Source organism: Rhopalosiphum maidis, chromosome 2 (genome assembly GCF_003676215.2).
Source record: "Rhopalosiphum maidis isolate BTI-1 chromosome 2, ASM367621v3, whole genome shotgun sequence".
In the NCBI taxonomy this organism is placed as follows: Eukaryota; Metazoa; Arthropoda; class Insecta; order Hemiptera; family Aphididae; genus Rhopalosiphum; species Rhopalosiphum maidis.
The window spans coordinates 40,025,397-40,153,040 of NC_040878.1; the positions used below are offsets into that span (position 1 = coordinate 40,025,397).

Below are 127,644 nucleotides of genomic sequence, written 5' to 3' on the forward strand. Positions count from 1 at the left end.
TGAAGTCTCTTCGAACTCTTGAGTTAACTTTTACATAATATTTGCGACGGAATTGATGTAGAACGAATCATCTGGATTCTTCGATGACTTGTCATTTAATTGTCAACTTAATTAATATGTGATATTTGAAATGTTGACATTTTGACAACTCTTTGCTTTAAATATTCTAAATTTAAATGTAAATTTCTAAAAATTTTAGATATAATTACACAGGCGTAACTAGTCCTTTAAGTTAGGCTAAGTTCCTAAAAATGTTTTATAGTAAATTTTTTTTAATTTGATTATTATTTATTGTTTCTATTAGTAAATGTACTGCCGAAGTACTGAAGCAAGTACTTTTTATTATTGTTTACAACTGATTTGAATGATTATTCATTTATATAAAACATAATATTTTGTTATATTGTAAGCAAACATATAGTTTATACTAATATCTTTCTATGCACATATACATTTACCCAAAATTTCTAGGGGGGGACTAAAGCATTATCAAAACTACATTCAACTTTCCAACTAATAATTAATAAGATTAATAAAATTTAAAATATTTCTTGTGATTCAAATATTTAACATTTTTATAGACATTTGATGATTTAAAAAAATGTTTCAATTCCATCATATTGTTGTTTAAGTCGCTACGTCATGTTTTTTGTTTAAACTTATTTCACGTACTATATTATTTTGTAGGAAAAAAATTCGTTGGTTAAAAGACTATATATATATTATTGATCAAATAAAACTCGGCAACTATGGCCATTAGCTACAATTTAAATAAATTCAAAGGTATTTACAGTTTTTACAAGAGTTTTTTTTATATATATAGGTAATACAAAATTAAAGATAAGTATAGTTACATTTTATATACAAATGGTTTACATATTATTATTAGATTAAATTGTAGAGACCTGTCGATTTCAAAAATTGTAACATCTTGGTGTTTTTTTCGGTTTTGGGTCCTAGTGCAACGTCAAGTGTCGTGTCTAGCCCGATGATTTGTTGATCTTGTTGGTATTTGAGGCATTCGATTATGATGTGTTTCACTGTTAGTTGAACGCCTCAGACTTCGCATGCAGAGGGTTCTTCCTTTGCCATGCGTAAGTCGCGTATGTCCGATTCTTAATCGGTTTAGTATCGTTTCTTCTTTTCTTTTTAAGGAAGTATCTATCCACCTTATAGTACTGTTTTTTATTGTCTTAAGTTTGGTGGTTTGTTGTTTCCATGTGTTGAGCCATTTTTTATTGGTTATATCATTTATGTGCTTTTTTAGGACACGACATGATTGCGCGCGGTCCTTATCGGCGGTACCTTTTTATAGGCGTACGACTGCGCGTGCTATATTATTTTTACTTTTAAGCAACGTTGTCAAATATAAAGGCTAATACCTTAATGGTAAATCCGTTTACCATTTCCAAAGGAATAATTAAACCAAAATCAAAGGAAGAATTACAAAAAATTGAAAATTTGAAAATTGTACACAAACATTTTATAAATAATAAAACATCATACAATTTACTTAAGTATTGGCCATAGTTAGAATACACTTGGAAATAGGTACGGAGCTTTAAATTTAAATTTAAATATTATATTAAAAGTATTATGTCCACTTTTTTGAATTATTAACTTTTTTTATTTTGTGTTATTGACGTAAATTCAACGATATATTTTTAACGATAATTTTTTTTAAATAATATAACTTTTTTAATGAGATCTGTAGATACCACAATCTTAAAAATGTTATCAAGGCTAAACAATAAATATGGATTGGATGTTACATTAGTTGATAATGAAGGTGGGTTTGCACCAAATATTCTTGATAGCAAAGAATGTTTAATTGAAACAGCTATTATAAAAACGCCAGATATATGGGAAAAATTGGAATGGACGTTACTGCTTCTGAGTTTGGATTTCAAAAATAAGTAGGACAGTAAAGACAAAAGTCAAATAATTTCAACTAAAGTTTTAACAGACGTTTACAAAGAAATCATTAAAGAATTTCCAATAGTATCATTTATTGAAGATCCATTTGATAAATATCATTGGGAAGCATGGACTAATTTTACTTTTAGACACCCGATCTGATGACTGTAGACAAAAAAATTCAGACCTACACATAAAATGATATCCGTTACGGGTGTAGAACTAGATCTGTATAATTTTGTGTTAGACTAAAACAGCCGCATGAAACCGGCAATCGTAAATCATAATGGTATATTCAATATTACGACATTATATGTGTTATTATTATAAATTATTAATTTTGTTAAATATTATTAGTTTTTAAATAATGTTAATATATCTACTTAGAATTTTGAAGGCCCACGAAAAAAAAAAAAATATTAATTGGTAACCCCTGTTATATTGCGGTGTTAATGTAGCTTCAAGTAAAGGCGCATCGATTGAATATCGTGGTACCGTGATGGTGATGCAAGCACATTTTTGCACATGGTAGACAATAAATTTTACGAACAGACAAAAGAATGAGTGTTCTTGGTCTACAGACCTGCTGTGTAGTGAAATACTCCACCTACGATATATAGTATTAGCTATAAAATAGAATACAAGACATTAGTAGTGAAAAAAGTTTGGTGTCCCAAAGTGAAACACGGACGATATGTGGTTGGTTAAATTAAGAATAATATTATAATACGGTGAATTGATAGATCTTCGTAAACGTGAATTATTATATTATATTCGACGGTCGTATTATATATTACATGAATTATAAAATGAAAAGATAAAGTAAAAGAATAATCACAAAATCATCTACGTTATATACATATTCGGTTAAGAAATTAAAAACCGTCGGTAATTTTTCGAAATTTAAATACTTTGCTAAATAAACAAACAACGACGACGTCAAAACATATTCGCGTTGTCATGATGATATATTTTCGTTACCAATCAACCGATCGGAAATAGTTCACAGATGATATAGTTATATATTATACATTTATCATTGTATAGTCCGTGGGAATATCCGACGTAGGAACGCGTATAATATATTAAACTCGCTGACTTTACATAACTACTTAATTTAAAGTTTGTAAAGTTAATTTAGGTATTAATAGTGTTATTTAAAATGTTTCCATGTATAGTTCAATCGAGAGAAATGAAATATTATTAAAGATTAACACACCTAAAAGTATATTACAATTGAAATCGTCGTTTTAAAATATTATATCTATACTGGCCGATTAGATACTCGCTGGCTAGTAATAAGAACATCGCAATACCCGTCGTCTGGGAAATGATCGAAATTCCGGCGCCGACGACGGACGAAATATGTTTCGAGTTCATTTGCATTTCGTCAGTCCTACACGTTAAACGTCGAGACAGAGCACGGACGGTGCGCGGCGGTATGTCACCCGAGCACGTTTTCCGGCCACTCGCGGACAGGCGGGCGCCCGGCAGCTTTCGGTTCGTGTGCGGAACGATGGTGGACGGCTAGCGGTACCGACGTGGGCGACGATCCCGCCCCGGCGGTACGGTACACCTTGTATATGCATCAAACGACGGCGCTGCAGGCGACGACTCGTCACGGCGGAGGCGGCGGAGACTTTTTGGCACGAGGTGAGTGACACGGTAACACGGACGTCAGCGGCTCCGGGCCCGTGGAAACCATGCGTTTCACAGGATCCGGCGGCGTGCGGCTACGGCTGCTATCGCGGATGACAGACGCGGCCGACTGCGGGGCACGCCAGTGGCGAAAGGGAGAGCATAGCTCTCTAGAGCCGGCCGGGTCGCGTCCATCCGGTGGCCGCCGATTCCGCAGGCTCAAGTCTTCTTTGCTCGCCCCGTCCCGTTTCGGTCCGCGTCGCTCGTCAAAGAGTCGCCGTCTGACGCGCGCATGACTTCGCGCACTAGCCGCAAGCCGTCAACCGCGGCCGAACCCGTCGGGCCTCGCCTTGCCGTCCAGTGGTCGTCGTATCGTGCGTCCGAGCAAAACGATCTCGTGTCACTCGTCTGTTCGTGGGCCGGTCGGAAAACGTCGCAGAGGTGACCAGTGCACATTGCATATTGGCACCGAATTGCCATCTCGTATCCCCCCCTCCCCGCTTAGTTTCGTGTCATCCTGTCGATGTTTTTTTTCCTTTTTTGCTATTATTGTTTTCTTGTTATTTTTGTGTTCAAACTTTCATTTTTTTTCATTTATGAAATGTATTATTATACCAATTACTATGGCAAATTTTTTTCTATAATTAATTTTTGTTTCATTTGTTTAAACTTTTTTATAATCAAAATTTATAATGTTGTTAGCCTTTTGGACAAACTTTTTTGTTTAAAGATAATTTATTTTTTTTATTTATATCAATTGTATATACCTTAATTTGTTATTAAAATGTGAATAAATTTAAAATCATATTTATGCAATGAATTATTGTTTTATTTTTTATTTTTGAGTATATAAATCAATTATTAAAAATTAACGACTTATAAAATCGTTAAAAATTGTTCAAAGCTTATTGCAAGAGATATTTAAAAGAACATGCAGCAAAATAGGTTCAACAATTAGTAGTTAAAACCATCGAGAAGAACACTACTTGTAGAATACACCAGAAAGACTGAGAAAAATAAGCAACTAGATATAGGTACTAAAGAGTGTTATAACAGCAGTAGAATATGACGGATGAACAAGAATTTGCAAAATGGTCATAAGAATCAAGAATCCCTCTCCACGAAATGTAGGTGAATACTACACTTGCATCAGTGGTGTGCAGTCAGGGCAAGCGAGGTAAGCGGCGCATGCCGAGATAAAAGTAAAAAGAAAAGGTTAGATAATAACATTGCTCATGATTTAATCAGAAGAATTTACAAATACAATAAATACAAACTATAATATAATTTGTAAAAAAAAATAAGAAAATATTTTACTGTATAGGCAACTTAATAAACACAGTTAAGCGTTCAATTTTTTGACTATACTTATTCTCGACTTATACTGTAGTAGTTGAATGACTGGGTATGGTAAAGGGAGGTCACGACGATTTTACATGGTCCTCGAAAGCGCTTAGCAAAACACTTCTAACGCGATTTGATTAGCCACCGCCACAGTCACATTATATCAGCGCGTTCTTGACTATGACATAGTTAATGGTAGTCGGTAGGTCTTTGTAGAATATTCCTGGTATAGTTTTAAATTCGGAATTTGTGGCGACGATCTTGGACTGTTTGTCGGCTAGTTCGTTTCCTTTAATACCGATGTGTCCGGGTACTCACATGAAAGTTTTATATCTTGTTTTCTATAAGAATCATTTCTATTACTTTTTACTTTTTAGCAGAGCCAAAAGCACTGTATGTAATGTACTTTAGAACCCCTCAACTCCAGAGTATTATCTAGTTTCAAATACAATTTGCTATACCAAAAAGTCGAGTATCGAAACATTTTTTCAAATATAGTGCCTAAGGACCCCTCCCCCCACATATAATAACCCCATAAGCCGGTTTCACACTACACTGTGTTTTTTGTTTTCGCATACCTAATAGGTACTTACGATGCGAGCAATGTCATAGTTGAACCCCGCTTTGCAATTAAAACATTATAGAAAACTTAATTATATTCTAATGGGCTACCAACACCTTCTGCAGGCTTCTGTAACCTAACCTATCGCGTGCACTTGTATACTTGAATATTAAATAAACCACCATTTTAAAGTACCAACTATTGACTTAACAATCATTTTGAACCAACAGACAATTACCGAAACGACGGAAAGTAGACACGCTACATTGTGTACTTGAATTATAATTAAATGCGTTTTTTTATAATTTTTATATATCATCAATTATTGAGGTACATAGACATACAAAACAACTAGATAGCGGACTGCAGCATATTAAATTTCAATAGGAACGTTGAAACTTGCAGAAATCGTGCTACCATAATGCCAACAGACTATACAGAGCAATCGGGCAATATTGGTAAAATAACTCAATTGATAATATACCTATATCACGGAGTAAAGAATAATAACGACTAATAACAACACAAATAACTGAAATAACAAATAATTTTTTTTCATAGTTTCGTTATAATACCAAATTTTGTAAACATTGCCCTGTAGCATATTATGGCTGTCGACCCATGAGCGTATTTAGGTAGGTGCTTTGGGTTCCGTTGCCCAGAGCGGCAAATTTTTAAAGATTTAGGGGGGCGGCAAACTTTTATTTCGTACTTTACATACTGAGTACTGATGTAGTGACGTCAATCAATAATATTTTTCACAACAAATGTGTACCATAGAGGTATAGAATACTATAGTATTTATATAACATGGTGTTCTATGGTATTAACAGTTTCACCATTGCGCGGCGTAGAAGTTTTTTAGTTTTTTTTTACTGGGAGGAGGCGGCAAAATATGTGTTGCCCTTATCCTAAAATTCCCAAATACGCCACTGTGTCGACTTGTCGATAATCGACATCAATATCAATATTATCATGTATGATCTATATTTGTTTCATAATATGCACTAAAGACCTGCATGGACCTATAAAATTCTAGGCTGAACCAGGCCGGACATTTTTTTGGACAAAATTTAATGAGCCGGACCTGACCGGACCTAAATGTAGTTGAAGTCGGGCCGGACCGGACTTCTATGAAAAATGGAGAATTGTTCTTCAAATTTAGTTACAAATGATATAATATATTATATTATTTAATTTTTTATTCAAAGGACTTAATGTATAAATAATAAAGTGATATTTGATATTGAATTTATATATCTATTATATTAAAAATGTTTTTATTATAAATATGTTGTTATAAATTATTAGTAAATTATAGTTATTGTTTATGAATACTATATTAAAAAAAAAAAAAACCATAAAAAATTGACTACTGAAAATTATCGACCCGTGCAAGCCTCTGATATGCACTGAACTAAATATTTAGTATTATATAACTATACTTATTTCAGTGATAATATGCCTAATGGTATCATTTCTCGTTATCAATAAAAGATAAATGATTATTCGGCGCTCGTGACTTTCTTATTTTTTTATGGTGAATGGTGATAGCTCGCGAGTAGTGATTTAATTTTGTTGTTAATTATTACTATTCATTACTTTATTACTCATTTAATGTAAAAAATAATTTTCCACACGTTGTATTTAAATACTTTGTAGTTGTAATACATATTTTTAATTGTTTTTACGATTTAAATTTTTTTTTAGTAGTATGAATTTCCCTGCACTTAAAAATGATCGTATCTTACGAGCAGCTAGAGGTGAAGAAGTTGATCGTATTCCAGTATGGGTAATGCGACAAGCTGGTCGATATTTACCTGAATTCAGAGAATTGCGATCGCGTTACGATTTTTTCACTATATGCCGAACACCAGAACTTGCATGTGAAGTCACTTTGCAACCAATTCAGAGATACGATCTCGATGCTTCCATAATTTTCAGTGATATCCTGGTGATTGTTCAGGCATTAGGTATGATTGTTGAAATGCAGCCTAGTGTTGGACCTGTGATTCCAGATCCTTTAAAGGAACCTATAGATTTAGACAGACTAAAGCAATCAATTGATGTTAAACAAGAATTAGGATATGTATTTGAAGCTATAACATTGACTAGACATCGATTAAATGGCCAGGTAAAACTGTAGAATATAATATTATGCTATTGACTTTGGATTACTCAAGATACCAAATAGTGTTGGAAAAAAACCTTCTATTATTCAATGATTAAAGTTTTACAGACTACAAATCAATAATAATAAATTAATTTTTATGAATTATACTTTAAAATAAATATAATTGCACTAAAAAAACTATTCAATTAAATTAATCATTGTTTGTGATTAATTTGATTTAGGTTTATTTTTATTTTTTATTTATTATAAAGTATACCTATTTCAAATTATTTTCTTATTAATAAATTCCATGAAAATTTAAATAATTATTATAAACTTATCACTTATTTTTCCAACACTAGTGCCAAATACACGGATTAAATATGAAGACCTGATATTTTTAAAGGGAAAACAGGAAATTAGTGTTCAGCAGTTTTTGTTAGATTTAAAATTAGTGATTTTATTATTAAATTTTAAAGTAAAAATATTATCTGTGTTCTTGTAGGTTTTTACGATATTTTAATTTTGTATAGTATTTTTCAATATATAAATATTTTCCACCATAAAAATTAAATATCATAAAAACTAATGGGAAATTAGATAATATTCTTACCTTTTAGGTTGTATAATACGTCAATTCACTCAACTATTTAATCTAAAAACACAAAATTAAAACTGGTGAAAATAATCTTGTTTGTTATACACTAGTAAGATCAGAGAGAACACATATATGTATAACAATATAAAATCTCTATATGGATAATATTGTTTTGTAGGTACCTCTTATAGGATTTAGTGGTGCACCATGGACACTCATGTGTTACATGATAGAAGGAGGTGGATCCAAAACTATGTCAAAGGCTAAAAAATGGCTGTACAAATATCCAGAAGAAAGCAAAAGATTATTACAAATCCTAACAGACATTATAGTGAAATATTTAATAGAGCAGGTGAATGCTGGTGCTCAAATGTTGCAAGTATTTGAATCAAATGCAGAATACTTGAATTCCGAACTATTTGACAGGTATTCAAAATAATGAACTAGCAAATAATTAAAATCAATTTCCAATTATAATTTTTTTTTTTTTTTAGATTTAGTGGTCCATATCTGTCCTCCATTTGTTCACGCGTTAAAAACGAGTTGAAAGGTAATAGTGTACCAATGGTAGTGTTTGCCAAAGGAGGTCACTATGCTATCAAACAACTATCTACTTTTGACTATGACATAGTTGGTTTGGATTGGACAATTGATCCTGTTGAAGCTAGGAAAATTGTTGGTAGTAATATAACATTGCAAGGCAATTTAGACCCTTGTTCGTTGTACGGCCCGCCTGAACAAATAAAAATAATGGTCAAGGATATGGTGTCAAAATTTACAAAACATAGATACATTGCAAATTTGGGTCATGGTATCTACCCTGATGTTGATCCAGAACACTTGAGGGCTATGATTGATGCTGTACATGAATGTTAAGAAAATCTGTGTATTCTTTTTTTAAAACCAAACTAGAAATTTTATTTCTATTATTTAGTTGATTGGGTTAAATGGATAATATTTTATTTTTGTAATATATCAATGTTATTAAAGAAAGTACAATACATAATTCTTTTAAATATTTCCATTTATCTACCATGGTTATAGCATTTTACTCGAAATCTTAGATTTATTTATTTTTATTAAATAAGTTTATTTAATTATAAATATAAACACATAGTAATATTAATCATTTTCTACTAGTTAAATTCCCTCCTCAATAGAATGATTGTAAATTATTCGAACTATACAATTTTCAACTTAACTTAGTACGATCAGTTCTTGCTTCCAAAATCTTAAAATCAATTTACACATACAAAATCAAATATGAAAAATAAAAAAATTAAATGTAAACAACTTATTATAGTAAGTTATCACTAACATTTTTCAATTAATAAATGGTTTATACCTCATAAATTAAATTATTTAATGGTCGAGGCAGACTGGTCTACGTTGGAATGAAATTGTAGCTATATAAACCTATTTTAAATATAGACAATTTATTTTGATGACAAAAATAATCCTTAGTAATGTTGATAAAAGCTTCTAAGAGTATTTAGAAAACTAAGTAAAAAACCTATGCTGTTTTATATTTGTTGCTTTGAGCTAAGGTTTGTATCAGCAATGTATATCCATAACACTATCTCTTGAGCGTTACATATATTTTACTTTTTCCTTAATGTGTAAGTGATCTCCAATGTTCTCAACTTGAACTATTATTTTAATTATTCAAGTATTTCAAAGCCAACAGCAGACATTTGTACAAATTACTTATAACAAAAATAATATCTAATAAAAGCTATAAAATAATTAAAAATTAAAACCAAATTACTTAATAGGGAGCTTTAAAAGATTAATGTGTTTATAAGTCTTCTGAAAACATTAATTTGTAGACAATACGTACTGCATTACTACACACATACTACAAGTCCACCCTGGGTGTTTTAAATTAGGACTAGTTCAAAAATTAAATTCCATAAGATAAAGTAAAATTTAATTTTATCTCTTAATCAGTGTTTGTATCTAACTCGCTAAAAACACTTGAAATTATATTAATGCAAGGAATAAATTATTTTTTAATATTGAATTCTTGAATGCAAGTTTTATTATAATAAAGAATTTAAAATAACAATACTTAACACAGTAGAGAAATTAACTAATTTTTGAATTCAGCTTCGCTTACTTTTTTTTTTTTTAATATTGTACTTTAAATCATAAACAATAGTGCATATTAATGTCATCAGTATAATTACTATCTCATAAAAGTTTGAAAAATATTTATTTTTGCTTATGCTCTATTCTGAATGAGTTCAGACCTAGACTGCCAAATTTTGTGGAACAGGGGATTTAAAACAAAGCATACAGATAGTCGACTAATAGGTGTTGTCTGGTCCCGGCCAAGGTCTAATCTCATTTTGAATTTAGTAAGTATAGGTGAAACAGCAGTTATTTCCTGTTCCCTGTTGGTTTATTAAAGATTTGTTCTATTTCCAACCTACTGATCCAAGAAGCTATATGAAATATATACATTTGAATTTATTTTCATTTGGTTCACTTGAATCTTGATAAGTTAGAAATAGAATACACCTAAATTTGCTTGTTTTGCTCATGTTAGAAAAAAAACATAAAATCAGCTTTTAACCATACCTTGATAAAAATTAAGCAAAAAATTTTAACAGTACCACTAACAAGAAATAAATTCTCAAATTATAATACCATAATTTAAGTCATCTAGGAAACAATGATCAAACACAATTGTTCGGGACTAGGATAAAGAATTAATACAAAATAGTAATTCTGTGTAAAATAGAAATGATAATCATTTTTTATAAAATAAAAAACAAGTAACTAAAAATGGAGTGTACTAATGTATTGATCAGCAGAAAGCAATTAAATTAAATGTATCTTTTAACTTTTGAATAAAATAATAATAATGAAAAAAAAAAAAGAGTAAATATATAAGGAAAGAAATACTGTATCTGACATCTAAATTTTTATACAGATAATCAAATTTTGTTTGCTCAGTGTCTTATTACGGAATGAGTACAGATAACTCAGTACTGTATAATATATGGACTTTTAGAAGTGAAAAATATTAGTGTGAAGCACATTGTACATTTCTGGTGGGTCCATCTTCATCATTGTAAGCCTCACGTCTGGATTGTCTCCTAGAGTCATATTCTGGATCCATCTCTATAAGTGCTACTTCTTCAGAATTCTCCGGAATAGTTTCAACGGGTCTATATAATGGAAAAAAGGATTATTATACATTAAATAATTAACAATGCATTAGATATATTAAGATGCACTTGAACAAGCCAAAAGATGACAGTTTACGTCGTTTCTTACCTAGGAGGAAGACACGTTTCAAGCAAAGGTATCTTAGAAGGTGTCAATGTTTCGGGGAAATTAACCAGGAACTGAATGATCATGCGACCTTTTTCAAATGGGTTCTTATACTGAGGCATACCTTCACCCACAACACATTTGACATCACCATGTTTCAAAACTTCACCTATATTTAATTTATTCATGTTAGTAATACTTTTAAATACTTTTAAAATACTATTTCTTTATTTACCGGCATCAGAATTAATAACCAAAGAACGATCATCTAACGTCTTTACAACTTTCTTGAATCCACACAATGCCTCAACTAATTCAATTTCCAAACGAAGAATCAAATCTGTTCCGCTTCTCCTGTAGGAACAAGAATAATGATTAATTGGTAATTAAATATTCATTAAATGCCATATTTTTTTTTTTTTTAAGAATAAATACAAGACAACTATTTACATCAAATTAATAATATATATTACGACTTACTTATATAAACGATGTTCTTTTTCATCCAACACAATAATTATATCACCAGGTTCAAGTCCAGGTTCTTGATCACCTTCTCCATTGAATGTTATTTTTTGTCCATCAACCATGCCTTTGTCTACATTTACTTCCAAAATCTTTCTTTCTCGAGTAACCTAATTGTTCATTAAAAAAATTATTGTTTTGTTTATAGAAATCTTAAAATCAATATACCTTTTTTCCATTACAATTTCTACATCGATCCTTGGGGTTGATGCGTTCACCCTGTCCACGACATTCACTGCACATAGATTGCACTTGTTGTATCATACCTGGTCCCAACTGATGAATTTGCACTTGAATTCCGCTGCCTTGACATCCTGGGCATTGCTCGACAGCTCCTTTCTTACCACCTCTACCTTCACATTTGTCACATATAATATTTTTTTCTAGTGCTAATTTTCGTACACAGCCATTGTAAAGATCCTCAAGAGAAACACTTAATTGATGTACAACATCTTTGCCTTTTTGAGGTCCATGTCGACCACGGCCACGACCACCACTTCCGCCAAATTGACCAAAGAACATGTCAAACAGATCCATGGGTGAAGAGAAAGAGTTACCCACTCCACCCTCTTTAAGCGCTTGTTCACCACCTTGGTCATATAAACGACGTTTTTCTGGTGTAGTTAATACTTCATAAGCTTGAGAAATTTGTTTGAACTAAAATTCAAAAGTAATTAACTCTCATTAATAGGCAACTTAAAATAATAAATAATAATTTATTACCTTTTCACCCTCATTAGGGTTCTTGTCAGGATGATACTTTAGGGCTAATTTTCTATATGCTTTTTTAAGCTCATCATTCCCACAATTAGGTTTGACACCTAAGATATCATAGTAAGTTGTTTCTTTAACCATTTTGTTATGGTTAACTCCAACTAATTAAATCTGAAAAAAAAAATTTATTACTTTTTGAATACTTAAGAAATACTTAGGTATGTGGTGATTAATAAATAATCACTTGTAATCCATAATAATTATACATTCTAAAAATAATTTTAAAACAACCCAATGAATTACAAATTATTAGAGTAAACTAATTTATTTCTTCCTTTATTGACTACATATTGCAGAAAATTAAATAAATAATATTTATTAAGTATTTAAGGTTATGTTTTATCGTTAATATTATTCTTATCATAATATAGGTTCCTCATATAATTTAAAATTTAACCCTTAATGTATTACAATAAAATTAAAGAACGCTAACGTTAAGTATCAATGTACTTTGTATGTATTGTATATATACTGTTATTTATATTCGCCGATATTAATAGTTTTTAGGAATGTATACCCTTAAAACAGTATTTGTGTTAACATCAAAAATCTATATAAGATAGGGTATAGACTGGTATAAGGTGTACCCACGTATCCGTACCAATACACCACTGATTCTAACCTTTATATTTAAATATATCAAATTATCATGAAAGTATCATTGCATCTCAATGATCAAGTGATAATACTATTTAAATTATCATTCAATGGAAAAATCATAGAATATATATATCTACTTATACAACTTCATAGGCAAAGATAAAAGGTACTAAATAAGCATTAACATCTTTATCTAAAAAAAAACCAATTACATCAAAAATTGTGTCAACCTAACAAAATATTAACCAGGATTTACATTTTTTACTAACAAAATAATGTTAATACTGAAAAATTATTTTGACCGAGATATAAATATTGACACCTGTCAATGATAAAAATTAGAATATATGTACAATTGATGTATAAACTATATAATAATAATGTAATAAAATAAACAATTATATTTGTCATTATTGAGAAGGAAATTTTAAAAATGTTGATATAACTACTAATACAACTTTGAACATAAAACAAGTGCACATTTAATTAAAATTACATCATGTCACATTATTTAATCATAAAGAATTATTTAAATGAAACAAAGTTGTAAAACAATATTGATGTGTAATAATGTTAATTGTAAATACCCAGAGGCATCCTAATTGACAACAATCTTTTAAAAAACACTCGAGAACAACCAAATCCCAAATCAACAAATTGCCTACACCATATGTAGATGCCAATACAACTGTAACAGACACCTGAAATCATCCGGCAATCATCAATATTAAGTCTACATCGAAATAAAAAATTTCAATGGCAAATCCTGTTCACACGGAAATAGGCACACGCACGCACGCACAAACATACACAAGCATATCATTATTTGCTTGTATTAGTGTGTGTATATACCCGTTTATATCTACAAACAAGCGCATGCACCAAAAATTAAATTTTCCTTTGTCGCGACAACAGACTGCCGGAATAGTCTTACTCAATTAGCTCGGTACGGTACGGAAACCAAAACCACGCCGTACAGCGGGCCGAACTGCCAAGGGGTGTCGCACACGCCGAACAATGGCGAATTTATAAAATCACAATCGGCTACCCGACTCGGAGAGGACAATCGAGTATGTATGACATAAAATTATAAATATACGGGAATGCCGAATCATCATCGATCCGATCGATACTCGATAATACACAAAATTAGCAGTTCACGGTCATTGACGACGGCGGGGGAAGGCAGCACCCCGGACCCGAAACAATGGCGATACATCCGGCGATCCCACATTATTAAACGAGCTTATAATTTTTACCCTGTAGGTACTCACCTTGTCAAAACTATGATACCGTACCACGGCAATAAGATTTCTCAGCGTTTCTTGAAGGATTTAGGTCCGTTCGGAGCGCACACAGTACTTAATATGTTCTATTATCTGATGATCGTTGTTAGCACGCGAAACAGGTAACGCGCGTACGACAATGAACGACTGCGTAGCTACGAAAGCGGATTGTGAAAGGCCAAGCCGACAAGTACGACGTTTTATCGAATGCGGAATGAGTATGTAGTTTCTAGAACGTTCGCGCAGCGGTAGTGGTCGCGTTTGGACAACTCTTTGCACACAATATGCAAACGCAGACTCCTTGACATCAGCCGAACGTTACCCCCAACGCGCACTGTTTTTCCCTTGAATCGCACGCACTGCGTAGAAGCAATACAACCACGGTTTAAGATACTAATATACCTGAACAGTGAATATAACCATAATACAACCACAGATACAGATATTATTTATTATCTATGACTACGGCTGTAGATTATATTATAATTTAGTAATTATAGATATATATTATCTTTAATAGCCGTGCTTACTACTTTACTTACCACGATTAAAGATATAACTTTAACTTTGCAACTTACTGATCGTGGTTCTCTGATATCACTCATGTATCTCATGCTCATTCTCAATGTCGAAGATAAATATAATATTAATTGTGTATTACCCATGAGGCCATGAATATAAAAACAAATAACAATATTTAGAAGGTATAAATCACGATAGTATGAATCTAAGTAGTAATTATTAACTAGTAATAAATAGTTGACCAATTTTATTTAAATTCAAATTTACATTGAATCATTAGTCATAAAAAAATTTAAATCATAAAAATATCATTGATCAATGATAATATTATGCATTATCAAACATTCATCTCTAGCTCGATCCGAAATAATTTGAACTTGCGCACCACTATGATACCTACCCTACTCTAATGGTCTGGTCCCAATATAAATGTATATTAACAAGGTTAAAAAAAGCCGCGTAATATGAGCACTCGATTCGGTTTATGTGGGCAATTTTTATTTTATCATAGTGTTAGAATATACACATATGTATTTAAAAATGTCTAATTTAATCGGGTTTCGTCAAATCTATGAGATTGTGTTTATCGAAAGTAATAAAAAGCACTAGGTACCATTTAAATCTTAAAACTCTTTTCTGTATATTGTACCAAAAATGGCACAAATTAGTTTTTTGTAATTTTTATTGTTGAAAATAAAATTACAATATTACTAAATATACGGACAGTTACATTACCTAGCAGTAAAATTTTGAACTTCAGATGAAAAATAAACGACTGAAAATATTATTGTTGTGCAAAGTGAAAAACTACCCATTTTATGTTACAACAATAACAATTTGATACTAATGTTACTACCGATCTTTGGTAAAAAAAAATCTATCTTGGAGAACTTTTTTTCCGGAATATTTTAAAAATAAGTATAGATTTTTAAGTATAATACTTATTGAAATATTTAAATATATATCATAACCTAATTATGTGCCAAAAATTAATCCTTAATCAACTTTTAAGGGTATTTTCACTTGAATGTTTTTTAAATATTTTTCCCATCCTCCTGGTGTTTTTTACAATAAGTACATTTTTATCGGGAAAAATAAAAATTCATGCAAAAAGGGATTTTGTTTACTTTTTTTGATATTATAATTTTTTTTAACCAATTTCGGTTTTTATGGGCAACCGCTTAATGTGGGCAAACATGGTTGGTCCCAACGTGCGCACATTAAACGGAATGCACTGTATTTTGGAGTAAATATTATCATTTAATCAAAAATAATTTTACTATATTATTTATTATAAGAAAAATAAGTACCTTTCTAGTATGTCCATATTTACCTGTAAACAGTGTGAACTATGAACTATTCACTTTTTGTGAATCTCAAAAATATTAGTCTCTAGTTACGACTATGTATGTGTCTCTAGTAACTGATTTTTATTTCATTTAAAATATTGATTTATACCCGTAATTACCATAATAATAATTTTAAAAACAACGATAATTACCAAATGATTATTCAAACACAATTCTAATAGAAGTCCGATTAAATTTAAATTTATATTTATGTAGGTATACAGAATACTAACGCAAATTTCATGAACATTTTAATTTTAAAGTCTAAGCAAAGCGATGAATGTATTGATTTTACAATAATATTTTGTATTTGTGTGTGTGTGTGTGTGTGTGAGTATATACACAATTTATAATAAAAAAAGAGCTTTGATTTTCAACTTAAGGAGTGGTTTCTGGTAGCAAATTACACTTCATTTTCAATACATGATAAAATTATTAAAATATTTTGCCTAATATATAAACATTTGACATTTAAAATTTTTTAAGTACAAAGTTCCTTAAAAGTTTTATGATCACTACCTATTTAATAATATAAAAGATACAAAGGTATAATGTTTACAGCCATTTTAAGTTCAAATTTTAGTTAAAAACCAATAAAATGTTCAAATTCAATTTATTCGTTTATTAACTTTTATTTAGTATGGTCTCCGCTTATAATCTTTTTTCATATGCAATGATTTTTCATTAAATTAAAAATTTAACACATTCATTATAAACCTATATACAGTACATCAGAACACTTTTTCCTTTTTTATGTATTTATCTATAAAATAATCATATAGACCATTATAGTATAGGTCGTTAGCCATTTCAAAATTGTATTAATTATTATACATATTAGGTAATAGGTTATATATTTTTTGTTTGAATTTTCAACTCAGCGATTTGACAATAGAATATTGGAATAATAACTTTTAATGTAGGTAATAAATAAATTAAAATGGACGTTGGTATTCAAAGGTCATAAACTCATAACTCATAACCATATATTATTATTCAACATTCAAAGGTCAGTTTAAAACACTCTATTTTATTATAAAACACATAATATTTTCTTACCTTTTGTATAATTATTTTTTTTAAAGAATAATTACAATACAATCTATGTATTGTATATACAATAAAAACGGTAGAATTGCAGATATATAAAAGTACCTATACTCGGCACTCGGCACTGTCTAACAGCTTAAATAAATATTTTATCACGAATATGGCATACACCTATACCTAATGGTTATAATATAAATTTAATGTATTATGTGTACTGTGTACTATATATAGTGTAATATTAAATATTATTATATTATTACCGTGTTTCCATGTATTATATATAGGTATGATATAGGTAATGAAAATTATATCATACTGACATCTAAAAAATTATAATAAACAAATACTTGATGAATGTGTAAATTATTTAATACTATTATAGATCTTTGCCTTTTTCACAGAGCATAAAGGAATAAAGGATGCGTGATTTTCGCTAGACGTCGTGACTTCATAACGGATATGTACAGACACGAATGTTTCGAATAGTAGGTACTAAACTACTAACATAACTATTATTATTGAATGTGACAATGTACATTATTCTGTGAGCTTTTCTGTATAATTTATGTCAGTAATAAAAAGTCGTAAATATTTTGTGTGTCGAAAAATCGAATTTATAAGTTATCTTGTCAACTTTATCGAATATATAGCTGTATCGTTATAATCTATCTTTATAGATTCTATACTTTTATAGGCACCATGTAGGTATAGCAATTGAAACGAGTGCGATTATATTATTTCCTCATCTTCACCTTACTCCCCAATTATTATATTCTTCTAAACTGTAGGTATTATTTTCATATCATCAGTTTTATAACTTATAATATTATAAATATAAAATATTTTTTTTACATATGTACCTATCTTCCGTCGTGTATTATAGGAACTTTCACTTCATATATATATATGTATGATTTAACGTATTATGTAATTGTGTTCCTGTTATTTTCGTGTAAGTTACAATTCCCCATTTGGAGGACTATGGAGGTGTCCGCTAATCAGAGAGGGTAAATTGTTAAAATTCATAAAGGGATAAATATTTAAAATGAAAAAATATGCACTAGTTATATTAAATTTAATTATAATAATGTCGTTATACCTAACCTGACTAACCTAATAATAAAAATTATACGTAAAATATACGTTTTTAAAAAATTGATTAAAAAGGCATAGATACAAACAATTCAATTTGATGAGCAAAAGTTGGTTTTTAAGTTGACTATAAGTAATAAAATAGGGAAATTCAACTTCTTAGAAATATATCTGGTGTTCCATGTTCCATTAGGTTTCATTTCAAAAGCCATAATTGATTGGATTGAATTACTTAATCAAAAAAATATTTTTTTGAATTTTATAAAGTTGTACTTTTTAACACATTACCAGTGTCAAGTTGCTCTTGTGAGCATGCATTTTCGAAATAAGCGATGGTTAAATCAAAACTTTAATGATTCAACAAGGACTTAATTCATTTTCTTCATTATTTATTGAACAGAAAATGATTAACAACCTAAACTACAATGAAATAACAAAGAAATTCAAGCTTATGACAAAAACGTCGACTTGAGTTATAAAAATATATTTAATTTTTAGAAATAGTTAAAAAAAAATTGTAATTATTTAATAAAATGTATAATAAAAAAATGAAAATAAAAAAAATTGTATTTATGTGTTGTATATGTATATTTCATTTTTATAAAAATGTTCTTGGCTATATACTTGTAAACAAATCCTACTAATCTTAGACATGCCTACGGCTACCTCTTAATTCTTCCCGAGATGGTGTGAGGTAATACTGGAGTAACAATTATGAGTATAGTCAGTCTACTCATCGTCATAATCAGTTCCCCTCGCATCAACTCGTGGTTGTGGGTACTCCATTTCGAATCGATTTTTTAGTCACGAGTTAACCAAGGACATAAATTATAGCCTGTAGTAAAGTATAAAATAAAACTTTTCTATCGAAATTGATTAAAAAATGTATAAGATTGTTTGAAAGCGCAGAGCATTTACTTGATTATTTAAATATATCTATAAGTTGTAGACAAAATTATGCCTACTTAAATTAATCGGAAATGAATTCTGTAACAAGATTTGAGTCGATCAATAGATTGTTTAGGTCAGAGGTTACATTTACGGCATCTAACCCTTAGATACCTTGTTATTTTCTAAAAATCCGGAGGCACCCTACGGCTTATATTCTATACTGAATACGCAGTAGTAATGTATCATGTATTTATATTTATATTTTGTAACTTGTTTTATTTAGCTAAGCAGGGTATATACCTACTATAGTTTATTAAATATAGAGTTACTAGTTACTCTATTTTATTACTCACATGACTATATTTTTCACAAGGCCGTTTTTTCATAAAAATATACAGTAAATTCCCGTTACAACGAATACCAATACAACGAAAAATCCCGTTATAACAAAATTCATAGAAGTCCCCTGCCAAAAAGCAGGGCTTATAAAGAGCTTATTCAAATTTCCGTTACAATGGAAAAAAATTAGGTCCCCTGGAGTTCGTTGTAACGGGATTTAACTGTATTTCAAATAATTTCGTGGCATACTTAATTTAAGTTCGTGGCACCCTCGTAGGGAACCTCTGGAGTCTGGACTCTAGATTATTGAGAGGTATTATTTTCGATTTTTGTTTATTTATTATAACGTGATGAATACCTTTATTACTTTGGATATATGAAAAGTAAATTATAGATTAGAAAAGATTTTAGATTTCAACACATGGTAACACTAATTCAACAGTTATATAGATAGATACCACGATTTAAGGTAATAAAATACTATCTTAAATCGTGATAGATACTAGAATACTAGATAAGTAGATTATAACAACCATGGTCTTAAATATATTTAAACCAGGGTAACAACTTTATTACTATCGAATCAATTTTTATTGTTATATTATCACTATTCAGTATTCAGTAATCACGATTCACGGTGTGCTTAAAATTCCAGTATCAGTAATAATTCTATGTATTCATTATTCTAAAAATTAAGTAAATTTTCGGATTCTGATATCTAAATACCAAATCATTAATATTTTAATTCTATCATACATTTTTGCATATTCAATTGATGTATGAATTGTTATTGCACTTTCGTTTTAAATACTTAGTGACTTATTAAATACATCTTGTTATAATATATATTATTAATTAATACTAAGTATTAATAAGTCTTATTAATTTAAAAGTAAGTAACTTCATATACATTTGTCTTTAGTTATTTATTATACTAGCTGTAAAACAATTCATTATTTATTATATTTCTTTAGTATACAAAAATAGCGAAACAGAAAGAACTGACACATTTAATAAACTATGTGATAATTGATAATTTATATTTTGATCAATAATTTTAATTTATTAATTATTTTCTAATAAATTAAAATATATAATTTACTATTGCTATTACACCCTGTTAGCTGTAGTATACTGTGGTGTACTTAAATAAATCATATTATACAGTCATTCAATAATTCAAAATTTAGGGTATCGAACTAGCGTTTAGTTTAATTCATGCAGTTTTTCTAATTTTTAAGCAACTACTGTATATTCTTAAAAGATAAAAAGTTTAGGCAGAGTTAAAAGTTATGATTAGAATTTAGAGTATGTAGAATCTTAATTAGCCCCTTTTCATACTACTATATACATTTGTATAGAATTTCAACTTAATATTTTTACAAAAATAATAAACACTATTAATTATGAGACTGAAATTGTAAAAAACTAGAAACTTCAAAATTGAAATACTTAAACTTAACTATCAAGGTAAAAAATATAATTTATTTTTATACCTGAAAATTAGGACTATTTTATACACTATAAAACTTTAAAAAAATGCACTTAGAAATCTAATAATTGTGCATCATGTACATTTAAAATTTTTAAAAGCTGAATTAAAATTCTAAACATATGAAATATTACAGCCATATTATATAATTAATTTGATATATTGCTTATATTGTATAAAGTATACTATTCTTTGTTGAATGGAAAATTTAAATTGTTTATCAATAATGTTTCCTAAGTTATTAATCATGATAATCGGAAAAAAGACCCCGGAAATAAAATCCCCTGAGTTATACCTTTAATATTATATAATAAAAAGTTAATCAGTTCTCTTGCATATGTTATTACTTACAAAGGTCAAAAATTCCTCAATGGTTATGTTATCTTCATTTTGTCTTGACTAATTCTTTTAGACGGATGTTTAGAGTTTTATTGTGGCCTCTTTTTGTTTTGCTCTCTTCGAGTTCACCTAAAGCATCTATTGCTAACTTGGCTCGATCGGCGTTTAAGATGTACAATTATATATAAGTAAACTTTGCAAACTCAATGAAGCAAACTGGGGATTTTTTTTCTGGGTTTTTTTTTCCTAGATTCATTAATTATAGATCAAATTGACCATCACAATCTATATTTTTTTCGAAATTCTTCACTGTTGTGTTAACAGAAAATAAAATTTAATTTATTTGAATTAAATAAATATTAGGTTCTTAAAACATTTAATTTAAATTAGTCTAATATCTATTGTAGACATTTATACTATATTTTTTAATAATTAAGTACTTTTTATCAAAACAATTGCCAAATTCTTACATTAAGATTTATATTAAATTTATATTATTTTTATTTGATTTGTATAAATTTATTATTTTTCAGAAGTATAAGCTCAGCCGAAATGGCTTCATATATGTTTCAAAAAACTATAACATCAATTTGTACATGTGGCTTACAGAAACTTTTGCCTGACCTGTTTTTCTGTCGTCATTGTCTAACTCTTCGTTGTGATTTCTGTGTAAGCCATGAAATTGATACAACTTACTGTCCTCATTGTTTTGAGAATTTGTCTTCAACTGAAGCCAAACATAAAAAAAACCGATGTGGTTCTTGTCTAGAGTGCCCACGGTGTTTTAATACTCTTTCAACGCGTTCATATTCTCGAACACCGGACCCTAAAAAACCACCTCAAAAAATGTATTATTTGCTTTGTTTATTTTGTAATTGGCGATCTCATGAGCCAAGTATACCTGATCAGCCAACATCATCAGGAAACTGGCCAGTTAACAAAAATCCAGATGATGGTCGTATTTTGGATCTAATTAATTATTATAAATCTGTTTCTTTAAAAGAAGTGTTTGATAAGCAGAAAAGGAATACTAAACATTATGGTCGTAATTATATGCATTTTTTGGAAAAATTTGGTTTAAATGCAATGATGGCCCGGAAACGTGCAGGACTACCAAATTTTCATTCAGATGGTACTGGTTTTAGTACCTCAGAAATAAATCCAGCCGAAGCCATTGAAAATGTTCCTGAATTATCTATAAACACATTTGAAAGTATTATAGATTTGAAACAAATTTCAACTTTAGAACAACGTTTTGCAACTCCTGAACTTCAAGCAGAAAATACAGATGATCTTTTTCCAATTCGTAAACATCTTCGAGTAAAGCATTCTTTACGTTGTCGTGTGTGTGAACATAATGTTGTTAAACCAGAATATAATGCTGTAAAGTTTAAAATTAAACATTTAGCTTATTATCATGTTCCAGAAATAAAAATAATCAAATGTGAACCATTACTAGCTGGTAAATGGAGTTCCTTGGTACTTAAGTTGTGTAATCCAGCACAAATATCTACAGCTGTGCGTTTTGAAAAATTAGATTTAAATTCTATTAACATAATAAGAGAGCCAAGGCGACTAGAAGGGGAAGATTTAATAGCTACTCCTAAGCAATTGCCAGAACCAATTCCTATTGTATTAGAATTGCAGGGTGATATTATAGTTCCCGAAGGTGAAATAAAAATTGCAGCTAGAGATGATACAGCTGAATATGATGATACAAATGAAGTAAATACAGACAATGATGATCCAAAATATGTATATTGGAGAAAAGGCAATAAAGTTGCATTAAAATTTGAAGTAAAGCCTTATGAAGATTTAAAAAAAAATGAAAATTTACAATTAGGATTTGTTATGCATTTTATGTATATGGATACAATGTTACATGTAATTAATCAAAAACAACCTCAAACTGTATTAGTACCTATAAAGATTTTACTGAATTTACCTAACACTTTTTAATTTTTATTTAATTTAAAATACATAAAAGTAATTACATTTGATATTAAAAATATATTAGGTATTATATAATTTTCTGAGGTATAATCATATAATTATAAATAATGAATATGGAATCAATATTTTGCTATTGTTCTGCTTCTATTAAAAAAAAAAAAATGTATTAGCTATTTTAAGTAGATTAACCTTGTGAGTAAATACAATACAAAATTGGATTAAAAATATATACACATAATTATTAGTTAACATTGTTTATTTTTATTGTATGTTTACTTATATATACCTTTATTTTTTTTAAATTAATCATAAATTACTTACATAATATATTAAATCATAAATATAATTTAATAACTTATTATAGATATTTATATTTTATTTATTCACACATTAAATATTGTACTATTGTCCAAACTTTTTGATTTGGTAAGTAGGTATAAATGAAATATATAGTATATTTTACATTGGTTCTTAGATCTACATCATTTTAAAAATTTGTATGTACTATTTTTTAAAGGTTAATTATAACTACTTAACTTATTACATTTTATTAATTTCAATACATTTTTTATTAATTGCATTACACCCAATATTCAATCATTCAATGTATATGTTTAAATTGTTTAATTAAAATGAAATAATATTAAATCCATGTAATTTTTTTTAACTTTTATCCACTGCTTAAAAGTATATTGTTATGATTAAGCTAGGTATATTAATAAAATAAGTATTATATTTATTTATAAATAAATCACATAAAGTAATTAATTGTATTTGGATGAAATAATACTATAAAATGTAATGAGTTCAAATATTTTTGAAAAGTAATTCTATTATTTTTAACATAGTACATCATTGAATCTATTTTTATATTATCTAAGTATAGAATTATATAAGAAATATAATTATATTTAAGTTGTGATACAGTTGTATTTTAATCTTTAACAAGTATGTCAAGCATGTTGTATTTTACTATAATTATATTATGTTACTATAGTTTACTACATGAGTAGGTTGTAAGTACTAGATACTTTATGAGTTATGTATAAGTTTGATAGTTGATATACATACATATATTTCGGAAATTATACATACAACATACTTACACAATTCTGCAAACCATTTAATGTAATACATTATTTATTTTAGATACTATAATGTTTATAAAAATATTTTTTATTGCATAATATTAAGTCATAATTAAAAAACAATATATTTTATTATATTTTATCATCATAATTTTTAATTCTTTAATTCCAAAACTAAACATTTTTCAGAGTATTTTGATGTTATTTGTAATACATAATAATTGAATTTTAAACCACCAGACGATTTATTTATGAGACAAGTATTTAAAGTATATATTATTAGTGCAGTGGAATGGTACCAGGGGTATCCCTGTAAAGTGTACATATACTAGTCATTACTTCACTCCTATAAACTTAAAAGTTATAAGTTATAAATGTTATAACTAATAAATAATAATTATTTAACTATTTGTTTGATTAATATAGATAATATAGATCGAAATACTTTAAATAAAATTTTATTTTGACATATGAAATTGAAAATATATGTTATCATTCAAAAAATTAAAAACTTAAAAATTTAAACGATAAACAAATTGTTATAAACTAAAAATGTTGTCTTGTAACTAATTGTACTAGCCCAGATTAAGGATTGATTAGGCCCCAAGACACTATAAACTTAGTGGACCCTCTTAAAACTTTAATTTCAAAAAAATTGTATCACTATTTTGTAAAGACTGTGTATAATTGTATAATTTTGTCAATACAAAAAATATATTTATAAAAAGGCTATGTAAATTAAGAATTATGTAATGATTTATTATTCACTTATTATATATTTATATATAAAAATAGTAGAGATGGAGAGTAGGTAACTGGTCACTATAATGGATATATTATATTATTACTTATATTTAAATTGTAATTTATTGTTATTTTACGCGATTTAAAAAAAAATTAAATTTCATTCGCTCATAAAATGTTTTCTATATTGACGTTGGAATTTTTTTTTACAGTTACTTAAAGGAAAACTTATGAATAACCTTGTATTAGATTTTTGATCCTTAAATATAAATCACAAACATTTTATGAATTTTCAACTTCAAAATTCCTTGCAAATTTTTGCGATTTTGATATACTTCGTAAACATTTGAACTTTAAATGCTTATAAACAAAAATTGTGACAAACGATTTTTTTATTTTTATTTTACTACGATAAGAACAATTTATAATAAACCTTGTATTAAATTTTAAAGATTTTTTGAATGGCCAAATTTTTTTTATCGGCATTTTAACTTTAAGAAAAAAAACTTAGAAAAGTCGAAAATTTCAATTACCTATAAGTAGTTTAAAAATGGTCAAAATATTTTGAAAATTTAATCGTAAATAGATTACCATAATATAAACATTTGGTGAAAATTTCAAGTATTTATACAATGATTTGTTTTTAAATTACAGCAAAATCAAAAAATCGATTTCGTCGAAAAGTGATTATGCGTAAAAATTCCCGTTTTTCCGTTATTTTTTCAGGGTTTTTCCCAACGTTTTTGAAAACTACTGGAAATTTTTTACTTTTGACCCCCCCCCCCCCAAAGTACCAACTAGATAAATTTTCCTATTCAAAGAGAGGCTGAAGTCACAAATCGAAGCATTATTACTACTCCAAAACGTGATGACAGACGTACAAAAAAAAAAACACACATTATTGTAAAATCAATACATTCATCACTCCGTTCAGAGTTTGCAATAATTTTTTGTAAATTAATTTAATTATTAATAATTTCTTATATACCTATGGGTTCCTCTTGCGAATAGATCAAGAATAGGTACCTAATATCAATTACTACGTATACGCTATCAGTTATTAGAATATCAATTTAATATTTATTATAATTTAGTATTATTTCGTGAAACAAAATTAAGAATTTTTTATTTTACTATTATTAATTACCCACTAGAATATATATATTTTTTTAATTAATTTAAACGCATTAAAAGAAATATATTTTGGAGATAAATATGGGCCCCGGGATCATGCCCTTCTTAATCCGGGCTTGTAATTACATGAAACATATTCCTTTTTATTTAAATTATTTAATTAAAATTATATTTTCAAAATATTTAGACTTCTTTTAATCTATTTATAAACATTTGACATTTTTGATTTGTTTTTTAAGTTATAGAAAATATAAAAATGTTTAAGCTCAGTTAAAAAATTTGAAAATACATTACAAAATCCCATATATTGGCTAATAATAGTCTGATAGTTAAATTAACTAATATAATAATCTCAATATGAATATACTTAATATTTAATAATATTTACTGACAAAATCAAAATTTTTTTTCACATGCAATGATTTATCGTTGAATCCAAATTTAATACATTTATAATCTACTTATAGGTGACCTATACTCAATGACAAGGTACACAATTCAATAATTGACAGTTGACACCTACTGCACAGCAGAGCAGTTACCTACTTTCTAGTTAGATTTTTGAAATAAGATTTTTAAGAGCGTATTTTAATATTTTAATCAACAATCAATATTAGTAGGTGCATATTATACACATACCTATGAAATAGACAAGTTTAAAAACATATTTCGTACCTTTTTAGAATGCATAAAATATTAAGTATATGAAGTTCTGCTTGAATGCCTACTTAGGTATATAAGTTATACAGGTAGCTTATTAATTATATATTTATATAATAGTAAAAGTTAAAAATTATTATAAATATTGGATTATAGCTACATAAAGTGTAGCCAATTACCGATAAGACTCCCGATTTCTGCGGAACAGTAGTACACTAGAACAGTACTGATTTGTATTTAGTGTTCAGCTAATTTTTTTATGCCAGAACAGTAAATTAACCAATTTTATTAAAACGACTCGCTTTATGTTTATACACGTATGGTAGCAGTATCTAAGCATTTTGTATTGAGTTTGTCAGTTTAAGTAACTTTAGTCACTATAGTTTAGTGTCTATGTATAGTATGCCTGATGTCATAATACCAAATATGATTTAAGTTTGATAGTTTGAAGTAGACGAGCGAAGTGATAGGTATGATGAGTGCGCTTCATTGCCACCCATGTAGTACCCACCAATCACCATATACCGTGATACATGCGTCCTATAGGCTTCTGGCTATATTATACCGTCCAGATATTTAATCATAAAAAATATCAAAGGAGTTCGTATTCGGATTTTGTTTTAGTTTGAACAAAAAAATGTATAAAGATTGGATAGGTAGGTACACTAAATCAGAAATTCGACCAAGTAGGTACCTACTATAGGAACGGTTTTAACTTGCACATGTCGCCACATAATAATAATAATATTGTTATTTTAAATATTATATACTTATGTGACTATATTATAATATAGTAATCAGGGGCCGGTTAATATTATGTCAATATTATTGTATATTTTAATATTTATATGTATATTATCCAAACAAAATACTATAACTTTCGAAATTATATAATATATTAATATGTTTTTAACAGATAAATAAAAGAAATTATTATACAGTTAAATACCCAAACACTTGTTTACAGAAATTTTATCCGCCATTCAAAGGGTTAGGTTTGTATTATTTCACCACAAAACGGTCCAATATTTGAAGGTGTTCTTATTTCTGAAGGTAGGTTTCACTAGTAAAATTTTAAATAGGCAAATTTAATTAATATTAATAATGGTCGTATACTCATATAGTAGGTATATTATCTATTTTCCGTCAACGGTCGCGGCGCGCGGCGTCTCGGTGGAAACGCGCCCTCGTAAAGTGGTACGCACAACGGCCGCGAGTGGCAGCTCGGTCGCGCCGCATCGAAGGTCGCCCTTGCGCACACCCGTCAGCCATCACCCGTTCGCGTACGCGACTACGCAAGTACCGATGTACACAAGTACACAACATCAGCGCCAGTCTTACCCCTCCGGTCGTACGTACGCGCGTTCTACTGGCGTCACTGTAATTTTAATTCGGATTTCAGTTGTTTTTATTTCTCTCGATAAAATAAATAATAATAATATATATAGCATACGTATTGTTTTTATTAACGGTTAAAGCGTACGGCTTTTTAGTTTTGTTAATTGTCGCGAAAAAGTGCGTCTTTGGCTTGTGCCGTAAACTTGGCTTGTGCGCGCCTAACGATGTTGTTTTGTTATCCCTTGCAATGTTATTTTAATAATAACATAAAAGTTATATTATCATGATCGTGATAGTTTCCTAAAGTTTAAATTTTTATTATCGCCGTGTGAATGTGTTACGAGTGCCCCCTGTTATACGTATAGGTAATAATAATTGTGTATAAAACGTACTACGTATTTCTAATGATGCGTTACGTGCTTTATTGTGGTGTCCGATCGGAAATCTGATGGGTACTTGGACAGCTGTAACTTAAACGAAATCCACGACAGTTGGTCAAAAATTTTGATGAGTGTCAAAAGTCATGCAGGTGAGCGAATGCTTATAATTGCGAGGGAAAAAATGTTTGCTCAAATATTTTTACATTTGCATATCATTTTTGTTAGCTTTTGTATGTTATTTCATAAATTTTCTTACAAGATTTATTGTTTTTTTTATTTTTTCCTAAATAATTTGAAGATTGTTTACATTAGTCTTCATTCATCCTTTTTGTCAACTTTGGTATCTAATGTTTTGCACATTGTATTTATATTTATAATAAGTATCTGTACACAATTTTGAATTTAATTTCTTATGGTTTTTTTAACTCATAAAGGTTCAATTTAAACTGTCTAATATCTTTAACAAACTTATATTATAAAAAGTTATCTAAATATTCTTATTAAACTTTATACATTATACTAATAATGTATTCATTAATTTTCAAAATTTTAAATTATTTATGTATTTGTGATAGATCCTTTTATGTATGATATTATTTATCTAGTTTATTTTTTTAATTATTTTACTATATTTATTATTTTTAATAAAATGACAAAAATCAAAATTTAATGTTTTTACTTATTTAAATTATATTAAGTTTAATTTTATCTTTCTACTATAGAAAATCAAAGGGATATGTTTGGAACATCCGTCATGCGTCGGTCATACTCTACCATATCAACTGAGCAGTGATGGTAGCTGCGGTAGCATATTCGGACAAGGAAAAACCTCCATGAATAATCTGAAAAATGCCTCGCTCTGCCTTTACGCACTTTATGTCGGTCATCTGATACGGCATGACGACCGAGTCAACCGACCAGCCACTGCAATCTGCTGGGCCCTTGTTCACAGACCCAAACGCCCGATATCGGTGCGCGTCTAATGATCCATCTTGTAGTCATGGCGTCGTCGCTCAACCGGCGACTGCCGTTAACATGAACCAAGTGCCGAAAGGTTACTGTTATTCGACCGATAATAATCAAATTGTTAATAGTGAGTGTGATAAAACTTATCACTGTCCTAACTCAACTACAGTTGTCACATTGACAAATAACATTGTTTCAACCCCAGCAGCTTTTGTATCATCAATTACTGTACCAGCTGGATGGAGACGAATTCATAATAAAGGAGTTATAAATTATATAAGGTAAGTTAAACATTCAATATAATTTTAAATACTTAGGTAGTTAACATTTTTTAGTTTTATAAAATGGAAATTAAATACTTTTTAATTCTTGAGATAATACCTAACTAATTTATAATTACTAAAGTAGTGTTTAATGTAGTAGGTATATTATATAGGATCAAAATATTTGTCATAGATTGATGAGATTAAAATATTAAAACACATATTTAAAATATTTTGTAATTTCAATTCTGGTAAAACAAAAAATATTTTTTTTTTATTTATTTTCTATATTAAATAGCTATTAACTATTAAGTAGTTATGTTCAAGTAAACATTTTTTGTTGGTAATTCATCTTCAAAATAATTTTTATGTGTTATAAAAAAAGTTTTTACTTACGGACTACTGCAATACAAAGATATATTACAAGCAGATAAATCCGAACCCAGTTATTTTTATAGGTAAATTAATTTAACTTTTAAATAACTAAGAATATTATTAGGCATGTTGCATGTTACATATTATATGTAGTGAATAATATTTTATTTGTATAAAATTGAAATCTGATAAAATAATTAGTCCCTATATTTTTGTTGGTATATTAAAATAACAGTTTTAAATGTAAATAATGATTCTCTTCAATTTAAAATAATAGAATATTTAATTGGGCTAATTTTATTTAATAATGTTAAATTAATTTTACTAAATTACTACTATTCAAATTTTAAAGACACTAATGTTTGTATTACTCTGTTGAAGAGTAACTTCATAGTTCTTAAATAAACATGGTTGTTGTAAGTGGTGTGAAAAAAAATGTTTGTCTAGTTTATGCAATAGGTATTACCTATATTTTTATTTTTATTATCTACATAAGTAATTTAAAGTGTAAAATGTGTACAAATGGCGAGTACTCGAGTTATTATTACTATTTATTAAATGTTTAAATTATTTCAGTAAAACTTTTTTCACTATTTAGTAATATATTACGCTATAATATAATATATTATATTGATTTCCAATGATTAAAACAATGATTTGAATATGAAGGCGCTAATACCACAATACGTTATCCTTTAAAGTCCCCATTTAACCTCTATTATCCTCTTGGTAGGTTATTGGAAATATCTGCTTCTGTGTCGGCGAAATTCTGACCTAAAATACTATTTTACACCACGGGGTGTCTTTGATTTACTACTGTATAAGATGCGTTTTTCTTTTGAAAACACGAGGTTTCAATACAAATCACCTGGCTTCCAGGCTTAAAAGACCTTTTTCCCCTAAAATTACACCCTAATATTGTAAATTATACCGGACATTCCTTATATACAAAAAGACATGTATATGACTTCTATAGAAATATAATATGCCATGACCGCAACAGCTACCCATTTTACAACCCTGTTAAATTTGAAAAACGTTAAGTGTAGAGAACAGATGATATTGATAATATTCGTGTTTCATGACATCGTCATATATTTTTTTCTTGGAATATTGTTAAACAGTTCTAAGTTATAAATAATTTAAATTTTAAATTAATGCAACACAATTTATGAAATAGTAATTTGTTTTTACATGTTAATTAAAATCATTTCGTTTCAAGCTATTTTATTAATGTATTTTGTATATGTACATTTTTATTACGAAAACTAGTGTTTTAAACAATGCCGAAATTTAGAATAAAAATATGATTAATTCAATTTAATATGCTTTGGGTTTATTCTAAACTGAGGCTTAACAAAATGAATCAAATATTTTAAAAATTCAATTTTTTAAACTTAGTTATTTTATTTATAATTATTTAAGTTATTTTTGTATACTTAAAAAGTAATAAAGACATATTTTGTTTAATTTTATATTTCTCTAACTAATTTATAATTTATTTATTTATCTATTAAAAAATATGTAATTCGATGTCATTACCAAATACTAGTAAGTACCTAATCTAACCTTCACTAGTACTAATCCGTACGATTTCGACCTCTAAATTTATCTTGTATAATTACCTACAACCGATTCTAATTCAATTATCATTAGACTACTAAAAAAGGAAATACGAAATTTATGTTCATGGTCACCACTCACTAGCAATGAAAGAATAAGTTGTCGGGTACACCAAAACGTTCACTAGCTGAACAAAAAAAAAATGTTTCCAGGTTATTTAAGGAAGAAAAAATACTAAATTGAGTGTAATTGCTTACGACTGGTTTAATTTTTTTAGTGATCTTCTAGCTTTACGTGTGTTAGAAGTGATAACTAACCTTGTTGTAATAAACCAGTTTAGTTGGCCACCGAAAGGGTAAACATGCTTCTAAGGTGTCTCATTCAAATCTGATTCAAATAAATTTAATCATATTAAATAATGTGTTACATGAGATATGAGAAATACCTTAAGGTATTATCATAGAATAATAGTTCAAAAATGTATTATTTAGTTATATATTATTTATTTTAGTTGTTACATAAAAACTAGTTAAATAATAATATTTGTATTTTATGAATAATTTATTTGTGCTGATTACCTATAATTGTTATTTAACCATGCACATCATGTCATCGATATATTATATACAGTTTGATATTTAAGAATGTTAATGGTCAACATATTTTAGTATGTGCTCTCTATTAAATTACTTCATATGAGTTAATATTAAGTACTTCGCTGGCGTATTAATGTCCCTTTCTTTAAACAATCACCCACTATATATAATTGTGTTATGGATTAATGACTCTTATAATGTATGTCGTTACTTTCAAATTTTATTTCATTTTGGAATTTGATAATCTTGTGAAGTTAAAAATAGCACATAATATGAATTATTATTTAAAAAAGGTTGTTAATATATTAAGAGTTCTACGTATACACGTAAAAATAACCAGACATGTTTTTCCGTCTTACGAACATACAGCATGGCGAATTAACGAATTTGTGTTCTGCAGTTCCAATTTTGTGTAGTGACTCTAATTATAGAGTGAATTAACCTCTATTAACGAACTTAAAAATAAGAAGATCATTTGTGTTTTTCATAATTTTTTTACGATATTTTAATATTTCAATGAAATGACAACTTTTAAATTTTATTATTTTACTTACTCATAAAGTTATAACTTGCTTAAAAATATGGATCCTCTTAAGTATTATTTACTAATAAAGAACGTGTGTATAGTATGATACTTTGTTATTATGTTAAGTACCTTTGAAATGTAACTTCTTGAAAATTCTTTATTATCCTTAAACTATTAAAAACTTAGTGGAATACTGATTTAATTTAATTTTAATTTTATAATTTAGAACTTGTGAAATAATTTTTTAAATTTTAATAATGTAAATTTGTTGAATCATTTCGAGTGAGTAAAATAATGTGACAATAGGTATAAAGAATTAATAAGCTAACACAATTATCACATTATCAAGCGTGTATTGATTATTTTAAAAAGTTTAAATTCAAATATTTTACGTTGCATTCATTGCTAGAAAACAATTTAATTATTATAATTCTAAATCTATAAAATGACTTTGTCCTAATAATACAATATAATTTCATCAAGTATACAACGATATATTTTGATAGTTCTATTCATTTTTGCTTTTGAATAATTTAGGGTTGTATGTATTTGATGTGTTATTTTTAAATATTACCATGATTAGATACTTATAGTTTATTTGTTTAATATATATTGTATATATTTATAGGATATTAGCAGTTGAAAAATAAAAAAAAATAAGTATAATACGTTTTGACGAACGCACTCGTGTATATAATATGATCTTTTTTTCTGTAAAGCGTTTTTTGCTGTTTAAATTGTTTAGTTATATCCTTTCCGTAATACGGATGTGCCTTCTTTAGTGTAACTAATAATTGACAGCATTTATCCCCTAATAAATAACTGAATACCGACAACCTAAAGATGATAATTATGCGTTGAAATTAGAGATTTATAAAAAAAAAAAAGAATTACAGTCGAAAGCTGATTTGTTTTAAAGTGGCTAATTAAATCTGAGCGCGTCTCAGCTGGTGTTTGTTGTTGTAACAAAAAGGGCTATTCTCACGATTTGTCGTCTTTTTTATCGAGTTAAGGGCCGCTGCCGCCAGGTAGCTCCTTCAGGACTGTATTGATTACCGGCTAACCGAGGCAATTAACTGTCGGCTGTGGCGGAAAGCGTCCATGAGTGACGTCACAGTATATTAAAGGCATCCCACCCACCCCAGGGACGCTTCGGCAGCTTTTAAACGATTTACTACCGTTTCAGGGCTTCCCAAAATGATTCAATTTGTTAATAAAATGTTTTATTAAATGGCTCATTGGAAATACATTTCTCCGTATTATAAGGAAGATCTATTGTAGACGTCTCATGTAGTACTGTGTAAGAATTATTCATTAAAGCTTTAAATATGTTTTATAGTATTTTTTTTTCTAATCTATCAACATGGAAATATTCACATTTATAATTTAATATATTTCTTTTTGATTTCTTGCTTACTTTATGTTTTATTTCCTGCTAAGTTAGGTATTTTAACAACATTTTTTTTTAAACGTCTTCATACTTACGTATGTCTGTGTGATTTATAGGAACGTAAGTTGAGTGAGACGATAGATGCCCATAAATCCTTGTACACAAAATACGGGATTTTCAGGTTAGAAACAGGCGGAAAAGATAAGAGGGTGTATTTGATGGATGGTTTACTGCCGCTTTACTTCTCAAACTGCGTTAATTTCGGATTTAGGAGTGCACGGATTGTGTGACGGTTTAATTTGGTCGTAATACGGTTAATCGACCGTTTGCAACATTAGACCCCTTTAACTTAGAGACATGAAATATTAAGCCTTGCTTAATTTACTATTTAAACTTTTAATGGACATTTTTATTAAAGTAATTCAAAATTCTGTTTTAGTAGAAGCTTATAGTCAAATAATTATGACACAATGAATAAAATAATTGAAAACAATTTTCATTATTTTTTCATATATACATAATAATTATAAACAATCAAAAATTTTATATTTTTATGTTAATGATTATTGTCAATTGATTTATTATTTTAGTGGTATATTAATTATTAGACATAATTTTACCTTGGTATAATTTATTTTATACGTGGTTGTGGTTAGTTTAGTAATTTAAAATGAATCATTTCCGACCCCTTTATATACGTTTATTTTTGTATCTACTTAATCGCATCGTTGTTGTCGACGGCGACGGAGTCAATAGTGATATTTAGAAATATTTTGATACGGAGTTTAGGTGGAGGCGCGCAGGGATTTATCATCCGTAAACTTCACTTATACCCTTTATAACTACAACAGGCGGCCGGTGGTTCCGCCTGGTGTGATCGCCGCCTCCGGGTCCGTCTTATTGATTTACCCCCTTGGAAGAACACACACAGTCGCGCGCGACCGTCGTCTCCACACCCGCAGCTCTAGTTTTCTTTCGGGTTATGTAATGTTACGACATTTGATCCAATAGAGGGCTTCTCATCCGCCCGGGAACCCCTTTACCACCCCCTGACGACTTTTTACCCGGATAAACCCCATGTATACCCGTCGTCGTCACCTAATGCGCTTTATTGATGTTTAGCCTTTTGAAGAGCCGTTTCCGGAGTAGTGTGCGGCGTACACACACACACAAGCTGCATAGCTAAACGCCCTTCCCCTACTTCTCTTCGCCTGACCCATTGCCTCACGACTTACACAAATTAATTTTCGTCGCTTCCAAACGACCGATCAATTTCGTCTTTTCGTGTTTGTTTTATTTATTATTTTTTTTTTCACTTCCCGATGCGCAACGTAGATACACGATGCCCCCGACGATTCGTCTGGTCGCGTCCCGTAAATGGCAAGAACTGGTATAGGTACACGTATCGATGCACTTTTGACAGGTCCGCCAGCGGTGACTGTAGAGCGCGAGTACGAGAAACGCGTGAAACCGGTTTGCGGCTCGCTCGAATTGTGCAATTGCTCGACGGGCAGTGCAATATTACCGCCGCCGCCGTCGTCTGCCACCACAGTTCACGGTACATTTTCTTTTCCGATCATCGCCACCGCCGTTGTGAGAGGAGAAAAAGAAGAATGCGTTTCTATAAACCGGTCCGTGCATTATATATAATATGTTTGTAGAGGGGCGGGAAAAAAGAAAGAAAAAAAACGAGTGCAAGCTGTTTGAACACGAAATGCAACGGACAAATGTTTTTTTTTTACCTTTCGTTTATATAATATTATATAGGTATCTACTAAGTAGGTATAAATATTATGTCGCATTCGCGTCAAGTCAAAATGTTTTCATCGTGGTAATGTGGTATTATATATTATATACGTTAAAGGTAAACTAAACGCTTTGAGGGATAGAGTAGGTATATAATATTATATTTACACGGTGCAATCATGTTGACCATTTTTTATAATCGCAAATTAAATAAATTGATATTATAATATATAGTATATATATATAACGTCTTATTAGGTTTTTTTTTATCGCCGAAAGTTTGACGGAAATAAATATATTTGAGCTAATACAAATACAGTAGATATTAATATCTTTACTTAGTTTTCAAATTTAATCTTGCTTATAATATATTTAAAATAACATTTTTACTTTTATTTGAAATTGGGGAAATATTTTACTTTTATATATGAATTGAAAATATTTACAATAATTATACCTATGTTTTTAATATTTAAAAATAAATTTAGATTTATTTTTTTTTAATCTGACTTAGTTTTATAAATTATGTTTAATAATGATTTTTCAGTGTTCTGTAGTAATTTCTAACATACCTATATTGTGGATAATAAAATGCACTTGTCATGATAAATAGTTTTTAATTTGATGTCTTTTTCCGTGTTTTTTTTATCGAGTAAGTACCAATAGTTTAGAAAACTTGACTATGAATGTGACATGCAAAATTTAAAGAATTGTACATTTCCAGATTTCCTTTATGTATGGTTTATGTATAGTCAATCAATATTTACCAATATTATTTAAAATATGCACTAAACCATACTATACCATGTCTATAGATACTTCGATTCCTGGGGAATTATTTTCGTGTAATAAGAAATACATTTATTATTGTGATTTATTAATTTTCTTAATTAAAGGTCAGTTTTTAAAACCACTTTAATTTGCAATGAGTTAATATGGTTGGCCATTCATGAAAAAGTGATCAATGATCTTGAAGATAGGTTTATAATTATCATGTATGAATAATTTGATAAAGTTGATTTACTTTTCAAAAATCTATTAATGACAATACATTTTGCTTAATATGATTTAATATATTATGTTGTTATTATGGTGGTCATGATTTGGGTGCTATATGTTCCCACGTCACACCGCAATCAATTTTTTATCCCTCTCGAATAAAAAATCGTGTTCTCAGGACATCAATGTATGCTACAGATAATAGACACTATAATATAGAGTAAAAACATAACTTATATAACTTTATCAGTATATTTCCCCTCGTCGACACTAAAAAAAGAAACAGATTCAGAAATTTAAATTGATTATAATAAAGAGGCTTCCGTGGGTTATAACAACATGTAAGTACCTAAAACAAAAGTTGGACTTTATACTTTAAGTACCAATAATAGGTTTATATCATTTAAATTTCATTCAATGATTTTTGTATGAAATTTTATATTTATTAAGTTTGTACTTCAAAATTACTAATTAATTATTATTATAATAACATTTCAATTTTCAAATACTGTAGAATCATGTAGGTAGTTTTGTATAATATTAATATCAGTGATCAGATAACTTATTAGTATTGTTATTAGAACGATTCAAATAGACGACCGCCAAATATAAATATAAATTTGATTTATAATCTGAATAAGGCTGTGTCGCGTGACCCCGATACCTCATGCATTGTAATATTTTTTTATCAACTCCACGCCATCATAATCATAATCGACCGAGTACGGTGAGTGAGGTCATCTAATGAACCTTGCGTGAGAATAGAGAAATACATGTGCAATAAAATGTTTTGAAAAAAAATATACTGATTTTGGTAATATGCATTTGCCTGTTTTAAATCAAATCATATACTCCAAATGTTTTCATGACTCTACACGTATATATTTGTGTATAATTAATAACTACTAAAATAATAATGAAAATATTTGTAGTAGATAAACAATTTCTTGATTTAAAATACTTGTTGATACTAATTTTGATTTGCGAGAAATATTGAAATAAGTAAATACTACCAATAAGCTTTTATTTATATTTATAATTATAATAATTATAAATAGATAAATTAATTATTTGCTATATTATGTTAGGATAACTTTTGAAAAATAAAAACAATATACAATATTATTTAGTGTCTCACTTAAGTTATCACTGTTATCAGTATTACTATATAGTATAATATTCATCTTTGAATAATAAATATTCAAGATATTCAATATTGCTTATCTATTTTCATTAGATGTATTTAAAATTCATGTCTCATGACATTTTTCTTTTTAGTTGTTTATACACAAACATACTTTCACTTAGAAAAATAATGAAATGTACTCTACTGTAAATATAGTTCATTGAACCTTTCACTGTGAGGTGGAATATGGCGCATTGTTAAGCTATGACTAGGCTTTTGGCCTAATTGCCTTGTATACAATACATTCTTCTTTACCCGCGATATTTATGACGGAGAAATCGTGGCAATGATCTTATATTAAATATTTTATGAACTTGATTGGATATTTAGATTTTGGACTCATTTGTTTATGTTAACCTGATAAAGTGAACTACATATTAATTATCTTATTTTTCAAATGTTTCAATTTGTTTATATAAAGTTAATAATTAATGAACTAATAACTTACCGTTGTTATTGTTATTTTTAGTAAATTAACATATGAGTATTATTTTGACAAAATTAAATTTATTGCTTTCGTGAATATTTAAAAGTCGTATTAATATTTAAATAAAAATATTAATTTTATAGCAAACCTTCACATTGAAATAAAAAACTCTTTTATTACCTACTAAATCTAAAATAACTTTGTTCGTTTATTATTAAATATATACCGTACACTATTTATTTAATTTATCTTTTGTTTTACCATTATATATTCTTTCTCGACCAAGTTAAAACATCACTCTCTATTATTAACACATAACAGGCTTGTAAAAATTCTTATCCACCCACTTACGATTTACCTTTAAGTAACAAAGTACTCCTATTCTCTAAAGTAACAAAATCGTTTAGCAAGTCGTGCCGTTCGTCAGTTTCACGACTATGACTGTCGTGACGACCGGACCTCTTTTAATTGGCACAAATAACTATAGTATCACGACCGCTGTCCATCAATTTCTCTATAAATATACCTTCACCAATTCATCAGATACTTTTTATCTCCCTAAATAACGAACAAAGTGTATAGACGAAGTCATTTTCATAGCTTTAAATATTTCAAATTATTAGTGCATCATCTATAGTTTGTCGATACTTGATATGTACGTATAAAATCCGTTAAACATTACAATTTTTAATTACTTAAGTGTTTCAGATATAATCATCAATAACAAACAATTACATTATTGTTAACATAATCATTTTGCATCATTAATATATAGTAATGGGATAACATAAAAAATATTTTTATTAATAATGTTTAATGAATTATTAAAACCAAAGTTGTAACTAGAGTGAGACGAGCGAGGCACTTGCTTTGGGCGTCTAATGCTTGAGTGGGGGGGAGGCGTAAAAATATTAAATGATCAATTTAAGAAAAAATATTATTGACAATATAATATTTTTCATCGATATGTAGACATAATGTTGAAAATTATATACTTGTGGCTAAAAATTGTATTTCTTCTTTAGCTCGAAACCTAATTACAAATTTTCAGATTTATCCGACTTATTATTAAGAAATATAAAACTACGAGTGTGTCACTCCCATCACCTAAAGGATGCATTACTAGAGTTCTGCCTCAGAATAAAAAATGGCTCTGTACGGTTTTGATTCAAACAGTATAAAATATTTTAAAATTATTTTAAATTGGTGGAGTTGGTTAAGACAGAGAGTGTTTATACTGTTTCTTATTTTCTTAAGAAGACGCCACACCCGCGACCGTATATAATATGTGTCCAAACGTACAATATAACAAATTTTTGTTTAGCAATTTTAGTGTAGTGTAGTAAGTGCTAAGTAATAAACTAATAATTAAAAATTAAACTTAAAGGTAAGAACATTATGTGTATTTTCACATGGGTTTTTTTTTGTATGTTAGTGAGTTATGAAAATACTCTAAATGTAATATTAAAAATTAAAATATCGTAAAATACTCACTTAAAAATATAGGTTATTTTCTCACCTTTATTTTAAGTTTGATAATAAGCCAATTCACTCTATAATTAAAGTTACACTGTACAAAATTGAAGTAGTTGTACATAAATTTGCCATATTGTTTGTTTATAAGACGGAAACAACACATGCAAATAATAAATCCTAAATGATTTTTCGACACTATAAAAGCAGTACAGGTTTTGATGTGCAAAAATGTATCGAAAAACTCAAAATTGTTTATTATACAAACTATTTCCACTTGTTTTTTCATTAGATAAAATTTGAAAATCAAAATAATTCGACAAATTCTTGTTTTCTAGGACGTCTCTTGTCTTAATGTATGGTTCATAAAACATAGGTAATAGATTATTTTATCGTTGGGGAGTGTGTTACACTAATACGTGATACGTATTTTAAAATGCTACATTGTCAAATAAAATGTTTATTGGATACGATCATGTGATCACGATTTTGACCTTTTCACAGCGATTTGTTTCTTGTTTCTATAAATACCGGTCGGACAACATAAATTAAACCATCTGAATATTATAAAAAAGTGTGTTTAGTGTTAACAAATCAAATATTTCAATAATATATATATACTTATTATTTATATATTTATTGAATTATATCATCATAATCACTATAATTAATACCATATTAAAATGATTTTATTTTGATTACAGATAAATATAAATATATATATAGGTAATAAACTAACAAGTTATTGTTATTATTATAAATTTATCGTATTTATATGTTTTTACTATAGTAAGTAAACACAACACCTTAATAATACATTTAAATAAACTTGTTCAATTTTTTATCAGAATCTGAGTTAAAAAATGTTTTTATTTTAATTTGTAGGTAATGCTAAAACAGATGTTTTGTTAGTTTTATTAAATTAAAACTTTTAAATAGTTTAATATATAGGTTTCTCTGTCATCGGGTTAGGTTATTCAGTGCTAGATAATTTTGTGTTATTTACTTAATCACATTTTATTATTTATTTTAAATTTATACAAATAGGTAGTATTATATTGTAAATAATTTGAATAAGTACGTAATAAATAAAATTACGCCATAATTTCAGGACATAATAATTGTGCATTAAACTTCTTTGTTGTGCAAATATTTTATTGTGTTTTGTAGTTAGTTGTATCGGATTCGGATATAGGAAGAAATTTGGAAGACTGATGATATGATGTAATACTACTGAAACCAGTTTATTAAGCAATAACCACTGTATCACTGCGATATACCTCCTAGGTTTGGTGTTGATCAAACTCGAAAATAAATCTTATTGTGTACAAGGTTGCCCAATTTGCATACAGACAGTTAGTAGGCGTATTGAAGAACGCTACTAATTTTGAATTTTAACACCAAGCTTCAGGTACAAATAGCTTGTTATGATTTTCGGGGCGCGGTTTTTCTTTCGTCATCTCGTGTTCTATTGTCTACGTAATCATCTGTACTTTAATTTTAAAATAACCGGTCACTCCTTTGAAAATTCACAGCATTACATTATTGCCACCACATTGTTTTTAAATATTCCTTAAGTATTCGTTTTGACCCACTTATGTAAATACAAGAAGCATTACTCGGAGAAAGAAACAAAAGCAATTCATTAATATTTAAATGTAGGTACTTCGAATGATTTGATAAACATGTAAATTTGTATGATGTTATTTTAGACACTTTATCAAATATTTTTAATTTGTGTATGTTACTGATGATTAATAATATTTACATATTATTTTTATTATCAAAATTAATTATTAATAATAATGATAGCAATGACTAATATTGTCTACTTATTTATAAAAACACAGTTCTAGTTACTTATAGGTATTCTTTATTACTTAACCTTACCATTTTGGTTTGTTTCTAATACTTGAATTACAATTCATAAAACTATCTGAAAAAATTATCGAATTATTATTAAATGAATAAGTTTTTTTTACATACAATTTTTGTAAACTAAATTGTGTATTTAATTAAGCCACTCATTCATACGTATATGAATTTGTTTTAACATAATATTAATGATAAATACTAAATACCAAACAAATAAATTGTTTCAATAGCAGTATTATAAATATTATATTTATGCACTTAATATAAAAGTACTTATAGTAAATAGTAATTCATTCTTATTTAGTTATGATAATTTCAAAAATTTTAATGTAATGGAACACGATAATTTTATGGTATACAATTTTTGTATGGTCTTTAATCTCAAGGACTATTCAATATCGTAAATTCTTAAATATTCCATCTGTTTGGTGGTCGTAACGATAATTTAAATTGTATGATTCCTGTATTAAGGTTGCCTTGTAGTCTTAGTAACTGGTTTTATAACCAGCTGTCAGGATTTATCGAAAATATTCAATACTTTTAATATTATATGACATACTGCAACATGTATCAAAATGTAATTATTAGAATTGAATTACGTTACAAATCATGAAAACAAATATTATCATTTTCATTTAGTTTTGATAATAATGCGAATTGTAATTTATTACAAAAATAATATCTATGTTCAAATATACAATTTTGTGCATTAAACATTATACCTAACTATTTTTTATTCCTTTTTTGTATAAGTTTTTGATATAAAAACTATCTGTTAAAATAATTTTATCACAAAGAATCTAAAAAACCTTTTTATCTTATAAAATATTGTTATACATACATATATTTAGAAGGGCGATAGTTATTTGAACCGTAACACTTGAGGGTGAGCACCATGCGTGTTTCCTTTTGGTTAAAAACCACCCTTAAAATAATTTCAACAATAATTTTCAATGTTTTTATTTCATTATTAGTTCTAACGAATTAATGATAATATTACCTAATAGAATTTAAATAAATTAGGTATTTTTTAGTCAAGTATAATAGCATTAAAGAAAGTCGATAAAGTTTAATAAATAAATTATTCAAATTTTATTTGTTTAAGTTATTAATAATTCAATTATTATTTAATTATTATAAAAACTGTCTAGTTATATATTTTTTTATTGATATTTTGAATGTTTCTAAATGTAAATTTAGTTCTTAATTTGTTAAGTGTGTTAAATATATTTTTTTTAATTATCAAGTTCAAATGTTAAATATAATTATTATATTTATAGTAAGTTATTATTAATAACGATTCGTTATTTTATTTTACAGTCCTAGCAACGCAGTTCTAAATTCATTGGATCAAGCTAAAATATATTTGCAAACTCAGGGTACATGCAAATGTGGACTTGAATGCCCTTTTCAGTGTGAACACGTTTTTAATTTCGACGCAAAGGTAATGGAATATATATACATACATATTTAAAACAGTTTTTGACAATTGTTATTCACTTATTCCCGTAATTTTTTATAATGCTCACCCTTTTTGTATACCAGTTTATTATAAGCAATGTTAGAAGCCTACAGGCAGATGTTACTACAGCGTTAGTCTTTCTCTCTCTCTCTCTCTCTCTCTTTCATCTATTCCAACAGCTGCTATTCCGGGTTCGTAACTGTTGATAAAAAAATTCAGCATTTTTATTCACAAACCAGGGATACCTAAACTCTAATCTTTATACATTAAAAAAAATGTTTATTGAGTAAAAGATTTAAATTCTAAAGTTATCTATGTAATCGAGTGTTATTTTTTAATTTAATTGAAATTATTTGCTGAATAACTCGGCTTCGCTCTTGTGTTAAATAATCTATTCGTATATAGATTGGTTTTTTTATAATAATTAAACTGTTTAAAGCCTTGCCATATAATATTTAATATTTTTTTTATAATTTAACTTAATTTATGATATTTATAACTAAAATAACAAATAAAATGAGATAGGAAATAATAAGAGTGATTTACTCGTAGGCTCATTTGGTACAACCTTGTGAAAAAAAATCATTAAATTATTTAAATGATATGCTAAAAACCTGTAACCTTTAAATATACATTCCTTCCTCCCTCCCTTCAGACAAAATAAAATAAAAATCGGTTAGGAAAAAAATTGGAAAAAAGTTAAATAGTGTCATCACAAAATTGGAATATAAAAAAGGCCTGTTCTTCTTTTATATATATAAGAATTATTATATATATTTATTTTTTGGTTATTATTACTTAAAAGAATTGTATTCTATTTAAAAATATATATATACTTAATACAATATTAAACTTTTATAACAAAAAAAAATAATAATTAAAGTTATTAATTTATTTTAAACAATTTACTATGATTTATAATAGTAATATATAGTAATATAATATAATAATATTATAGTTTCCATTATAAGGAAATGTGTTCTTAAATTTTTGATTAAAAAAATGTATCTCAAATTTAATTTATTATTATGAAAGTATAATATTTATATAATATAGTATGTTAATAATATGTCAAATTAAATAAAAAGACGTTATGTCTCTCATAAATAAATATATCTTTTATATTTATTTATTTATATATATTTAAAGTATCTAATTATCTTATTATTTATATTTCCTAACGTCATATTATATTATAATAAAATAGCTTGTTTGTGAAACTCAACATATGTCCAATAGTAGTAATGTAAAAAAAAAATTTAAATCCGTTTATACACACTTTCAAAGGCTGAATAAGTCAATCGGGATTTTGTAGATATATATTTTTTTAGTGCATTTAAAACGTTAAAAATAGTTGTTATAATTGTCAACTGGCCGAGGTTGAGTGGTAGAATATCCGGTGGCCGGTGTGATGCAGTATTGATATTTTCAATGCATATTTATTAGTAGGAAAATCTTTTTTTGCGCATTTGCGATAAAACATTATATAATATTAGCCTTTCTTTATTCTTCTATACAATTCCGTTATATTGACCTCATACATTAAACAGTCCCATTGTTTTGTCTACACAGTCTACCCCATCCAATCCAATCTCATCAAGTATACTTTTATCAATCCTTGTTCGGACTAGAGTAATCATTACTGGCCTCGCGTATTTTAATACATTGTAATTGTAGGTATTGTTCATGCATCATTAAACTTAAACTTAATGAACAAATAACTTAAAATAATTGTGGTTCACGAAATCGATATAAATTTGAACAGTTGCAATATTTGATAATCAGTGTTATAATATTGAATTCACATATTCACTAAATAAAATTCAAATAAGAAAATTTAGTTCCAAAATCCCTTATGTAATAATTGTTAAAACATGTATTGTATAATATAAGTAGCTACTTTTATAAATATGTTAAATTTTAAATTATTATTTATTTTAAAATATTTTGTATATTATATTATTTATGACTTACTATTATTGCTTATCTCTAAACTATCAAAACCAAACAGTCTTGAAAATGTATAGTTTTAGCCAATAAATTTGTTTATATGTTTATTTGTGCGTGGTTATGTATTATTGGAATTATCAGGGAAGCTCTGTGAAAACAGTTCTTGTATGGTCTTCGGTTCTAAATATAAATAGAAAAAAAAGTATTAACTACATTAATAATACTAAAATAGCTTAAAGTTATTATTATTATATTTTTTTTACTACAACATTTTTGTGTTTACAAAATAATAATAAAAGAAAAGAGTAATTTATTAGTTATATGATGGATAATTAGAAACTTTCTTTTAAATTAATTTTGTTTCCTCGTATTTTAGTAATTATAGTTGAGTTAACGTTTATGTTCAATCTTCATCGTATAGAATTTGTAAAATATTTAATATCTTAATTTTATGTTATTTAACGGGAAAGTTTGTGCAGTAATATGCACACGCGCATATGATTTTATGTATGCGCCTTTGCATATACGTTAACACGTCATATGGCAGCAGTTAGGTGGCAGGTGTCAGCTATAATATAATATATAAGTGTTACCAGGTGTGAGGTGCTGGTTTCTAAACTAACGTTGTAATTTAAAAGGCATAATCATGGGCATAAACAATGCGCTTGTTATTATTTTTATACGCATAATAATTATTTTATTATAGTTATCAGTTATCACATATAGGTACATTTCCAACCGTTATATGTATTTAATAATGTTATTTATTTTTTATTAAAAAAATTTAACTTGTGCTGTGATGAATAAATTATTTTTTTGAATGTTAAATAACCAAGTCATTAATTTACAAGTATCTTGGGGAAGTTAAATTCTTATATTTAGAAATGTGTTTAGAAATTTAGAATAGAGTTCCCTACTACTGATATTTTTGTTGGAAATACAATATTATTTTGTTTTTAAATATAAATTGAATACATTATACTAATAATTATTGTTGATGTAGCAACTATGTATCTTCTCCATAAAGGTACCTTCATAATTTATTAATTTATTATCGTTGAGATGTAAATATAATATATTTAACTTATACATATAACGTGTCATCAAAATGTTGAACGCACTCCAATGATTCTCGCTCTTGGTAATACGTTTTTTTTAGCAGTCTTAAGTTAAATACATATACAAATTTTGGATTTGACATGTAAATTATTTTTGTGGTTATTGACGTATACAATGAACAATACATTGTAATATGACGAGTGCATCATGTATAACAAGTGAGTTATGGGTTTGTGACCGGTGTTTATAATTTTTTTTCTAAATATTTTAGACTACTTCATTTCAATATTTTTTAAAAATGTATGTTTCTGATTTCTTTAAAACTTTCTAAACATAAAAGAGAGAACCTGATTATTATTTAATTTGAATAATATGAAATTATAAATTTTATAGTAAATATACAACTGTTTAAGTGATTTATAATTTGTATTTAAATTTAAATATTACAATGTTTGTATTATTTTAATTTCTGTAATTTATTCAAGATATAAAACAAGTATAGAGAAATTCAAGGTCAATTTTTTATATTAGATGTATACTTATTTAAGTTATAACATAATTTTAAAAAGAATGTGTAAATATAAATTACAGCATTTAGTTAAAAAATGACGAATTGATGCCAAATACATATTTATAATACATAATAAAAATTAAATTCTATTGACTCAAATATAATAAATAATGATAAATAATAGAAATAAATAGCCTTGCTTGTCATTTATCAATCATTATGTACGTGTATACGTATATACTAAAACTATGTGACTGAGTGACTGGATTTTCGCATAATACATTTTTATAGTAATAAAAGTTAATAACTATTATAACTACCACGGTACCACAGTATTTCTGTACAAACTATAAAGTATCATGATTTTACCATGCAGAATGTTTATGTATATCATTATTGTATAATATTTGGAAATATATTTATAATGGATTTAAAACGTATTTTGTTACTTTGAATAGTTTTAATATTAAATACTGTAATAAATGGTAGGTTTCACGTAATTTTCTTATAATGCAACAAACTACATGGTTGTTACTCGTTTGTCACATCTAAAAATTATCATTCATGAGCCATATATGACACTACTTGTGCGTTATAAGTCTAGAAAGTTTGGAAACATTTAATTGGTTTTTCATATATCAACTTTCCAAAATATACGTTTTAGACTATTACATGTATTTATATTTGTTAACTATCACTGCCAGTATTTTCATTTTAACACTACTTGAATGACGCACACCGCACACGTATCTATTTTACATACTTGTTAAAGTGTAAAAAAGTGTTTATAGTTTTATCTCAAATTAAAAAAACAATTAATGATTAAAAATATGATTTTATTTTTAAAAGATTATTAGCTTCTTAAGATTACTAAAACCTAAATAATAAATAAATCATATTATTAAAACTATAACTTTCTAACAGAATTATTAAATTGCAATTTTGGAAAACCGTGTGCCAAAATAAAAATTAAACAAATACACACAAAAAATGTAATCATTATTTAATACTAGACGTTAAGAAAACCGGTTTATGCTTAAGTTCTAAGTAAACCGGTTTACCTATTAAGTTATTTTTATAATATTGTATAATTCTTTTATTATGTTATTTGTACCGATAACAATGTACCAAAGCTCTCCCAAATATTTGCCTACTTCGTTTGTACATTTTATAAATAAAATAATACCCTTATGGTTTTATATGTGTTAATCAATTTAATACAATAATTAAAAAGTAAACATTAAGAAGTTTGATTATCAAATAACAATTGGATAAATTAGCCATTAATAACGTATTGCAAACACGTGAAATATAATTTTTATAACACATATTTCACCTTATATAGTTATAATTTGTTTGATACAAAATTGTAGTAGGACTAGTCCATATATTTTTTTTATCACTAAAAAAACAGTGAACCTTTCAACTTAATTCTAAATTTACTTAAAAACTGATTTGAATCCATTTCTTAATTATATATGTAATTTATTTACAATACTTATCAGTATATTGATCTCATGAAAGTTATTAACCTGCTCAAAAAAAGACATATAATCTGCACAACACATAAAATGTTTTTTTAAATTATATTACATTAAGTATACAACTTATAAAAACGTTAGTCCCATTTCCATTTAAAACAAAACTATTACAACATAATCATACTTAAAATGTTATCTGTATTTTTTATAACATTATAAATTTGTAAATTTTTTATGTGTTAGTTAACAAGTAACTCTTTTTTAAACTAACGTTACAATTTGAGAATCACTACCTCTTTTAAACAATTAATAAGTACCTAACACAAAATCAGTTGAAAGATGACAATGGTTGCTTAATATTATTAAATTAATAATTTAAAAATGCTAATACTTTTAATACACAATTAAGGCCTACAATATATTGTGATCAAGTACCATGAAGGTCATGTTATTTTTCTTTTGAATATTTAGCTTCGACGGAAACGAATTTTTTAAAACAACAATCGAATTACCAAGATGTTGTGACTGGCAGACCGAAACTATTCGGTTCTGACTGTTTTCCCCTACATATTGTGTAGGTGTTTGTTGAATGGTAATTATCGTCTAATGTTGTTGTTCATTTTGGGTTTGAACAAAGTGATACAAACCAAATTCTGCAGTTTGATGATATTTTTTGGGAACCGTCCAAAGCGCTCGTACGATAAAAATATACACCGTATTAAACATGCTATTAATAATTTGCAAACGAGCGCCAGATAAACATTTAAGTATTTAAATTTTTTTCATTTAATTTGACATAAGATTTGTTTAATAAATTCTTTATAAATATAATTGAAAAAAATTTATTTTTAACTTAAATCATACTAATAATTAATAAATATCTTTTAACTAAGTAGTTACAAATAATTAATAGTACCTTTACATTCAATTGATTCTATTTTTCATCGTAGTTATTATTATATTATTGATATTGATTTAACACATACATCTACAGTTTATGTATGAATAATATTGTAGCACATTTCTATTCTTATGTTATTATTTAATTATTTTATTTTTTGCAGACTTATCGTTATTTTAATCCTTTTAGCTAAATGGTTATATTCAACCATCACATACATTTTTATTGATATATTTTAATTGTTATTTTTTAACGTTAGGTACATTATTTTTCCGTACTCATTAGGTAGGTTATATCAATATGAATGATGAACCTATATAGCTATAAATATATATTTAAAATATTCGCCTGATAAATTTAAATTTCTACTGAAAATACGTTGTAATAATTTTCGGTTAATTTTTTATCAAAATATATTTTGACATAAGGAATGTATAAGACGTCATGAAATATTTAACTATTCTCACGATCTTTTTATTTGTTTATACATATGCATATATAATGATTTATTTTGATATATGACCTTGATTTTTTTTCATTTACGAAGTGTCATAATTATTATCAAGGCGTAGCCATTAACCATTCACAAATCTTGTCCTTGACAAGTCTACTATCCTCCAAAAAAATTACCCAAGGTGACACTCCCACATATTATTTGTAATATTATTAAATACTTATATAAATCTTTTATCCAATTATTTACATATATCAAACACGTTATCATATTTAAATATGACGTCTTATACAAAACATATTACATACCTCAAGCTATAATATTATATAATATAGATTTTTATAAATTTTAATTATAGGTAATGACAAAACCTACGTCAGGCCTCAACACTATGACCAATCTTTGCAATCACAAGAGGAAAATGATGTTTAACAATTCCGAAAATAAATTTAGCAAATATTCCTTAGAAATGGCAGAAAATCGAAGAAAACGAAAACTTTCTGGTGTCCAACAACAATATTCATTTCCTCCTTATGAATGTGAAAAATCTGGAAAAGAAAACTTTTCTCAAGTTTCAAATTCTCATCAAGTGAGAGTTAATTAATAATTCTATAAATTATGCCTTTTTAAAATGTGTTAATAATGTAAAATTTGTATTTTTACAGATGCAATGGTCAGATCAATCTACTGTTCCTAGTCAAATAAGATTTTCATCCCAAGGAACATCTGCTATGTCAAATCCTCATTCTCCGCAACCTATGTTAAATACTCAAGGACCAGAAATAATTCCTCAAGGTATGCAGCATGTGGTGCCAAATTCTCAAACCCCACCAATACTAAACCAAAGTTCATCTGTGATGTCAAATTCCCAAGGACCAATTATACCTAATTCTCAAAGTGCAATGATGTCAAATCTTCAAGGACCCGTGATGCCTAATTCTCAAGATACAGTATTACCTAATCCTCAAGGAACTATGATACCAAATACTCAATCCCAATCGATGGGCTTGGGAAATCCAAGAGTTCCTCACTACCCAAATCATTCATACCAACAAGACTTAGGATATGATCAATCATATCGAAATGGTTATAGGTATAACTCCCCTCAATGTAGATCTCATGAAACAACTGCTTTACAACCGGACTCTTCATGTCAACCACATCATCAACAGTATCAAAATGATATGGCATCACAACAATATTATCAAAAAAATACACATAGTATGTATCAACCAGAACAGATGCAATATAACAATTATGATAGTCTAAGAACTCAAGGGAATTGTCGCTTCAATTGTTCTAGTCATTGTGGACACTATTGTAATTTGGGTGATCAAAACCCTAGTTATGGTAACCAAATTAACTCATATCAACAGCAACCACAGTTGCAGTCCATACGACAGAATGAATCTACAACAAATCATGAATATTATCCAGAAATATACCAAGATCAAAATAATTATACAGAATCTTATTCAGACAATAGGAACAGTTCAACTCAAGAATATCAATCAGAATATGAATACGAGCCACAATCTCAGTCACAGTGCCATCATCATATAGATTGTAATTTAAAAAATAATGTTTGTACTGCAATTAATAACCAAAGTCCTGTTGAGGTTCCACAAATAAGACCACAAACTCCACAAGTTAAACAAGTACAACAACAATTAAATACACAAAATATACAACAATCAATTACAAAACCACCAAGGCCTCAACATAGATCAACACCTCCGTGGCAGCTTAATAAAAATCAACAATCATCACATCAACAAGTTCAGCAACAACAAATACAGCAGCAACAACAACAAATACAGCAACAACAACAAATACAGCAGCAACAACAACAAATACAGCAACAACAACAAATACAGCAACAACAACAAATACAGCAACAACAACAAATACAGCAACAACAAATACAACAACAACAAATACAGCAACAAGAAAGTTCTAAACAAATACTTGAAGATCGTGTGCCTCCTATACATCATCATATTCCCCAAATTTCTAGAGTAGAAGAAAAAACTAGAAAGCCACTTAAACAATCTACTAAAACAGTTAATTTTGGTAGAAAGTCTAAGTCCCCTTCTGAAGAAGACAGTTGCCCATCATTTTTAGATGATCCAAGTGGTTATTTAGCACAACAGACAGCTCTACTGAATAATACAATAAGTACAAATTCATTTTCACCATTATCTCCTCCTGCAAGACCATACAGACAAGAAAAACCTAGGTACACAACAAATGTTACTACAATGGCTAGTGGTCGAACAGCTAGTTCAAATACAATTACTTCAGTTCTAGCTGGTAGAACTAATACATCTGTAGTAACTGTGAACACTTCTGAAGACCAAGTGTTACCACCTAGTCAACAACAATCCATCATGTCCAAAACACCTCTAGAAATGGTACAAAGTGTTGTAAGTAGCATACAAGTACCTACATCTTCAGAAAAATCTAATATTCAACCAAGCCATATATTATTAACAAGTAATGGACAATTTATAATGGCATCAACTAAAATACAATCACCTAACACTTCCCAAGTTCTTTCAACGGTGCAACAACAACCTACTGTCCTTGTAAATACTTTACAGGGAGGTCAAAGTACTTTACTACTTCAGCCAGGAAATGTTATGACAGTTGATCAAGTCCAAGTACCACAACTTGCTGTAGCTACAGGAAATATAGATAATAGCGGAGCATTTTCACCTAGAGGCCCAAATTTATTATCTCCGCCAGATTCTAAACGTAAAACTATTAATTCTAAAAAGCGAAAATCACCTCAAATATCTCCTAACCAGAACAATTCTAGTGTATTGTTACAACCTCAACAACAAAACTATAATCAGCCTGTTGTTCAAACATTAATACTACCTAATAAAACCACCCAATATGGTAACCAACAACTTATAACAAATGTGATACAACCTGTTAGTCTTGTTCATAATCTTCCAGCTATCCAACAATTCATTGTACCAGCAAACTTAGGTGGTGTAGTTATGGCTGACAATTCTATATTACAAGATGCAGTGCAATTAAATGTTATAACCCCATTTTCTAATACGGGTCAAAATATATTACCTACTGGAATGGTTTTAAGGACCCCTCAAACTCAACAAAGACCACAACAAAGTAATCAGTTTATTGTAAATAGTGTTGGCCAATTAAGCCCTATTTTAGCCAACTTGAGCCCTAATCAATCCCAAAACCAGAATAGAAATCAGCAGCAAAATGATTACATACATGTAGTGCCATGTTCTATTCAACAAAATCAAGAAAACACTACTGTAGTTCAACAAAACACTACCATTGTTCAACAGCAGATGACCATGGTATCAGGACAACAAGGCAACGAACAAGGAAATTTAATAATAAATGAAAAACAAGGTCAAAATTATATTATTGCTGATAATAAACAACAAGGGTTTATTTTGAGTCCTAAAGATAAACAACCATCAGGTGGCACACATTTTATTTTAAATAATATGAATTCTGAGAAGCAAACCCAAAGTTTTATTATTACTAGTCCAACTTCTGGCGATAAACAGCTTTGTGGAAACTTCATTCTTGAGAAAACCAATTCATCAGGGAATTTTATTATTACTACAACAAATTCTGATAAGAATTCGAAATTTGCTAAACACTCAGTGTCTACACAAACTGCTGCTGGACAACAAATGTTACAGATTTCATCTACACCTGCTCTAATTGTTGCTACAAACCGTAATGCTTATGTAGGTAGTCCACCTGATACAACAACGTTAAGTCCTGTAAGTGGACAAAGTCCTTCAGCAAAACCAGAAATGCCTTCAAGTTCTGTAACAGCTGATTTAGATGCTGCATTATCACCATCATCAACATTATCTGATATGCAAAATAGGCAACCAATGGTACATTGTATTTCAAGTAGCAACGTAGTGGATTGGTCTGATAATTCAGCAGACGAAAGGAAGACTATATCTAATGCTTCTGACTCACCAAACATGTACTCCATTGAACATTCATTTCCTAGATGTAAGTAGTTAAACACAATTTTATAATTAAAATAATAGATGTTTTTAATTTAAAATTTTTTTTAGGATATAATATAATACGCAAAAATTTAGTACATGAAAATCCAACTACAAGGTAATGATGCACATCTTGGCCATCAAAACAAGTTCCTATTAAAAAATATAAAAATATAATGACATTATTGTGTTGTTTATGAGAAAATAAAATTTGTAATTTTAAAAGCTGTATAATATTTCCTAAATTAGGTAAATTTATACATTATTACAATGAAATAGTTCCTCTGGTTGAGGCATATTTTATAAATAATTATTTTGTGTATGTTAATACTTTTTTTAGAAAAATTAACAGTCGTTAAAATGAAGTTCTTGAGAATATATTCTTTTTAATTTAGTGATCAGCCTTTTTGAATATATTTTTCTATTTCCTTGATTTTTAAATTTCCTAAATTATTACCTCAAATATAATAGAATAACTTTTAATTAGGTGTTATTAATATTTTAAATCTGAAGAATTTATTAAATAAAATATTTTTATTTAATATATTTACTGTACGTTTAAAGTTATTGTTTTTATTTAGTAATAATTATAATTTTAAAAGTAAATTTAAAATATTATTCTTTGAATTAATAATCAAACAAATTAGTAATTAATTGTATTTTTATGTTTAATGAATTAAGTTTCTATAGAATTTCAAATAACAAAATATTTCTATTATCAAGTGATTTTAGATACTAGAATTTAAAAAAAAAAAAACATCAACATATTTACCAAATTTTATTTGATAAAAGTAACAATTGAATTGATAAACTATTAACATTTTAAATTCTTTAATACCCTTTTGTCAATAACTAAATAAAATAATTTTTTTAAGAACTTCAGTAGCAAATGATTATTAATTTTTTTTAATTTGAATAATGTTTATTCCTGTACGTACATATTTAAGATCATATAACAGAAAATTTTTCTAAAATCTCTACCGTTTAATTGGTAATTTATTGTATTCATAGTTTACACAAAATAATTAATTATGTAATATTTATAAATTATTATTATTATTTTTTGATGGTAAAATACATTTTCAATCATTGTCTGATTTTTAATTCATCCCATCATGATAATTATTTTTAAGTCTAGTGGGTGCTTATTGAATTTACCATCTAATTTATTAGATTACTAGCTTAACTGTTACCTGTTTAATCATTGTAAATAATAAATATATGTACTATTAAGTATAATATGTATATATATATTATTATTATGTATAATATCAATTTAACATCATAGACATTTGATGAATAATGTTTAATGGTATTTGAAATTACATTTTTTACGTATTATGTAATACTGAGACTTGAATGAAATTGTTGTATTAATATTTTTACTTATTACCAATTATTTTTTAAACTCCGACTATTGGTTTTTGTAAAATTTGGAAAACTGTCTGAAAAAATAATTTTTTCTTACAATTTTATTATTGTAAGATATGTGATTTCATTTTTAAAGTTATTTTCAAATATCAACTGCGTACATATTTTTTTTTTTAATATAGTGATATACTCTGTATAAATATATTATATGTAAAATATTATGTATATAATCAAAATATTCAATTGTATTAACAAATACAATTTAGACTGTATATTTTATATTTTTAAAGCTAATAAAATGTTACTCGTTAGAACATTACTATTGTGTATTAAAATTTAAGAAAATTATTTATTTATTAAATATTATTGACAAATTAATCGAAAACTGTGATTTTATGTTTCGTTTTAAAATTATTTTTTCTTATAGTTTTTTTGTATATTACTGTTTTATTATTATTATTTTTTTCATTTTTGTTGCACGTTTAAATTTTTTAAGTTTATTTATTACTTTATTTTAAAAAAAACTTACTCCTTCTATAAATGAATGTTTTAATTATGATATTACACCTACACATATTTAATAGTTTTACTTAATTTATTTGTATTCTCATCTTTAACTGACGATACCTATTATCTTACATACCAAAATATTAACTATAGTCTATATTAAAATAAGAATCGTTAAAAGTTATTGTTGAAGAAATAAGTTGTACAGTTTTATATTTAAAAAAAATTAATAATGATGTAAAAAACTTGATAAATATTCTGAATTTTTTTTTCATACTCAGTCCACATTTATTTCACATAGTCTTGTCCACAGTATGGAATCCATATTTTTAAACACATAACATGTGCTGAAAAAATACACCTTAAAAAGTATCTACCAAAATAAAATATAAACTATATGTAATTGAATAAATTAAGTGTACTGTTATTCCTAATTAATAATTATATATAATATATATTGTTTTAACACGCTATAAAAGTAGTTTTTACAATATTGCTACTGTTTTTCGTCTTTTGTGTAATACTTCCTATATATTCTTTTGTGCGATGACTCGTTGAACAACTCAATGTTTATAACTATTTAAGTTTAATGTAATTTTATTTGATCTAACTGGTATTAATTTGAACTATAAATCTAATTTTTATACATAAAAATACATTTTATTTGTGTAATTTTAAAATTGATTTATACAGTTTGTGTTTTTATACCATAACATCAAGATCTTATTGTAAAGGTAAGAACTATGAATCAAATAAAAGTATATTAACTGCTTACAATTTTACAGAAATGTTATTTAGTTAACTTATATGGTAAAAAAAATAAATATTGTTATGAAGATTGGCCAGTTAATAAATTAATGAGTGCAGCTTTTTCTTTTTCCTTCTTTTTAGTCACTTCCAAACTTCTATTTTTCCACATACTCTTCCGTAGTTTTATCGGTCTACTACCCACATATCGTCCTAATAAATAGTAAGAATTTATAATTAGAGTAAAAAATTAAGTAAAAAAGGTAATACCATTGAGTTCTTTTGTAGCTCTAATAAAGTCTGCTGGGTCTTTGAATGATACAAACCCAAAACCTCGAGTTTTCATAGTTCTGCGATCACGTACAACACGGGCTTTTTGGAATGAAGGATATCGGCTAAACGTTCGAGCTAATAATTCATCAGTGACGTCATTACCTAAATCTCCACAAAATAACCGAAAATCATCTGAAAACATAATTAATTTGGATTACTTATATTATGTTAAGACAATGTGAATCATTGATTATAGATTGCTATTTTAAATAAAATGCATACCTTCGTCCCATTCAGATAGTGTTTGATCCTCCCATACCTGTCCACCAGAAGTTCGTATGAACTTTTTATTTTTTTTCCCTCTGCTCTTGGCAGATTGATTTGGGATTGAGGCAGCACATTCAGCTGCGGCAACAGCATTACCACCAGCTGATACAACAACTGTTTTAGATGTTGCTTTAACAGCCTCTGCCATTTCTTTACCTGGCAATATTGTGGGTTGTGATTTTTTAGATTCTTTTTTTAACGGATTGATGCTTGTTGTCATTTTTAATATATCTTCTGCTTTAATCATCAAATCGTTTGATGGTATTTGAGATGGTTCAGGTTTAGATGTATACAGTTTAGGAGCACCACTAAAAACATAGGTAGTTTAATTTTAAAATATATACAATATCTATCTATGTGCCATATAGGCATAAGCGGCATTTGGTAGAAACTCATGTGTAAACGTTTATGGTAATTTGTAAACCCGTAGGGGGTGTTTCCCCATACCACCTAATATTGCACCCCCCCTCCCAGATGCTGCCACTGCATATAGATAAAAATTAAAATATAAATGGAATTTTACTATAACTATTCTTTTCTAATTACAAATCCAAATGCTTATTATTATTATTAATAGTAACTGTTTTTTTTTTTTTTATGACAGTCTAATTTTTCATTGCTAAATAACAAATAAATATTATATGGTCAGTAGTAGATTATTAACTTCAATGTTGGATAATTATAAATATCAATAAAAACTTACAAGCAAGTAAATTTATGACAAATACATAAATCAATTAGATATTTCAAAAATATATAATTACTAACTACTCTATTTTTGCATGACTTTTATATTAGAATAGATACCTCAGAATAACAGGACCAATTGTTTTGTCTACTTTGACGTTAAATCTCCGTTGAGGTTGCTGTAATAGCATTTGACTGTTAGAGAATGATGGTCGCATATTATTATATCCTTGAGAGGCATGTGTATTTTGTTGTCCCATTAATGAATAATTATCTAAAAAAAAAATTTTAATATTAATATAAAATCACTTTAACACTTAAATAAGTTATTACAAATAAAAGGTAAACAATTAAAACAATATTTTAAAGTTTAGAAAATCATTTTATTATTTTAAGCTGGTATGCCTAGGGCCCGAGATTAGATGACACAAAAATATTCTAAAATACACTTATTATAAAAGCATAAGGCTATAAGTATGAAATGTAGAAAAATGACCTAAAAATATAATAATCATAAGTATAAATACTAAACATTTTGCTTCAATTATGTAAGACTAATCTCTCAAAAGCAAAATGTAAAAATAGTAAAGCGTGGTATTTTTTTTCATATGTAGTCCACTATACATTTATCATTCATTAAAAACGATAGCGGTGATCGATCAAAGTCCACTTCTAATACATAAATAAATTACCTACCCATGTCTGGCAATAATAATTATGACTGCGATTTGTATGAAATAATAGTAAATGATACATATATTTGAGATGCAAACAAGTTTTACATCATTTTGTTTAAATTTTACTACCAAAATAGTTATACTAATACTACACATTGATAAAGTACAGATTCTGTACAGCAAAGCTATTTCCTTGATTTTTTTTTTCATTATTTTTAAATTTTTATCCTTTGAAAAATAAATTTAAGAATTATTATTTCAACTTTTATTAATATTAGTAATTAATGTATTAATATTTAATACATTAAGCATAAGAAGAAAACCGTAAAGAATTTTATTTTATGAATTTTAGATGTTTTCAGATTACAATATCTGACAATGAAATTATTAATTACTTGTTAAAATAATCATATGCCCTTTTACAAAATATAAAAAAAAAATAAAATATAATTATTTAATTTTAGAACATCACAAATAATAAACATTCATAAAACAAAAATAAAAAAACGACCTAAGTATTAATCTTGGCCTATGACATTTAAAGAAATGTAGAAAAATGTAATAAATATCTAAATATATAAATTATCACCAAAATTTAAAACTAAAACCATTATCGTATTCATACAAGTAAACAACTAATTAAATTTGTGTATAATTCAAGTTGAAAAAAAAATATGCAAATACATCAGTTTCCAGGCCCTAGATATAAATCATGATTTTTATAAATGTTGACAACTGCTAAATTTTAACTGGTGAGACTGCAATATCTATTACATAGTTAACATTAGAAAACTATAATATATTTTATAAAAATATAAAGAATTCAAAATTAATAAAATAATATATATTTTTTAAATCATCATTATGATCTTATTGAATAAAATTAAAATTATTTGAAAATAATAAATATATATTATGTAGGTTTAAATAATTTATATAGATAAATATTTCAATTAAAATATGATTTGATGACAAGCACCTTTGTCTTTAGTCGAATACAAAACTTACAAGACTTGTTTTCTCTTCATATTTACGTCACACACAGTTCCAAAATTTTCAATAGGTATTAATCGGAAATTGGAATAGGTATTTTCTATAACTTAATAATATATTTAAAAGGTAATTTTTTTTTTAAATATTGTAGGTACAGGGCCATCCCGAAGGGGGGTTTTAGGGGGTGTCCCAGCCCCCCCATAAGTGTACAATATGTATATGTCAGTTGGCATATTGATACATTAAGTATTAGAATTTGAATTTTCCAAATAATAATTTTTTTTATACAATTTATAAATAAATTTAATTTTGTTAATACTACTAAGTACAAATATGACGGCATAATAATTGACTAATAGGTATATTGTAATTTATAATAATTATGAAGGTGTATAAGTTAATTTTCCGATTACCAACTGTCCAACATAAATACTATAATACAATTTAACTACTAAAATATAGTTTGTTAAATAATTTAAAACATTAGAATTTTGATTTTTCAAATAGAAAAATTAAATTCTTTAAGTAAGATAAATTCTTAATTTAATTAAATTTAACTTACGTTCAAATAGTTAAGTTTTAATTATAAACAGTTACCTATTTTTTAAAATATTATTTTAAATTTGTTAAATATAACATCATCGTAAAAGATTAGCTCCTAAACGATATAATTCTTATGCCACAACTCAAGCTGAATTCACAATGCATCTATTTTATAGAAAAGATTTTAAAATGGTTCTTGATACTCTGTTAAAACTAACTAATGAAAATGAAAAATCATGTATTTCTTCTATTCAACCATTATTTATTTTATTTTCTCAACCATTAAATAAAAGTAATATTATATTATGTTACCAAATGGCAAATTATAATAGTTTTGTAAATATACAACAGGGTTATACATTTTGTTATTGAAAATATTTTATTGTAGTATACTTGTGAAGATATTATATATATATAAGAAATAATAAAATGGAGGACATAGTAAAATATTTAAGAATTTGTAATATTGTGTAAAATATTTATTGACAACTATACGAGTATGTATGTAATCTGTAGGTAGTAAATAGTTGTCGAGCTAATCAAGAAAAATTTTTTTGAGTTGGCACATTGATGCATCTCACCCCCCTTTATTATTTTGTTCGGGACGGCCCTGTGTAGGTATCTAATATAAACTTTGAAATTAGATGTTTATATCAATTTATAATTACCAGAATTTAAGGACATTGTACTTTCCATGTATGTATTTGCTGAATCATGTTCATTTGGATATCCATTACCAGAATTTAAATGATGACGATTCACATGACCGTATGATTGAGTAGCAGGTGTTCCGTCCATGTAATTGGGTATTCCAATTTCTTCCTCAAATCTAAAACAAACATTAAATCATTGAGAAAAAAAAATATTTTTACGATATTAATAAGCAATTTATTAAATTACTTGTTCATTTCATCTTCCATCATACGAAGTTTATCGAAAGCATCAGCCATATTTGATGACAAAAGTAGGAAATTTTTAAATTCTTATACAGTCAGAAATCTCTTATCTTGTTAGAAAGGACGGAGAGAAGTAACTTAAAGTAAGAAACCACTAAGTTTTAAGCTAAATTGAATTCAATAGACAAAAGTATGAGAATTAATGAATGTTTAATTGTGAAATTGTGAATTATTTAATAGTTATAGTCAACTGGTCAATACTTAATACTTCGGGGAGATAACGATTACTATCAATGTTTTATTATTGTTATGAATCACGATTCGTTTAATTACAGTGTGAGCAACGCTGACTAATGAAAAATAAAAGTTTGATAGGTATTTATTTTTCTGGTCACACTGTTCAAATATTTTAGGTTACATCACGAATTCAAAATAGAAAAAAAAATTGATTACAAGCGCTTTTTGTGGGTAAGAACAAGAACTAAGAGATAAACAACTAACAAGATACACTTGTATTAGTTAGATTATTGACTTTTCAGTACTATTACTATATTAGTATATTAAACATTTATATAAATATTAAATTTATATTTTAGTTGTTGCGCACAATTTCCTTTGTAGTTAATTTTTGTAATTGCCCTAAGTCTAATAACAATGAGCGACTCAGAGCAAAGCAACAAGGTCAACGAATTTGCTAGCATAACTAATGTAGATTCTGAAAGAGCTAAATTTTATTTAGAATCTGCCGCCTGGAATATGGATGTAAAGAAATAATAACTAAATTTTAACCTAGTATTGCAGATAATTATAAATTTTTTTTTTGTATATTTTAGGCGGCATTGGCCAGCTTTTACGATGAAGGAACTGATGATGAACCTTTAAGCGACAATGCTGGACAGTCTTCATCAAGGACAGCAGCTGCTTCTAATAGGAATGTACATATGGCGAGTGTGTCAAGTTATAAGCCAGCAGCAAAACCAAAAAAATGGCAACCACAATCTAGGTAATTGAAGTGCATTTAATTCTATTGGCAGAAAAATTATTATTGTCAAATTCGTAATACTATTCTTACAATACATAGTTTTTATTAATTTTTATTTTTTAGGATAATGACATTCAGTAGTTTGAAGAATGCTGAAGTTGAAGATAAAGACAGTGATGATGAAGAAGGTCAGAGGTTCTATGCTGGTGGATCAATCACAAGTGGTCAACAAGTAATTGGGCCTCCGCGTAACAATACTGATGTTATTACTGATATGTTTCAAACAGCACAGAAGTAAAAATAAATCTTCCATAAGTTTGAAATATAAGTACATGTAAAGATTAATTATGTAAATACTAAATCTATTTAGGTATGCTAGTACTTCGGCACCAAGTGGTAGCAGCAGTTCTGCACAAGAGGGCGGTGCTTCAAATTTCTTTGGTACAGGTTACAAATTAGGTCAAACTGAAAATGACACCGAAGGTCTGTTGAATACAATAATTATATTAAATCATTTATAAGTTAGTGTTTTTATTAAAGTATTTTAATTTTAGTTATTCCATCTCATAATTCTACTACAAAACGGTCATCTAATCAAGAAGAGGTTGTCTTAAAGGTATGGAAAGAAGGATTTACTATAAATGATGGTGAATTGCACAGCATTGATCGGCCAGAAAATAGAGAATTTCTACTTTTGGTGGCTAGAGGGTTAGTAATTTAATATTTATAATGATTAAGCAGAACAAATTTTGTGTCTATAGTCTAATATTTTGATAATTACATTGTATACCTTGTTTGAGAAAGTCTTTTACCATAGATAATATAACCTACAAGTATTAATGTTTAACTTCTTAGTTCTTAATTCATGCTTTTAAATAATTTGCACAAATTCATTATTAATTGTTATATTCTATTTTAGAGAGGAGATTCCACCATTACTTTTGAAAGAGGCAAATGTATCTAGTGAAGATGAACTTCATGTTAGTGTTGAAGATCACAGATATGAAGAATATATACCATCTAAACCAAAAAAAAAGATTTTTGGAGGATCTGGAAATTTGTTAGGAAGGTAATATTATATATTATTTTAATTTAATAATTATTATGTGTCATAACTATTATAAATTTGTAGCCCTGCGCCAGATGTTGTTGGTAATGAAATTCCCAAAGAGGTTTCTTCAGACAATGGTGTTGCTAATGAAACAACTGCTCGAGCTGAAGTTCCTTTAATACCAGAAGCACCAACCACTTCATTACAGATCAGATTAGTAGATGGTACAAGAATTGTAGCCACATTTAACCATAGTCATACTATAGGAGATATTCGCCGTTACATCATAGCGTATCCTTTTTAATCAAACATTTTTTTAAAAGTATTAATCATTTAAAAGATAAAAAATATTGCACTCGTATATAGTAAAACTTAGTGAAGTCGTCCTAGTCACAACATTAAATAAATTCTTGTTATTTATAAAGATTTAAAGTAGAAGTTTATTCTGTATCAAAAGAGAATAATCACTTTATACACATGCTGACTGACTGCTCCAACAGTGATAAAGCCAAATTTTTCCCCCACCTTGCTAACCGATATTTATTTTCAATAATTTGTTTTTTAAAAATATTTTAAGTATATCATTATATTATTTTATTTAATATTATTTATTATATAATATTGGCAATAATATAAACATAACAATATTAATTTTCTTTAAAAAATTATGAATACAATTTAACAGTTTGTATTAAGCCAAATTATTATTGTGGAAACAATATAAATTATAAGTACACTTATATATATTGGCCATCCTGCCATAGAAAATCTATAATAACCTGTGTTTGAGGTTATTTCATCCATGCATAATACAGTGAAACCTCGCAATAGGTGGATAATTTCTTGGAAAACATTTTCATTACTTTTCAATGTAAAATACTCCAAATTATGAATGTCTATTTTAAAGAAAAATCTGGAATAACGATAACTTTTACACAAATTTTTTTACAAAAAAAATTTTTCTTTTTTTACTATAACTCAAAAATTGATTACCATAGATACTTGACATTTTCACAAAATATTTTCTTTTAGTCATTTAAGAATTTTAATCTTTTTTCTTTAAATGTTGATAACATTTGTTTTGGCGCAAGATACTTTAAAATTTCATATAAGATTCATTATAAGTTGCCCATTTACCAAAATTTCATTTAAAATAGTATAACAATAAATTTAAATTGAAAACATCTATTATCTATTACAATGGTCCACTCAACACTTGTCCACCTTTTTTGATTTTTTGATTTCTTTAAAAGGAAATTGGGTGTTGTATTGATGTTATATAATATATTATATTTTAAATGTTAACACTCATATTGATTTATATTTTATGGCTAATTTATCAATCATTAAAACACCATAATTAAATTTAGTATATTTTTTTCGTTTAAAATATTTACCTTTTATAAATTTAAAAAGTGTATACCCCCCCCCCACCACAAGTATAGCAGACAACATTTTCATTCAAAGTTTTCACTGTATATAATTATGGTTATTGTGCCATAAATAACTATGCTTTGACCTATTCAATACAATTCTAAATAAACTAAAGATAATTTCATATTATTTTTCAATTAGTAACACAATAGGTAATTACATTCTACAGTATACAATACGTGTAGTACAACATATTATATTTTTGTATTTATTTCAAAATATAACTGAAGAGCTTTTATTTTTTAAGGATGCATGTGTTTCTTTTGTACCCACTAGTTGCGACAATTTTGTGTATGTATACAGTTGATAACATTGAAGGTATAAAGTAGACAACTTACCATTTTATTTTATTACTATTACATTTTTAAAAGTCTAAAAGTTTGGATACAATTTTAATCCATCCTTAATTTTTTATTATTCATTTAAAATTAATTATTTTTCATGCTGAGTGTAGTTTATGTTTGTTTTTGACATCTCCTTTTAGAGCAGTAAAAATACCTTGATCTTTGACTTTGAGAATGATTTATGATAAAAAATTGTATCAAGTTAGTATTTTAACGAATCAGAAGTAAAATTTTCAAAACAATCAAAAAAAAAAAGATGATATGAATTACATAACACTCATTTTTGACAAAATCAATTTTATTTTATTGTTGTAATTCAAATGTTCACCAAATATTATATTACCTTTTTTTTTAGATATGATGTAATTTAAAATGTTTAGAGACATTTTAAATTTTCAACTTTCCAATTTATGTTAATAATTTAAGCTTTAAAATGCATTATAAGTTTTTTTATAAATTATTCTTACAGCAGTCTAAATATACTAATGCTCAATTTTATTTTTAAGGCATTCATAAAAATCTTTCCTCTTAAATTTTTAGATATTTTGTTTTAATTCAAAAATTATAAACTGTAGTAACTTGAAGCTTTTCTTGGATGGAAATCTATCATGTATAGTAATTATATCTCTTTTACATATATAATTAATTACTATACAGAATGAAATCTTCAAAATATTCCGACTAAATTTTAGCAATTTAATATTTTAATTTAAACTGATTGTATGAACCTCCTACTGTATGTTATAATATAAAATATCAGTTATTGAATTTTACTATGGAGATAAATTCCAAGTAATTGTTAAAATTATATTTTATAGTATTTTATTTGATTCAAGCATTAAGCTTAAAAAATAAAAATTATTTAATAGTACTTATTATTAATATTTATATATATATATAGGGTGATTCTTTTATCATAAACCACTCATTACTTCAAAAAGTATTCATGTTTTTGAATATTTTTTTACATAGTTTCAATTTGTTAAAAAACAACATTTTTATTAAAAAATTATATTTTTAAATATTTTTTATCCTTATATTTTTTTAAGTTTTTACATTTTTGAATGATAACATAGTCTTAGTTTCATATTCTTAAGCAGAATGTTTTTCTGAGTATTTCGATACATAAAAATCGAATTTAGGGCGAGTAGTTTATGAGATACATATTTAAAGTTTAGATAAGCGGAGTAGTGTACAAACATTTTGGGGGGTTACCCTGTACCCTACACTTTGCGCATCAAAACTTTAAATAATTATAACTCATAAATTACTCACCCTAAATTTGATTTATATGTATCAAAATACTCAGAAAAATATTCTGCTTTGGATTTATATTCATTCATTGTTTTTATAGATGTTTAGTGTTATTGGAAATAATTATTAAATAATTTCAAATAATGTCAATACTTTAATTAGAAATTAACTGATTTATTGAATATTTTTCTTAATTACTTTTTATATCAGTGCAAGATCTAGCTTTGCTTCTAGGCCATTTAAGTTGCAGTCATCATACCCTCCAAAAACATTAGACAATAATGATCAAACATTATCGGAAGCAGGATTATTGAACACTGTGATTTTCCAACGAATTGGTTGAAGTATTTTAGTTTTACTTGGTGTTTTTTTTTGTTTTTATTAATTTATATATTTACATTATTTTATAATGTTTTTTTGGAAGTTGAAATTTAAAAATAAGACAGCACATTACTTTAATTATTTAAAAATAGTAATATTTATTTGATTTTGTATAAAATATACTTTATAAAAATATATGCATATAATTCCTTTTTAAATGTTACAGTCAAAATAAATTCAAGAATAATTTTTATACAGATTTATCATATTGTTATTTGTTGCATGACTAATGGATAATTTTAATTGAGTTTTCCATAAGCTCAACAGTTTACTATTAACAAAATTAATTAAATACTTAGCCATACTTTTGTCATCTTTTCCATAGGCTTTTTCACATACTTCTTCCAACCTATGTATTGATCCCATTTTTGTAGGCGATTGATAATTCATTATTTGGTCATCAATGATGGTATTTACTGTTTTGTTGGTCCTTTCACATATTGTTTTCTTCATAGCCATAGGCCAAGATTTTTTTAACTGCCGATTATTACAACATTTCTTTATTTCAAATGTATATTCAATGTCCTTCTTTAAAGAACTCAATCGTTCATCTTTGTTTAATATTAAGTACTGATCCCATGATAATAAAATACTATGTTCAGCAATACCCTGTGTTCTTTGCAAACAATCTTTTTGTAAAATTGACTTTTCTAATTGTGAATCAGTCAAAGGAAACTGCCAAGACAGCGTAGAAAAAGTTTTATACAAATCTCTGTGGCCAGCAATTGAGCGTAAAAATTCAATAACTTTGTAATGTATGCCAATATCGTATACTACAAAATGACGAACACCAATCAATGTATGATATGCAATGAATTCCACGAGATATGTATCAGGAATTCCAGAATAATCTGGTGCAATACATACAATTAAATCATCTTTGATGAGAAATTCCTTTTGAATTTTAATTGGTATGAATAATTTTAAAGAATTTTCCCGTCCCAGCAAAACTCCATATGGTTCAGTGTCATCAGGAACATTGTCAGGCTTACAATGAACCTCATATTGATGAAAATTTGGATCATGGTTATTAGTTTTAACGCTATAAGAAAGTTTGGCTGTCTTAGAAATGAACTGATCTGCCATTTTAAACCAAACACGACATTCATAACCAGAAAACGCTGATCTTGGGCCTAGAATCGGCAAATGAACAGATTGTTGTTGAGTGGACCAGAAGGCAGAGTACGCATAGTACTGATCCCGTTTAATCCAGGAGACAGGTGCTTTCGCCAACAAATTGTCATTTTCCAGATCCACATAAAACTTATCTTCCAATAGAACACAATTCGTCATGTTATCAGCTGTGTAACCGAAAAAGTTGAGCACTTCCAAAACGTTCAAAAGCTGCATGTATTCATATCTGTACAACAACAGCGAAAAGACGCTGACAAAAGACACAAGCACCAACAGCAACTGTTGGTATTTTCTCATCGTTTCGCGCAAACCCTTAGGTCGTAGGTACTAAATCTATTACCGATTTGTTTTCATCTAAATCAATGGCAAGATTTGAAGATTATCGAATTTAAAATTGTTATATTTATCGAAATATCAACTTAAAAAAAAAAAATAGTAATTTTAAAACAGATCTTGATATTTTCTTTTTTTAAAAGCCTATTTACCTATTAAGTATCAAAAAATAACAATATTATTATTTATTGTTGTTTACTTGTTATCTTAAGATATTGGTAACTTGTTGTTAACATCTTATCATGTTAATTATCTATGTCATGATTACAATTTAAGATAGTACTATCTTTGTCCGTGATGTATATCTTTAATCGTGATGATAATATCAAAATTAAAAATTACACCAGTTTTGAGATAATACAAAATGTTCACGAATCCACGATGACCATATTATGGGCATATGGCAATATGGAATAAAATAAACTAATAAACATTAGTTTATCTTCATCTATTATTTTCATAATATGAACTTCACATTTAATGATCACGCCGATTATGGAATTCTTACAATGGTCACTGACTTATATAATACTCAGTCATACAGATTTATTTAATCTGTGAGTGACAATGGCGAACACTGTTGCCACAGAACAATAGAAAATATTATTTTTAGTTTAGATAAATTTACCTATCATACTAACTTAAAGTTTTTGCACGAAAATTGCATTTTCAAAATTAATCTAAAATGTGTGAAAAATAGCCGAAAATCAATCTTTTTAATTTTTTTTTTTTAACATACTCTGTCTAGCAAACCGAACAAAATCAGTTTTTCTGCGCATTCCTCAATGAAAACCAGTGGAATGGTGACGCGGAAGGATGCGCCGTCGGCGCGTTCTCTTGCTGGCACGAATTAAGATAATATAATACATCTATGCAATTAAATTTTTTTATTATGCTCCTAAAACATTATAAGACATCAGTATATCACTATTAAAAGACCTTTTTTATTGACCAAATTGTTGTAGGATTTATTTAGGTACTTAACATTTAATTCGTAAAAACCAAATTGTAAAATAAAATTACTTATAAATTAAATATTGACAAGCCGATAACCTATGATGTTAAGGTCTCATTTCCAAAATCCAAATGCGTTATAATTATAAATAGGTAACATACTAACATTGCAAACCCAAATACCCAATATTGTGCATATATAATATGTAAATTATATATAATAAAGTACGTCCATCGTCCATGGTATTAGTGCATTACCAATATAATAATACAAACTTATTAAACTTATTTTTATAAACGCAAAATTACACTTTTAACAATATTCTTAGCTCAAAATAAGCTGGGGATGCTAAGCGCCTAAGCACTTCCTGGCACCCCCGTGGATTGCATGTGCGACGGTATATTATATACGTTTAGTGGTGTAGTTACGGGGGAGGGCAAAGGGGGTGCTTTCCCCTCCAACCTCCCCTGAAAATTAACTTTTAAACACAATTTGGTAATTTAAAAAAACTGAATATTAAAGTTGTATAAGAAGTTGCATAGTATTGTTCTATATTGTATTATTTTATTATTTTTATTTACTGAAATTAATTACTACCTATATGGCTATATACTTGTGTATTTAACGTTATATAATCCATGATTATTATGAACAATTTTGAAATTTTGCCCCCCCCTCAACTAAAATTCCTGGCTTCGCCACTGTATACGTTTATAAAAATATTGTGAATAATGAATATACATTTTTTTATATTTTTAATGAGTAAATTAACAACTTATTAAGAAATTGTCAATTCAATTTTCTAGGATTTCGACCCATTTATCAATTTTTGCTATTAAAAAAACACTAATAAAGCACGCAAATATAATTGTCTATAAAGAGCTCAAAATGAATTACAATTATTTGAAAATTATACCATTTATAGAAAAAATGATAATATAAATATTTAATAGGTAAACATTTTAAATTGTACGGCTATTCATTTTTGAATTTTAAGAAAATAAAAAATCACTTTTGTTGAAAACTGGTTAGCGTAAAAGATTAAGAACATAACGATTTTAGAGGAATTGTATATGCTATAGGCTAGCCTATGCCGCCCTATGGTTAATAAAATCTAAATGTGTTCAATCACATATTCACATGCAAACATTTGTATTTTATTATAAGACACAAATACCTACGTAACCAATGCGTCAGTAAAAAAGTAAAATATGAAATTTTAAATTTACATGAAATAAAAATAAAATCATTAATAAAATACACAATAATTAGTAAATAAAAATACGTGTAAATTCAATGTTTTAAGTAAAGTAATAGATACATACAATATTTCTGCAAACATTAAACTTGACCTGCTTTTGTTAGTATCTTTGTAAAATAAGAACTAATATAATAACTACTTGGAGTATTTTTATAACAAGTCAAAGAATACTTTTTTTTTCAAAACTATTTTATTGCAATACTTTTTAAAACGTTAATATTTCTCGTTTCTTGATATAAATAATTATTTAATTGGTATTTAATAAAAAATGTATGCAAGGTAACTATAAGATAAGAATAACAGTGTTATGTAATTTTCCACACCACCTTTATTATTAAACGACGTATAATAACATTGTCCGTATTGTTTAATAACTTAATGAGGTATTACACGAGGCGCGTTTTTTTTATTGTGGTGTCCCCAGTAGGCCTAATCCACATCGTATACGAGAACGCATCACATGCAGGGGCGTATTTAGGTAGGGGCTTTGGGTACCGTCACAACAAATGTGTGCCATAGAGTTATAGAATACTATAGTATTTATATAACACGGTGTTCTATGGTATTAAAAATTTCACCATTGCGCGGTGTAGAAGTTTTTAGTTTTTTTTTTTCTAGGGGAGAGGCGGCAAAATATGTCTTGCTCTTATTCTAAAATTCCTAAATACGCCACTGATCATATGAATGCATTCAAATAATAAAAAAAAATATACAATAACTTAAACTATGTAGATATCAATAATACTATAAGGAAACCTAGGAATAAAAATATGATTTTCGCTATTGTACATGCTACAAAAACGGGTAATGTGTGTAATATGTGTGTTGCCGGCCGGCGATAGTCTATGTGTTGGATGAATGGATGAGAGATGAGCGGAAGGGGACAACTAAATAAAAATTATTATAATATAATAATATAATAACCTAACTTAACCTATACTATAATACAAACACATCCTGGCAACACTTGATATCAAGATGAGCTGCCAATCTTCCTCCGGGTTGAAACGAAGCAGAGTGCCGACACATTTCCCATCAGCTTTGTGACAAATTCTTCTTCACTAATAAATATAAATATTATATATTTATATATAGTATACTGTACCTACTACGATTCTAAAAATTATTATATAATAGTATAATACAAACAAATCCTTTCGACAGTTGATTATCAGCTGAATTTCTTTTTGCTGCTGCCAAACGTCCTCCGTGTTGAAATATAACAATCAACTTTGCTGCCAATCTTCCTCCGGGTTGAAACGAAGCAGAGTGCCGACACATTTCCCATCAGCTTGGTGACAAATTCTTCTTCACTAATAAATATAAATATTATATATTTATATACAGTATACTGTACCTACTATGATTCTAAAAATTATTAAATAATACAAACAATTCCTTTCGACAGTTGATTATCAGTTGAATTTCTTTTTGCCACTGCCAAGCGTTCTCCGTGTTGAAACGAAGCCCAATGCCGACACATTTTCCATCAGCTCAATGACAAATTCATCGTCGGTGAGTAGTCCATGATCCAGCTAAATGTTTGGTTCCTATAAAACTACAAACTAATGTGCAGATTAAATGTAATAGAAAAAACAATTTTAATATTTCAGAAATATGTGTTGGTGTTCTTTTATTTTTGAATTTGAATTAATTTTAAATTTTATATTCATAATTTATCAGTTAAAAATGTAAAAAAGAACTAAGAAGATTATAGTATATTGCCGTTTAACTTTCTGTTCGGTGGCCACCTTTTAAATTCCTCATTCTCTTTTATAAGAAAGTTAAACAGCACAATAACTATAAAAAATATAAATTTAAACTTACACAAAGACGAACTAGCTATGTGATAAGAAAAAAAATTGGTAATTTATCAACGTATTATTAAAATAAAAAGAACACCTAAAACCGTAGTACAGTATATTATCTGAAGAAAAAAAAACCATAAAAGTTAAATATAATTTAAGTGAATATTCATAATATACTGCACTACTGTTCGAAAAATTATAATATTAAGCAAACACAGCCTTGCGACACTTGTTATTCAGATGAGCTTCTTATTGATGCTGCCAATCGTCCTCCGGGTTGAAATTAGACAAGGATATAGCGTAATTATTTCAGTTTTTTTGTTTTTCCGATATTATGGCAAGATCTGAAATGTTTTGTTTAATTTTACTATTTACCACCCAAAGTACCAAATAGATCATACTTGCTACAAGAATTCATGACAAACAGAAAATATACTACATAATTGTAAAATCATTATACATTTTTCGCTACGTCCAGGATCTAAGGTGTACTTAACGACTTTATTTTATTCTTGGCAATTTCATCATTAATGCATGGTCGGTAACCTTTTTGAACTCTCAGGCCACATTCACAAATTAAAAACAGTTTGCGGACCAGATAAAAATAAAAATTTTATTTTCTTAAATTATTTACTTTAGAAAAAAATATTGTCTAGAACTTTAAAATAATAAAATATAAATAAAAAAATAATGTCAGTGTTTTAGAATTTAAAACGGGTCGTATATACAATAATCTGCCGGTTGCCGACCACTTCATTGGACTGGACGATCGGAAATAAAATATAGGTCTGTCATCGGGGTAACAGCTTGTAGAAGTCAATAAACATTTATTTTATTATACGTATAAATAGTAAATTTATTACTACCCCAAAATGATAAGACAATATTAACCTACGTAAGTATCCTTCGACGCTTTTCGGTGAAATCAAGCTGTGCCATATTAATATTCAAACGCGCACCGTCACCAAAGAAACAGCTAGTTTATTTCTTCATTCGCCTTCTTTATGCTTCGGAATGGAATTATTGAAATATTTTATGAAAATGAGAGTACTCGTCATATACTGAAGGCTGTTGTTTGACGACTGTTCAATAAAATTATTAGAATTGTTAATCGTCTCCTACAAATGACAACGATTGTCGTTTGCCATGGATGATAAATATTATAATGTTTTTTTTTACAGAACTCTTTGTGATTTTATAGGATTTATTATTATTCTTCCAGCTGCCTTGCATACGAAACTTTTGGTATCTAATTAATTTCATACTTAAAATCATAATAGTTGTATATTATCCTGAATGTTTTTTTAAATTATAATTTTATAACGGTTATTAACGGTTTTATACGGTTTGGCTAAACTAAATGATTAATAATTTTAAAATTATCAAATAACTATATTAATTCGTTTTTAATCACGCGCAGTGTTTTAACCTAATCTTACATACCTATTACATTAGATGCAATTACCAATTACCTCTGTCTGTAGATATTGTGTCTGATGACACCTATCATAATAGAAAAAAAAAATTCATACATTTCGATTATTGTGATTTCTTGTAACAAATAGTACCTAATCACTAGTCAATGCTTTGGGAAATCAATTTACGTTTTAAACTTAAAATAAAATATATTAATTTTTATGAAAAATCCGCTACCCGGATAATGTAATCGATGTAGACGCATATTTTATTAATTTATGTATAAATTATATAGTACTGAACTTCAAACAGTCATAATATAAGTTTCCAATGAGCATTTTATTTTTGTTTTTGCATAAAAAAAACTAATGAGAATTCCTATTAAACATTTTAAAAATGTTAAAAATTTGTAATAATAACAAAATAAAGAACATTGTATATAATATATAGTTTGAAATATTTTTAAAATAATAACATAAATAAGAAATATTCTCATAAAAAATTAGTTAAAACTTTAAGTTCTCGGTGTATAAGATTATTTGTTTTTAAACTATATAGTATACTATAGCCTATAACACAATATAAAAATTGTTTTACAAGAATTAGTTTTTTTTTTGGGATGAAAAATTAATACTCAATAAATCATAAAATATTGAACTTCAATCATAAAAAAGAATGTGACTTTCCAGTAAACCTTTTATATTTGTTATATTTAAAAAAAACTAATGAGAATTACTATACTAAATTTATATATAAAAGACATTATTATATGAATATCTGATGAAAAAATAATTTGAAAATTGTATAGATTTAGACAAAATTTCACAACATTTTGATTTTAAACGTTTATAAAATTACTTATTTGAAAATAAAATACAGGTCTAAGTAATCGAAGTGGCAGCATGTACAAGTCAATAAATATTTGTTTAAAGTATAAATTTTTTACTACCCTAAAATTATAGGAAAATTAACCTGCGCAAGTATCCTTTGACTCTTTTTGGCGAAATCAAGCTGTGCCATATTAATGTTCAAACGTGCACCGTTGCCGAAGAAACAGCTAGTTTATTTCTTCATTCGCCTTCTTTACGCTTCGGAATGAAATTATTAAAATATTTTATGAAAACGAGAGAACTTGTCATGTACTGAAGGCTGTTGTTTGACGACTGTTCAATAAAATTATTAGAATTGTTAATCGTCTCTTACAGATGACAACGATTGTCGTTTGACATGGATGATAAATATAATAATAATGTTTTTTTTACAGAACTCTTTGTGATTTTATAGGATTTATTATTATTCTTCCAGCTGTCTTACATACGAAACTTTTGGTAATTAATTTCATACGTAAAATCATAATAATTGTATATTATTCTGAATTTTTTTTTAATTTTAATTTTATATCGTTTATTAACGGTTTTATACGGTTTGGCTGAACTAAATGATTAATAATTTTAAAAATATTAAAAAGTTTAATCATTAAACTGATATTACATACTAAATAGTTAATAGATTATGATCTACAACATAAAATAAAGATGGACTTACAAAATTAATAAAATTGATTTCTAAATACAAGCAGTTATTCACATTTAATTTCTTTTTCGGTACCGTCCTGTTTAGGAATAAAACATACTCATACTATTTTTACTAATTTTAAAATTAATCGATAAGTTCTAATTGATATGCACCTATTTATGGTATTATGCTATGTTTATTTTATCCTATAAGTCTATAGTCAAAATATTTTGAAAATTATAATATTTATAAGAAATGCAAACATTAACATTTGTTAAAATTATCAAATAACTATAGTAATTCGTTTTTAAATTACTACAAAAAACAAAATTCGGTTGAGGTGAAATAGTTATCACAGAAATATGAAATGAATATCCAATGTCTTAAAATTCCAACAATTATAAAATAATAATTATGTTTCTCTTCGGAAAACTTTTTATTTTTGATAAAAAAAAACTTATATTAGTCAGGTATTCGACCGGTTTAAAATGAAAATTGCTATTTATATTTTATACAATTATTATAAATATAAATTATTATTCTATAAAACGGGTCTGGTAATATGACGATTATGTATTTTTGGTGTCATGTGTCTTATGCATTGCGTGTTCGGGAATAAAATATGCATACGTATACGTCCCCCGGCGGGTAGAAGATTGTCTGGTGAAATAAGTATGTATTTATTTTATATCTAAAAAAGTAAATTAAAGCTTCAAAAGTATAGAAATTTAAACTCACGTAAACATCGATTTTTTTTTTTAGTGAATCTTAGTTGTGTCATATTTAATTTCCATACGTTCAGTAACCACATCGCCGACCCAGGAACACCTTTCCTCGTCCGTCTTTACCGCGTTTCGAATTGAAGATATTGAGATATAACATAAAAATAAGCTGAAAAGAACAGCATATGCGTGTAAAATATTATATATATTAAAGTACGGTTTAACGATTTGTATGTCTATTTTTTTTCTCCGTTAAAATTATTACAACTGTCAATCGTCTACGAACGAATAGCGAAAATTGATGATTTCCATAGATGATAGATTAATATGATAGATCCATATCCATAGATCATACAATGTATTATTATATTGTAATATTATTATTAGCCAGACATTTAATTTTTTTCGGGACTCTGCCGTTCGAGAGACTCAATTGTGTACTTATACAAATTTTATATGCACGACAAGGCGGAGGGCGGGGTAGATTATATAGATGTTGTTCAGTACATTGAGACTAGACTCATTATTTTTCGTCCGTATTATTATTGAATGACACCCGTCTTCTCATTAATAATGTAAAAATATAATACAAAATATGATAATATTATCAATAATCAATATTAATATCGAAAACCATCATAATTATTTTCAAAATAGATAAAATTATTAAATTATACTACAGTTTTCTTCAAACTTTTTTATTGCTTTACTACTTTTTTTTACGGTGAATCGCCATCTCAAAGACCCCTGATGAGCTGCCACTGCAGGTGATAATAAGTTTATGGCATAAACAGCTTAAAAATAATCTACATAATATTTTGAATACTTCTCTGTTAGTGTTAAATAATAATACACGAATTGGTGTCTTTAAATAATATTTTTGTAATAACTTAGAACAAAATAGATAACTATACCTATCTATAATCGTTGTTTTTCGTTAAAATATCTAGTTTTGTCAATATTCAAATTTGGTATGTACTAACAGTAGTTCAAATTCCCCAAGCTTGCAGATTTTGGTCACAATACCTACTCGAGACCTGTTAAATAGGGGCTCAAGAGAAAAATTTGAATTTCAAAATTTTACATTCACGATTAGGTGTCTTGTCAACGCAACCCAAGCATATAAAAAAGGAAAAAAGTCAATTTTTTTTTCATATAACCCATGATATATCACCTGTTAAAAGTTTTTTAAAAAAAAACAATTAATTTTACGTATTTTTACTAGTGTAGAGTCTTTGTGAGAACTACAAATATGTTAGAATCATAGACCTATTATAATAAATAATAATCTATATTAATTATTAATTATAATTTTAATTTTAATTAATCTATCATTAGCCCATGATTTAAGATAGACAGAATTCTGTGCTATAGCCTATAGCCATGAGAACAATTTTGTTATATAGTGATATCACGATTCTCTACATTGTGAATGATATTATTCTGTGATATTATTTTCTGTTGATAACTTTAGTTATTGATAGCGACTAGCATGTGATTTAATTTCCCGCTATTTTGTCATTTCTTGTCTTAAACCAATAAAGCGGTGTAATCAGTAAGTTGTATAATGTATATCATTGTTATATTCTGTGATCTTAGTTATAATATTTAACATCATTTTAAACGAATGTATCATGTATTCATGTATCAATGATCCACATTCAGTACATTCTACATTATAACTTAGGAATATAATTAAATTATTCTGTCACAAATCAAAATAATATAATATATTTTAATTACCTGTATCTTAATTTGTGTATTCTGTCAACTTGTAATGATGTGTATTTTGTCTAGTCCAACTCTTAGTTTTTTACAATTATTAGTATAATTATTTTTACATCCGTATTACAGACATAAAGTGTATATTATATTTTTATCAAAATTTAATTAAATCAATTTTTAAAAATGTCTCAAAACGAAATAAAGTAAGTACTAATACTAAAGGTAATATACCAACTAATTTATAAATGATGTATTATGTTTCTCAGTAACTATGTGAGGACTGCTGAAGACGTAAAAAAAGTCATTGAGCACGCAAAACTTTTGGAAAACGATCTTAAACCAAATGTACAACCTATTTATTTTGGAGAGAAGTTTGAAAACTACAAACTGTTGCAGCTAGATGAAAACATTTTGTCAGATCTTAAATGTGGCCAAACGTATGATTTAATAAGTCAATATTATTTTTAAAATTTGAATACAATATAATTTATTAATAATAATAATATTTAATATAATTATCATAATAATTTTTATTTATTTTCTATTATTGCGTATAGTACTTTAACAGTTTTAAAACGGTTTTAGATCAACAGATACTTGTATTTTTACTGGTAAATAAATTACCAATAAGAAAGTGAGTATCTGTGGATCTCAAACCATTTTAACATCATCATTTTATAAACATTCATAATTCCCCATTTTTATTTTACAAACATTTTTTTCAAATAATAATTTAGTTTAATTCTTGATTAGTATTACAACTTATTGGCATAAAGTAATCTATATTATTCTTTTATTTACAATATGTTATGTTATAATGTATTATATTGAAGTTTAATGCCCATTTTTAAATTAATTTGTTAATTTGTTATTAATTATTTAATAGCTTTATTTGACATTCTTATATAGATACCTCCCCTTTGTTGTCTTAATTATTTTTTATTATTATAGTGTGGTATTCAAAGGAGATCATAAAGAATCTGCTGTATTATGTACTAAGACTAAAACCTATGATGTTAAAGAAGCTGAAACATCAAATTCAATTTTATTACTTCCTGAATTAACATTTCCGGATGAAGATACCAATACCACAGAACTTACTAGCAGAAAAGTAATTAATTTTGTAAAGCTGGTAATGTAGTAATGAATATTTATAAACTAATTACTGTAGGTAGTTGGTATTTTCCACACATACTTTGAAGTGAAACCTTGTAAACCACGTCTTAAAAAGTTGAGAAATATACTAGAAAAGTGTAGCTACAAAGGATCAGAACTCGAAAAAGAAGTATTGGCATCCAATGAAATGTATACGTTTGAGCATTTATCAGCCAAAATACAAGCTAGCGATGATCAACTAAAAGAAGCTCTCAAAGAAATGGGTGCATTCGAAATTGATGGTAATACAAACTTAAATAATTCAAGTGACAAAAAAAATCTATAATAAACTAAGAATAATTCATTTCAATCATTATTTATTCTAGGTAATTGGAGAATACTAGATTTTGAATATGAATGTAGAGCTTTATCATTTTTATTAAATTTGGTTGATGAACAGTCATGGCCTTATAATACAATACCTATGGATGAAACTCTTAATATTCTCAGTGAATTATTGCCTCCCGTAATATTGAAACACATAATTGATCAATATAGTACTTGGTGTGTCTCATCAAATTTAAGTAAGTTCAGTGAAACTTGTATATAACGGACAGTCACGGGACCACAATAATTGTCTTTTATAGATAGGTGTCTGTTGCAAACAGGTTTCAATGTTTTAAAAGTAAAAATAATCTATAAACATATTGGTTAAATGAAAATTGAAAATATTGTATGTATATTGTATTCATATTGTACATATTATTATAATCTATCATTTATATACATTTATTCTTCAAAATTTCGATCACTTGCATTTTACTGATGCCAAATTTAAAATTTATCAGCAAGTTTACAAATAGACAAACTGCTAGTCTTTACAATGAATTATGTCCACCTTTTGTTTTAAATTGAAAGATTTATACGGTACGAGAGGTGCCATTGTTAAGTAAAATATGTACAACTCTGATTGCAAACTGATAGGAACTGAATAAAAACATAAGAATTGTTTATGGTTATTTTTTATACATATTACAATTTATTTCTGTTAAATTGTATCTCAACTTTGTAAATTCAATAGGTACTCGCAATTAATGTTATCGTAATCGGTCGTAAGCTGTGTTTTCATTTGTACCTAATTGCGTTCCTTATTGACGCTGGTTTGTAGTTAAATATAAATATTGGTCAAACATTCAATGAAAAATATACTAACCACCCAACAAATCGCTTTCAAAAATTAAAAATTAATGGAAAATAGTACAATAATGCTTTTTCTAATATGCTGCTATTATTGAAAAAATTATTAATTACAGTTTCTGTCAATTTGAGTACCATTTCTGCACAAAAGTACCATTACACTTTCAAGCCAACAAATTCAGGGTTAGCAGCTGCTACCCTAGTACCCTCTAATGTGTGTCACTGCATATGATATTACATTTAAATTTGAACTAGGAATTTTGTCCATTATAAAATCACCAAAGTAAAATATTAGTGTCCGTATCCGTAATACTAAGAGTCCATTATAGACATTTCAAAATACATTGGAATACAGAGACGTAGCCAAAATTTTTTATAGAGGGGGCTAAATACTTTTAATTTGAGTTATTGAAAATCAAAAACAACAACAAAACAAAAATACTGATAATATATTAACGTTGATTTGCCGCTAAAATATTAACAATTTTAAATAATTACAATTTGTAAGATATTTTTCATATTTAAATTTAAATATTTCAAAATAATATAAAAAAAACGGCCATTTAGGGCGGGGGCTATAGCCCCTTTAGCCCCGCCTCTTGGCTACGCCACTGTTTGAATACATATCTTTTTGTTGGAAATTGGTAATTTTGTCCATTAAGAGAGGTGTCTATCAAGTCATATTTCATAGTAAATTAATTAAAAACATTTTTCATTCTATTAAAAGGTTTTGGTTATTATTATTTTCACATATATATATATAGCATTACTTTAAACATATTTAAATAATTATATTTGATGTATTTCAATAAATGTACTACTAAATGCACATTTAGAAAATATTACTTTTAATACAATGCAATGGGGTAATTATAAATTAATTATTAATTATCCATTTTAATTCTTTGTGGTATTCGACTTATTTTATATTTTATATTATGTGCAAATCAATAGTTTATTTTTGCTGGTATTCATAAAATTGTATTCCAATTTAATGTACTTGTATTAGGAATATAATTTATGTTTTGTATTTTTGTAGGTCTAACACATAGATCATTAATTGAAGACAAAGTGTGTAGATTTATGGCTGTTGGACTTTTACGTCCATGTGACAAATTTAATTTAACTGATTTTAAGACAGCCTGGCAAGGAAGTGTTCCAGAAGGTTAATTTATAATTTATAATACTGTATATTGTCGTACCATGTAAAATTGTGTGTTTCTCTAGGAATGACTACTAATTTGAAGCAATTGGATGGTACAGTTCTTGTTGATCAAACCAGTCATCCACAGACAATTTGTTATTTTAATGAACAAGACTTACCAGATGATATAATCGATAGATTTCAATACTTATTTCAAGTCAGAAGTAAATGGACATTTAACGAAATTCAACCATTTCTTGAGTATATTTAAAAATAACTAGGTTGTTTCAATTATATTAAAAAATATTGTTTTTATAGAAAATTGTCTACTGATAAATTAAATGTAAACAACTTGTTGGCCAAGTATACTAGAGCTACTAATGTGGACGGTGTGCGATTTTATTGTTCAAGACATAGTTCAAAGTAATCAGGTAAAATAAATTAAAGCAATTAATATATTATTCATATTGTATAATAGAAAAATAATCTTTTTTAAAATATATTTATTGTTGCCATGGTAACATAATGTTCATATGAATTTTTTGATGTCTTAATTCATTTAAAAACTTCAGATTGATATAGCAATAACACTGTTTATAATATACATGCATTAAATTTAACTTAAAAAAAATTCTGTCTAAAGTAAAACAACATATGTAAATAAATATTAATTTTAAGATATATCTATATATGTATAAAAAAAAAATGTACACATTTAAAAACAAGTTTTTAATAAAATATTAATGTTTTTGACTTACTAAAATTCAATAAGAGAACAAAAATTACTTATCACGACAGCCAACAATTTTATAATTTAAAATTAAAAAAAAATTACATATTTACAATATTACAGTTAATTAATATTTTTTTTAAATGTTTACAATTACATTCAATCTTCTTAAATTAATACTGACAATTACATAATATCAGCTACTCATTAAAAGAAAAATAATATATATTATGTATATCAGTCTATGGATTTCGGTAAACAATAATATATTATCATAAGTATAAGACTGCTGATGAGTCTCATCATTATTGTATATAAAAGTTTGTAATATTATTCTGTACCTATTCATCATTACACTTAAATTTTTTTTTTTTGTTTATTCAGGAACAATGTATGGTTTATATTTAAAATTTAAATAGTTGACGTTTGTGTCTTCGACAAACAGATTTGCAACAAGGATCTGAGCACGAAGACCATTTTGGACATTTTTTACGATCACATCTCACTTTTCCATCCTGAAATAAATTATCATTTAATACTGCAGTAACACATATTTTTATTCAAAACTAAAATACAAGAACAGTTTACAGTTGATGTTACAGTTATGGAATAAAATAATGTTAATTAATGTGTTAATAATAATTTGATATATTAAAATAATATTTATAATTTATATACATATAGTTATAAGTTATCTGAAATATGTGAGTCTAAACAATAATATTTTGAGATTTTATTATAAATATATACTTTTTTTTAATTTAAAATTTAATTCTTTCATTAACTACTACGATTTTTAGTACATACTTTGCATTTACAATTGATGCACTTGACTTCACCATGAGAGTATATCTTGGGATGCCATTCTTGACCGTTCTCATATGGTCCTCCTACAGGATAACTGCAACCACCATTGGTTAATATTTCTATATCTGAACCACTTTCTACATTAACTTGTTGGTCACCCTGAGCTAGTTGAACAAGTGGACCTGTTGGTTTAGAAGTAGTTTGCAAAGTGGACGGACAAACCTTACAACAGGAACGTTTAGTTGGCCTGATAGCCACTCTTTGATCACATTCCAATGGTGGACAGTCCATCCGTTGGCACTTTATTTTTAATGATGTGTTCTAAAATACATTTAAATGGATAAAATTGTTAAAATTAATTTTTTTTTTAACATTTTTGAATTACTTACATTACAATGACATAGTGTACAAGTGTCAAACCCGTTTGGAGGTAAATATGGATGCCAACTACTGCCAGCTTGAAATTGCTGTCCAGCTAGCAAACAAGAGTTTGTCGAAATGTTTTGATTTTCATATACATTATCTAATGAAAAAATAAGTATAAGCAATCATATAATTAACAGTAAATTTTTATAGCGCACGCATTTTTGTACACATCAAAACCTAAATCATTATTGTGTTGTGTCGAAAAATTCTTTAGAATATTTTACCGAAATTTGTTGTCTTTGTCTTACGAACATACATCGAAGTAAAATTGCGTTAAGCAGAACCAATTTTATAATTTTATGTTATTTGATAGTGTATGTAAAATATTATAATTTAAAAATGCTCATAGTCATAACTCGTTTAAAAATAAAAATATCGCATAAAACCAACGAACAATCACATGTAATGTGCTTACTTTTAAACTGTAAATGTATAGATAAATAATTCACTCTAACAATAGGCAGTCTAATAAGTAACATTTGATAGGTACCTTTTGTTTTTACCTGTTTGAATCGCGAGGCAGGGAGGGAAACGATAGGTACCCAAAATAAGTAATAAGCTAACAATATAAAATTGGTTTGATTCTGCTAAACGAAAATTTCTATACTTTACGTATATATGTAAAGCGGAGACAACGTATGTGGCTGTGACGAAACTCTAAATTGAAAACGAATAAGATTTAGCACAACAGTATCTATATCAAACCCCTTAAAAATACTTGCGCTAACTTCATCTCAATTTGAGATTCAAGTACTTAATATTTACCTTCACACGTTGGACAACACATTCCTGGTTTGGCCGAAGGCATTGGACATTGAACTACTGGACAAATTATAAGATCACATATTGCCCTACCATAATGGCAATTACACATGAAACATTCGTCTACTGTGGATGTCCATTGAGCGCCATGTTGATAGTATTTTTGACCATGTAAACAACTTAAGTGTGACGTGTGTGGATGGTCTGACTCGTCGTCGTTCATGAGTATATTGTTTGAATCGTTATCGCCCGCGTCTCGAGTATAACAAACTGCAGGAACATTAACCTGATAATAATAATATTTAGGTAAAGTAATAAGTAAAAAGAGCAGATTTCATTTACTCAACAAAATAACTAACATGTTTCCATTCGGTTTTTAGTATGGATTGTCCCAGTTTCGGATCCCACAGGTCCACGTGTACGATGTTAACATTGAGTCGTAATAATTCTTCTTGGCCTAAGCCGATAGTGTACCCTTCGAGCGTCGGCCCCTCAAACTCCTCGAGAAGTCTTCTGAACACCGGTGCCCCGGGAAGTAAAAGCGGCGAGTCTTCGATGTATAGTTCAAAGATTCGATTTTTGACGTTGGAACCGGAGAGGACGACCTGTCGATTTTTTATCGTGATTATATAGCTGGCTGCAGTGCTGCACAGTCGTACAGATGAGCTTGTATGCAATATTAACGGCATTATGTAATAAAATGTAATATCATAAGCTCACTTCGTATTGTAGCGTACAGTCGGGGTCTACGGTTATCCACAAGATGCCAACCATTGACCGTTCGTCGGGACTGGACAGAAGCATCGCACCTGACGTGTCTCTAGCATCAGCCACGGGTCTCCACAGAAATCGATTCTTAAAGCCGGACGACGCACTGAACAAGCTCAACTCCTCGGCGTACAATTGCTCCAGGTGTACTGGGCCCACGGTAGACACTGTCCCGTTGCTCCAGTTTTGGACAATGGTCTCGGATATATCGAGAGCCGACACACGGGATTCGCTAGAAACTGCACAACGTAGGGGAAAATTAAACGATCGTGTTTAATGGGATTGCGTTAAATCGAGTGCATCTATTTTTGTAACCTTACCAATAGCCAACTCAGTGACTGCGTTATTGTCAAATTTAACACGATACTCCAACGCTCCGTCCTTATTAATAAACGCCCAAGCCACGCCACAGGTCCTGCCAAAACGCATTAAAAACAAGAGCATTATTCAAAACAATCGGAACCACGCCAGATAGTTATAACAGCTAAGCGAATAATTTATTTCCGAGCGTAATCGCAGAACATATTTCAGCCGCCGCTGCCGGTCGTTGTAGAAAACAGAGTAACAATGTAGACAATTTGAATCATATGGTAAATGCACTTTGTTGTTAATGACACGCTAACATACATATATAATTATATGTGCGTAAATATATATATATATGATAATTTATATTTAAGCGAAATTTTACGACTAAAATATTGTAAATATTTACTAATATTTTCATTTTTTCTCTTGGAAAATGTGCGTGATATACGCGTAGGCACTTACTCGGGTGAACGACTGGCAAACAGTACGATTATAAGATAGAACTACCATTAGCGACCAACTGCACTATTTTCAGTCATCCGCGTGAATAATTTAAGTGACACGAGGTCATTCACACGTACGGTTAACCCATTATACAGTTTACAACTTTCATTTCGTGCAAAATGTATTGGTATATTATATAGTGGTTTTGTTGAAGACTACGAGCCGTATTATATATATATATATATATATTAAATTATATAGTTTCCCTTTCAGAGGAAGTGTGTCTTTTCCGTGTTTTGCCAAATTGATCACAATGCAATGCCAAGAGTATTTTTAAAATGATTGTGTGTTTGGTTTTTTTATTGTTAGTACACACGGTCGCGCGAATTAAATTTCGTGCAATGCACGAGTGCATTTTATGAATATCGCGCAATATTCACAAACGCCGGCGCGTGGCAATCATCGGTTATAACACACGTATCACTATATGAGTATATGACACTGTAATGTCTGTATTAACACTATAATTATACACACCTGTCTTTTTTGGAGTCAATTTGATGGCCATTGGATACGACTAGCGTCTGATAGAGGTCGCAGAACACCCGGGGTACCACGAGTCCCTGCAACTTGAAACCCGACTGTTTGGCTTCCAGAGTGACGACCATGTCTCGTTTGGACAACGCGTTGAGGTCGGAAAACGTGACGGGTGATCGTAATTCGATGACGATCGTACCGTTCGTAAGCTTGTCTACTCTTATGGTCTGCAATCATTGGTTAAAACCAGAAGATTATGATATCAGATGTCTACCAGGTCTTTCGGTCGAATATTTAATAATTGCACGTACTTCTTCTATGATGGCGCGTTCGTTTCCGGCGTATTTCAATTTGACTAGGAACAATCCGCCGTCTTGACTGGCGAACGGGCCACTGAACATGATTTGTACGTGTATGGACGGTGATATGGTCGATATGGACACAATGCTCGTACCGCCGGAGTCTCGGGCGTCGCCCGTGAGGAGCGAGCTGAATGCCTCCGTGTCCAATGCTCTAAACCTACGTTAACTTTATTAATAATAATACGTAGAACAAAATATATGTAATATGCTATGATATTTAAGGCTCAAATACATTGGTGGGAAGGAGCTGTTCAACCCCCAATTTTTAATTGCTTTTAAAAAAATGATACATATAATATATATATATATATATATGATTTATAATTTTTATAAAAATCGATGTCGAATTACACTTTTATGATAACGTAACAATGATAAATTAAAAATGTTTTGTTTATTAACGACATAACACATACAATTTCATTTTTTTTATTTATGACCCTGTCCCCCTCACCAAAAAAAAAAAATATAATTTTAACTTCCCGCAACAATACAAAATAGATCCCTAAAAATGTATTGTTCTTGAGTATGTAGCCGCGGAATAAATTTAATTTTTTCATTGGCTATATGGTTGTAATCACACAGTACGTGTATAACATTATTATATGATTGTGTCGTAATTATCTTACCTGTAAAGAGAGCCACCGATAATGGCCGTGTCCCAGACTAGTGATACGGATATCTTTTCCTCTCGTAATAATCGCTTGTAGTCTTTGGATACTCGTCGCCAGACTCCGCAAATTTTGTTTGTCAGGTTTTGGTAGGAGGTGCCTGATAGCAACGCCTAAATCAATACGATTAGATTTATTCTCCACAACCTGATCACATCAGAATTTAGGACTTACGATTTCTTCAATTATGTTGCCATTGGTGTCGATAAACTGCACCATTCTAGGCCTGTCAGGTTTGTTGGTATAAAATGAAAAATATAAATGTTTTCTGTAGAACGTAAAACGCCCAGTTGCCACATAGTCTAATCCCATTTCTTGCATCGAAGTCGGTGGAAAATCCATTTTCTTGAGGTCATTATTTGATTTTGTTGATTGACCAGTCAATACCGCGGCAAAATCTGTGTAATATATTAATATAAGTATAAACAGGGGTGTGCCTAGACATTTTTTTCGCAGGGGGGGTCATTATTTTTCCGCATATATATTTTATTATGAACAACATTTATTAATAATTATTTAAGCACACCCCGAGTATAAAATTATTGATTTAGTGATTATTTTAGTGTATTCGACTTTAGGTATGTCTATACTCTATAGTTGGATGATGAACCAAATGAAAATACACTAAACAATACATACGTATTATAGTTTTATTTAAACGTTTATATTTTAATATTTTATTACTATTTTATAGTTCCATATTTTGATATTATATACAAATATACATATAAGTGTATATATAAGTCCTATATAAGTTATATAGGTAGTTTAAATTTTATTATTTCATCATAATAATCTATATAATTCGTCCATTCGTTCATTATATTCATAATTCATATGCCTTGTATAGTTGTATGTACATAGTATACCTATAGTATATTTGTTTATCTTATTTATTATATTATGTATAAACTGTATATTTATATCGCATATGGCGTACCTTAAGTTAAATTGTTATATGAGGTACTATCTAGGATTAAATAGTTGAATACGTTTGTAGTTTTTAAATATTCTTTGGATGATTCGTTCAAATATTTTATCTATTAATTATCTTGGAAGCATATTAGCAGACAGTTGACGTAGTTACTACGCTGTACACTCCATACAAATTATCACATTCTGTGGTCGCGCCGACACGTTTAAACCATGAGCAAATTTACAAATACAAACTGTTTTCAAAACCACCTTTTAAATTTTGCTATAAAAACTCCATACGAAACATTACTGATTTAACCCTACTTTATAGTATAAATTTTCATAAATCTATACATTAATTTATTAATTCAATAATTAGCTATTATTACCAGCTTAATATATTACCTATACAGGATATTGTAAAATTTTAAAAGTGGGCTTTAGAATATGTATATACACATAAGACATAACATATTATATAATAGAATTAACTTTTCTACTAATGTCTATTACAACATTTTTGTTGATGATGTACCACCATCCAAATTTTTAAATAGGTCCTATACTAATAATTATATATATTAATCACTTATTGGTAAACGTAATTTTCATTTTAACTAAGGGAAGCCTTATTTTTAAATAATATTTATTAATTTAATTTGCTCGCAATTTTGAATCAAACAACTGGTTTTTATCGAAGGTAGGTGTATATACTCAGCGGCGCAGTGAAATTATTATATAATACCTATAAATGGCATTTTATTGCAGGTGTCTACATTTGACTAATATTGTGCGTGGATATCTAAGTCATGAAATCATACTTACGTTTCATGCTTTTCTCTTCTTCGTCTGGTGGATCTTGAACAAAGTCCTCTGAAACCAACAAAAATACAATAAATACATTGTTTTATATATATTTATAAATGGTGCAAGACAAAAATAACAGAAGAAGATTTAAGGACAATCATAATACATCTATGGCCAAGTTGTATTACAATGATATCGACATACATTTAATATAATATATACAAGCAAGTATAGTAAATATATACCTATTATATTTGTACATATCATATTATATATAAGAGTTTTATATTCATGTATATATAATCCACATTAAACCTTGGTGGCGGCCCGTCTGTCCGTCTATATTGCCAAAGTATTTGCGCACGCCAGACTATTTTCGTCGTCATTTGGAACGTCATAGAGAGTAGGTATATAGCGGTAGTATAGCGTATCGAGAATATTGTGTATAAGGGAAACTGACGACATTCGGACATAATATATATATATATATATATATTAATCGAGTCTCAAAAAAATCAATAATGTTATATTATTTTATTGTAAAACAAAATTTAGAACATCAAAGGCTAAATACCGTCGACCAAAAGTAAACAATTCTAATTATTACAGTTTGTAACCATTCTATCATTCGAATGAATTTGTAAATTCTTTTGTTTATCATATGAGCAATGTTTACATAGGTATGCTATCAATTTTATGGTAAAATTAATTTGATTACAAAATTATTAAATTGGTAGCCTATTGTTTAATAATAAAATCTCAATAATTTTGATAATATAAATATTCGTTAATCGTCATACATTTCAATTTAATGTATTTGAAAAGCCAAATTGTGGTGTTTACGTACGTAAGCGATAGATAGCTATACTATTGAAGTATTGAAGATTATTATTAATTTGTGTTATGCCCTTAAACGTATAGAGTACATATTACAAACGAAATTTAATTATTTATTAGTTTCAGCTACCATAAAAATATAATTTGTACATTTATATATAGTTTATACCTACTATTTTATACCTAACAAATACCTTACGTTAAAATAATGTTCAGTAGGTAAATATGCAAATACGCAATTGATCAAATAGGTTATTATTTAAACCTAATAAATACCTACTTAATACCTAAATAGATTATATAAATTTTGTTAATGGTATTGTTATTTGAGTATACTTAAAGTGATAAATAATTTAAACTATGTAGTAAGCTAGTAAAAATAATAAAGTATAAAAAATAAATAGTACCTCATTTTTAAGTACAAAGGTACTTTTTGGTAATGTGTCTTATATAAATATAATTATATATAATGATATTATGACTTCACGTTTAAAATTCTTCATACTGTCTATACATGAATACTATATAGAGTAAAGATTTAAAATATGTACAATAATTAAGTTAACTCACTTATATTTTATAAGGGTTGATAAATTATTGTCGTTTATTTAAGTTTTGAATACGTTTTACGTAATCTCCATTTATCTAAATATATTTAGAACTTTTAAAAGGTTAAATAAATATAAGACTATTGTAAAGTTAATTTAAATATTAAACCTAATTCAACCTATATCATATTAGTTTGAATTTCGTAGATATGTGATTAATGCCATAAATTAAACAAATAATTTGTTCAAAATTGTCTTTGTTTTCTCACTTTTAAGTCAGTGGAAACGAAATTAACTATAATTAAATCCAATATTTGAGTTTTTCAGATCAAACTACAATGCATATGTATTATAAATTAACTTTAAATTCATAAAATATTATTTATTGATTTTAAAAACCAAAACCTTAATTCATTGCAATTATTTGGTTTATTGTCATGGTTCCTAAAACCTAACACTATTAATATTTTAATAATTTTGTGGACTATAGGTATTTATTATAAACTCTGCACTATATAAGTCTATCAATGTAATAATATATATTTAAGCATACTGAAAATATACGAATGACATACTAAAATAGTTTAATTATTTATCTATGTATATATTCGTATATATATATTATTACTACTGCAAAAGTGACAATAATGAGTATTGTATAACACAAACTAGGCAACTTCGGGATTAAAAACTAAATAATGTAACAAAAGCATAAAAATGCATTTTTTATACCTATTTCATAATAAGTTATAGAAAATATTTCTCAATCACATTGTAAGGCTATATATGATGAAGTTCCAATAATAAGACTTTAACCAATGTCCAATACACACATTATACTTTATATATTTTTACGAATACCAGTATTATACATATAATACTTCCAGGTCTTTATAAAATACCAATTGAAATTCGCTCTTATAATTTTACCAATATGGCGTTTTGAGCCATGACCTAATGTCCATAGCGGCACAGCATTAGTAAACTAGAAAATATAGGTAATACTGGTAATAGGTATTATGCAGAACACGTTTTTAAAATTATTGCATTTTTTCTTATACATTTATAAACATAATTGTCATATTGTTCTTATTTATTAATTCACGAAGGTCATTCATTAGAAATGGTTTAATCGAAATGGATAGAAAAAAAATGTCACATTATCTGTTTACATGCCAAAGTATCCCTCCCTTGAAAAATAATTTAACAATAGAAATTTCTATCAATAAACAACATTCTATACTGGAATTTAGAATAAAATATGTTTGGAATGTTCTCGTCGACAATTTAAACTACAAGAAATCGATTTAATTTCAAATTATTTCAGATAACTATTATTACTTATTAGTATTATTTTAAAATTATTATAAAAAAAACTAAATGTAGTGGCTGAGAAAAAATAATATAGGTTTCTAAACATTTATATAGTTCGTGTATTCGTATGGCAACACACATTCATACATTTATATTGATCATTATTTTATTACTATATAATTTGAATATTAAGTGTTGATATTTGTATTAATTGTTGGTTGGATTACAAAAAAATAAATCCATAAAAATCTGATTTAAATAAAATAAATCCATGCAAATTGACATTAATCACATAATGTATGTTCTATGATGATTTGTATTATTATCAACTTTATACTAATTTTCAGGCGTAATATGTCTTAAGTACTTTAAATTACACGCAAATGATATAGAACAAACAACTTACTATCGACTGTATACTATACTATACGATTTATATAATAATATAAAATACACTAATATTAGATCTATCAACGTACTTCATTATTTTTTTTAATATATTCAATAAATGCCCATAGTATTCGAAATGCGTATTAATATGATATGTAGTATGTTATGAAATTAAGTTCAAACGAAATATCTTACTGGCATCTTCTCCTGGGCATGATTTGCAACATTTTCCTGGCAATAATATAGGTTCTTCACAATTGAGTTTAGGGCAATCATTTTTTATGTTCCGACATTGCACCCGGCCAATAATTCTTCTTTTCTTTTGAACCTGAATAATGTGTAAAATAATAGATAATTACGGGTTTCATAATTTATTGATATAATTATAGGATGTAGTTTTTATAAATGTATAATGTATTAATAATTAATGTATATAAGTATAATATTATACGTAAGATATTAATCGGAATTTGGATCTCTACGTATACAGGTATAATAGGTATATAAATATTAAATATATTGCCATAGTATTCATAACATAAATTTAAATCATATAATTTTCGTGTTTTGTACTTATATGCTATGTACCACCAGGCATCAACAATCATACAATTTTCCAAAAACGAACACTTCATAGCAATTTTTTTTCAAATAAATTCATTTTTTAATCTTATCATATATATTGTATGTGTTATTTTGGCTGAAATTCAGTATGGCGAAATAATAATAATTATTTTAATCATACCATACTTGTTAGAAGGTAATTTCGCAATACTATTATACTAATTATTGTTATTTTGCCAATACTGACATAAATGTGTATTCAAAATACATATTTACCGTCGAGTTATAAAAATAATATTATAGATTTATTAAATACACCTATTCAAGATAAACAAAAAAAAAAATATTTTTTTATTAGTACTTATATGTATATAGTTGGAACATCAGAGATGTACCCAGAGGGGGTTTTCGGATCTGGACCTCTGCTATTGAAGGCAAAATTTAAAATTCTTAAGGCGCAAACCATTGGTTGTATAATACTTTTTATATGTTAGAAAAAATTTGGACTCCTTGCCCCTTGAAAAATTCCTATTGTTCTGTATTAATAATTTGAGAACATGATTAGGATATGAATTGCAAACTTTGTACTCTATGAGACAAAAAACTAAAACTAAAACACATTATTATAATTTTATGTTTTCTGTATTAATATAATATAGCATATATTTTATCATAATAATAATTTGAAAATATATGTATTAATGTGTACTTGTTTACCTGTTGGTTATTACTTAGTACTAATACCCACTAAACCTACTTATATAATATGAAAATCGTGTGGTTATAGGAACACGAATTACTGGCAGAGTATCTGCTGGTAGGTATATATAATAATGCCTGCAGATAATTGTAAACATCTATTAAAACGAACGTGATCCGATGATTTGTCTTAACCGCACATAAATAAACAAATATTATATACCTATAGTCATGTATACAAATGTAACTTGGACATAAAGTATGCGGCGCGTGTGCGTGTCATGAGCTTCTTTTTTAAATTAGCGAAATTATTATATCGTAACGGTCGCCGGTCATTCATATTATACGAATACATATTATGAATACACACAAACACGTATAAATATATAGCTGGCACCCACCTATATAGCAATAGCAGTAGCCACCTGTATTGACCCGTACACGTGATGCGACGAAACTAACTGAAATCGATGACTATAAAACGCAAGCGAGTCCTCATCGCGCGTAAGTACCGTACGCATCTCTAGCGTTCGCCCAAATACTACAAGTCCGCCATAGCAGTCTTGCGTGCCCGTATATATATATATATTATGTATGTACTGCAGTAAGCACACGGGATCTGTATCTATGTATATAATATGTTATGTATTATTATCGCGTACCCACACACCTCGGCGGCTCTTCTGGTGTGCAGTTTTTTAACGGAATTTTGTTCTCTGTCTTTCTCTCTCCTCTCTCACTGTCCGTATCGTTTTTTTACCGTAAATATATTTTATGCGCGCGCGATGACAGTCACGACGACGCGTGTAATAATGCGCGCGCGCGTGCAATGTGTGTGTGTATATTTCTTCTTTTTTTTTTTTTCTTATACACATATATCGTCGTCGTCGTTATTCACGAACATCGGCTTTCTATATCGGCGGCGGCGGCGGCGGCTTCGATCGATTGTTCTCCTCAGCCGTCGCGCGACGATGGAATGCGTGAATCCGATCTCGTCGATTGTTTGGACGCGCGCGCGCGACACACAATAATTGAACGACGGCGGCAGACGCGACCGGATCACGCGATACGCGAGCGCGCGCATAATTAGAATAATCTTCGCCAAGCGGTCCGTCGGACATCCCGAAAAGTGTCTGCTGATGTTGCCGCCGTCTTTTTCCTAAATACATATTATATACGCCGTGCGCCCGCCCTTAGGCCCACACAACCTCATTCCGTCACCACACTCGTTCGCCAAAACAATATAACAAATAATAATAACAATAATAATTATTTATAATTTACACAATATAATAATGGGCGCGCGCACACACACTATATGCGCTTCGGCCACGATGACGCCGCTGCCACACCATATTATAATCACTCTGTGTGAATAATACATTAATATACGTATAGATACCGATATAATATACACGATATAGGTAGGTACATTATGTATTCTGCACCGCACCGGTACATTATTATAAACGCGACACGTACACCGTACAAAGGTATTTTTTTTAAAAATTTTTTTTCATAATGTATAATGAGGACGATAATAATAAATACCTCAGTGTAACAAAAAAAAAAAATCCGTAGGTATATATACGAAAACGTGATTATTTTCATACACGCGAGATTTATACCGGTGACATTATATTATTATGTATAAAATATTGTTACTATTATTATTATAACACTACAAGTGTCGCACACTTACCTGGACGCATTCGCATTTAATACAGTACATGACACCGAAAGGTGGTCCCAAGTCCGCGAACCAAATGGACCCGATTTCTTTGAGCTGTTTGCCAAACTGGCATTCTAAAAATTACAAAAAAAAAAAAATATTGACAAAATTAAATTGTTATAATAACAATACTATTAAATAGAGAAATATAGGGTATCATTTGCAAATATATTTTGGTGTTGCGGGTGGGTGTATAATATGAACGAAATATATGGAGTTGAATGTTCATAATAATTATTAGTAATTATAGTATATCTACATAGTATTCACTTTGGTTTAATAAACAGTGAGATTTACTTAAATTGTACTAAATTTGGCACGATATCTGTCTGTATCGTTGAAAATATAACATTTTCCAATACATACATAATAATATAATAAGTGGACCACTATTAGTTTTTGATATCCAGTGTTAATTTTATTTTTGACATGGTATACCTATTATAACTCATACAGTAAATTATAAATATAAGCTGATTATCACTAAAATTATAAATTAAAAACTAAAATATACCAATATTGTACATAATACTATACTTATGAAATATATTTTTAGTTTTATAAACATTTTTTTATGTTATAAATTAATCTAATTAAAAATCACGATTAAATAATTCTATGACTTTTTTTAAACTGTAACTAATTTTTTCGTAGTTGAATAATGCTCCAAAGTAAATATTTTATTAAACCCTGCGACTCTTAAACCTGGACAAAAAAAAAAAATGCAAAAGGTTTCATCGTCACGGCTTTACCCATATATACCTTAAATCGATGATTTGGTTTCTCCTTAGCTAAAAATCCTTTTCTTCGATTAAGTTAATCCTACTTTTGTACAGTGCATTATATAATTAAACCCAACTACCTATAATAATTTAAAACATAATTTATTACACCATTATAACTTAAAATATCTATTGTATGCCATTCGTAACGAGTAATAAATTATATATTATACTAATGGTCTCTGCTACTGTTGTATATAAGAAATCAATAAAAATGAATGTATATTACATATATATATATATATATCAAACAAAACACATACCATGGTCTACATTGCACTGTTATGTTAGTATTTATACATTTGTACTCTAAATAGGTATATAATAATATTACATTATACTTTAACCGAATCGTTTGGTTAAGTTAATTCAAATTCAATTCTTTTGTTGTTAGAACATAACAGAATATAATATACTTAATTATATCACTTTGGTGTGTATACGTTAAATATATATTTGAAGCATTATGTGATATAGATATACAAGTATATTAATATTATTTATTTTAATTGATTTCATACACAGTGGCGTCGAATTGTGAAAAGAATCTAATGAAGGAAGGAAAAACAATTATTGAGAGTTATCTACGTACCCACTGCCCACAACAATACATATTTTAATTTATAACCATTATTATAGGTAAAATGATTTAGTATTTTTATTAAAGATACTATAAGGTTCTATCAACTGCCACAATTGTGTAGCATTACACTACTATTAGGTACCTAAAAAGTAATGTGCCAAGTCTTGATTAATTTTCTACTAATTATAGCTCTAAAAATAAAAAACCACCCACAATCCTTGAAAATTAATTGAAACAGTGGCTTTACTGTGTGTAGTATATACTAGTGTGCATTATATTATAATACAAAACTACCTATCATGTAAATGATATAATTGATAAAACACAAGAAACAACTAATAATATGAAATATTATTAAAAAATGCGAATTCAGTTTGAATATTATAGTATTATTTAGGTATAATACTATTATACGAGTATGATAATTAAAAATATTTTAGTTTATTTGATTATTATAAAATCTTAGAGTCTTAAAAAACTATAAAAAAACCCTTTTTCAATTAATTTAACTTAATTGATCGGCTCGATTTTTTTTTTGGTGGTGGGATCAAAATCAAAAAAATATTTTATTATAGAAGTTGCCACTATAGTTTATTACTTCATCAATCATAAATATAAAAATTTTAGACGTTTATATACTATATAGGTACCTATATTTTTTACACATGGTAAAATAAGGTGAAAACATGGTAATATAGAAATAGAAATTTATTGTTTTAAATAAACAATTAAAAGATAATATATTTATACTGTAAGGCAATAGTACAATATTTTGATTATAAAATTTGCATTTACTCAGATTATTTTAATGCTCACTTCCGCATACAAATAAAAAAAATTGAAACATGCTTGTATTTACTTTATCCAAAACAAATACAATTTTGATGGAAAGTTTCTTTATAATCGGTTCTGAATAAAATTTGCTACACTATGTTCTGATCATTTATATGAAACTATTGAAATTGTTTCAATGGAAAAATGTATAAAACATTTCAAAATAATTTTTCAAAGTTTCAGAACGCGTTTTTAATACGAAAATAGGCTTTAAAAATAAACTATAAGACTCTTGTTCCACAAGCGTTCACAGACTACATATCATAAACAATTAGATGCCTTATAAGTTATAAGTGACCCATATTTGTTACCACTCATAATCAGCATATGTTTAATTATCTACCAGATAAATATTTTTATCCGACATTATACATGTATTTTATTTCTATATTTTATAAGTTCATACTTACAAAAATTTTAATAGTTATTATACTAGCTATTATAGTATTATCTAATGGCAAAATAGGATTTTAATTTTTATCTGTTTAGTATTTTTAGAATGTTGTTAGTAATTGCAATAGCTGAACAGCCCCCTCCCCTCTACATTTATTAGGTTCAGCATATTGTGTTTAATATTGTTTCATGATATTTTCACGTGTTGCGATTGTCATAAATCAATCATAATATGCCATTTATTTAATCTTGTTTTTCCACATATTTAATCACATCATATACTTTTAACAGGCGTATCTGGTACCTACATCACTATTTGTATTCACAATTATGAATAATAATAATGCTAAAAACACCAATTGCTATTTTTCAATTAATTATTACATTATATAGATATATTACAATGAAAAGTCTTCGTGATGATCAATAGAAAACATCGTACGGTAAGCCGATTGATACGAGTATGAGTATACATGTACCAACAATATACCATACATTATTATACAGGAATACAGTGGATACAATAATATAGACAGCAATTACACGGTCGAGCAAGCAGTACACAGAGGACCACAAGTTTTAGAACTTTACTGGCTCATAACACGCAGTCGAACACGTCTGGAAAGACATATTAAGTTGTTCACTGAAAAATGTAATGACAAAATCCGGTGAGGTTCTAAGCTAACCTGGTCTAACTATATAAGCTTCACGGCAGAGGAAGTCACCGACTATATTCTATTTTTTTCTCCAAGTATAAAGCACGCTATTTCCTGATTTTTGTGAACATGTAAGCCTAGTTTTAATATTCGCATGATTCCCCTGCCCCCACAAAAAATAAAAATTCAAAAGCTTATGAAGCGACCAGCAAAACGTATTTTTTATGCTCTATTATAGAAATAATTAATGTATTTGAAATTTTTTTTTACTATGAATTTAATGTATACCATGTCCTACTATAATATGTTCTGCAGGTGTACCACTAATCACTATATACGTATAGACCGTATAGTATAAACTATTAACTATAAAGACCACGTATAAAACCCTTATCAAATACTTATAAAATTACTTATGTCAGAAACTTGTGTGTAATCACTTTTCAACTATTAGCAGTTGTTTCAAATTGTATCAATATGGACAATATGTTTTCCTTGAAGTATCTTGACGCTGTGTCAACGGGAAAATGTACCTATTAACGTTTATGTATGCTGCAGCACAGACTAAGACATAAAATATATACACGTCTACATAATATGATCTTTTGTTCATACATAGATATCTATCTATATAATATAATATTTATATTTTTTATTTTTTTCTCCTTCTGTAGTTTTTTTTGGTCATTATCATTTATTATTAAAAAGGTCTCTACACACCAATTTATTTTCAGACGTCGTGAGAAATTTCTAGGGATTTTGCGAGTAGCTAAATCAGATATCAGCTAATCCCTAGGGGTTGGGATGGGAAGGAAGTCTGTTAAAAAATCGTTTATAAAAAGTTTTAGCTTTTTCGTGAATAGTTTGAATTTTTAGATCTGAGTGAAGAACGAAATTGGAAATACAGCTATACAAAAAGGGGCATTAGTGATTGAGCGTTGGATTTTGTTTTGAAATGTAACATAATATTATGATAGTTATGAGCATGCGCGGAATATGATATTCTACTAATTTATATCTTAGTCCATCGTCATAAAGTATATTCACAATTTAGCTCTTAAAGATCCACTATTTACTTCTATAGTAGCTGTCTTGAGGCCCTGAGACCCTTAAGTTTGGCACTGGTTACCCTACTTATCCTACGACGGTTTGACAATTTTAATATTAATATTAATTTATAGTTTTTGTGCTCACAAGTTAGATTTTAACGATCAAATTGTCGATATTATTTTATCTAAACGGGTTTCCAAAATCGATCTGAATATGCTGTATTGTTTAGGTTGGTTGATTTAAACACAGACACACAGTCTTGCCATCAGCAAGCAATATACACGAGCCTCGATGTTACTCTATAATATAGTCTATTACTGTCAACAATACACCATCCGTGTATATAGAATACAAATGTATACATTGTATACTGGTACACAATAGGTGCGTCTTGCGGTCTACCGATTATCCGCGTGTACGGTTTGAATTAATGACCATACCCGAAATGAACTCTAGAATAATAATCAACGACTCTGTGCAGGTATATAGCGTGTCATATTTAATAATAGCTTACGCGAAATACGCCAGTTGGGGTAACCACGGCGGTTGACTGTTTGTGTAGCACTAGTGTATAGTGTATACAATAATAATGCGAAAATTGATTTCGTCCGCTGACCAACAGGTAATGGCACACAAAAGAGAGAAGAATATAATTTTGGGCAGGTATGCCATCATCATCATAATGACCATAATGTAATATAATATGATTCGGCGATTAACAGTTCGCATACAAAAAGTACAGGTGCGTCTAGTGCTGTATTTAGGAATTTGTTGCCTTGGGGCAAAAAAAAAGTATTAGTTTATAAAACCATTTTTCGTATAAAATGAATTTATATGTATCTAGGTGACTAGGTATTTTATATAATAAAACAATGATAGTTAAAAAATTTTAAATTACTTTCCAGATTCTTACTAGGAAAATTTTAGTTAATTGTACCGTCATTGGTTGAAGGTGGAGTTTATATTGCTTTTGATGTTTATTACGACTGAGGTATTTATGTTGATAATTATATAATATTATAAATCATGGCGTAACAAATTACAAAGTATAAAAATATAATTAGCCGCCCGGAATACAACCCCCTGCAGCTCCCCCCCTACAAATAAGACCATGCACAGACATACATTTTGTTCGTTCTACTTTTTTGAACACTTTTCATTTTCACATCCTATCGTTTGGAGCGTAGGGAATAGTTTTCGCGATTTTCATTTTTAGAAAACCAGAAAAACAATATATTCTCGTGATTTTTTTCTTTTTTTAAACGTTAATGTCTTTATTTTTACTCTTTCGTTCCGACAACGATGGATGTATTTATACAAATGATTATTATCGTTGGCGTTCTCATTGTTTGGTGTGTGTGTGTGTGTGTGTGCAGCCACCAGCCGGCAATGACGTGAAACAGATTGGCGCCGGCCGGCGACTGGAAAACGACGAAGACGGCGGTGGCGGCGACGTCGACGTTTACCCGCCGTTTTTATGCACGCAACAGCTTCTTCGTTCATTTCTTATTTGGTATGACCGGTTATATGCACACACACACACACACACACACACACACACACACACACACACACACACGCGCGCGCGCGCGTGCGCGCGCACTTCATATTATAATAATATTATATGTATTTATATCATTATGTATTAAAACGTTCGTTCAAATCGAGTGAGAAAAAACAGCACCTAATATCATAATGGTATCGTATATATTATTTAAACGGCGTGTCGTACATAATAATAATAACAACTGTTGTTATTATATACTATAATTGGTTATGCATGTCCGGATTTTTGTCTCGTGCATATTATTTTATACATGTAGATACAGGCGAATAGTGTATTATTATTATTATTATTATTATTATGATAATAATGATTTGAGAACTTGACGACATTATATACGACTCGGTGAACTTTAAATCATAATGATAACAATAGTATTAAAAAATTATGTATCGTTACCCACGTACGCGCGCGCATGAGATTTTGGCATTGCGCGGTAACACGGCGTGTGTTTACAACCATTGACGTAAAAACGATGCCATTGACTAAAGCGAATACTCGCGATAGTGAGCAGGCGACGGCCGTACAGCAGACCATCATCCGGGAGATACCCGCCGTTCAATGATTCAATGCGTTGTGCGTAATAATAATAATAATGTGATGTAGAATATTTTGTGTATATACATGCAGTGCCTCGGCTATGAAATGGGGAAGGGGTAGAGGAGTCCATTGCGGAAAAGCTTTCGTTTTACACAATACTGTGACATGTAAAAGCAATTATATTTTTTTGTATTTCTAGCGCACTTGTTGTGATAGATAATGTATAATATAATTACACAACGATATGTAAACACGATATTATTTTTTTTTGTAATTATATAGCATCTCCGGCTGACTTCAAATAAAAGCCCTCCCTAATCTCGTTATATATATAGTAGTTTATCGTATCGGTATTGGTATCGTAGTCATTATTGAATCTAGATCATCGAGCAAAGTTGTGAGCCATAAAACTCTTAGTGACTTAGTAGGTGTAACAACAGTATACAGGTACTTAAAATATTTATAAGTGCTAGAATATAAATGTAATGATTTTACATCGTGTGTTTTTCAACCATTATATATTGTTATTAGTTATTTAAATGCTAAGCTTTTATTGATAAAAAAAAAAATCTATATAGACGTAAATAAGCTTATTTAAATGAATAGTATATAATTACTAATTACTATAAATATCATTATAAGTAGTAGCTCAAAATCTATTGGTGATGAGTGATCAATAACGAATTTTTTCGCTGAAATAAATACATCATCGGTTCTAATTACTATTTACGCTGCAGGGAATGGATTACAAATATATCTAATGACTGATGTTGGTTATGAAGTACTAATAATTATACGAGCACAAGCATTTCTCAATGGTCTGATTATTATAAAATGTAAAAATTTGATTCTTCAAACTATATTGCTTTGTTGTTACACGCAAGTATATAATTAAAGTTGACTCAGTCAAATATTTATTTGGAATGTACGCCAAACTGTTCGGAACATACTGTGGGACACTCTGTAAAATATATGTTGTAGGTGCAAAGTGCGTATCGAAGTCGTTGGCCGCGTCTAGACGCCCAATGCACGATGGACATGTATTATTGTGTGATTACTTGGCAGTTTTACGAGACTGTGATGTGTCCTTATATAATATTACGTATGTAAAAGTATGTATGGCAAATACTAGTATAAATATGTATAAATATTAATATGTGAATGTGTAAGCCAGAGCGATTTATTATTTTTGGATGGATATTACTGAAGGAGAGTTGCTAACTTAACTGTTTAGTGACTTAGTGTTTACTACACGTTTGAACTAAATTAACGGGAATGTTATTTATCTACCTATTAGTTAGTTTGAAATTATTTTGGTGTTAAAATAAGAGCAATATTTATTTGTATACATTTTAAATTACATAACACGTTCTTTTAAACATAATGGCTCAATAGCTTTATATTTTGATTGATGTCGATTAAAAGTTGTTAAAATTATTATTCATTTTCGCATTTATGACTTTAAATATAGTTGTTAATTATGGTTTAGTACAACTGTGAACAATATTTGATCATATTGGCATACAAATTGGCAATTGCACCATAAATCTGTTGTCTATAACATATCATAATAATATTAAACTACAAGTTGCAGTACTGCTGTAGTCAATATTTATACTATATAATATTATGTCTGTATGTCACACTTCTCACACTATTATGGATTATCACCTTTAATTAAGTAATTAATTAATCACATTTAATCAAGTAATAAGTATGCTATAATATTCTCTTTTTAATCATATAAATTATATCATTATAATCGTATTTCCAAAATATCGAGCATTATAATTCTATTAAAAAAAAAAATATTGAAAAATATCAATTGAATGGAATTTTTTATTGATTCCGAAGTTTTAAACAACTATTCTACAATTTTGCATTGAGTCATTTGAATCACGCGTATAGGTGTTTGTAAAATTAACACGTTTGTGAATATGTTCAAAATTAAATGTTATTGTTAGTTAGAATAATGTTTTTTTCCCATACAAACTTTTAGTAGATTAGTTTTAATATGAAATTTTAATCATTTTGTATTCCGGAATTAAATACATTTTAATATATGAAGTATGTATATAGATACTGTATCTTATTATTTTAACAAAATATTTATTTATTCTAAACAGACTCATTTCTTTTTTGATACATTTAATTATATTAATTTTCTTACATTTTTATAACACGTTTTAAGTCTGATGATATTATAACATAATACGTAGTTTACACTTTATACTAAGCTTGTCAAATTTACACGATATCGTTTTATAAGTTTACAATATAAACATTGGTTTTGAACCTATTCTACAAGTTACAAAAAAAAAAAAAAAATGAATCTGTAATAATCTATTTCAAAATTTGAACAATATTCATATTTTATAATACATAGAAACGAGCATAGAAAGTAGAAACCATTAAAATGTAAAACAATTATTCTATATAACCTATATTATCTTTACGGCTTTAATAATGTTATATAATAATATTATATTTAACCAGATTATTTTTAATTTTTGTTTTGTTCGAAGTTTGAAGTTCTAATTTACCAAAAATACACCAACGCACGCTCTTTCGCGGGCTGGATAAAATATTTCACTAAATGGCAAAGGTACGTTGGTGTACATTTCTAGCCGCCACCGAAACGCGTGGGTAAAAAGCCACGCAAATCGTTCGTGTGAAACGTGTAATAATTTTCTCCGGATAAGAAAATTAATAGCTGAAAATAAAGGATATCGCATTTATACAATTATTTTACAGTCGTTTTGAGAAATCCGTATTTTTCACGATTTCAATCAAAGACCACGCAGATCGACTCGACTCGTACTCACAGGTATAATTGTACAAGTGTTAAGTGGTGTGTGTGTACGTAAAGAATATAATAATGTAAAGATTCTGGAGAGCGCGGGTTATGGACGTGTGCACACGTGCGGCTCGAGGATAACATCGCGTCGAACACAATGCATCGTGTGGGCACGAAATGCATTTAGAGCGAAAACACCTATAAATATCATATATTATAACGACGACCGTCGTATTATAATAGTCACCGTCGTATAATGCTGCGAGGGCCGAGCTGCTGAGGACGTGCATAGAGATAAGACGTAAATAGAGGTAAACGGACAAGTATTGTTTTTATAGCATCGTACACACATGATGTAAGTATAATATATATATATATATATATATATATATCAATATGTACACTGTACGGATATAAACTTAATAATTTTATACGCGTTATACACCTATAACAGTGTATACGTTAGAGATACACGGTGATAATAAACGCTAAAAATAAAATCGGAACGAATAAATTGCGATAGCCCCGGGGACGACGAGGGAGGCGCATATTTGTAAAAATGCCAAAAATCGGTTTACGAAAACAACGACCGGCCCTTTTGTCGGCCGGCAGCGGCGCGTGTCGGATAAAAGTATAAAAGGCGGGAAAGACAATTCGCGCGTTTTCCTGTAATATAATACAACACACTATATTATTATACATAACGCACGACGTCATAACATTATAATGCGTAAATACGTTTGGACATTATCATCCATTATCGTGTCGTCATGTATGTTATTATATTTTATTCACGTGGGCGAATCGGTCGACGGAAAGAGAGTGAGAGAGGTCGATTATTGGTAGGTACCTGTCACCCTGTACGGTGGTTTCTTGGGCAAGGCGTTGTCTTCGAGCAGAGGCGATTGTTTGCGGGCTGCAAGCGTGGCGGTCACCAGAGTCGCCGCTAGAACGCACAACACGGCGGCGGTGCACTTGCGGACATCGGCCATCGCGCGGTGACCGTGACTCGCGAAAGCTCAAAGCTGCGGACGAGCGTGTCACTGCTGGTGTGGTGTACGAGACAGCAGTCGTGTCGGATGCGACGAAACTGCTATAATTTTTTTTTTTCTAATAATTTATTATTATTTTATTAGGTATTCCCGTTCAACGGCACTACGTGCTACCGGCCGCACGGTGGCGGGCGCACGTCCCGTCGTCGTGGGCGGACAAAAACATAATGTTATTGTTATTATTTCGCACACGTAATCGCCGGTAAATAATTTACGGTATGTACGATAGGGGCAGAAAGGTACGGGTGTTTGAAAAATGTACGATAATGTCTCCGGGCAGGTGTCGTATAGTGTCGATATACAATGGACGTCAATAACAATAATAGATAAACAACAAAAATAATATTAATGTTATAAACACGCACGGAAATTATTCGGACCGCGGCGACGGAAGACGCAACGCTTCGAAACACGTGCGAAGCTAACGCGTACGGATAGCACACTGCCGAGTGTCGACGGTCGTCGTGGCGCAACATACGTACTGTACCATGATATACGACTACACAACAGTGCTACGGCGCGTTTATTATGGTGTGCACGGCGGCGGCGGTGCGTGTATAATACGCGCACTCGCACACACCAGCCGCCGCCGCCCGGTGGTGCAGACGGCGGCCGTCACGCGGGGCCATTTATATTTCTACCCGCCGTCGTCGACGCCGCCACAGCCGCCACCACCGCCGCGCCGCCGCCGACGTCGTCGCCAGAACGACGAGCCCAGCGGCCGGCGGCGGCGGCGAGAAAAACGTGGGCCGCGGGATTTGACGCCACGGCGGCGGCGTACTAATATTATTTACTAGCGACGATTAATTATCGGGCTCGGTCGCGCACGCGCGCGCCAACAACCGTCGTCGCGACCACGACCGTCTGAAACAATGCACACGCGACGAGACACCACCTTTGACGATCCCCTGGCGCCCGCTGACGTGTCGCGTTTCGTGTCGCCGTCCACGAGACTGGCAGACTGTGGTCGACGATGCGACGCGTGACGTCCTGCGGCAGCGGCGGCGGCGTAATCACGATGCGTCGGAGAGGACCGCGCAGGGTGTCGAAGCCCTATGTCCCACACCATCACCACCGCGAATGACGTCAAACCCCGCGGTCCGCGTTTCAAGCTACAGCTTTGGCGCGACCGCGCGTGCTCCGCGTAATCATAATTTTGGATCGCCCCTTTTGGGGGAGGTATTATAGTCGAGCGCGCGCGCCGCACGAGACGTGTAATCCCACTCGGTGTATATTAACCACAACGATATAAGCACTGCCCCCGGGGACAACCCTCGATGCCGCCTCCACCGCCGCCGTTGAGAAATGTGTTTAATTGCAATTTTGTAATTTCCATTTTTTATTGACAGGTATATATTGCATATTTGCATTTTGAATTTTGAATTTGTTGGCGCCTTATTGTTTCATGCAAACACAATAACTGTGACACTGTATACAAAAATAATATAAGTATACCAACTATACTTAATGATTTAAAAATTGTTATTATAGTTTATAATAATCAACATTTTTGTTTTTTTGCTTACTAATTTATTACTTAAAGAGAAATTAACTTACATACTATTGTCTATATCTGTACCTTGTAACAAATCACAAAAGACTTTGCACACATTCGCATGTTTATATGTATAATACATGGGAATTGAAATCATTAAAAGTATGAAACTACGAAAATATAACATAAAAGTATAAGACACTCCAAGTATAGAAATTGCCAACGCTAAGTGCATTAGAAACTTTTCTAAATGGCTCAACCGCTTAGCTATATATCTCAAATTTATTGTATTCAATAATTAAATAGGAAATAACATTTTGTACATAGTGAAATTTTTTAAGTTTAAGGTTTAACTGTAAAACAATTTAATTATACAATTTATAGTATCTGTTACTTTTTGATCGAAAAATAATGAAAATAATATTCGTAATTTTAAATAATTTAGTATGTCATAATTCTGGAAATGAAAAAAAATACCCAAAAATGTTTTAATAGTAAAAAACATATAAATAGATAATAGATACTTGTCGTTTTTAAAGTGAAATAAATCATAATCATTTGAAATATTACTATAGGTTATTTTCAAGACTACAAAACGTCATTATATTATACGGTGTACTGCACCTTTTAATGAACTAATAAAGAATAAGGTATCTTTGAAGTGTAATATATAATAATGTAGAAAGGTATCTTTGAAGTATATAATATAATAATGTAGAAATAGGTACTTTTGAAGTATAATACACAAAACGTGATAATGTACAAAAAGGTATCTTTGGAGTATACTCGTAATGTAACAGGTGAACGGCCCGAGTGTTATCCCCTAAGCTCGTATCTGTATTTATACAAGTATACTTATTGATTGGCAATTAAAAATAATATTTTATTTTAAGTAGGGGAAGTCATAAGTTAACTTAGATAAGTAGATATATTATTTGTCCTATCTTCTATATTTGAGATAATATGAATAATATGATCATATTTATTATTTACATACACATTACGCACATTACGCACATTATTATAATTGCATTTAGTACATAAATACTGTACGTATTATTGTATTAATAAATTATGTTAAGTGTAGTAAATATTCTATACAATAGAAAAGTGCAATAAAATATATAAGATAGGCTGACCACATTTTAGTACAACTGTAGGTATGCACGTTAATACTTATAATTTATATAATATGTCAGCTGTATAATTATTATCTAATAGTATACAAATTAATCCGTTTATAAATATTATATATTATAAATAAATATATAGGTAATACTATATATGCATTAGAAATAGAATATATTGCTCAAGTAGGTATAAAATAATTATTTTATGGAGTTAGATAAGTTTTGTTCTCGTGTGTAATTATGCTTATTATAAATTATAATGATAAATGTTGACGGTACAAAAAAAGTGTTAAAATAAATACATTTTAATATTACTAAAATACCGAATGCAAGCCAAAAGTACGTGTACCAAATATATATATATATATATTATAAAATAGAGAAATTACAATTTTTAAAAATAAAATGAAATGAGAGCCAATTTATTTTTATATATTTGTGATTACAACTTCATTTAAAGTCGAAGTAAATAAAATAAAACGTAGATATATAAACGTATACAATTTAAAATGTAGACAAATTTAAACTTGAGACGCCATTGCATTTAAAATAAACAGCATGTTTAATTATCTAGCTTATAATGCTAATATTATACTATACGAGCTTATAAAATATTTACTTACAGCGTGCACTTAAATATTTTAAAAAGTGTTAGTAATGCGAACAAAATAAAAATGTAATAAGAATTATATTTCTGTAGTTTTACTGTAAATTATACCACCTCAAAAGTACTTGCAGCATTTATGTATATCTTAAAATATTCTAGACGCATATAGTTGTACAACGATGATCGTCGCTTTAAAATGTAACACAGTTCATCTCTCCGAGTAAGCTGCCTAAGTTAAAAGTTTAAAAGTAGATTGATTTCATCGACGCAAATCACCCATTAATATTAGGGAGGCTTATTCACCAAACATATTTTAGAAAAACCAGACGCACAAGGGACAAAGCCCTCTTACAAACCTCAAGCACCACAACCTTTTTATTAATAAAATAAAATCAACTCTAAATCTAAATCTAAATCTAAATAAATTATAACATTTCATGCAAAACAATTTTTTTTTTAATCAGAAGTTTAATGAAAATGTACGCTTTTTTCAGCATATTTATTTAAAATAATTTCATTTTTAAGGAATAAATCTCTTTCAATGTGAATAATAGATAAATCCGATAACCTTTCTTGATCCATTGTGGTACATGTCCAAGATTTTATTCGTCGCATTACAGAAAAACTTCTTTCGCATGAAGCAGATGAAATCAGTAAAACTAAGGCAACTTGAAGTAACTTAAATAAATGTAGATAAACAGTTTTACTGATTACTTGTTTTAACTCTTTTAACCTGAATTGTTCACTTAGTTGAATCGCACAGTTTTTAGCAATTATTAAATAATAACAAATAATTTCATTTTTTTCTTTTATTTAATAAATTATAATTTTTATTGAAATATTATGGTAGTTAAATTATTAACTATAATCATGGGATTCGGGATGCTAGCATTAAAATTCAGGGTGCTAAGCCTCATCCCTTAGCATGCCTGCGATTTGCGCCAATGGATTCAAATGATTTAATAATATTTTTAATGGTATTTAAACTATGAACAGCTGGTATAATACAGTAATTTTACGACAAATTCAGATTGTAGGTACTTATAAAATAATATATATGTGTCAATAAATTAAATTATGGAAATATTGCGATATAACGATTAACATGATCTATATGTGTAACTACCGTAATTCTCGTCCGATTATAAAGTTGAATAAATATAGTTTTATCTCATTATTAATGTTTCGGTGCTCTATTAACTCATTTTCAAAACAGGCGTCTGTTATGGTCGGTATTTTGGAAAGAAGCCAATAGCTCTGGTATATTAATTATTATTTTCTGTGATCAATCCTATTTCTACGTTATTGAATAAAGTGTTTCCATAAATTCCTATATCGCATCACTATTATTAAGTATATTCCAATGGAGGTTCGATTATATTATGACTTTTAAATATTTTGGCAATGTATGAATTAACAGATTCGTCAGCCATATGCTTGCAGAGCACAGTGCACGAGATGTGCGCGCACACACGCACAAGCATTATTATTATTTTATTATAATATTACACTGTACTATCGGACTCTACAGATGTGTGTGTGTGTGTGTATAATGTATATGTGTTATGTCGACCATTTGGATACCCGCGAGATATGCCATCATCACGTAAATCGAAAAAAAAAAAACAACGAAAATATGCAATGGCGTGCGAAAACGCGCGGGGGGTGGAAAGGGGCATTAGAAGAGTACAATATACATAATACGAAGTGAAAATATGAATGAATAAGAAACATAATAATAATAATATAATATATCATTATGTTATATTATACGCGTATTTTAGGCGCCGCCCCATCGCGCGCACGCTGTGTGTGTGCACAAGTGCATTTCTATACATACATATATATATTATTATTATATTTTGCCCGTCTCGGGTCTCGGCTATTGAACTGTTCGCGTTGTGCAGGATGATGGGTATCGCGTCAACCGGACACACCCGAGGCTGCAGGATCTCCGGCGGCCGGCGGTGACGCCGACGCGTACGCATTGTACATCGACCAAATGTACATAGCGGGGGCGTCGGTATGTATATGTGTGTGTGTGTGTGTATTTATGTCGCGTATACACGAGAGATGATGATAATAATAATAATAATAATAATAATATCACGTCTTCGTCTGCTGCAGCGCACCGAGTGTATGTGGTGTACACGCGCAGAACGTGACCGGACCCTAGGGCACGGGATTAAAACGCTCCGCATGCGTCCGCCGGACGGCCGCCCGTCGTCGACGCCTGTGCACTGTCGCCACGGTAATCGCTGCAACCGCCGCCGCACGGTCCGCGTCTCTCCGGATGCACATTATATAGGTCTCGTGCATATACACTCGTAATATCGTACACGAAATAACATAATATTAATAATATATGGACACACACGCACTTGACTAGAGACACAAGGCTCTATACGCGCGCATTTACGGTATGCCTATTGTGTACACATATAGTGTACGACGGATTTAATAATAATATCATATAGTCGGATTACTATACTATCAGCTATTGTTTATAAAATGTAGACGGCGCGTTACCGCTGCAACAGCACTGCACGGTGAATGCAGACGCTATGCACGCGCGCGTTGCATATCATAATAATAATAATATATGTCAATATGCGCGGCGGTATGTGTATAGTAATATGTACTATATCTACGCACTGCAGTAGAACGATAAACAGACCTAATCTACGACTCGAGTACGCAGAGAAGTGAAAGACATTCGATATGTTTTAATATAAGTTGAAATAGTATTCTAAATAGAGAATCAAAATTAAAAGAATTTAAAGAAATTACATATTTACATATATATGTATTATACTATTTTGATGTTAAATATATACCAATAAGTAATAGAGTATAAGATATTCCGTGTGCATTAGTCCAAAATATGCTGATATAGTACCTACATTATATATTATATAATATTTTATAATGATGATGGAATAATGGTGGTTATTATTTTATGGTTTAGTATGTCCTATTTATTTTTAATATTATTCTAAGTATATTTTTTAGTCTACTAGGGCGTATAATGATCGAAAATATGATCTATAATACAATGTAAAAAAACAAAAGTTATACTGTTGAAAAATTACTATGAGCATTTTTTCAAATCATGTCATTTATAATATGATATAGTTTCTATACTTATAATTTCCTACGTTTTTGTCACTTCATTAACGGAAACTTTAACTCAACACTATAACATAATCGTATTTACTATAATGGATATACATTTATAATTGTATAATAATAATTTATTATTAATTAGTTGGCTTCTCAACGACCTCAACTTCCGATGAAATTTTAGAAATAATCAAATTGATAAAATCAATAATCTCTGATTAAACAGGTAACAAAAATTATACTTTGAATTTAAATATAACTGTTTAAATTTTAAATGTCTTAAATAGAACTATCTAGGTACACCGTAGAGATATCATCTGTTCTTGGAGTTGAATATAAGTAATATAAGTCTTAGAGAAATTTGAGTTTTGAACGAATTCACTGTATACTCGAGGTACCTACATGCGGTGGAGTAGAAAATAATATACGTTACATAAATAATAAGTAGTATTATTGTGTTCAATGCCATTATTTATACTCCACCACACAAAAGTTAATGAACCACTGTGCGTTTAGTACATACTACATACATATATTTATCTCGTTCGTATTTCATGTTATACGAAAAATAGTGGAAATTATACGGATGACCTAATGTTAACGAGCAATATGAGCATCTCCGAATTAAGACGCATGTGTATAATAACGATGTTAATTGAACCCACGACACGCCACGCGCGTATCCACATAGCCAAATGTTTATATATACATATATATATGTTTGTTTAATTTGTATGTAAGAATCGTCATATTCTGGTTGTAGTTATAACATATTATTTCATATTTGTTCGCATAATGTCATTTATACAATCGTCAAGGCGGCAACGATCGACAATTACGTTTCTATGTACTTATTATATTACTGCCATATATTCTCATAATTTTGCATGTTTTGTGTATAAAATAGTAAATTCTATAAGTAAATATACATATAATACTATGTGCAATGCGGAAAATACGTACGATAAGAAACGATAGCGATTGACAACGCGCAGTTGTTGCGGTTAGGTTTATGAGGTGGGTACACGTACTACCTACACTCGAAAAATATAGTTCATCCAGCTGACGAGGTCTACTGCTTCAATGGCGCCAACAAGTAATGTTTAAAGGTGTCGTGGAACGTGTTATTTTTTCGATTCAGCTATCATTAAACATTTTATTATACCTACCGACTTTTCAATCGTTTGCTTGGTATTCAAACATTTCAAACCTTTCCAGTAAACCTGCTGTGACTCCGGATAGTAACTATTTTTTTCCCGTAAAACTAAAATAATTTAATATTTTTTGTCCATGGCATACTAACATAGCGACAATGATAATGCCAAATGCCAACCGAACAACGAAAAATGTTTTGGGCTAAATTAAGTTCTATTAAAAACATTGTTAAAAATATGAAAAACTATGTGTTTTTTTAGCTAACTAAACAATTTTAACTTTTAAGTTTAAATAAGAATCGAATATTTACTATAAAATTTTGAGTTGTGTTAAATTTTTATCAGTTTCTGAATTTTAAACTTAGATATAGATGTTTTTTAAGACATAATAATAGTTTTTATAATCACAGAATAATTTTAGAATTTGAAGAGATGTAATATTTAAAAACAAATATTTTTCTATTTTCTACACAATTAACTGTCACTTTTAACCATAATTTTTTCTAGTTACCCATTAAACATCTATCCTTGTAAGACATGAGTTATATGAGTAGTTATGACGTATGTACAAAATATAATGTTCATCACACGTTAAATCGTTGGACATATACAGTACGCGAAATATGCCTACCGGCTACCATTATTATTTAAGTCTACGAACTACCAAACTTTATTTCAGTAAAACAGTAGATTTCTTTTTGTTGCAAGCTTTTAGATTCTTAATGGATGTTTCTTGGCTCAGAATAGTTTTTCGTATGCAGTGATTTATTGAATGCAATCTTAAGAGGATTTCAGCGTAATATTTATTTTTTCTCTCAAATCTGTGTGTATAAACTAAGAATACATTCGCCTATAATCGTTTTTTTTTTCATGATTTTTGAGTTATCTTAGAGTAAAATCACCTATGACATAAATTATAAAGGCTAATATTTTTGAGAGTTTGACTTCATCTGCAGTTTTATTTTATTTTTTTATTGTTATTATTTGACTATATTCAATTTAAAAAAATATATGTTTAATATTTATTTAAATTAATAATTAACTGTTTTGAAACAATAATTAGACAAAATAATTTATATTAAATATACCCTACGATATACCCTTAATTTATTATATCACCTATTTTCTATAATTAATCGGTGATCTTACTCTAAGTTTACTTAAAAGATAAAAATAATTTTGCATGAATATGTTTTGTCTTTGTTTACGCTAGCTTGGCTATATTCATTTCTCAGCGACGAGGTACATTTACACTAATTATACTATATAGCAGAGTGAGTTCCAGTTCTTTTTTTTTTTGCAACGTTAATCGTTATTCAATAATATGACTATTTTTATACATTTATTTTCTATTTAATTTAAAATTTTACATTTTCATGACATTTATTGAAACTTTTCTTGATATTTTTACATAATTATTCAACATTTTAAAAAGTTTATACATTAAAGTTACCAAAATAGGACATAAATGCATATATAATGGTTACTGAAAAAGCGAAAAATTGAAAGTCATTAAATGTCATTTATCATTATATAAAATATATACATGGCACATGTCTTATAAATATTCTTATTCAAACTCAAACAAAAATATTAATGTAAGTAGTACCGAGTCGTGATTGCCGGCTTGTGCATCGAATGATTCGAATGTTTATCTAAATATCATACGAGTACATTGCGCATCAGCGGCCGATTATCGTTTACGGACTATCTGTTGACCTACACCAAATAAATTATCAAACTACGTTTGAGCATTAACATATCAACTAATAGAAAAGTATAAAAATAACTTTTAAAATTAAATTCTGGTATAAAATGTAATAACTGCTGATAATTGATTACACACAAGCTTACTTATATTTATATAGGTAGGTATAGTAATTAGTAGGTGCCACATATCATAAGGTTTTTGTACTTGTTTGGTATAGTATAGTTAATATTAAATGTATTTAGTATAGTACATACATATTATATAGTACAGAATGACGTACATTAACATTATATTTAAAAGAGAAGACATTCAAAAATCTTCATTTTTATTAGGAAATGTCTGGAAAGCAATTTCTGGTCGCTTCGTGTGATTTTGATTTGCCGGGGGAGAAAGTGTTTTGCGAATTTCAAAACTAGGCTAGCATATTTACGGGTATGGGTGCTTTATATTCGTGTAAAACTAATTTTGAAAAAGTTCATTTTTAAAATCGATATGAGGACAAGCTAGCTATTGTTGGCTTTTTCTAAGTATTTTTCATTTTACGAGGGAAGAATTGTCGTATGTAAATAACTAATCTTATATATTTATACAAGTATGGCTACATATCCTAATACCCTCTCCCATCCAAGCATAACCATTAACCACTGATCTTGAGTAACAATTATAGTTAGATATTTAATTTTTGGAGAGTTGTTAAAACTTTTTCCGTCCATGAAGAGTCGTAAAGTGAATAACATAGCGCAACTTTTTAAAAGGTGAAGCACAGTACGCGTCATATTTTTCAGCTAAGGTCATGTGTGTTATCACACCTTACGTCTTCTCGTACACTTTAATTTATATTTTCTAAATTTATCGTGGTTTAATAATGAAGTATAATAGACATATACTGGTATATAATGGTACACTATATCATTTTCTATATAGGCGTATATAGACGTAGAGTGCAAGATTTGTATTTTAATTAGTTGGATAAGATCAGACAGGTATAATACTATAATAGTGATGCTAATTTGGAGCTCGGCGCGGTACTCTACAATTATTCATATAAATTTTAATTTTGTGCCCTAGCTGTTGATAGAACTATCTATAAAAGATAATTGGGTAATTGAATTCTAGTATAATTTATGAATATGTTTGAGAGATGTTTAAAAACAAGTTTAAATGGAAGTCATTTATTAACCGGTGATTATCCACAGCAATATCAGAACTAAAATATTCGGTTTCGTTATAATATACCAATGTTACTGAAACTTCGGCAACTTCGCGACCCACGCCTTTGATATGGCGGTGTCTGGTGGGACATATCATAAACGATAGTTAAATAGTTTGTACTTAAATATATTAAATAATTGTATGAATACGTTTTTAGTGTTGCCGTTGACCAAGACGTAAAATCGGATTGGAGGGTGGCTTGCATTTGTCATGAATTTGTATAAAAATTGATTTTATGTCATGTTGTACAAGTACAATAATTTACGTAGTCGCGGATGGTTATATTATAAATTATAATATACTCGTGATATTAAACAATTATGTTTCGTGTAAGCTGTAAGAATATACATTTTTTGAAAGAACTAAATTTATTTTTGAAATGTCATAGTCATAATTATTATCCCCGTGTTTTGAATAGAAATACCTATGTATTAAATATGTATATTTTTCTAATGTATAAGATAAAATCCGAGGCCAATGCAGACGGTGCAGCCTAACCTGACGGCTCGAATCCTCGAAGAACGCCGGAGCCAATTCAATCCAATATATAGTTATTATAAATTATACACATACACACACACACACACACACACACATATATATATATATATATATATAGTTATTAATCCGTTTTTACTCTATACTGCAGACATACGTCGTACACACAAATATAATAACGACGGACGTCGCCGCGCCGGTCTGTCATTTTTATATCTGCATTTCGTCTCGACGGCGCGTGCGTTATCGGATAATTCGATCGATCCCTATCTTTATCTCACTCACTCTCTCTCTCCGCGAGTATGGATAATTATGATGATGAACCAAGTACATATGCTGCTGCTAATATAATAACATATTATACGATAGCTCGTGTACAATATGTATACCTACCTCACCTTTACCCGTGTTAATCAAACGCGTTTTGTTTCATCGTAACATAATATACATATACTATACTGTATATTATACGTATGGTTTTTTAATTTTTTAATTTTTTTTTTTTTTTTTATTTGTATTATTATTATTATTTAATTATTAACCATTAACCATCTCCACCTTCCCGCTAGTTACCACATCGTATTGTGTATGTGTATACGTGTGTATACGCGGGATGGTATATAATATACACAGTATCGTGTGGCGCCGGCGCCAGACGGACAACTCACACAGAAGTCCGTTGCATGTAATAAACTAGCTAGGTATATACATAATATATAAGATATATCAGTAGGTATATACACACCGGATAGGTAGGTACACTATATGTACAAATCATATATATATATATGTATATGGTGTACGCTATTCATTTCGTTAAACATTGTTGCTCGTTTATTGTTTCTGTTGTTATTGCTCCTGGGTTCTGTATAAAAAAAAAAAAAATACATACATAGTATAATGATAATATTAAAAAAATGATGATCGAGCGCATTTGACGGGCGGCAGACCCCGCATCACGCGTTTATACGCAACAACCTGCTGCTGACTGCATATGTGTGTGTGTGTGTGTGTGTACAATATATAGGTATAAAACCATAGGTACCTTATTCTATATTGTTCGTGCACACATTAACTATACTTATATATACATACCATATGGGTACAGTATATACAGCATATAGTATATTATACTACCCTGTCGGCGCCAAACCGTCCAGTATATTACATTGGAATGACTTTAAAATTTAATGCGATTATCATTATTGTTATTGTTATTATTATTTCTTTTCGAGATAAAATCCTCATGAATAAAATATACGAGTTTTGTTTACAAATTACTTCATATTATTGTCGTGTAGTATTTTAAAATGTATTGTATAGTTTTTCTCTATTCGTTTATAATATGCTTGCAGTAATAGTAGTACATTTTTTATAATAAGTAAACAGCATAATTTATTTTTATTTATGTAGGTATAATATAATTAGTATATTGTAATGTTTTAAGGCAAATATACAATGATAAACGAAACGTATAATTATACCTATACTCTGCTACAGATGTATATAGACAAAACCAAAATATTTAATTTCTTAATTGTTTTAATAACATATTTGTATAGCGTGTTTATTTTTAAATAACAAAATTTGTCGTTATTTTGTAAAAGGAATAGTTTAGGTAGGATAAATAATAACATTTTACATTAATTTCCTATATTTATATTTTAAATTGATTTACGAAATATTATATGTAGTTACTAAAACACTTATTGTAGACGAAAATATAGAACAACTGAATATAGTATGACATAGAAATGAAATAGTTAATTTTTGCTGTATATATTTATATATATATATATTATATGTTTAAATTTTTTCCACTTAATTTTTGTCTGCAGAGAATACGCATAAAACTGTTTATATTCATATAGTGAAATGTTGTCGCATGGTTAATAAATTGGCTAAATAACTTTTGACACATATGTATAAAAAATATCATAATAATAAACACGAAAACCCTAGAAGAGGAAGAATAGGGATATACAGACGGTGAAGGGATAGTATAGACGTAGGGAGGGGATTATGAGGAGGAGGAGTAACGGAGAGTGACAGAACGCAAGACTGGAACAGTAGTCCGTGTACTTAGAAGATATCTGTCGGTTAAAATTAATAAGTCTGCGAGCCGACTACTACGAGACATACGAGTCTATTTGTGGTGCCGGAGGGTCGTTGGTCTTTATAAACTGTAGTATTTCTGTGAGTATGGCGAATGAATATTATGTGTGCGCGTATGCATATCGGTCAGGTCCCGGTAACCAAATTATAATATGAAATTGTTTATGTATACAAACATAAAAATATACAATAAACATGCGTAAAAGTATATATACAATGTATGTTTATTAATATAATATTGTACTAGATCTATGTATAGCTATTTTGTATATGTACTTACTGTATTTGAATAAAATTTATGTAAAATTAATTCGATATCGAATCTTGAACCAATTTTTACGAACGATGCATAATCTATAAATATTACATAAGAAGTATAATTTATTATTGTATATTAAATTGTATCATGGAAATCGTACCGAATCACAGCTCGCGCTAAATAATTTTTAAAACACAGCTCAACATATTTTACATTTTATACTATGTGTTTTTTATTTATCTCAATATATTTTTTCTGGTAGATAAAATTCTTGGATTTTTAATTGTGGGGTGGTTTCTAGAGGAAAATCAGATATAATTGAAATTTAAGGAAGAGAGATGAGGAAAGAGTAAAAACTAAAAAAATTATTAGGATTTTTTTAAAATAAGCAGGAAAAACAAAAAAAAAAAAAACAAGAAAAACATTTTTAAGCAAAACTAATTTTGGTAGGTATAATTGGAAAACGAACAACCATTGAAATTTTAACCAAATATTTATAAACGCATTTTATTTAGGTACATGATTAAAATCTAAAAATATTATGACTTTTTGAGTTGTATGTAGACATTTGATATTCTAGATCGTTTAAATTTTTTTTTTTTTTGTATAAATGTCCTCTTAACTTTGAAAATGTAATAGAAGTTTTTTATAAGTTATTAATATATATATATATATATGAATTAAAAACAACAAAAATATAGGTAGTCATAATAATTTTTATCTATTTATTATACCACGAGTCCACGAACCGTTCACATAATCACATCGTTATACGACAAATCGGTACTGCCTAAAAAGTAAAAGTCAACAAAATAACGTATGATATTATATGCTATTATAATTCATATATAGGTATAAACATTAGGAAAATATTTTGAGCCTTTGAGGTGTGTATTCAATTTTACTTGCTCTATAACATTCATTTTTTGCTGTGATTCTGACTTTTTTTTATTGATATATATATATATATATATAAACTCATATTAATTCAATGGAAATATATATTTATTGCGTATGTGACCATGATTTTTGTGCCAATAATTAATTAATGGACATCTTTCATACACGTTACCGCAAATAATAGAAGAAATACAATCGAAAATATTTATTTTATATATTGAAAACCTGGTTTTTTATTATTTGAAAAAAAAAACATAAAATATCTTGTTTGACTACAGAAATTTTGCAAGACATCTACTTTGTATAATGATGATCGCTTTAATCGAGGTTGAATGTTTCATTGTTAACTGCATTAAATTAAAAATACGCATACATCATTATAATAAATTATTAATATTTATTTTAGTAACAATATATAATAAAATAAAATAATGAATAATGATTGATACAACAAAATTTTTTTGAATTCAAATAAATAATTTTATAATTATTAAACATGTCAATATTATAGGAACTTGTGAATTTTAAGTAGATTTTAAGTACCTACCTAGTATTTACTGACTTCCAAATGTGTATTTACAACTTTAAAACTATCTATTTTCATGTAAAAATCCCCATATTGATTAAAACTTAAAACTGTACTCGTTAGCGTAAGATCTGCAGACTGTTATAATATATAGAAAAACCATAACGAAATCACTATTGATTATACTTTTACTAACTGTAACGCCTTATACACATACTTGAATAATATAAACTCTAACTTCTGTAATTTCCAAGTCTGTAGTTCTATAATATAATTAAGAATACGCCATTGCATATGGGTATTTAAGTGCGTTTTGAATGCGTTATCTTGCACCACCGCCAGAAATATCATATTATATATATATATGTATATATATTTTGTTTGATGTAAAAATCGATCGATTGTAACTATAATTTATGAATATACGATAAATTATACGACTTCACGTTGTGATAAAAATATGTCCTATAGACCGTGTTAAACCTGGTGTTTAACCTGGATATTTCAATTTTTTTTTTGTCACAGTTTACAGATCAACTTTTATAGAAAAGGTGTGATTTTGTCTCAATTTACCATCTCTCAAACATACAACGTGATAGATTTTTATTTCAAAATAATCAATTTTATTCCGCTATTTTCAAAATTAAAATTAATTGATGTATTACAAAAATAAGATCTTAGATATTACGGAAGCTTTTATTAATAATTCTGAAGTAAGTTATAATAATTTTAAAATTTACAAAAAAATATAGCTTTAAAATGCTTATAAATTAACCAAGATAATTTATTAAAATATCAATACATAAAAGCCTCCAGTTAAAAAACGCAATAATAATAAGTCAATTCGCTTTGATTTTAAAAATAATAGAATAAAATGGATAATTATAAACGTTAAATGTGTTATATTTTACATTAATTTATTGTAACAAAGACAACACAAGTGATGTTCTATTATAGCCTTAAGCGCACAAAATCAGGGTATTAAGTCATAGGTATTAAAGATATTGTGTAGCAACAACAACGCGATGACAAGGGATGTCACAAACTACGCAGCCACAGTTTATCTTGTAAATTTAATATTTATTATATTATAGTATACCTACATGGCTATACCGCCTATACGTGTAATAAATGTACAATATGTCATATTATATATACGAATATACGATAAAATAACGCCTCGTCGTTGATGTCGATAACAATAATTGATGTAAAGTGGTTCGTCTCCGGGCGGCGCCATTGCACTGCAGTGCAGTTATATAGTATATCGAACTGCCGAGAAGAGAAACAATATATAATATAAGAGACACGAGACAAGAGACGGACGACTATAATCATTATACACAGATGATGGGACGACGTCTTAAAGATTTTTGGGTCTCGTTCCGCGTTTAATCTTTACAAATTTCTCGTCAAAGTCGTTTCGACTGACTGCCCTGGTATCACGTTGCTGTTGTAATGTATAATATTAATAATATACTTGGCGGCTTCCTCACATCGCCGATATTATACATGCAGCGCTGATGGTACGACGAGTTGACGACACTATATATATATTTCAATATACAGGGTGATTTTTTAAGGATGCTTATTTCATTTTTATAAACTTTATAGATTATAAGTACCTATATAATAGAGGTGATAGGTCTTTTTTAATCGAGAACGGAGACGGTGCCACTTTTGCAAGAATTCGTTTCAACCCCATTGTTGTTAATTGATTCAAAATAAGGTTAAATTCGAACATTTGAAAAACTACAATTAAAACACAATACTGGTAATTAATGGACATGCATACAGTAGAGTTTTACTGTTAAGCCTAATTTTAGAAATATATAGTATCAGGTGTTGAGGAGTTAGCTCTATAATTTAACCCATGTTTGACGTATTGACAGGACCTGCCGATCTTTATTCTCGTTCTGTTTATTGTTTTGACGGCTCTGTATCCTCAACCCATCAGCTTGGATATCGTTTCTGTCTTTCTGGTTATAGCAGTGATCGCTGTTCCATAGTCCCTTTGTATTAGGTACATTATCCGTCTTGCTGCATTAGATCTATAGTTGCTTTCGCTTTTAGATAATAAATTTAAAACTTATAATAATTATACATAGAACATTCAATATAATAAAACCATGCTAATTGGTTATATTTTTAAAACTTTATCTAGTCGATGTTATTTGTACAAGTATATTAGCAATATATTATAGGTTCTAAACCTATGTACCTATTTTTTTTATATAATATTTTACTCAATACAATAGATGTGCATTATCTTTACTATCTATATAATGTCGGATAATTTTAATTCGTTAGTTCAAATTTCAATTTTAATAAATACATGTTAATAACATTTAAAAAATTAATTTTTATTATCTCGGAACAATTATTAAATTCCGTAAAAATCTAGGTACCTATTTGAAAACATAAACTTAAATACTGAGCTGTAGGTATACTTAAAACTCTCTAAAATCAATACTTGAGTAAATTCATAACTTAAATATAAAAATTGGATAAGCTTGGTAAGAAATCACCCTGTATAGAACAGGGCGTTTTGGGTTCATTAGCATCCCGTTATCTTTGCGGTCGATTTGTCTTTTGAATGTTTTACTCAACGTTAGCATATTAATAATGCGTCAGAACTGAAACGTTATTACTTATTATACTTATTATTCGTATGTATACGTATAAATATAAACATACACACGGTGTACTTATAGCCTATAGGTATAGTGACACTACTGACACTAGTATACTACCATACGCACGTCACTGCCAAATAGAAATGGTACGTACGTCTATAGTCACATAAGTAGGTATACGCATTTAACGGTTCATTAGTTCACAGCAATCCTGCATTTCTTTTAGTTACACACTTTGTAATTGTACGTTAAACCATGTCAACAAACACGAGATTTACTAATCTCATTTAAACGACGTATATAATAGCCTGAGCCCTGAGTCCGCTTAAATGACTATATTATGGACAGAAGCATTCAAATCAAGCGCTGGTTGAAAATATCAAAAAATATGCAGTTAGCTTGACGAGTATTTTAAATAGTTAGAGTAAATTAATCACCAAAAAGTCATCTTTTAAGTTTGAACAATAGACGTATATTAAGAATATTAAAACATTAAAAATAAAGGTTTGCTAAAAAAAGACTTTGATAAAAAGTTATTAATCGTATATACTTTAATTTTATAAATTTCAAATAAAAAAAGGATGTAAGTTGGTAAGCGATATGCTGTGTAGTAGGTGTCGAAGTGTGGTAAGAAGCTTAAAAAAGCTTTTGTGATACAATTTTATTTTCGGTTATTCATATTTTGTTAAGGTTTGTTTTTTTGCGAAGCCCAAAATTTAATTACCCATAGAATCTATGATTTTTAATCAGTAATTATAGCTATAGTTATATCTTAAAGCTTTTAAATTTCTAATTTCTCAGAATCTCGTCCTATAATATAATATATTAACAACTAAAATATTGAAACAAAAATATCTTCAATAACTGGCTTTTTCTTATATGAATTAATAAAGGTATATAAGTATATACTTATTCTACATAATATTTGTGTATTATTTTAAATGCATTTTATTTATAAAATGGGTACCTACTACCTAAATACCTTAATCATAAATATAGATACAAACGGCAAATTCCTTTTTTACTGTATTATAACAGAAAATATGAAACAATATATAAAAATAAGACTTATATTTTAATTAATAAGTACTTCATTAATGTTATATTTCTGTAAAATGACTGAATTCGGTTTAATTTTAATAATTAAGTCTATTTTAAATCATTTCTATAAGTACTATATAATTAATATTATGGTTTTACCAATTATTACACGATAAAACATATCTACTTATTTGAGTTTATATCACAGCACTGACATTTTCTCTGTCAATAAAAAATATGACTATAATAAATTGTAATATATTTTATTATATGTACGAGTACATACATATAATTTACTTAATAAAATTTTTTAGAAATTTACATATGCTTTTTTTATGTAATTAATAGTTGTAACTTATTATGACATCACAACAATAATTTCTATAGAGACAAAATGTATCGTAGATTGTAGTATATTTAATATATTATATTATATAATCAAAATATTTAAATTATTGAATTACTTAATCCAAATCAAATATTGCCAAAATAATTTGATCTATAATAAAAGATAATTTTCTTTTTTTTAATATTTTAGTTTCAGAATATTTTTTACTACTTTTGGCTATTCAAATGTGAGTGTATAATAAAACTTAACAAAATAATTTTGTAATATACGTTGTTACAAAACTACTATTATACCTATATATTATATTCTATATGAATATTACTATTCAGTAGTATTTTCAACTGATTCACCTTACTGACTTAGGTAATTTCATACACTTTAAAACAGTATTTTTAGGGTTGTAAATAATTTTATGAGTTTTAAGTTAATTTTATACTTGTACATTTTTATAAATTTCTTAATTTACTATCTAATACCTTAAATAAATATTTGTGTATTCGTGTATAAGTACACGAATATAATATAATATAATATATTACACATATAATTTATGAATATATATAATATTTGTTTATATATTCATAAAAATGATAAATTATCTTTTAACAACTGCAATAAATTATTTCAACACTCGGTGCACAAAATACTTAAATACTTATTATAATATGTATGTATATTATGCAATGTGCATGCATCATGTATGTACTGCACCTTATATGTTATAACGAGACTAAATACTTTAAAAGATATATACCTATTTATAACATTAAATTTATATCTATATTAAAGGTATATAGGTAGCCAAATTATGATTGGATATTATTTATTATTAACTCCGACTGGAGTTCATTAATTTAAAGGTATAAACCTTTTTATATTATCTACTCAAAAAACCAATCTTATATTTGGAAATTTGTATTAAAAACTATTGTATAAAGTGTTAGTCAGCTTATATCCATATAAATACAGGTACTTGAAGACGCATTAGTTTAGAATAAAAACAAACAATGCTTTTGTGATTTAGTTGGCCATATTACTGTAATAATAATACAGTGAATATCCTTTAGTTTAACATGGCAAAAATATCATCTATCTAGGATAAGTAGGCCATTTACTTTATTAATAATCAACATACAACAAACATGCTGTGTTGCATTTTGCGAAGGGTGAACCCATAGTTATGAAATTAATAATTATAAAGTTGTTTAAGTGCCTTTGATAATGTGTTTAGAATACGTTATGCTACAGATTATACTGAATAAAAATAAACTACTAATAGTTAAATAGTTCACAAAACGCATTGGAATAATTTATATTCTAATTATATTGCATAGTAAAACATAAACTGTACCTATTAAGATTTGTAAAAAAAGAAGTTAACGAATTAACATAAAGATTATATGTTAGCGTAATATTATGGGTACATACATACTTTTCCTTTGATTTCAATATATATTTTTTTTTTTACTTATAAGACTTATGACTTAGTCATAATATATACATACTAAAATATTAAATATATATGATATTGTATTAACCAAATCTAAATAATACCAAACCTTGATGACATTTCCTTAAGTATCTTTTACGGCTATCAATAGTTTTAGTATTACATTTTTACAAGTCAATTTACAAACGATCTTTTAAAAATAAAATGTTGAGTCAAATTTTGTTTATAATAGTTTCTACTTAAAAAGTTGAAACATTTTATATACGTACATGATGTAAGACTTTTTTGACCACTACAGGAAAAAATATGAAAATATCAATTATAAATTATGCAAATGTGTGTGGTGTTTATTATTTTAAATTGAAATACACATTCCAAAAATGGTTTATTTCCCTACTATATTTACGCTGACACAACTACTTAATTCCTCAAAATTTCTTCATATTTTAATTTCATATATTATAATAAATATTAATATAATTTATGCACCAAATATTATTATTTATTTGTATGTTGAAATGAGCTAAAGGAGACGCACAACCTGTCTCCTTTTTTAAACTGAAATATTTAGAAGTATATTGTATAGATTCTACTAATACATGAGTGTATGCCATTGCCGTTGGTACATAATATATTAATATATATAGGTACTATAACATAATATTAATTACATTAGACGCTTTTTCTATTCCAGTGAAAATTGTAAGTATTTTTTTATGTAAAGAAGACGCAATGATGTACTGATGTAGTAACTACTAACTATAATACATTGATGATGTTGATTTCAACGTTTTCAACTTGAATGAGTGAAAAACATTCACATCACTTATACGGTATTATCATTTATCCTTAAAATATTAAGCCCTTTTAAAAAATATATATAAACAAACATACGTATGACATAGTAGAATTCTAACTATAATAAAAACTTAAATTATTTAAATATTTTAGAAGCTAAGTTAATATTTTATTTATTTAATATCAAATAAATCAAGATAATTTTCCTTGTAATATTACAAATATATTGTGTCTAAATTATATGAATATTGAGTATAGACTAATGAGTGTTATAATAGTATTACGTATCTCTCATGTGATCAATTAATTTTGTTGAAAATAGGTCGAGGATGTACTAGATGTGTTAACATACTTATAAATATTTTAGTTAAACAAAAATAAGACATTCTACATACATTCATTTTTCGCTAAAATTGTGTTTAAAAATAAAATTAGTTTTACTGACAAGGGACAATATAGTCAATAAGTAGGTACGCTTGGTTCATATTTTATTTATAGAGTATTCCGCAAAAAAATTTAAAATTAAAAAATACATGAAATTAAACTCAGTAGAGGCGATGCGAACATTATGTATTAATTATACATTTATAACTTTTGGGGCATAGTATCTTTCACTATAATCATTATCACGCGTTATTAAATACGAGCGGACTCTTATACTTTCGATCCCCTTCCCACCAAAAAAGGTCAATCACCTCTTCGATCGTATACATTTTGTTGCCAAATTTTCTATTTAGTTATAATGCGAAAGTAACTGGCCGGCCAGTAGCCTGCGGGTGTATCGTAACGTTATGATGGAAACAATTCAAGATGGGTGAATAATTTTATAACTTGGCATGTTTTTGTTTTACGATCTTATATGAATAAAAGTATAATATATTATAAATTATGTTAATATATAACAATATACCGTCGATACCAATTAGTAGTCAAGGGTGCAAACAATTTAAAGTTGTCGCTGATCGGTCAAATGTTGATCATAATATACGCGATTAGTGAGATACAATTATTCTGATTTAAGCTACGATCATTTTAATTATACATGATGTATCTAAAAGTTTATTGCATATTTTTATCGTGAGTTTTTCGTTATTTTTAGTGAATTAAGCATTTATTTTTACTGTTTATATCTTATATATATTTTATAATTTTATTACTTTCTTAATTTTTAATCAATTAAAGATGGTAATTAAAATGAAAAAAGTCTGAATTTTTAAAACTTTAAGAATTTTTGTTAAATAGGAAAGTGATAAAAATTTAACTGAGTTGTAATGAATAGGTGGATAATTAAACTAGCTTTAACATAAAATATTAATGAGAGAGATCCGATATCACACCCACGCGGTAAACGATTTGAATCCACAAAAACGTCGGCGTGAATAACAGTCCAAAATTTCTATTTTACTTTTCTCCAAAACTATTATAGCTAAAAAGTTTATTAATAGATCATTAAAAATGGATTATCAAGTAGATACATAATGTGAGAGTAAACATTTTCAAAAAAAATTATTTAATTTTTCACAGTTAAAAAAATAGTTATTTTTTGCTAGATTTTCATTTAAAGTGGTAGATCACCGAAACTGGAGAACGAATTTTGTTATTTGGGGTCTTTTTAGATTAAAATTGTCTAGAAAAAGTGCTGTTAAGATTTTCAGAACTTTATCTTCAATTGTTAACTTATTACAAAGCTATAAAGCTGGAAAGCATAAAAAAAAACGCCCAATAAAATGTGTTTTAATTTTTTTTGAAGCTCTGTAGTGAAT

At 28.3% G+C, this 127,644-nt stretch overlaps 9 protein-coding genes across 9 annotated transcripts; 5 read left to right on the forward strand and 4 right to left on the reverse strand.

Moving 5' to 3' along the window:
- Positions 1 to 7,032: 7,032 nt before the first annotated feature.
- LOC113554918 (uroporphyrinogen decarboxylase) lies at positions 7,033 to 9,178 on the forward strand. Its single transcript, XM_026959016.1, has 3 exons — positions 7,033 to 7,595; positions 8,351 to 8,598; positions 8,667 to 9,178. The coding sequence occupies exons 1-3, from the start codon at positions 7,176 to 7,178 to the stop codon at positions 9,046 to 9,048; spliced, it is 1,050 nt and encodes a 349-aa protein (XP_026814817.1). The 5' UTR covers positions 7,033 to 7,175; the 3' UTR covers positions 9,049 to 9,178.
- A 1,779-nt stretch (positions 9,179 to 10,957) lies between these two features.
- On the reverse strand, positions 10,958 to 14,827 carry LOC113554917 (dnaJ homolog subfamily A member 1). The gene is made up of 7 exons (XM_026959014.1): positions 14,628 to 14,827; positions 12,703 to 12,864; positions 12,148 to 12,636; positions 11,935 to 12,089; positions 11,690 to 11,808; positions 11,458 to 11,623; positions 10,958 to 11,348 (listed from the first exon to the last, which is right to left on the reverse strand). The coding sequence occupies exons 2-7, from the start codon at positions 12,832 to 12,834 to the stop codon at positions 11,204 to 11,206; spliced, it is 1,206 nt and encodes a 401-aa protein (XP_026814815.1). The 5' UTR covers positions 12,835 to 12,864; positions 14,628 to 14,827; the 3' UTR covers positions 10,958 to 11,203.
- Positions 14,828 to 20,615: 5,788 nt separating this feature from the next.
- Positions 20,616 to 23,672, forward strand: LOC113554916 (dynactin subunit 4). The gene is made up of 2 exons (XM_026959013.1): positions 20,616 to 20,774; positions 22,247 to 23,672. Exon 2 carries the CDS (start codon positions 22,266 to 22,268, stop codon positions 23,670 to 23,672), a length of 1,407 nt encoding a protein of 468 aa, XP_026814814.1. The 5' UTR covers positions 20,616 to 20,774; positions 22,247 to 22,265.
- A 4,952-nt stretch (positions 23,673 to 28,624) lies between these two features.
- On the forward strand, positions 28,625 to 54,693 carry LOC113552172 (putative mediator of RNA polymerase II transcription subunit 26). Its single transcript, XM_026954906.1, has 6 exons — positions 28,625 to 29,159; positions 29,733 to 30,257; positions 43,716 to 43,839; positions 50,572 to 50,802; positions 50,879 to 54,236; positions 54,302 to 54,693. Coding segments are annotated over exons 2-6 (4,065 nt in total). The 5' UTR covers positions 28,625 to 29,159; positions 29,733 to 29,907; the 3' UTR covers positions 54,304 to 54,693.
- Positions 54,694 to 56,852: 2,159 nt separating this feature from the next.
- LOC113552000 (RNA-binding protein 42) lies at positions 56,853 to 61,518 on the reverse strand. Its single transcript, XM_026954638.1, has 6 exons — positions 61,258 to 61,518; positions 61,026 to 61,186; positions 58,265 to 58,418; positions 57,413 to 57,765; positions 57,128 to 57,322; positions 56,853 to 57,070 (listed from the first exon to the last, which is right to left on the reverse strand). Exons 1-6 carry the CDS (start codon positions 61,305 to 61,307, stop codon positions 56,940 to 56,942), a joined length of 1,044 nt encoding a protein of 347 aa, XP_026810439.1. The 5' UTR covers positions 61,308 to 61,518; the 3' UTR covers positions 56,853 to 56,939.
- Positions 61,519 to 61,754: 236 nt separating this feature from the next.
- LOC113554216 (NSFL1 cofactor p47-like) lies at positions 61,755 to 66,898 on the forward strand. The gene is made up of 8 exons (XM_026957954.1): positions 61,755 to 62,015; positions 62,087 to 62,256; positions 62,359 to 62,529; positions 62,606 to 62,718; positions 62,790 to 62,943; positions 63,155 to 63,304; positions 63,368 to 63,577; positions 66,529 to 66,898. The coding sequence occupies exons 1-8, from the start codon at positions 61,908 to 61,910 to the stop codon at positions 66,659 to 66,661; spliced, it is 1,209 nt and encodes a 402-aa protein (XP_026813755.1). The 5' UTR covers positions 61,755 to 61,907; the 3' UTR covers positions 66,662 to 66,898.
- Positions 66,844 to 68,334, reverse strand: LOC113554215. Its single transcript, XM_026957953.1, has one exon. The coding sequence runs from the start codon at positions 68,128 to 68,130 to the stop codon at positions 66,877 to 66,879; it is 1,254 nt and encodes a 417-aa protein (XP_026813754.1). The 5' UTR covers positions 68,131 to 68,334; the 3' UTR covers positions 66,844 to 66,876.
- A 9,105-nt stretch (positions 68,335 to 77,439) lies between these two features.
- LOC113553456 (sister chromatid cohesion protein DCC1) lies at positions 77,440 to 82,435 on the forward strand. Its single transcript, XM_026956789.1, has 9 exons — positions 77,440 to 77,771; positions 77,835 to 78,005; positions 78,520 to 78,679; positions 78,740 to 78,965; positions 79,050 to 79,247; positions 80,900 to 81,025; positions 81,088 to 81,265; positions 81,323 to 81,435; positions 82,119 to 82,435. The coding sequence occupies exons 1-8, from the start codon at positions 77,752 to 77,754 to the stop codon at positions 81,429 to 81,431; spliced, it is 1,188 nt and encodes a 395-aa protein (XP_026812590.1). The 5' UTR covers positions 77,440 to 77,751; the 3' UTR covers positions 81,432 to 81,435; positions 82,119 to 82,435.
- LOC113553455 (dorsal-ventral patterning protein Sog) lies at positions 81,908 to 105,341 on the reverse strand. Its single transcript, XM_026956788.1, has 15 exons — positions 104,676 to 105,341; positions 94,597 to 94,700; positions 91,827 to 91,959; positions 88,561 to 88,608; positions 86,995 to 87,218; positions 86,779 to 86,933; positions 86,099 to 86,306; positions 85,788 to 86,014; positions 84,818 to 84,912; positions 84,450 to 84,736; positions 84,089 to 84,334; positions 83,733 to 84,015; positions 82,931 to 83,064; positions 82,542 to 82,862; positions 81,908 to 82,249 (listed from the first exon to the last, which is right to left on the reverse strand). The coding sequence occupies exons 1-15, from the start codon at positions 104,815 to 104,817 to the stop codon at positions 82,139 to 82,141; spliced, it is 2,718 nt and encodes a 905-aa protein (XP_026812589.1). The 5' UTR covers positions 104,818 to 105,341; the 3' UTR covers positions 81,908 to 82,138.
- Between the last annotated feature and the right edge of the window lie 22,303 nt (positions 105,342 to 127,644).

Coding starts and splice junctions, on each gene's coding strand:
- LOC113554917 (XM_026959014.1), bottom strand. CDS start 12,834: ATGGTTAAAGAAACAACTTACTATGATATCTTAGGTGTCAAACCTAAT. Junction 12,090..12,147: donor GAAATTGTAATGGAAAAAAG/GTATATTGATTT, acceptor ATGAACAATTAG/GTTACTCGAGAAAGAAAGAT. Junction 11,809..11,934: donor AAAGAACATCGTTTATATAA/GTAAGTCGTAAT, acceptor TTGTTCCTACAG/GAGAAGCGGAACAGATTTGA.
- LOC113554216 (XM_026957954.1), top strand. CDS start 61,908: ATGAGCGACTCAGAGCAAAGCAACAAGGTCAACGAATTTGCTAGCATA. Junction 62,530..62,605: donor ATGTTTCAAACAGCACAGAA/GTAAAAATAAAT, acceptor AAATCTATTTAG/GTATGCTAGTACTTCGGCAC. Junction 63,305..63,367: donor TCTGGAAATTTGTTAGGAAG/GTAATATTATAT, acceptor ATAAATTTGTAG/CCCTGCGCCAGATGTTGTTG.
- LOC113552000 (XM_026954638.1), bottom strand. CDS start 61,307: ATGGCTGATGCTTTCGATAAACTTCGTATGATGGAAGATGAAATGAAC. Junction 57,766..58,264: donor ATTGGTCCTGTTATTCTGAG/GTATCTATTCTA, acceptor CTATGTTTTTAG/TGGTGCTCCTAAACTGTATA. Junction 57,071..57,127: donor AGCTACAAAAGAACTCAATG/GTATTACCTTTT, acceptor ACTATTTATTAG/GACGATATGTGGGTAGTAGA.
- LOC113553456 (XM_026956789.1), top strand. CDS start 77,752: ATGTCTCAAAACGAAATAAA. Junction 79,248..80,899: donor GTGTGTCTCATCAAATTTAA/GTAAGTTCAGTG, acceptor GTATTTTTGTAG/GTCTAACACATAGATCATTA. Junction 81,026..81,087: donor GCAAGGAAGTGTTCCAGAAG/GTTAATTTATAA, acceptor GTGTTTCTCTAG/GAATGACTACTAATTTGAAG.
- LOC113553455 (XM_026956788.1), bottom strand. CDS start 104,817: ATGGCCGATGTCCGCAAGTGCACCGCCGCCGTGTTGTGCGTTCTAGCG. Junction 86,307..86,778: donor ATCGGTGGCTCTCTTTACAG/GTAAGATAATTA, acceptor AAGTTAACGTAG/GTTTAGAGCATTGGACACGG. Junction 86,015..86,098: donor AACGCGCCATCATAGAAGAA/GTACGTGCAATT, acceptor CAATGATTGCAG/ACCATAAGAGTAGACAAGCT.
- LOC113554916 (XM_026959013.1), top strand. CDS start 22,266: ATGGCTTCATATATGTTTCAAAAAACTATAACATCAATTTGTACATGT.
- LOC113554215 (XM_026957953.1), bottom strand. CDS start 68,130: ATGAGAAAATACCAACAGTTGCTGTTGGTGCTTGTGTCTTTTGTCAGC.
- LOC113554918 (XM_026959016.1), top strand. CDS start 7,176: ATGAATTTCCCTGCACTTAAAAATGATCGTATCTTACGAGCAGCTAGA. Junction 7,596..8,350: donor GACATCGATTAAATGGCCAG/GTAAAACTGTAG, acceptor ATTGTTTTGTAG/GTACCTCTTATAGGATTTAG. Junction 8,599..8,666: donor AATTCCGAACTATTTGACAG/GTATTCAAAATA, acceptor TTTTTTTTTTAG/ATTTAGTGGTCCATATCTGT.
- LOC113552172 (XM_026954906.1), top strand. CDS start 29,908: ATGACGACCGAGTCAACCGACCAGCCACTGCAATCTGCTGGGCCCTTG. Junction 30,258..43,715: donor GGAGTTATAAATTATATAAG/GTAAGTTAAACA, acceptor TTTATTTTACAG/TCCTAGCAACGCAGTTCTAA. Junction 43,840..50,571: donor TTTTTAATTTCGACGCAAAG/GTAATGGAATAT, acceptor TTTTAATTATAG/GTAATGACAAAACCTACGTC.